Source organism: Melanostigma gelatinosum, assembly GCF_949748355.1.
Source record: "Melanostigma gelatinosum genome assembly, chromosome: 3".
In the NCBI taxonomy this organism is placed as follows: domain Eukaryota; kingdom Metazoa; phylum Chordata; class Actinopteri; order Perciformes; family Zoarcidae; genus Melanostigma; species Melanostigma gelatinosum.
Window position 1 is genome coordinate 24,743,100 of NC_136636.1, and position 144,179 is coordinate 24,887,278.

General features: G+C 43.5%; 9 protein-coding genes across 10 annotated transcripts in view; 5 read left to right on the forward strand and 4 right to left on the reverse strand.

The window, feature by feature from the left end:
• Positions 1–3,045, reverse strand: part of LOC306775889 (thioredoxin reductase 1, cytoplasmic-like) — a 16,093-nt gene extending 13,048 nt beyond the window's left edge. The window contains 7 exon segments of the mRNA XM_079266442.1: positions 49–191; positions 336–455; positions 543–615; positions 727–834; positions 1,035–1,144; positions 2,013–2,073; positions 2,701–3,045. Of these exon segments, the coding sequence (XP_079122568.1) occupies positions 49–191; positions 336–455; positions 543–615; positions 727–834; positions 1,035–1,144; positions 2,013–2,073; positions 2,701–2,817 (732 nt within the window). The 5' untranslated portion in view covers positions 2,818–3,045.
• Positions 3,046–5,811: 2,766 nt separating this feature from the next.
• On the forward strand, positions 5,812–16,682 carry bin2b (bridging integrator 2b). Of its 2 annotated transcripts, none has more exons than XM_079266427.1 (12): positions 5,812–6,254; positions 7,690–7,770; positions 8,945–8,999; positions 9,470–9,564; positions 10,663–10,758; positions 10,911–11,018; positions 11,128–11,213; positions 12,344–12,419; positions 12,584–12,666; positions 12,848–13,694; positions 15,267–15,359; positions 16,165–16,682. In XM_079266427.1, the coding sequence occupies exons 1-12, from the start codon at positions 6,162–6,164 to the stop codon at positions 16,276–16,278; spliced, it is 1,827 nt and encodes a 608-aa protein (XP_079122553.1). In that variant the 5' UTR covers positions 5,812–6,161; the 3' UTR covers positions 16,279–16,682. The 2 variants fall into 2 exon arrangements, with proteins under 2 accessions (XP_079122553.1, XP_079122554.1); XM_079266428.1 differs by having other exon boundaries at positions 5,814–6,254; positions 16,168–16,682.
• An 8,693-nt stretch (positions 16,683–25,375) lies between these two features.
• LOC306775876 (integrin alpha-5-like) lies at positions 25,376–72,762 on the forward strand. The gene is made up of 30 exons (XM_079266426.1): positions 25,376–25,727; positions 34,481–34,605; positions 37,090–37,190; positions 38,599–38,722; positions 39,941–40,002; positions 40,171–40,216; positions 40,424–40,549; positions 43,156–43,200; positions 43,469–43,512; positions 43,636–43,692; positions 48,765–48,817; positions 49,774–49,982; positions 50,668–50,859; positions 50,937–50,982; positions 51,058–51,171; positions 52,672–52,727; positions 53,282–53,439; positions 54,271–54,408; positions 58,127–58,194; positions 64,675–64,825; positions 65,175–65,267; positions 65,773–65,852; positions 66,876–66,956; positions 67,079–67,184; positions 67,657–67,815; positions 67,942–68,037; positions 69,970–70,083; positions 70,794–70,895; positions 70,991–71,113; positions 72,054–72,762. The coding sequence occupies exons 1-30, from the start codon at positions 25,516–25,518 to the stop codon at positions 72,135–72,137; spliced, it is 3,165 nt and encodes a 1,054-aa protein (XP_079122552.1). The 5' UTR covers positions 25,376–25,515; the 3' UTR covers positions 72,138–72,762.
• A 1,777-nt stretch (positions 72,763–74,539) lies between these two features.
• Positions 74,540–76,682, forward strand: LOC306775880 (tripartite motif-containing protein 16-like). The gene has a single exon (XM_079266432.1). It carries the CDS (start codon positions 74,555–74,557, stop codon positions 76,235–76,237), a length of 1,683 nt encoding a protein of 560 aa, XP_079122558.1. The 5' UTR covers positions 74,540–74,554; the 3' UTR covers positions 76,238–76,682.
• Positions 76,683–95,097: 18,415 nt separating this feature from the next.
• Positions 95,098–96,741, forward strand: LOC306775879 (tripartite motif-containing protein 16-like; the record flags this gene model as incomplete). The annotated part of the gene is made up of 1 exon (XM_079266431.1): positions 95,098–96,741. The coding sequence occupies one exon, from the start codon at positions 95,098–95,100 to the stop codon at positions 96,361–96,363; it is 1,266 nt and encodes a 421-aa protein (XP_079122557.1). The 3' UTR covers positions 96,364–96,741.
• A 15,363-nt stretch (positions 96,742–112,104) lies between these two features.
• Positions 112,105–114,309, forward strand: LOC306775884 (tripartite motif-containing protein 16-like). The gene has a single exon (XM_079266437.1). It carries the CDS (start codon positions 112,132–112,134, stop codon positions 113,809–113,811), a length of 1,680 nt encoding a protein of 559 aa, XP_079122563.1. The 5' UTR covers positions 112,105–112,131; the 3' UTR covers positions 113,812–114,309.
• A 9,968-nt stretch (positions 114,310–124,277) lies between these two features.
• fbxo2 (F-box protein 2) lies at positions 124,278–130,305 on the reverse strand. Its single transcript, XM_079266440.1, has 6 exons — positions 130,177–130,305; positions 128,697–128,762; positions 127,299–127,425; positions 126,145–126,237; positions 125,928–126,066; positions 124,278–124,755 (listed from the first exon to the last, which is right to left on the reverse strand). Exons 2-6 carry the CDS (start codon positions 128,731–128,733, stop codon positions 124,621–124,623), a joined length of 531 nt encoding a protein of 176 aa, XP_079122566.1. The 5' UTR covers positions 128,734–128,762; positions 130,177–130,305; the 3' UTR covers positions 124,278–124,620.
• A 2,847-nt stretch (positions 130,306–133,152) lies between these two features.
• Positions 133,153–135,105, reverse strand: LOC306775882 (tripartite motif-containing protein 16-like). The gene has a single exon (XM_079266434.1). The coding sequence runs from the start codon at positions 135,088–135,090 to the stop codon at positions 133,411–133,413; it is 1,680 nt and encodes a 559-aa protein (XP_079122560.1). The 5' UTR covers positions 135,091–135,105; the 3' UTR covers positions 133,153–133,410.
• Positions 135,106–137,598: 2,493 nt separating this feature from the next.
• On the reverse strand, positions 137,599–138,648 carry svbp (small vasohibin binding protein). Its single transcript, XM_079266441.1, has 3 exons — positions 138,545–138,648; positions 138,141–138,275; positions 137,599–138,030 (listed from the first exon to the last, which is right to left on the reverse strand). Exons 2-3 carry the CDS (start codon positions 138,252–138,254, stop codon positions 137,944–137,946), a joined length of 201 nt encoding a protein of 66 aa, XP_079122567.1. The 5' UTR covers positions 138,255–138,275; positions 138,545–138,648; the 3' UTR covers positions 137,599–137,943.
• Between the last annotated feature and the right edge of the window lie 5,531 nt (positions 138,649–144,179).

Consider the following 144,179-nt stretch of genomic DNA (forward strand, 5'->3'; position numbering starts at 1 on the left):
ACGTCCGTAAAAGTACATTCACGGTTCCGTCATAACAGAGGCACTTACCTTGATTTTGTGTGGTTCGATGAACTCTGCATGGGCGTTGACATAGTTGACGTCCTTGTCCCTCAGAGCCACCTTGTAGCCCCAGTTCAGAGAGCCGATGTAGTTGTTCACCGCCGTCTTCATCATGTCCCAGTTGTGCGTCACTGAGTGCAGACAGACGGCCGTTAGTAGATGTCAGCGGGATGCTAACAAGTGACTGCTGACCGGGCTCGCCTCTGATTTACCGCGGCAAACCGGCGCGATGTCCCCCCTCCGTGACCTCCGGGGTCGGCGCTCTGAGCCCTCACCTGTCTCGCTGAACTCCCAGCCGAACTTGCGCGCGTCCTGCATGGCGGTGCCCAGCACGGCCGTCTGGTGCATCAGCTTCTTGGGAATGCAGCCCACGTTCACGCAGGTCCCGCCGAGACCTGAATGGCCACAGCGGTTACGCATTAGCAACTTAAATATATACAGTGCATCACGAGTATCTTACAAAGTATCCTGAAGCGTCTTACCCCAGGTGGTTCCTTTTGGTGTGGGCACAACATAGTCCAGTACCATGACCTTCTTCCCCAACATAGCAGCTTCCTGGTGTCAACAGAGCCAGAGTTACTGCCACGTTACGTAAATCTGTCATTTCCTAACACCCTTCTGTGGAAAGTGGAACCGGTTAAAGGCGAAGGTAACCCCGTGTGTCACCTTTGAGCAGGCCAGGCCTCCAGATCCTCCTCCGATGACGATCAGGTCGTACTCGTAAGCTTCGTTGTCTCCGCTCAGCAGCTGCTTCAGGCTGCCGTCTTCATGAGCCTGACGGAAACATTAACAACGTTGCGTCAATACGCCAGTCGTGTGCGTCGTGTAGGTAAGCCTACGGTCACATGTAGTGACCGTAGGCTATGAAGCTAATTTCAAATACAGCTAGAAAGACACAGTGTCTGAACAAGTCACTTGATGCACAAGAAAATCCCCTCAAGACAGTCAACCAGCTGCACACTGGTGCTCCTCACCTGCATCGTTTTGTCACAGCCGCCGACGTGCATCTTGTTGATGAAGACGTTGGGAACGCTTTTCTGCCCCGTCATCTCGAGCAGCATCTCCTGGTAGTTGGTTCCATCCTCTGGACGGACGGTTAATGTGTCAGTGCAAAGTGAATAGTGTAACTGTATACTAGTAACCGCTGCTTCAACATGTCTACTTGTCATATGGTAATCAGCACGACTAATGCACAAACAATGGGCAAAATAACAAGAAAGGGGGGAAGCATGACATGACAACATATGTTATCACTTCCTGTCTCTCTCTCTGTGCTCACACCACGGCTACTTCACTACAAGCACAAACCAGACTACTTCTGTAGCCAGTTTCTCCGGTCAGAGTGGACCAACAGCACAAAGCAGCTCTGTCGCTATAGTGGCCTGCAGTTTAATATCCACACTAATCTAGACCGGAGGTCAGCCTGATCACACGGCAACATATCGACAGGAGATTCCCTGAGCTGAAGTCACGTCGGCTTGTAATATATTCTGATCAATAATATTCTTGAATGGCGATTAAGCTCGTCAATCATTCCCCGATTAATCATCAGATTCAGCATCCCTTTCTACATCCCTCAGCGTGACATAAGTACCTCCACAAGACTGAGCGGAGAGGTTAGAGTTTCCTGAGATATGGTGCAAGGCCAGAGTATCTTCACAGAGTGACTCAGCATGTTTTGAGCTGCGGCACAGGCCGAGGAAACAACATCCCCACTACAGCACGGAGGACTTTCCACAAAGTTTGGAGACAGCAGTGGATTCAAACTCAACCACAAAAAAATGCATTTTATATTTACATCGCAATAAATTACGCAAGATAACACTGGTAGCGTAATAGGCATTCATAGGCATTATATAAACTCTTGTTTTAAATGGTTTATAACACTTGTTATGTGTGTGAGCAGACATTTGTAAACGGTTTATTAATGTACAGTAACATCTCCATCTTACCTATGAGATCCAACTCCACCACGTTACACTCCACGTTCAACTCTTTGAACAAGGCTTTCACCTACAAGAAGACACAAATGTGAAAAATGATATATCAGTTTCCTCATAGCAGCCAAAAACACTGCTTCATATTAGTAAACGGCCCATGAAATACTCTGTTTCAATAGAAACCCTTTGGTGCTGTTAATTGTTAGCGAACCCCTCTGTGTGTCAACTACAGAGGTTAGGCGCAAGACATTTTAGCTAACTTAACGTTACAAGAAACTACATTTTAAATAGCTGCAACTTCAGAGACACGCACTAACGTTGCTTTGTACACTGCCGAATAGACATTGCGTCTCACACTTCACGTTATAACTTAACGTTAGCTATGAACTCTTAATTATGTAAGTGAACTAACTTTTCTAAGAAGTGCGACCACATTCAGATAATATATTACCGTAACCAAACAGCGAGCCGAGGTGAATTATGTTAAACGGTTCGACGTTAAATTTTACTTTTATGTAATTTTGTGATTTACAGTAAGAACCCGCATTCGGCTTCCAACGGAGCGAAGTCGCTGGTAGCTTCAACGGGACAAGGAAAAGCCAGCAATTAGACGGAGCCCGTGCACTTCGTGGGAGAAGATGGTAAGTTTCCGACCGGCGAGGTCTCCCTCTTCCTCTTCGACATAAAAGCACTGCCTTACCTTGACACAGTACGGACAGTAGCTTTTACTGAACACCACCACTTGATTGGAGTCGATAAGCAGCTGTATCCGAAACTTGAGTTCATTCTTCCCGGTGTCGGTGTCGATGGGAGGCATTGTCGAGCTGTTTCCGTCTTCCTACGCAGAGCAAGCTTCGATAGACGGCTGACGAGAGAATACGGGGAGACCTAGAACTAAACCACACCGCGTCTCTCTTAGTAAATGTACGAATGTCTCTCGGCTCTTTCTCCAAGAGAAGACTACTAGAACACAGCTGAACCGCGAGGTTGACCTCGGTTCTTCTCCCTCCGCTGTCAGCTGCTGGTCTACCAGCCGCGCCGAACGTCTTTTACCATTTCTTGTCTTTCTACTTTGGGTGCGCTCGATCTGTATCACCTTGGTCACCGCACATTCTCGTTGCTCATCGTTGTCAACAGGAGGAACTCCACCCACGCGGACAACGCCGAACACCAACACGTGCGAACCCACAAAAACGTCACACGGGTTGCCTATTTACATGCCGTAAAAGCACAGAACTATTATCGCGCGAAATACTCTTATTGATTGAACCCCAACATATTTAATTAGGCGCGTGTTTAGATCGAAAAACGACACCTCGTGCGGGTTGGGACGACGATGATAAAAATAAACGGGCCTACAGGAGCCTCTGGAAGACAGCTAATCCTAAATTATGTTAAACAAAAGTGAAGCGAAGAAGAGCATGGATCACGTATTGCAGTTTAGCAAACGAATGCTAATAAATCGATAATTGACAAGGAGCTCAGAGCATTCCCTACATTACGTTATGAGTGGTGGCCCAACAGCAATTAGTTGGTTATCTAGCGCCATCTGCCAGTGAAATGAGTCTATGACAAGTAACAGGTGAATTGTGTATCACATATGTAGTCTACGCTTCTGACGTCTACTCAAGGGGTCTCCTCTTTTTCTCCCTGACACGGTACATTAATGTGTCATCAGAGACTATCCCCATAATCATTTCAGTGTTCACTGTCTTAAAGCAGATTTGCAGTCGGAGCCAACTATACTATAGACCTAATGTGATCTGGAGGCACTGAATAGATCTTTACCTGAGGTGATTCAGACCACTTATCAAATGTACTTTATGTAATAGAGATGGGGAAATTATGAATCATGAAGACTTACTCATTCTAAAAGTCTGTACAAAACTACAACTGCTCTTTCAATTTAATTTACATACACGTTTTTTTTCATTAAATTCCTTTCATCATGATTTTTCTATATCGGTTTAATTTTAATTCAGATGCATAGTACACATTTTAATAATTTATAAATATATATATATATATATATCGTATATATTTTTGATAGTATTTTTTGTATTTTTATTGTTATTTTCTGCAATTCTATTTTCCTGTTTCTTGATTTTTGTGCTTACTTTTATTTTTGATTTGATTTTCTTTATGTTTATGTCATGCACCAACACACCATAGCGGATCCTTGTACGTGAAACCTACTTGGCAATCAACCGGATTCTGATTTGAGTCAGTAATTATTCCAGAAAAAGGGCTCTCCAGCATTAGCATTGTAGTTTTATAATGAGGCAGTCACAAGAAACAGGTTAACAGAAAGGAATCATCAGTATCAAACAACGACTACTTTTACTCAAGAAAATGTGTATCTCCCTATACATACATCTCCTCCCCAGGCCTTCCCAGAAACAGAATGGAGGACAATGGTTAATTGCTCATTGGAACAAATGGGGATAGGCCTTTACAGGCATGATTACGAGATAATGGGCCTCTGATCACAGAAAAGTAAGAGATCCTCCATCCTTGGTATAAAGTAAGACACCCAGATTACAACTACAAGCGTGATGTAACTTGTCATAGTCATGAATCGTCTCTTTGTGTTTTTCTGCAGTCAAGTTGTAGCTTTTTGTGGTTGTTTAAGACCTTTATGTAGTCATATTGTTTCTATTTGTGGTTTGTTGTGTGGCTTTTATTGTTGATTTGTCTCTTTGTTGTCGTGTTGTGTATCTTTGTTGTTCTGTGTATTTTTGTAGTCATGTCGTGTCTCTTTGTAGCCTTTTTGTAGTTGTTTTGTGTCTTTATATAGAAATCTGTATGTATATATATTTGATCATGTAAATGTTTTTACATTGTATTTCACATTAATGGATTTGTTAATTTAACTTTTCAGTCATATTTTCTGTAAATTGTATCTCCATATACATCTGCTCCCCAGGCCTTCCTGGAAACAGAATGGAGGACAATGGTTCATGCCATTGAAGTCAATACAGATGGGCCTTGATAGACATGGACAGATTACGAGACAATAGGCCTCTGGGCACAGCCAAGTAAGAGGTCATTCTCCTATAGTAAGACACCCAGATGACAACTACAAGCAGGTTGTGACTATTTGTAGTAATGTTGTGTCTCTTTGTTGTTTTGTATCTTTTTGCAGTCATGTGTCTCTTTGTGGTTGTTTTGTGTCTTTTTGTAGTCATGTGTTACCTCTTTGTTGTTGTTTTATATATTTTTGTAGTCATGTTGTGTCTCTTTTGCTTTTCCATGCACAGTTTAAATTTTTTTATTTCAACATAACAAAATAATTGTGTCAGTAGGATGGGGAGCTAAGGTTTAACACAAGTAACTTCTATGTTACATAATGACAACAAATCAATGAAATAATGTTAGTTATTCAGTGTAAAGTAGGCCACATTGGGTTGGGACATATATGTTAGTCATCATATCACTATTGTGGGAAGCGGAAGTGTCAACAATGGCCAACTCAGCAAACAGTACTTTACTTCACCAACAAGCTGATGAGAAATCAGAGACATGAAATCAATATCAGACAGGCTACTGTGACAGCGCATGCGTCTCAAATGTCATTTTAATATAAAGTTGTGTTCCGTTCAAAGCCTTGTGCAATACTTTATTTCCGATCTGTGAACTCCGGAAAAAAAACAAAAAAAAACCTGAACGTTTGAGGCGCATTTGAAGGCAGCTGATCCGCGGCTCCCCTGTTTACGTCACGTCGCTGAATCATCAGGTATCCTACGCATCACCGCTGTGTGTGAACGCAATCTACTCGCATCATTTACAGGTGAGTGTCGTTGGATGACTCCCACCCGACGGGGAGCGGAGTGCAGTTTTGCAACAGTGTTACGCGGTATTTGGTCGACAGGTCGGGACGCGCAGAAATAATTCCCGGTAACTCGACGAGTTTGAACAAGAACAGACTCCCTCTAGCAGCTAATGGTGGAAAGAAGTTAATTCCTCGGTTTACCACCGCCTGTTTGTGTTCGTGTGTGTCTCTGCAGTCTTGACGCTTGCATCGTTGCTCCACCTCCATCACCGCCTTGGATTTAAGTCGCTTGCAAAGCTGCTGCGAGGCAGTTTCTCAAGAGGAAGCAGAAGAGTGGGAGGTGGACTACTTTTAGTGAGGAGAGAGAGAGAAAGGAAAAAAAGTTCACGATGGCAGATAATAAGATGGGCCCGAACCTCCAGGCTGGAGCCGGATTCCTCGCCAAACGGGTCCAGAAGTCTTTGAATCGAGCCCAGGAGAAGGTGAGCCAGAGCACTCAAGACTTTACAACTGCACACCAGAACACTGTCATTAGTTAGGCGAGCTGTGAGATGACTTGTTGAAGCTTGTTTTTGTCACCCAGCCTCATCCTGCTGTGGTGTTAACTCACTAGATGCCCTGCTGTAACAGCTCACAGACTTTTCGTCAAAGGGTCTTAAAGGTTAGATATGTGAGGCATGTCTGAGGGGGGGGGGGTAGTTTACAGCAGTAGATTTACAACAAACGTCAGCTGCTCATTCAGAGAGGATTACTTCAATACATGCGGCTTTTATGTGCTTTAGTATAAATACGGCCAATGAGTAGGAATAACCTGTGAAACGCGGTGCCTTGAAGCGTCTCTTACTTTCCCGGCTACAGTCCCGTTATCTAGCGCCGGACCGAGATGTAGATGTGGCTGAAAAGGCAACGCACCCAAGTGAGAGGATAGAAACAACGTAACAAAGTGTAAGAACCTGTGATACTGAGCGTGAGAGAAAAAAGAAGACAAATAAAAAGCTGTCTTCTCAGGGAGGGAACGGCATGCTTTGTTTTCAACAGTCAACATTTGGATGATCGGCCCTTTTTTTAAATGTATAAATCCAGCAGCGTGGACTTTCCCTGTCTGTCTGAGCGTCTCAGTGTTGTTCGCCGCTGCACAGAAAGCTGCCACTTCCTGACTCTGCACTTCCTCTCCAGTCTTTTTCTCACTAAAGTTTGAGGTCGACTCGTTTGCGCCACCTTCTAAACAGCAGCTAGAGTTTGCATGCACTCCGGAGTCTGCAGGAACGAAGCCCTTATTTTTGAGGATTCAGTGAATTTATGCTCTGTAATCCTGAATAAACAATGGGAGCATATTAACATAATGAGAGCCTATTTGTGGCAGAGTCTGAGTTGAAGGTCTCTAGCAGCTGCGTGCACAGTGGACTGTGAAGGACTATGTAGCAGCTTCAGGGAGGCATAGTAGTATGTGGTACTGTATGTGGACCATGAATCTGTAATGGTGAATAGTGCTAGACCGCTGACTCCTGTTGGCCTATACATCCCGATGCATGCTGACAATGATATCCCGCATCTTCCTATTGGCTGACATTTACACTGATGCCGATGGGCCAATATATGTGCCCGGCTGATTAATTAAGGAGTATGCTCTCCTTTAACACTGTCATGAAATTTTTTTTCCAAAATCGATGCAGCAGAACCGGAGATGTCGTCTTTTTTTTGTTAAGGTCCAAGCATTCTTTCTAAAACCTGGTGCAGACATTACCCACAATGCAGTTGGACTACCAGCAGTTTGGCCAGAGATTGGGGCACGTTATGCTTGTTGCGGCTAATGGAGCCTCTCGCCTAACCTTTTCCACATAATGCAGTAGTTTGCATTCATGCCAGGAACCTGTGTCTATCGAATGTTGAAACTAACTCTGCCGTCCTCCCCTTTAGGTCCTTCAAAAACTGGGCAAAACCATGGAGACCAAGGACGAGCAGTTTGAGATGTGTTTCCAGAGCCTCAACAAACAACAGGTACGCAGACACGTTTAACGTGAGGTGGTCTCTCTACGTGGCGGACCCCCTGCCGTTCACTCGAACAAATGTCGAGCAGAGTGCTTCGCTTCATTCCTACTTTTCTAGTTAAACAGCTTATTCCCCCCCCCCCCCCCCCCCCCATGCAACCGTACCAAACGCCTCCAGATAAACAGGGCACTGCCGAGTCTTCAGAAACAAGGGCGCTGTTTGGTTCCCTCTGCTGAGATGCCAACCCACAAGACCACGACAGTCGGCTCGGCCTTGACAACAGGAAACACTTGAAGCAAGATCTACCTCCTTCTTATTTCCTTATCAATTCTGCGTGTTTTGTCTCCTCTAGATATCTGAGTATACACAGGTGTTACTCTTGGCCATGCTACTAAAATAAATGAGATATATGTGTATGCTCAGATTCAGGAAACTAGCCAATATTATATACAATATAATATGCAATTTTAAGGTTTGACCACAACGACTTGGTTTTGGTCTTTTTGAAAAGTGAGACTAATGTTGGACAGAGGAATTAACACAATCTTGTTTTTTTACAAATGAAAAGTTTCATTTGAAAGCAATAAAGTGCACCCTCACTCAGTGCAATACACTCAGGGGCTGTGTTTCTACAGCCTTACTTGGTCTGGTATGACCGTTAGCTTGTGTGCTAATGTTAGCAAACTAAAATCAGATATTTCTTTATAGTGGAAATGCCTGAACCGGTGCACTGACTAAGTGTCATTTCTACTTTCTGCTACTGTTGCACTGTGTTTCAGCATTCGGCGTTGCCCTGTAACTCACTTTGTAAAAAGTTCCATAGGTTTGCCTTTTAAGTTGCTCGAAGCTCATTCAGTGTCAAGTGCAGCACATATTGGAGGGAAACTTAACAGGAAGGAAGTGTACACCCTGAGGAGACACGCCGCTTTCACTTCACCACCACATCAAATGAAGTGATTGTTGATTTATTTTAAACTCGACAATGTGGTCGGACGACAGGAGTATCGTGGATTTTGCGTAGGTCTGAACTTGGCGCATAAAAAGTTTGCGCCGTGAACAGAAGAAGGCCCGAAGCGCGCTGAGGAAGTGACAAAGCACAAATGGTTCGGGTCATCCAGAGCTGCTGTCTCTGGGCGTCGCTGAACCTGACTTCTCTTCGCTTTCTGCTTTGCGTCCCACACAGATCGATGGAAGCAGGTTGTTTAAAGATGTCAAGGCCTACCACACAGCAGTGAAAGGTGGGTCGCATGCAGCACACACACACACACACACGCACATGCGCGCGCACGCAGCACAGTGTTGAACAGAACGCTGCCCTTTGCACAGGAGATTCGGTGAATAATGGGGAAGTGGATTCCTTCTATTCTCGGACCCTTTGTCGAATTTTGCAATTCCGTCTGCGTTGCCGTCTTGTACGCGGGCAAATAGAATCCTGCGGTGGAAATAGCAAACGCAGCATCGCATATGTGATTCATGCGTTTCTGGTGTTGTCAGCTATTGCCCCTACATTGTGAGCTCAAGTCCAGGAAACCAGTGTTATTCTGACCTTCTCTGTGTGGGTGAAGCAACAGTGCAGCAAACCCTTTAAACAAACAATACCAACCACAATGCACTGTGCTGCTGATGCTGGAAGATAAAATCCTCCTTGAGTCATGATTATTTGCTCTTTTATTTTATTTGTCCTATCATTTCCTGTTCCTTTCCACAGCCGTGCATGAGACGTCCAAGCGTCTGTCGCAGACGTTGCGAGAAGTCTACGAATCAGACTGGTACGGAATGGAGGACCTCGCCGGCATTACAGAAGTACGTCCATAATGTGTCTTTGAGATGGTTTTAATCTGAGAGCTGATGAAATCACTTTTATTTCAGCAGGTCGGGCTAATTTCCAGGAAATGTTTGGTTTCTCCAAGCAGGTTCAAAGAAGCTTGATCTAAGTTACCATGAAAATACACTCACTGGCATCTTTATGAGGTACACCTTGCTGGGATCAGGTTGGACCACCTGCCTTCAGAACTGGTTTAATTCTTCGGGGCATAGATGAAACAAGATGTCGACATATTGATGCGACAGCGTCACGCAGTTGCTGCACAGCCGTGATTAAAGTCAGAGTAAAATTGATTAGCACGATGATGGGACCATAGACTCTCTATTTATAGTGGGCGTAGTCATCCATTGGTTAGTGGACTGACGTTATGAAGCCTCGAGTTTGGCAATTTCGCCGTCGCCATCTTGGGTTACGGCCATTTTTCGCAAACCAATGACCGTAGCCTGTCCTAAAGCATACTCTGCTTTCTGGCAGAATGATGGACTCTAAATTAGACTATAATTTATTCAAAGAATATCATGCTGTATTGAAGTAATAAATCAAGTGAGAAGTAGTCATCTTCTCATAGACTTCACTACAATCTTGACTTCTTTTTGCAAGCGGAGGAGTCGCCCCCTGCTGGTCAGAGTGAATGCAAGTTTTAAGACACTTCCACACTGGCTTCACACGGCAGAACCTCGCCTAGTTGTGACGCCATTAGCTAGCAGCCATTAGCTAGCAGCCATTAGCTAGCAGCCATTAGCTAGCAGCCATTAGCTAGCAGCCATTAGCTAGCTAGTGGTGCCCAACAGAGAGACTCGCGTGCAGCAGACCTGACTACAGAGAAGCTCGTATAACAACACACACGGAGGGAAAGCGACTTCATCCTCTGCTCAAACAGACATTGCTCCACTATATCATTACGAAGCAAATAGTTGTTTGCTGCAATATTATTGCTCTGAATCCTGTACATTTTTAAAAACACTTTATTTCTGATACATTGCACAACATATTCATATCTATTTTTGCTGAGATAATGTCCAGTATTTAGAGACAATTGTTACAATTGCACTGATGTGATAACAACTGTCTCTTAGAGTGAAGACCTGCTGTGGAACGACTACGAAGAGAAGCTAAGTGACCAGATCGTGCGCACCATGGAGAACTACACAAGCCAGTTCCCCGAAGTCAAGGTAACCCCATGCTTTTTTGAACCCGAATCAGTTCCTGCTAAGCTGCACGCATGTGCTAGAATAGCTTTTGGGCCTCTTAGGTAACACCAGTCTGATTCAGCCTCCCGTAAGTGGACCACATGCTCACTTAAGAAACTGTGTGTGTGTTTCAGGAACGCGTATCTAAACGCGGTCGCAAACTGGTGGACTACGATTCAGCGCGTCACCACCTGGAAGCGCTACAGAGTGCCAAGAAAAAGGATGAGGCCAAAATAGCAAAGGTAGCATTAGAATTTCACATGGCACAGAAATGTCGATGTGACACAAAGAGAGTTGGCTGATAATAATGGTTTCACCGAAAGTCATCTAATTTTGGATTCTCGTCAACAGGCGGAGGAAGAGTTCAACAAAACCCAGGGTGTCTTTGAGGAATTAAATAACGAGCTGAGGGAGGAGCTGCCTGTTCTCTATCAGAGGTATGGTTGAAATGAACACGGCCCTATAGATAACACTCAGTGGAATCTCACAGGACGTTTGGGTCACGATAAGAAAAGTAAAGGTAGAATATCAGTGTATGAAAAAACAAGTTAGAAGCTGACGTCCATATGTCCTGTTGGGTATTCCAGACTTACAAGACGTACCTCTGTTATTTGGAACATGCAATATGTGAGAAGTGTGTGCACATATGAGAATAAGCGATTTATGTTTATTTGAATTTAGAGGTTTTTAGGACTGTGTCCGGGTTTCAACTTTTTAAAAAACCTTTCCGGCTTTCACATATTGACTAAGAGTAACTCTGAAAGTATGCTCATTCTTTACTATAAAATGTGATATTTAATTTTTGCAGAAAATGGTATTTTACGCCACATGTCTTTTTATTTTTATTATTTTCTGGGAGATTCTATGCCGATATTAGATGGCAGACAGCGGAGATATTACAGGAAATGAGTGGAGAGTGAGATGGGAATGAAATACACAAGTTTGGACAAGCTAACTCAACCTGCACAGGACACACTGCATTTTGTTTTCCTCAGTCATTTCGGTTATTTCCCCGTCTGCCATTTACGCAACTAGTAACTTCCATTGATACTCTTTGGTAAATTGGTATAGCTACAGGTTGCTACTGGGGAAAACCAAAGCGTTGTCATCTTCCTGTTTTGGTTGCGCAACGGTTGAAATGGAGCTTTCATTTTCCCGGGAGATCTACCCGGTGGCAGACAGAATTGTATAGTGAAAGTGAGGCTGATAGGGAACCATTCTAAATAGTATTATTCAACAGTTGTGCAATCAACATTTACTTCATAATGGAAAGTTGTAGCAAAGAGACTGTCTATTGTCACTTTAATCTGAACAAAACGTGCAAAAACATTATTAACAGGACCTGTTACACTATCCTTGACTAGAAGCTTTAAAAAACTGAAAATAAACTGCAAGTCGCATGTGTAAATGCATTTCAGGCCTGTAAAAATGTACAAATGGATTTAGTTCAAGCAGATGTTTTTCCAGAAGGTGCGTGCGACACCTTAACTGAGCTCCATTTGTAATCCACTCAAGACTGGTATGTGAATGAACCGAAATATAAACTGAGAGCTGTCTTTGTCTGTAGCCGGATAGGTTGCTATGTGACGGTGTTCCAAAACGTATCAAACCTGAGAGATGTCTTCTATAAGGAAATGAGCGTGGTAATATATGACACTTCCGTTTGATTTCCTCACTCTGATACTTGTCATGTGAATTTGTAAAAAAGAAACACCCTGAAAACTCCTTTCCAACTTGAAATAATGTTTACCGTGTGTAATTTGGGTTGCAAGTTGGTTTGTGTGTTTATGTTGCAATTGTGTTGCAGCTGAACCATGAGCTGTACAATGTGATGAAGAAACTGGAGACTCAACACTCGGGAAAGGCCTTCATCATCAAGGGTCTGAACAGGTAGGGCACTGTGTTGCACATGTTTCCTCATCTGTGGTCTCACCTAGTGAGTAAATTACACAAGACTATCTGTCCGCCATGTTTTGGTTCAATAGGAGTATTAATAAAAACTAGCTGTTTTCTGGCTGTTCAGGTAGATTTATAAAATGCTTTATGAATCTTTTTTATCTTCTTCAAATAGCATGACAAGCAAGTCAAAGAAGCGAAAGTCCCTGGTTATCTCCAACCCCATCCCTTGCAATACAGCTTTCCCAACCGACCACATGTCCATCCACCCTTCCACCGAAAACGGAAAAGACGGCGAGCCCTCTTCGCCCGTCCAACAAATTCAAAGCACCGCCGAGGAAACCGGCTTGCCAGAAGAAAGCAGCGCCTCATCCAAAGACGTCAACTCGTCGGACTCCGATCTCAGCTACAGCGGCACCAACACGCCCCACAGGCAGTCTGTGTCCGACAATGAGACCAGCGACCGGTGCACAGGGAGTCAAAGTCCGGAGGAGGTGGTGGCAGAAGCCGACCTGGCTACGAACCAGTCCGATGACTCTGTGGCGTGTGTGCCAAAGTCAGAGGCTGCAAGTCAGGAAGTGTCCAATCCCAGTGATTCTGCAGATAGCGCCCTGCAGAGTCCAGAGCAGAATGTGAGTGACCCAACATCCGAGAGTCCAGAGCAGAATGTGAGTGACCCAGCATCCGAGAGTCCAGAGCAGAATGTGAGTGACCCAGCATCTGAGAGTCCAGAGCAGAATGTGAGTGACCCAGCATCCGAGAGTCCAGAGCAGAATGTGAGTGACCCAACATCCGAGAGTCCAGAGCAGAATGTGAGTGACCCAACATCCGAGAGTCCAGAGCAGAATGTGAGTGACCCAACATCAGAGGAGGCAGGGCCAAAACCTGCACCGGTCCCCGCCCCTCGCATCTCCTTCCGCTGCACAGATAGACCCTTAGTCACTAAGAAGCAGGATGAAGAATCGGTCCAACAGCAGACCGAGGACTCCAGTTCCCACAATCCACCAGGCTTCCTTTACAAGGTACCGGTACATAACTATGATTTAAAAGAGTACTCACCAATTTAGCATTGCACTCATATAATGTTGTCTGACTGAGGACCAAAATCTGACTCTTTGTCTTTTTTATTCAATACATTCTTATTCCTTGTCAAAAGCTGCCTACATTACCCACAATGCAATATGCTCAATTCTTTCTAACTCCAAATCTCCCAGATCTTTTTACATTTACAAAGTCGTAGTTTGTACAACTTTTTTTTCCACATAATGCAGTGGTAGGCTACTCCGCTGGTGGAGTTCCCCTTTAAGTACAGAGCTGGAGTCCGTGTGTTAGCTTCATGTAAAGATTGGACACTGGGTAAACGGCTAGCCTGGCTAAAGTTTAAAATGAAACCTACTGGCACCTTTTTTAAAGCTCACTAATGAACATATTGTGTATCATTTATTTGATCCATACACAAACTGAAATGTAAAAACAAGATGCTACATCTTTAGGATATAGCGAGGTTTGGCTTGTTTCCCTCTTCCTCTAGTTTCTTTGCTAAGCTAACATGAGATTGATATGACTTTCTCAATACTTGACCCGCTCTATTAAAGGAAACAAACAAGTATATTTCCCATTAACCACACGTGAAAATTGCAGTTTAAGGTTGTGTAACAGTAGCACAAGTAGAGAGAAGAGTAGTGAAGTTAGCGGACTGATTCTCACAGTGACGCACAAATAGCTGGCTAAAGTTTGCTAGCTAACATTAGCCACCAAAAGCTCCTGGTTATGTCTCGTCATAAAAAGAGTACTCCATCAATTTAGCATTTCTCTCATATAACAATGGCTAAGGACCAAAATCAGAGAGATTTCAAAGTGAGGCCGTGTAACTTCTGATAAACGGGGACCATGAGTAACAATTGCTGTATAATGTTGTGTAACAACAGCACAAGTAGAGAGAAGAGTCACACAGGTTAGGTAGCTAACATTAGCCACCAGAAGCTACTGGTGATTCCAAAGCAAGGAGCTGGAAACTCCCCTGAATGTGTTTTATTGAGCAACAGTGTGTTTTATCGTAGTGAGTTCAACTCTTCATTCGTCAGATGAAACGTGTTATTTCCTCTTTTATTTTTTAAAGAAAAAGTTGCTTAGTCTCACTTCAACAGACTCACTAATGCTTGTTTACATAATTAGACTAGCATAGATTTTTGAAAACACATGATTTCAAGTTAATTCAATGACGTTCAAAGTAGTTTACAGGCTGAGAAAACATGAAAACACACTATCCCATTGTAGTATACACATTAATACATAAAGAATTCTGCCTCCACTCTGATACAAAGTAGGTGAAGAGCATTCCCTTTGTGGTCGCTCACAACAGCTTTGTGCTGAAAAAATAGTCCCTATGAAAACTGTTGCCTGTTCTCTGCGTTTATAGGCCTTATATATCCAAATGATCAGAGATCATGAGTCTGTAAAGACACAAATCTGTGAGCACCACAAACGGAATACGTTTACCTCCAACACATCTCAGACATCTCCAAACCTGCAACTGTTATTTACTAATTGAGGTGAACTGACCTTTTTAAAGTGAACTAATTGTTTTACACCAGGGGGTGGCGGTAGAGAGCCACGCAGCGTCCGAAGACGGCCTGCTCCAGTTTGAACAGGGAGACGTCATCCTGGTGGTTGCTGACACTCAAGAGGTTTGTGTGCGTTCTTGTGTACTCTTGTTTAGCAACTCCAGACAAAGAAGATTACACATTTTCCTGTCAGTCAGTTTTTTTTTCTATTTTGTTGGAGCCTTGTATGCATCCTGCTGGTGATTTACTGTTCATCACATCTGTTCTTGTTCTTTTTGAGTGATGACTTTAAATGTTTCCTGTGGGTAGCGGCCAGTGGTAGCGTCACACTGAGTTATTAAAATGGAGTCTGACAGCAGGAAATGTTTCAAATGTCTCAAATTAAAAAAAATCTCTCCTAAACATCAGGAGCCGTATTCACAAAATATCCCAAATCCAATAACACCGAAGATGGCGAAAGATATTCCCAGTTCACCATCAAATGGCAGTGATGGTGAACTTGGAATATCTCAGCTGTGAGTTACTCATTTGTATTGGACAATAGTTTGGCACTAAATAATCACCAAATTACTATTTTTATTTGGTTTACAATTTAATGTCAACATTTTAAATCTAATCTGATCCAATCTGGTTATTTTTCATGCTCCTATGTATCAACGAACATTTCCCACTGACACAGACCAGTCACATCCTTCTCTTCGCTCAGGAGTCCTCTGTCTCTCAGCGTTGTGAATGCCTCTTAAGAGGACACTCTTAGCCAGGGACTTAAAATGCCATTCAGAGTCCTAATGGTTAGAAAGTGAAGTGAATACAGCCATGATTTCATTGTCGGCCCCTTAGAAAGCAGGAATTCACAGCAACAGTAAGCCCTCGCTCAAAAAGCATTGGATCAGAGGGTGGATTTGTTTCTAATGTGCATGTCTCGCAGCAGGAAGGCCTGGTGAAGGGGATCAGGGAGGAGAGCTGGAACCAGCACAGGGATCTACAAAATCACTCTGGGATCTTCTCGGAAAAACTCCTCCAGCCGGTTCAGGCAGAGTGAGGCAATAGTCACTCCGCAGTCTGTAATACTTTCTTCTTCCATCGAGCAGTTGGTGACTCACCCTCGCACTCTCTCTCTCTCTCTCTCTCACACACACACACACACACACACACACACTCAAAGGGAGTGAACCCATATGTTGTGGGTGCAGAAACTGTGCAAACAGATGCGCACAAGTCCCACGTGGGACCTCACATGCTCTGATGTTGCAACTTTTTGGAAGGAAAAGAGAACCAAAGAACATTTTGCAAGAGATGTTTGGATTGTTAAATGTTTCAGTATTTTTGTTCTTATTGCTATTTTTTAAAAGTCTTTCTATGAAACGCTGTGAAACAAAAAAAATGTTGTACTGATGCTGTGATTTCTGTAAAATCTCCAAATAAAGATATATATATATATATATATCTACATATATATATATATAAAAGAGAGAAGGATATCGTTCTGGTTTGAAATTCTGCGAAGTCAAACACGGCAAACGCCGTTTATTCTGTTAACCAATTTAAGAGAGGTGGGTAAGCTACAGCAGGTACAGAAAATGTGATTTGCATGTTGTAAATACAGAATGTTGTTGCTGCAATACTGCAGATAAACAGCTTGAGAAAGGACTGCAGTGATTCACCTCAATGGAATGTGTAAAATACTGTTAGGACCTGGAAACTGAGAGACCCTGACTGATTGACTGTGAGGAGTTTATGGAAGAAAGGTCTGTCTTTTATAAAAATATAAAAAAACACTCCGAACAGGGACTTACTGCTAGTTTGGCAGCTTCACTGTGTGGAAATGGGAAGAGTGTTAGAGATTCTACACAGCAGCAGACTATACACAGACTCATCCAGCTGGTTGAGTGCAGCTACGAGGCGGCCCTCCATCATGGGTTTTCAGACTGATTGCTGTGATTGACTGGTTGGGTGTAGGCTTGGGTTGAGGTGCGGTTACAGTTGCCGTCTAGCAGCTGGGACTGTCAACACGGCAGTATCACACACTTGGACTGAAAACAAGACTTAAAAAAAGATGAAACTTCTATTGCTGTGGTGTTTACAACGCTGGGCTTTTGAGTGAACAGCATGCAGGGTGCCGGTTGGGCGATGGTTGTTGTGGAGAGTTAGTGACGTAACGTTCCTTTACCTCCAAAGATAAATAACATGAATTAGGCGTACATAACTGTCATTGCAGGTTATTGTAATTCAAAGGCATCTCTTTTAAGCTTTATTGACTAAAACCAAACTTTTGGCAACAAAGTAAGTGTTAAAAGTTGTAGTTCATTGCTGTTCTGGTAACTAATCAATTTCCTTAAATAGCTAGCGTCTACAGCTATGCTAACCGGTCTGTGAGGCTGTAGAGGCACCGCGGAGCTAAATGCTCAACTAATATGGGACATTAAACTGTTTTCTGTGGTCATTCCACTTAGTCAAAACCAAATGGTGATTGTTTATGGTGAAGTCACACGTTCACGCTCGCCATAGTGTCCCAGGCTAGTCAGTTTATACTGAAGTGTTTTGTATGGTACACACACAAATGGCCGCAGCTCTGACCATCCTGCTACGTGGATTTTAATGGGAATGACGTTCTACTCCTATTCTATTTATGTGATGCTCACGATGACTATGCTAACGTCAATCTGGTATAACATACACCATCTTCACCATCGTATTTTAGCATGTTGGAATGCTATTGCTAACATCTGCTAATTGGAAATGTCAGTGGTTTAACAAGTATTTAGTTTTAAACCAAAGTACTGGACGAATTAGAATTTTAGTCTGATGATGAATTCATTCAAAACCACAAATGTGAAACTCATGGTGGCACTCTGGGAAATTCAGCTCATTACCAAAGTCGTAAGAGTTCATTCTCTGGGCACCATAAACATCTGTACCAAATTTCTCGGCAATCCATCCTGTGGGCGTTGAGATATTTCTGTCCGGGGCGACTGTGGATCAGAAGTTGGGGCGAGTTGCTCCTCAATCAGAAGATCGGCGGTTCAATCCCCTGCTCATCTAATCCATGTCGGTGCGTCCTTGGGCAAGACACCTAACCCCAAATCGGTGTGAATGACGTATTGTAAAAGTGCTTTGAGTAATCAGAAGACTAGAAAGGCGCTATACAAGTATAAATCCATCCAGTGGTGACCAAAGTCATTCCTATCCTTTGAGCCATGTGGCTTGCAATTGAAGCCTTCTGCTCTGGACCATTCGATAGAGGGGATTAGATTGACCCTTTACATACATTCAGTGTCTTATCTTCTGTGAAACGAGCACTTAGATTATATTCACATTGTGTGGCTGATTGGGAGACGTTAACGTCTATGGGCATTGTAAGAGCCACCAACAGCTATTTGCTGATTAAACAAACCTGTTTCAGCGCAGTCGACCGCATGCTTCTGATCATGTGACACAATCTCAATCAGCAGATTATCGAGCGTCAAAGTTCATCCAGCTAAAAAAAACATCTCAAATTCCATGAAAACTAGGGAACTAAGATAACGGGATACGATTGAAAGTGCTTTAGAATAAAACGCTACGAACAAACCACCAGCTGCTATTTTTTTAAGAATGAACCTCAAAATTTCATCACATTCTCATTCACTGCTGGATATTCTGCATAGAACATGTTGAGGAAGCAAGGTGCAGGCAACTCTATACCAGTGATCATGTTGTTCGTGACCTCCGGTGAATGAGGTCCTGAAAAGGTGAGGTAATCGGTAACTTTAATGCAATGGCTGAGATCGATGGTTTGGAAGCAGGAATAAAGGTTGGAGCGAAAGCGTGCCTGGAGTCTACTCTCTTCTGTTCCAGATGACAATGTACTGCAGCATGACTCCTTCAAATTCTCTCTTCTTGGAGTAAACCTTCGTTCTGCACCATTCCTGCTTCATGAAATCACCGCAGTGACAAAGGGACTTAGTGTAATACCGGCCCGACTCCTCTCTTCGCCCCAGATTCCTGGAAGATGAGCATGAGTCAAAGCATCAGTTCAAGTCCCAAAATTTACGTTTTCTTTTTTTCTGTGTGATTATCTTATGAAATAACATCTGGATATGAAGTGGTTCACATCTTACTGGACATCTGATTCACAGCTGTTGTTTTTCCAATGAAGCGCAGAAAACATTTTTCCTCCTCTGGGACGTTTTCCTCAACACAATCCAAAGATGTTTACAACAACCACTAGCTCTTTCAACTCACAGGAAGCCTTTGCAGGTGGATGGCGGCATGGCTACTGTTTGATAGCAGCAGCTGAGGCTTTTACATTTCTAAAATAAAACAACGAGACAAATTAAGTATTTACGTTGCATTTACTTTCTGAGCATAATCTGATCCAAACTTGACAAAAAAAACGATCTGGTTTCATTCTTTGTCGCGGTGAAAATGTGCCAGTAGCTGAGGGATTGACGGAGAAACCAGACATTGGTGCAGACGGAATCTCAGTGGAATATCTTTCATGCAACCGGTGGGAATACTCAACGAAAGATCAGGACAGGGGCAACCGCACACAAGACTCCCCTTTTTGTTAAAAATACAACAGTAACTGAGATTGTGTTATTTTTAGAGTTGCTCCGTCACCGAGAGGTTCATATTGGAAGGTGATAGCCACGGTGGAAGGCTCCGGGCTGTGCTCCAATGTGAATACAACGCATTGTTACTTTATCAACGAGGGGCCTTGATCCAGCACGCGGCGCGTTTCGTCTCCGCGGGCCTCGTGCTGCTCTGCTTGTTTGCGGTGCGAGTTTTCCTCGCGGCTTCCTCTGGGGAGCAGGCGCACAGGTTACACGGGGCTAACTGCGGCATTAGCTCGGGGCGCCGTTAACAAGTAGCGCTGTGTTGACGCGGTGGACGATAGATAAACTCGGAAGAGGTCCCCTGGAGGGCTATGGAGTTTCAACTACATTCCTCCCCAGCAGAACTTTCGCTTTACGCAAATGCATATGTTACCAATTCTAGGGTGCACGCTCATACTGCTGTGTGTATGAATATTTTCAGCAAAATGAAAAGTCCACCCAAACTTTGACTGTCTGCATAGAGCGTGCGCTTTCAGAAAGCTGAAGGATTGCAGAAACATGTGAAAAACCATGAATGGATGAGAAAGTTACTCATGTTTAATCTGAATGTCTTCCTGTGACGATACTCTTTTCCCCTCTTTCCCAAAGGAAGATAAGGGGTCAGGGAAAGGTCAGAGGTCAGAGGTCATGCTCAGCATCACAAAAACCTCCACCGTGGAGGTCCAGTAGGGTGGATGCATGCGGACAGCGATTTGATCAAAGGTCCTTCAGTCTAATAACAGTCGTCCAACCTACAACACCACCTCCCTGCGCGTTGTGCGTGCATTCTGCTGTCTTTGAAGGTACAACTTTTAAGAAGCAGCCACATGCTCCAAACAAATATTAGGCAGAATTTCACTTCTACAACTGGGTCCATACGATCTAAATTTAGTCATGAGTTATAACACCTACCGACTCACAGCAGGGCAAACATACGTAGAAACAAATCAAACAAATCAAAATGCAATTCAAAGTGCTTTACAAATGAATGACAAGACGGAAATGGAGAGAAGATGAGATTAATGTACACAAAATCAAGAAAAAAGAACTGAATAAATATATAATTGACAAAACAAAATTAAATGATCATGGTAAAAACAATACGTTAAGGTAAAATTATGAATAAATACTAAAACCATAGCATAAAAGCACCTAAGACACTACCGGCATGTAAAATCAGACTTCTGTGTGTTTATACCACTAACTTGGGCCTGGGTCCTTTATTTATTGTATATTGGTGAAGCAATGTGACAAAATAAAATATATTTAGTGACAAAAACATAAAAGACATACATAAAGACAGAAAATAACAGTTAGACTGAGGTATGTAATGAAACAATAAGAGTCCGGGAGTATAGATTAGATCTAGAGTGGATTACGCAAAGTGTGTGTGGAAATGTGTCTGTGTGCATGTTTGGATGTTTGTATGAGAGGCAATGTTCTCCGTGTTAAGTTATCCTGGACAGGTTGGTCTGTGGCGTGAGGAACAGTCTATGGGATGTGTGATAGAGAGACGAAAGACGTAGTTAGTTTGTTGCAGTAGTAATAAATATATGCTGTAATGATGCTGTAAGAATTATAATAAAATAATAGTAATAATGATAATTAAAGAAAGAAAACAATTATATCATGTAGAAATAAATAAACCAAATACAAAAAACTAAATAATAATTATAATAACACAAGTACAAAAACAAATGTACAACACATAATAGGCCTAATCCAATCAGAATCCTGCTGTGTGTGTGTGTGTGTGTGTGTGTGTGTGCGCGTGCGTGGGTATGTGTGCGGCCCAAGTGTACACCTTAGTTTGTTGTTAGTTTGTTTATGGGTTTAAATGTGAGTGACATGAAAGAGAAAACATCTAGCATTTTCGTTTTGTCCTCCCCACCCCGAGGAAACTACTTCGCTAACTGCTAACCGCTAACCGCTAACTGCCGCCCGCTCTCCTCGTACCAAAGTAGTTCCCTGGTGGTGGGAAGGACAAAACCAAAGTTTTTCTCATTTCCTGCTTCGACCTCTCATGTTGGACCGGGGACAGACTGGTCGCCTCTCGTGGAACACGTGATATTACAAGACGGGACGGGCCGGAGCTAGCTGGCTAGCATGCTTGTGTCTTTGAAACTCAATACATAGACTTTGACATTGTTCGTCACATTCTGTTGACATTGTTAGTACATTTTTTTATAGATTTTTAACAAAAATTCGGGCCAGATCTTACACATTACACCTTTAGGGTTGAGAGTTTTTGAACTCTCGTTGAGATGCTTTTCTATGAAAGGGTCCCCATTGTGTTTATCTGGTGCAACAGTTTGACAGTCGACCTCTGATTCATAGGCGGCGGCAACGTGCCGAGGAATTCAACAATGAGCCAGAAGGACAGGGAAGAAAGAGACCGCAAGCTAGCAAACTACTATGCATGTAAACTATCTGGACTTAACATACTTAAAATAAAGAAACACAAGTTGTGTAATCCAGTGACACTGATCTCTTACCGGCCTTAGCGAACATAATAAAGTCATGACCCTAGGTATTTGAACCTCTGGAGGCACACATTAGCAGCCATGTTGTTTTATTGTGGTAATCCTGCTGCTTCCCGTATGTGTGTGTAGGTGGCGTTGTGCGCGGAGGGGAGAGTGCCCTTTTCTCCATCATTCAGTGCTCGAGGCAACACACAGACACTCCTCGTAGGTGTGTGTTATGTCTCTTATCACCTATACTCTGACATAGAGCAGACAGGCTTGTGTGTGTAAGGGGGGGGGGGGGGGTTGGGAGGTAATTATGGCTGCGAAAATACATAAATAAAATCCCCGCACATGGCTGGCTAGTTGAAAAAAAACATTTATACTTAACAAGCTTCCGCGTAGGAAAATACTGGCAGACACACTGAAATAGGTGTTCCGGCGTGCTTCTTTTCTCAGCCTTTTTCAATTAGCCTGCAGATGTAACTACCTCAGCAGCTCTTTGAGCTCTTGCAGCTTCAGTGCACTCCTTTTTCACAGTCTTGAGCCAAACCAGTAAGGGTCCTCTTTTTGTCTTTTCTGTCTCTGAAAGTGAAGTAAAACAACTACAGTCCACACTGAGGCAAAGAGTCCATTTACCAGACAGTAATCGATTCCCCTCAGAATCTGCTTGATCTTTCTTTATCGTGACTACTGCCTCTGGTTTGCTGGCCAGTGTTCGCTGCAGAGGCTTCGTGTTTGGCTCCAATGTTTGACCCTCTGTGAGGTTACAGGTGTCGTTCGTTCCAGTCAAAACTGAAGCTTCCTCTGAGCTGAGTCTCCATTTCCAATTTCAAACCCTAAGTCCCATCAAGATAAAATAACAAAAACAAAACGGATGCTTGATTTGGACCGGGGGAAAGTGTTTTTATCCGATAAGTAAGTTTAAATATGCACAGCCAGGGTTTTGATATCATAGGAAAGTGAAGATTGGATGGGGTATTGCTCCCGTAACTTGACATATTTCAGGATGTTGGGACAAAAGGCTCAAAATTTCAGTAAAGGGTGAGTGACATAGAAATATGTATTGCTGTAGCTTGTAGCTACTTTGGTTGTTTTAAAGTTACAGTGATGTTGCAATGTTGAAAAACGAATTTAGCCGTACTCATTTCACCATTTCACAGCAGAAACGCCCACTTGCTTAGCTGTCACTCTTTTTGTTTTCATACCAAGAGAGGAACCCAATCGGCACAAAAAGGTGCCAGAACACAGGTCCCGGAATCCTGTTCCGACAGGATCCGGGACAAATGAAGCCCAGGAGTGAACAAAAACAGTAAAGATGCGGTCCGTAAAACCAAAACAAGAAGAAAAAAGATGCAAAAACACTCTGGGTGATAATCCTTCTGTGGGTTTGTAACTATTACTGACACCTTTCACATCACATATCGCCACTTGAACTCTTAATATAAAAGACGATCAGTGCAGCTTTACATTGCATGTACTTTATATAACAAGTATAGTGTTTATTTTGGTTTTCTTGTCTTCCATGAAAAATGGAACTTGAACAGAACGGTTGTTCAGTGTTGCGGCACGGCAGGTTGCAGTTCATACTTCATGCCAACAGAGATCAATAAAGGTCACAGACTGCTTGATCCCTTTTTAGTCAGAGGTAAATCCTAGGCAAACTATATTGCATATTATGCTAACTAATAGTCTTTGTGTAACAACAAAGGTACACTCAGCTTATTGATTCAAGTTCAATTGATTCTACGTTGAATGAGTTAAACACCTAGCATCCAGCACATTACTACATCAGCTGGAATTTGTTAATTTACGAGGGGAACCAACTGTTGCATTATCAGTCGCTACAGGCGAAGTTTAGTGCCGTGTGGAGATCTGTTTTTTTACGGATAGGAAACTCTCTTTGTCCAAGTTCCTGTTGCCTTTGGCAGGTAAAGCAGAATCTCCACTCACCGCTCTTTAAATGTGGGACTTTACAAACTACACACACACACACACACACACACACACACACATAACCACGAGGAGACCAACACATAACCACGTACTGTATGCTCGCCTGCCTGTCAATCTGCCATGGCTGCAAGTTCAGTTCCAGCCAAGTGACGAGAGACAGAGCTGAAGATGGATGTCTGTGGGCTTTCCAGGTTTAGTCACACTGAATTCTGTCCAGACTTGTAGAGTATGTTAGAACATAACCGCAACTTTCTGACAGCGAGCAGCACACTGAGATGATTTCTAGTGTTTTCTAGTGATTTGTTCACAATTATCACTGCTCTGTTTTCACAACTAACTCCTTCTCATTCTACTTACACCGGACGGACTGAGCATGTAAAAGATGCCATGAAAGGGCAAATGTGTAGGATTTGGGGGCATTTAGTGGAGCGGTTGAATATTGCAACTCTTGGTACTCTTACCGCTGTTATTTGAGAACTATGGTGGCCTTCAGGTAACATGAGCAACGCATCCTCATACGGTTCGTATGATATCTTACAACATGGTACACTCCTCTTTCAGAAGCCAGCAACACGTGTCAGTTTACATACGGTCAAAATAAACTTCCGTCTTCACAGGAAACAACTCATTTAGATTTAGGCAACAAAACTACTTGGTTCGGTTTAGGAAAAGGTTGTCGTTTGGGTTAAAATAACTACGGAAGTGTAGTTTCCGGCCCCAGATGTTTTCAGCTCGGTTCTATTTCGTGTCCCACTTAATAAAGCACCGGAACTGGCAACCATCGTTCACATTGGGCTGTCAATTTAAAGAAGATAAAAAAATCACAACAATCTTGCATGAATGGTAATCCCATAATAATTTACAATGTGTTTATGATACTTGATGATGATTTTTTTTGTTTTTGTAATTCCCGTCTCTGACATTAGTCTAATAAAAGACTGGAGTTGTGTCTTGGGTTTTTACAGCGTGTACCATAGTCCTGTTTCTTTGGGACCAGACTGCCTGGTAATATTTAAAGCTCCACCCCAAATGAGGTTGCAACCCCCCCCCCCCCCCCCCCCCCCCTCCCTCCCTCCCTCTCTCCCCCCCCTGTCTAGCCTTCCTTTACATTTCACTTATGCACTCTGGATCAACGCACCGGACCTGTCGCTGGAGCTGAAAGTGGGGGGTTGGATTTAATATTCAGGACACCAGTTTATGATCACCATACATTAAAGGAGCAGCACGGATGATGCGTTTTGCGCTTCGGCCATTCGATGAAAGAGGAGACGCGCAAAAGAAGAGATGGGCACCGTTCCTGCACTTTCACCTACCCGGTCGTGGGGAAACCGCTGTCGTCGCTCCGCGTCGGTCGGACCTGTAGCTGCGGCGGCGGTGGTGGTTCTGGCGCAGCTGTGCGCCGCTTTTAACTTGGACACGGAGAGACGCGTTGTTTTCACCGGACCGCGGGGGAGTTATTTCGGCTATTCGGTGGAGTTCTTCGGCAACTCATCCAGGTGAAAGCAGAACTTGCTGCCACTTTGGCAAGACAGCGGGAGAAAGTTTGCAGCATTGTGTACAGTTCAAAATCACTGTTTTATTATAGCCTGTATAATATCACTGTAGAGAATACATGACTGAGGGATTAACTGGACTCATGGTCTCTTATACCTCTATTTACAATATCTTAATTGTGTATCTGTGCTTAAGAGTGATTTCTGCAGACATACTTCATATTTTATATTGTACAATATCAGTGTATTCTTATAATAGCCCATTCCTATAAAACTTGCAGGTTTTTAATGTGTATGAACGAACATAAATGTAGCAGCCTAATTAAAAAAGAAATACATTTGACCAACTATACATTACAAAACAAAACAAAATACAACATTTAGAGTTAGAGCAACAAAGTTAGACAGTCTGTTGAATATATTTTATGGTGAAATGGAAATGTTAGGGTACAAAGTTAAATGCCTCTCTAGGCATCTCTCTCTCTCTCTCGCTCTCTCTCTCTCTCGCTCTCTCTCTCTCTCTCTGTCACACTCTCTCACACACGCACACACAACACACACTGGATTCCAGCCCACTTGTGTGATTGGAAACAGACATACCACTCTGTGTTTGATTCAGAGAGGAGGGGGTCAACCCACAGCAAAGTAAGACATTATGCTAATCTTCCTCTGAATATCTACTAAAGGGACACTTGTGGGTTTCCTGCTGTTTCGTTTGTTCTGTTGACAGATGAGGAGCTGTCGAGTGAGATAAAGTCAAAGATCAGACATGTTCTTCATTCACACAGCCTGCAGGCTATACCGTCACCTGTTTTGGCTCATTGAGAAAACTCTCCTGTGGGCTCCGGTGTGGAACACACGCACACGTCATCATCCAAAAGTGACTTGGATATGAATGAAGTGTGATCTAGCTCTCATCTGACTGTGGACGATGGCTTTATGGTTCTCCGTTAGGCTAATTGGCTATACATTGACATTCTGTGCCTCTCGTGTGTTGCCATTACATTCAAGTCAGAGTGATGCATCTGAATTTACAAAAAATGTATGGCTATATATAAATGTATGGTTATATGTAAATATATGGCGTGACAATCTAGTATTTTACATTTTTACACGGAAGTTGATATATTTTCATCCTTCTGTACATAAAAGTTCTAGTTGAAGCGATACTTTGTAACATTTAAAAAAGAGATTCTTCCTGTTTACATTTTTTTAATTTATAGCCAACACAACGCACCCTTTCTCAATTCAATACAGTCAGGGGTTTTACTCTTACAGCGTTGGTCAGATAAGAAGCTTTCGGTAGCTTATGTTAGCAAACTTTAGATATATATTTCTGTGCGACTGTTTGCTAATTTTACTACTCTTCGCTACTTGTAGGCCCACTTACTGTTACGCTATGTTTTGCTATTCATCATCATCCCATAATTGTCACTTGTTGCCAAAGTGGCTGTTGTTTAGCAATTACTATATTCTTACTTTAAACTTGACAAACTGTTAGCTAGCTAGCTAGCTAGCTAAACAGCAGACAGACACCAGTAATGCTAACCTGCAACCACAGTTATCTGTTAGCATAAAGCAGATGTAGATACACCAAGTACGGTTAGTCATTTAGAAATACAGGTAGTTTACTGAAGTATTTATATTTTAAATTGATGGCAATTTTAAATGTTGCTCCATTAAAGAGAGAAGCTCATAAAATATTTTCATTTTCCTGAAGCAGAAAGTAGCGTGAGCCATAACGCTTGTGTAATGGAGTAGTTAGGCGCAGTGTCACCTGGACTTAAAACAACTCATTTTCTTCATAATTTTGATACTTAAATAAGTATTTTTCTTCCATGGTACTAATATGAACTCTTTTTTTTTTGCCCGTCTTGAAGACATTGATGGCTAGCTGACCACATCGCCTCCTGCTTTACTACAGTAGCTCTATTTACACCTGTTGAGACAGTCGTAATACATTTTTGGCTCATCCAGCCAGAACACCCTCTCAACCAGCTGTTCACATCTGCTGTAGCATCACCTGAAAGCCCTTCTGAGATGATGTCATAAATCTAGCCTATCGGCTATTAATCTGTTTATGATAACCTGCAAAAATATGCTCACATCTTTTCCATATAACTCCCAGTTACACTTTATCCGCTGTCTTATCAAATATTGTATTTTTTACTCCACTAAACATACTTGATAACTTCAGTTGCTAATGACTTTGCCGATTGGTTAAGATATGGTAAATTCATAAGCTACTCAACAGCATAGTAAGTCAAGTAAAATTAGCCTCACCTTTACCAGCTGCAACATTAAAGTGATGAACACATGACTGCATAAATGAGTGTAATCCAATTACACACATTTTTCTGCATAATTAGTACTTCAACATTTGGTACTTGAAATATATTTTGATACATTTTTGAATGCAGGACTTTTACTTTTCACTTTTATTTATTCATTGATACTTTTACTCAGTACTTCTTCCACCACTATCCCTCATTAACATCCTCAAGGGCTCACAGAGTAACATCAATGTTGGTTTTAATGAATGTAGATATGTTCCTGTGAGGAAATTGGTTAAGACTCTCAGTTTGCTTAACTAAGCTTCTGGCAGTTAGAGGGCATGTTGTTGAGTCATTACTGACATGTAGATTTAGACCAATCTGTTCAGACTAAGCCCCCCCCCCCCCCTCTGCCTCCAGTAGCTTTACTCAAACCGAACAATACAACATTTTGTTTCTGACCAAATTCATGCATTTTGACGGTTTACAACTAGGGTTGAACATCGTCATGTGAATCTAGCGTTTTTTGTTCTGTGGTGGGTAAACCACGCGCCGGGAGAAAGGATTTCTTCCTGAATGAGTTGGATGTTATTTTTCCTGCTGATGGGATGGCTTCTGCTGGTTGTCATGCACTCGGACAATTACTACACTGTTTGGCTGTAGGAAGCCTTGTTGAGAGTTGCTCATGTTGCACACCACGCCAGCTCTGTTTTCACTGCCTCGGCACACATATCCAGTCAATAAGTCTGGTTGGCGAGGCATGCATCAAGTGAGTTGGAAGGGATGGTTCAATATTGTACATCAAGAGTAAACTGGCTATGGCTCTTTGGCCATGTCTTTTTGGCTAAATCCACCGCTTTGGTCCAGACTGGATTATTTATGTCCCCCTCAGGTTGAATCCTACTCACTTTGGTGACTTTTCCTCGAGCGCTACCATCAGGTAAAATGTTTTTCCAATACTTTGGTTTAGGACCAAATAGCTTCCACAACTAATGACATTCCCGCCAGCTTCACCTGTGCCTGTGTTTAGAGCAAATTTGTAAATGTTAGTGTGCTAACACGCTAAGCTATGATGGGGAACATATACATGCTAAACACATGGATGTATAAAGATAACAGGATGTTGCAAAAAAAAAGTTTGACTTCTGGGTATAAAATTCAGATAAAGTTACCCTCTTGTTTTCTGCATCTATGGGCCCATAGAGCAAGCGCACTAGCGTTACCTTTAACCCCGCCACTCGGGATCAGGATCATTACACGAACGGGGAAGGAAAATAACTCTGAATTTGGCTATTAGTCTATTGTAAAACTTTTAGGACCTAATCATTTCAATACCGACTATGCAAGTGTTAGTGCTGGGAAGTTAATTAACTTTCAAAAAATGTAACCGCTGAGTAACAGACGTCTCTCTCCCAATGTAAGTCTATGGGAAAAAGTATTGTTGGGCCCAATGGCATCATGTGACGGACCTGTGCATTTCCATGGTTTGGCCACTATGTAAAGTCAGCTTTAAAGCCCAACGCTCTTTCTGGGGTCTTGACGAAACCTCCCCATGCTAGCGATGTCATTGTGGGCATGTTAGCATGCTGATACGGGCATTTAGCTGTGCTTATGCCCAGCCTCTCAGAGCTGTTAGCATGTCTATAAACTTTTAGTCTTGTTTGAGTGTACTTGATTTTGTCACTTTCCCCTTGTAAACACACCACAGACCCACAACATACATCTATAGAATTAGTCTGTAGCATGAAAATGGGATGCAGATGTTGAGATCCTGCGACCTGATGTCAGTGAACCTCTTTATGTTTACCAACCTGTCTGAGCTCTACATTAACGGCCACCAAATGTTACCTGCACAATTTTACTGCACAGCCAGTCACAGTCAATGCATGTGTCTGGTTGTACTCCTAAATTTCAAGACGATCTTGATCCGGTTATTACGGTGTATTAGTAATAGAACCAGATTTCATTTGGTCAATTCAGCAAATGTCTAGAAGAGTGGATATTTTTGTCCAGCTTATATTGTAGCGCAGCTTTAATGTAAGTTAACCCAAAAGTGCACATTTGACTAAAATACTACTATAAAATCACGCTAATTGAGTGTTGTGTCAGATTATTCTGGGCCACCCACATGAATGAATGAATTCATTTTATTTATATAGCGCTTTTCACAGACAGTGGTATCACAAAGTGCTTAACAGAGCAGACATTTAAAAGCATAAAAACACAATGTGACCCAAGGGTCAATAAATTATCTACACAGAGAAAATAAAAATATTAAAAATAATAAAAAATAAAATAAAAATGTAAAACATATTTTAAGAGCAGGTCTAGGACATGGGTTTACTTTTACACAAACGCCAGCCTAAACAGGTGGGTTTTGAGCTGGTTCTTAAAAGTATTCACAGTATCTGCGAGGCGCAGCGTTGCAGGCAGAGCATTCCAGAGCCTTGGGGCCACTGCCTCAAAGGCTCGGTCACCACGGGTCTTAAATCGTGTGCGTGGGACTGACAGAAGACCTAGAGCATTTGACCTGAGAGTGCGGGCGGGTCAATAGGGGCGAAGTAGATCAGCTACATAAGCCGGAGCCTGACCGTGAAGTGCTCTGTAAGTGATGGTGAGAATTTTAAAGTGTATCCTAGATGCTACAGGGAGCCAGTGGAGAGATCGGAGTACGGGGGTGATGTGAGACCGTCGATTTGTTCTGGTGAGTAATCTGGCGGCAGCATTTTGGATGACCTGCAGACGGTTAAGAGCAGATACACTGAGTGATGTGAAAAGTGAGTTGCAGTAGTCAATGCTTGAAGAGATAAATGTGTGTATGATCATTTCTAATTCAGGTGTTGATACTACAGATCTCAGTTTACTGATATTTCTTAGATGGAAGAAACATGACCTGGACAGCTGCTTAACATGAGGGTCAAACGACATGGATCGATCAAAGAAAATCCCTAGATTGCGCAGGTTGCAATGGGCAGCAGAGGAGAGAGGACTAATAATCTGCCTGATCATGGGGACAAGCTCCTCTGCAGCAATAACTAGGACCTCCGTCTTAGAGTCGTTGAGTTGCAAGCAGTTTTCTGCCGTCCAGTATCTGATGGCATTGACACAGTCAAGGAGCCTAGTTAATGTGAATGCCTCGCTGGGTTTGAATGACAGATGGAGTTGGATATCATCTGCATATAAATGATAGGACACATTATAGCTTTTTATGATCGGTCCCAAAGGTAACAGATAAAGGGAAAATAACAGAGGCCCCAGAACCGAGCCCTGCGGTACACCACAAGACAGTGGAGAGGTAACAGACACAAAATCACCCACAGAGACATTGAAACTTCTGTCATTGAGGTAATGAGTGTAATGAATGTATTTACATGCAAACCAAACAAAGCTGATATTCGGGTTGGGGTTTCTAGCTCATACAACCGTCATATCCTGTTTATTATAGCAAGCCAGATAACATCTTGAGAAACTTGAACTGGGTTAGCTTAGATACAGGGGCTCTGATGGTTCCATGGACATTCATTACTGAATGTACTGGAAGGTCATATCAGTATTATGTGCCCCTTAAATTGAAGCAATATGCTCAATATGAGGTTTGAGAAATTCAGCTCAAGCCATTGTCCTTCATTAAATTGTTTCGTTGAAATACCTTAAGAGGTCTGAAAGGGTATAACTATTCCGTATTTTAGAGAAAATTAGATAAAAGATTAAAAAATAATTTTTGTGTCGAGGAAATGTTTTGAGTAGGTTATGATGCATATGAATAGTTAAATTAAGTAAGACCTACCATTTGGATATGACTTGTTTCAGAATAACGTGTCTATGTCATTGCATTCACTGGAGTTCAGAAATCCTTTGACCTGGCCATGCCTCTAAGCCATTTGCATGCATTTTGCACTTTGCAAGCATTTGCCGTTTGCAGTTGTTCCTGTTGAACTTGAGTTAAAGGAAAGGAATCCTTATTTCAGATCTCAACAGAAGCACCCATCATCCCGATCCTGATTCACATCATGTTGTCGAGGAGGTGATTGTTGGCTGTTAAGTTTCCGTTACAAGTGCTTTTAATTGACTCTTTCAACTCAACACGTGCAGAGATCACAGGGGTGGTGGGGTGGTCGTCACGGATCTTTGTAGGAGAAGGCCACTGAAAGCCTGCACCCTCGTCGGCTAAGTGGCTGTGGAGTGAGTGGTTTACAAGGAAAGCTTATCCAGCCATGTACATATTCCTCTTGTGCTCTCCAGACATTTCGGGGGGATGGGGGCGGAAGTACAGAGTTGGTCTGATCTCTGCTAATGTCATCAGTCACCAAAGTCTTAAGTTGTGCCATTCTCTCTGGGCCAGGACTTTTTTTAGCAGGGCTGTCTGAAAACCTTGAAAGCTGATTCGTAGCACACGTATATACACACACACACTCACCATAAATTTGGATTCATTACCAAAAATAACAATAAAATCATCACATCTTTGTCTGGCCAACTAAACAAAAAAAACAAGGAGTTTCAGTATGCTATAAAAAGAGCTATAATATTTGCACTACTTCTCAAAAGTACCGTAACCCTTTCAAACACCAAAGTCCCACAATAACACAAACAAACTCACCAATCGAGGCAGCGGTTGACCAGAGACTCCCGTGTTTAGCGATGTAAAAATACAATTATTTTTCAAGGAGTCTGGTGGCTTTGAAGAGAACATAGACAATGGCTTCAGTTCCCCGTTGGAAAGGGCCGTCTGACGGCAAGGTAAAGAGGTGAACATATTTTAAATATAGCATGCACTTAAACTGATATTGATTATTTTAAGCCTTTCTATAGGCGTAAATAATAAGTTTCACTGCCACGCGCACCCACAACAGTATATCGCTTATCGTCTGTGCTTGTACTCCTGTCTGTTTCCTGTCTTTTGGTTCACTCTCACAGCTTGTGTCAGCATTGTTTCCAGCAGCAGCGGACAGCTGGTTGTAAACGAGACCCGATCAGTGCCCTGTACACTACCTGCTCTGCACCAAACAGCAGACAAACACAGCCAGAGACTAGCTGGTGAACATCTGCTTTGTAAAATTCATGAGGTGAAGCTATGTCAGTGTTGTTTTTACAACTTGTTACACTAATGGATGCAGGTTTGAAATCTACAGCGCTTAAGAAGCTTTCAAAGGTCATCTTCAAAGAAAACCCCAAGTTAATTCCTGACCTTCTTTTCTGCATAGATTTACATTTGTATTGAAAACTGTCTTTGCTGCTGAAGAAATCTTTACTCGGCTTCATAAAAAAAGGATTGCAATGCAGACTTTGACCTCATGCTGAGGTTGCAGAGCTTTGGCTCAACTTGATGTGACAATATGTGAACACTATGTCAGCATTGTTGATCATAGACAGATGTTCACACTTCCGGGCAGCAGTGCTGGACATAGTGTTTTATCCTGTATCTAACATTAACAAACCTCCATGGCAGCGATAATGATAGGGATCTGCAGAAATACAGCCACTGAGGCATTAGCTGTGAACTTTGTACGTATATGAAACAGTATAGCGCTCTTCCATATAAGGCCCCTTAAACTGGAGCAGGGATTGATAAAGGAGAAGTCAGCCTTGGTACCACTTCTTTGTGGTAATACTACCGTACCGGTACTTCTCAACTGTCTTCGTAGTTTGCTTTCTCTTCAGGCCAACATAGTTTGGTGTCCTCTCTGTCATGATTTTCGTTCTGATCAAATGGGCTTGGCGATATGGAGAAAATCACACCTCACGTTATTTTTGATCAAATACCTCGATAACGATCTTGCGGCAATATTGTACATTTGACCAATCTCACTTACACAATGAGACTGTTGATAAACAAATATTAGTAATGTGGATATGATAACTAAGTGGGCAAATAATAGAACAGCTAAAGTTGTATTGTTTTGGCTCTTTGTAGTTGTTTCTTGTCTCTGATGTTGTAGTTGTTGTTATAGTTGGCTTGTTTTGGCTCTTTGTAGTTGTTTTGTGTTTCTTTGTAGTTATGTTGTGACTTTGTGGTCATTTGGTGTATCTTTGTTGTTGTGTCTCTTTGTAGTTGTGTCTTGGTGGTCATTTTTTGTCTCTCTTTTGTTATCACTTTACTGTTTTTTGTTATCCCTTAAAACAACACTTATGCAATATTACCAAATCAAAATCAAAGACGATTTCTATTCCCAGATACGATACAATCCGATACATAAATCCACAATATCCATGAAATATCTCTACATTGCCCGATCCTGTGATGAAAGAAATAGTTAGACATTTTGGGAACACTCCTTTGCTTTGGGAGATGGGATGCAATTCTTTTGAAGTATGTCCAGATTCATACTTGTTTCATCAGCTGTGTGTATGACACAACTTGATTTCACAAGACCAGTTAAATGCTTAGGATCATAAATCATAACAGATGGTCTAACCTTGGACTTTTCCTGGACACAGTCCGTCACCACAATGTAAGATTTTGTTTTCCTCTCTGCTGTCTAGTATCAGTGTTTTGATCGGCGCCCCGAAAGCCAACACCAGCCAACCCGACGTCACTGAAGGAGGAGCTGTGTTCCTGTGCCCCTGGAGCCAAGCTAACTGCAGCGTGATCAACTTTGACAAGCAAGGTAGGGTGTCTTGTTAAACCTAAATTGACGGCCGGCCTCTTTGCGGATAGAAATGTGACCTCTGAAAAATCGAGCTCAATATTCAAATTCCAAGGGAGAGAAATTGTCTCCATATCGTGAATCACAGCAGTAGTTGGTAGCTCACATTGTTCCAGGATATAAAAATGTCACTTTCCCCAATGGTACTGTTAAACAGTTGAGACAGGACTGAGTAGTGATCCCTCAGCTGTCTCTAACCAGCCATAAAAGTGACTGAGAGAAGGTATAGGTTGCATCCCGTTGGGCGTGACCTTGGGGGATGGCTCCCTGCCATCTTACGGCTCCTAATCCAACGCTTTTCTGTTTTCATTGAAACCAGCCTTTAATGTCTCTCCGATGTGTTAATGGTGACTGAGGCTTTCCTCCACGCTCACTCACCCTCACTTCTGGGACTTGGGCTGTGTTTTGCAGTGTTTTCACAGAGCCTTGATTTCCTGCTGGACTGGGGCCTAGTGTTGTGAGCGCTCTTTAATTAGGGCAGAGTCGTTACGGGGACAAGGACCCCAGAGGACCGGGGCTGCCCCCAGCTCTGCCAGAAAAATAATCATCTCCATCAGAACTTCAGGAAGCGATAAGGACCACCGTTTGAGGATCACAGGGTCTAACTTATCGTACGCTCTTGAATGCTGATATCGAGTGGCGGTTTGCACTGACTCAGAGCAAACTCTGCGTACATAAATACACACCTACCGTACATACTGTTAAACAACAGGCTCTGCAGACAGCCTCTGAAACACGAGACAGCGTAGAAAAACCATTCAAAACCACACTTATGTTCACACGTACCATAGGTCTACAAACACCTGCATTTACATCCAGTAGTCATGGGTGGATGAAGAGACAATGGGCTGTTGGGCACATACGTGCGAGAAGACCCAACATCTCTCCTACTTATCTCTGTTAAGCCTCTTTTTGTTGTCATTTTCTGTCTCTTTGAAGTTGTTTTATGTTTCTTTGTGTTCATTTTGTGTCTCTAGTTGTTTTGTGTCTCTTTGAAGTTGTTTTATGTTTCTTTATGGTAATTTTGTGTCTCTTTGTAGTTGTTTTGAATCTATTTGTGGTCTTTTTGTGATCATTTTGTGGTCTTTTTGTGTCTTTGTGGTCATTATGTGCCTGCTTACAGTTGTTTTGGCTCTTTGAAGTTGTTTTGTGTTTCTTTGTAGTTATGTTGTGACTTTGTGGCCATCTGGTGTATCTTTGTAGTTGTGTTGTGTCTTGGTGGTCATTTTGTGTCTCTTTCTAGTTGTTTTGCCCCTTTTTGCAGTTGCTTTGTGTCTTTTTGTTTGATATTGTTTTACATTTCCTTGTGGTTTATTTTTAGTGTCTTCTTGGCTGGTATGTGTCTCTGTGACATTTTGCAGGTGAAAGCTAAGAGTGGCCCTGACACTTTGGGCCCCTGGGCCTTTGCTCGGTAGGCCCGTTACAGTAATCCATCCATGTTAGATTCATGGTGTGTTTGAGGACACAGCCCAGACTCCGTTAATAAACAGGCACTGGGTTGCAGCCAGGAGAGTTTAATGTCACCACTCTGCTACGGACAACGGGACATATATATCAGAAAATATATACCACAGTGTACCACAGTTGCAGGCATATTTAAGAAGGAGTTAAGGTGTCAGGTTTTGTAAAATTACTTTTCAAGTATGCTGAATGGCAAGTTTTTTCCCTGTAGGTGTGACAAAATCATGCATGTAGAAGGAATTAGCATCTGACAGCAAACCCCAACATCAGATACTTTAATTTTGTACTTGGATAAGGATGTGAACAGTATTTCAAAGCCTGGAACTTGTTTTTACATTGTTCCATAGGACATAAAGGCAACCTGGCTATTCCTGGCTATGAACCAGGAATAGCAGTTTAAGAAGAAATATTACTTTCTATTTCGCCAAATGAATTGATTAATTAATGTTGAAAGCAAACAAATCATGGCGATGTAATGTTGCTGAGGCTTCAAACTAAAACATTTGCCAGGAACCCCCCCCCCCCCCACACACACACACACACACACACACACCTCTAGCGCTCCATCATCCCATCCCTCATCACTATTCCTTGCCTCCTCGCTGCCTGGGCCTCTTCTTAAAACAGGTCCTGACAATGAAGTACAGCCGTTTGGGTTACAGTAACAACAAGGTCCAAGTCTGTTTGAGCTGTTTGATGTCTGCTATAGCATGGAGGATGGATTAAGACTGCAGACCCCGGGAGCAAGGCCGTAAAATATCCATGTAAAAAAACAAAAACATGTGAGGGAGCTCTTTCAAACGAAGCCCTGACAGCACAGATATCAACCACCGATGACAGGGGGATCTTTGACTTCGTTAAAACAGCAACTCCTGACATTGTGGAAAGTATAGCAGCGATAAGTTATTCACTCATGGAAAGAGCTGTCTACAACTCTGTGTCAATACGCCATAATATATGTTTTTTCTCTCTATGTTCTTCTAGGGGATCGATATTTTTACATAAATGGTGTGAACACTCAGGTCGAGTTCAAGTCCCATCAGTGGTTTGGAGCTACAGTGCGTTCCCATGGCAACAGCATCCTGGTAAGAGCGGGTCAGGGTTGGTTGTTCTGTTTGGATACTGTGGGATGATATGCTATGCAAACAATTGTGTCAACAATCAATAAACTATTATTGTTGGTGCGCGAGCAGGGATTTTTAAAATATGGCCTTTTGGGACTCGATGCAGGGTTGCTTAATGTCCACGTTTCCGAACATTTCTAACACTGAGTCCCATGCAGAAAACAAGTAAACTCAACCAACAATCTGACGACTCTTTCACCATAAGCTTTGGTATTAAAAAATCTATCTGCATATGAATGCTGAATCTGTAGGCAACAGGCCAACATATAGGTATCTGAAGCGTTCTGGTTTCCATTTGTAGTCCAAGTAGTATTGAGTAATCCCATTTGAGTGGGCTTTGGTTACATACTGAGTAAAGGTTTGTATGAAGAGCAAAAGAGGCGGTACACATTGGTAAAAATGCAATCTTGGAACTCACCACTTATCGTCTGACAATCTTACCTTGGCTAATTGCCAATTGTGAAACAATCCGGTGGTTGACTTCATCTCTCAACTCAAACTCCATTTACGCCAGCAGAGGCATTGTAGGTGGGCCTCACGTGCCTGGGTTTGGCATTTTTGATAAATAGAATGAGATTAAATGAACAATAAAGGCATAGAACCTTTGTAATAATAAACTATCTCTGCATTGAAAATGTTTTAGAAAAATATTAAAGTGTCATAATCAACCAGATGCGCTAGTCCCCTTCCACCATGATGTCAGTCATTTCTCTTTTAGCGAGTCTACCAGTTGGAAACCATCAAAGGAAGGGTAACTAGTTTTAACTTCTGTCATAAAATGGCCAAGCCAAAATTACTTTGGCCCATCCAAAATTGAAATCCTGGCGCTCTGCTTGATTTTCGCGGGTCATGTCGCTAATCCGACTGTAAACAATTACCGGCACAAGAGGAAGTCTGTTATCTGGATATCTGCTGTCTTCGCCAGAACCCCAGAAATATTGGCCGGCGTCAGACCGACAGCCGATGGGTTCCGAGATTGAAGAACGCTGAATGCGTCACGCTAATTTAGCTGGATGCTAACACAGCAAAGAATTACAGGGCCCAGGCAAAACGTAATCAACCTCAGCTGTTGATAATTCATGTAGAAGACATTGAGATAAAGGAACAGTATTGTTCTTGTAGGGTAGACTCATTGGTGTCTTTCCTTGGATGCTAACACAGTTTGATGGTTTCCGATTATTGCAAGTATTTTCAAACAATATGCTTCACTTTTACAAAGACGAAGGGTTACAAAATGAGCACTTAACCATGAGTACAGCAAATGACATTGAATACATTCCTGTAAATGAAATACAGAGCAGCACACAGCTGCTGCTTAAACATACGGTCATGTCCTGTTGTCATTGAGCCGTCTCATTCTTCTTGCCAGGCTTGTGCTCCCAGGTATTACTGGAGGACCGAACATGACGCACCCTTCGCCGACGTCACAGGAACCTGCTACCTGTCTGTAGATGGTCTCAAAACGTTCGTGGAGTACGCCCCCTGCCGGACAGGTGAGCAGCTGCAATGACAGCCAACCGCCGGTGGTGTTTAGGTGACGGATACTCGACTATGTTCACCAGATAGCTGATAACTATGTGGGTTTCTCAGACCTTTGTTTGTCGAAAATAGCTACGAGGGAAGACTGGAGTGCAGCTCACATGCCTGTGTTGAACAAAAAGAAGTTCCATCCGCTGATTGAACCCACTTGTTAACTTATCAACAGCTCACGGAGGAGCATTGGGTAGTTAGAATCTTTAGCGCACGATTGCTGCAACTTGCTTCAAAAATCGGACTCTCTCTCAGAGTCACAACACAGACATGATACACACAGTATGCACACAGTTTTATATGTGTATCAGGTCTGTGACTTACACTTCCGGAGGGCATCATTCTCCAATGTCCTCACAAATAAACGTCCGTAAATTCTCTTGTTACCCCAGAACTTGCCTGAGAATCTGCACATTTTTACTTTTTTCATCAATATAAAAGTAATCCAGTGATAGTTGTCTGTACATGGGTACATACACTGCAAACAGGAACTGCTAATAGCTAATTCGACATACTTTCAATGGCGCTACAGACTGTAAACAAATGTAGGCTAAAAAGGGACTCAAGTTGCAGCCTAAAGCGAACTTGTGTTGCGAATGGCAACATAATGCTTCTTGTTTACATCTCCCAAATCATTCCAAAACTGACTGCATGATTGTCCCAATAGTCAAAGAAGAAGACTCTTGTCACGTTGCTCTATCAATATTTTTCACGGCACCAAGGCTTAGCATGTCCCAACAACGTAAAACCATATGAATGAATGTAGGAGAGAGTGCTAATATTTGCCCTGTGTTGCAAACCTGTGGACATCAAGAGGAAAAGAAAAAGTTGTAGTTCAGGATTAGTCTTGCTCAGTTTAAAACAATATAGTTGGTATATTGAATATTTAGAATACAGCTTCCTGCTTATCTTATGAAGGGTGCTGCCTACAATTTTGGTCAGCTCTGTGAACTCATCGACTGTTACCAGATGAAGCTGAAGCTACAAATTTACCCTGGAACTTTGTTTTTTTTCTGTTTTCCTCTGTTGTTTTCAAAGTGTCTGGAATTCAGTTTTGGGTCAATGTACAATTGAAATGTTGCTAAAATTGCACGGGAGAATTATGCCCTCAACAGAACAGAATGTTTTCATGAAACAGAAATATTATTAGTGTTTCCCATGTTTGGTGCTGTTCGTTGCAGAAAGACACGGACCTGTTGGACAGGGCTATTGTCAGGGGGGATTTAGTGCAGACTTCACCAAGGTAAGCGAAATATTTGCTAGTTTCTACATAATCACATACTTGTCGTTCCTCTGTTTTGGTTGGAATAAGCAGTGGGGATTTCGCTCAGTACAGTACATCAGATTTGCAGAGTTTGTTTGTTGAAACTCACGGTGACACACAGACTCTGGCAACTGTTGTGTGTTGCAGGACGGCAGGGTTGTGCTTGGAGGACCGGGCAGCTTTTACTGGCAAGGTGAGCTCGCAAGAATGTGGACCAGCATGGATCTTTATATAGACAACTTCCAATAGATTCTTCCTCTGAATGCGTCTCAAAATCAATACGTTCTATTTGCCTGTGGACAAACTAAAGCGGAACAACTCAGGAGCCAGAAGTTCAGAAAGTCACATGTCTTATTTTAAGCTCTGACCTTTGACCCTTTCTTGCCCATCCATCCCGTAGGCCAGCTGATCTCAGCCACCACAGAAGAGATTGTGAAGGCCTACTACCCCTCCTACTTTCTGCTGTCCGTCGCCGGGCAGATTCAGACACGACAGGTGCAGGGGAGCTATGATGACAGTTACCTGGGTGAGGAAGTACACTTGAGTCAAATAGGACTGTTAAAACTAGATGTAGTATTAATACTGTATACCAACCCTCACAATACTGCTACGGATATGACAAACACTACTTATACCTCCGGTTCTGAAAAGTGAAGCCAACGTGGAAGAGCCTTAAACTTGCATTCTTTCTAATGGCCATCAGGGGGCGACTCCTCTGGTTGCAAAAAGAAGTCAGATTGTATAGAAGTCTATGAGAAAATGACTCTACTTCTCACTTGATTTATTACCTCAGTAAACATTGTAAACATGAGTTTATGGTATCTCTAGTTTCAAGTCTTCTTCAATACAACATGATGTTCATTTAGTACATTATGCTCCCATTAAAGTATAACAGACGATGAAACAGGGTATGCTTTCGGGCAGACATGTCAATCTCAGGGCCCGCGGGCCAAATCCGGCCCTCAGAAACAATTACATCCGGCCCGTGACAAAATGTCATATGTCTATCATACCTGGCCCGCCACACCACAGAGCTCCGGGACGAAAAGTGGCGATGTGAGCTGGACTTTTTGTGCGATATAACGAAGCATCTCACTAAACCTCCAGCTTCATGGATGGGGACGAGTGATCACAGACGTGTGTGATGCAGTGAGAGCTTTCCAAACCAAGCTGCGCCTGTGTGAGACTCAGATGCAGCAAAGAAACTTGGGTCACTTTCCGTGTTGACAAACCGTGTCGCCACCGCTGTGTTCCCGACTGCGCATTTTGCTGATAAACTGGCTGCACTTGGCACAGTTCATTCGGCGATTTGCCGACTTTGCAGCTCAGAAATTTAAATTTTAACTGCTCAGTGAGTTGACGTGGAAAGAGCACCTGTGGAGCTGATAGACCTCCGGTGTAATGACACTCAAGGCAAAGTATGACTCTGTGTTTCCAAGCTTCACCCCCGAAACGATGCCTCAACTCCGCCTACATGCTGCTCAAATGCTCTGCATGTTTGGAAGCACATACCTGTGTGAGCAGCGTTTCTCTGTGATGAAGATGAACAAAAACCCACACAGGAGTCTCACTGATGCACCTTCACTCCATCTTGAGGGTTTCCACAGCACAGAACCTAACCCCAGACATTAATGAACTGGCAGCCAAGAAAAGATGCCAAACATCTGGCTCTGGCACATATGCAATAAAGAAGCCGTATATAACTTCTCTCTGTCACTCCTCCGCAGTCCAAATAGCTTCACTCCCGTTCACTGGTTGCAAAAAAAACAAGATGGCGAGGGACCGAATGCTGAACTCGAGGCTTCAAAACAACAAAACCAATGCGTGGCAGCAGCCGGACTTCATGATCCAAGTTGTTGTTGTTTTTTTTTGGTGGAGAGCAGCATATTTTAGTAGCCGAATACCATAAATTCGACATGGATATTGATGGTTCCCAAATGTTAATATCTGAGGTGTAAGTAACCCTCTGACCGTTTGTCTGACTCCACCATGAAGTCCACATTTTGACCAGGACTTTGGTCATTTACTTTCAAGGGAACAATAAACACCAAGAAAAGTAGTAATTTGGTTTTAATTTAATGAGGCACAATTTAGAACCTCCTGATTTTACTGACTTCTAGTGCCACCATCAAGCCAAATTTTAAGTAGAACTGGAAAATCTTCCTAAAGTTCTTTCATCACATTCATATTCCCCAGAGGAAGAATTCTTTCCAGTTTGGAGACTTCGTGACTTACCCACCAACACCACTGTCAACTTTGTACACAGAAGACTGAAAAAACCTTTCCTCTTGTTCCACTATCAGGCCAAGATAGTCAACACAAACTTAAGACATGACTCCAGACTCTGTATGTCACAATCTCATTGGCAGATTCCCAGGAAATAGACAGAGCTGCTCAAGAGGGGCATATAAATGTATTGCAACTTGATGACCCTTTCAGGACATACATTTCTCTTCATATAGAAAAATCTACAGTTCCTCATTAACTCCTTTCACACGTTCACTAAAGGAATGTGTGGCCCTTCCAGGTGGCTGAGAAATATTTGTATTATAAGATTTTTTTGGTGCGTTACACTCCACAATAACTGTTTGTTTTTAAAAGAGTACCCTATCGATTTAGTATTGCACTCCAATAAATAAATCTGGTGCCTATGTTACCCACAATGCAATTGAGCCGCCGGTGATTTCGGATGTGGAGTTAGACAGAGATGAGCTCACTCACCCTCTGCAGCCTCCTCCTCTTCTCTGCTCCAGGCTTCAGCCGCGACGAGCAAAACACACCTGAATCTCTGACCTAACAGTCGGTGGTTGAGTTGCATCGTGGGTAATGTAGGCGTCATGCAAGCAAGACTTTGATCCATTGTGAATCAGAAGCTGTTGTAGACATTGCAAGATGTTATAAGAGTACTCTTTTTAGATCGTCAGTTGATGAAGCGCTACGAAGGCTTTTTCTTTTAGTAGTAAATACCAATATTTCAACAAAAGTACACTAGATGCTACATGTCGGCATTATTACTTCTAATAATAATTATTATCTGGTAACTTTTAAGTTCAGTGATAAATCCGTTCATTGTACCCACCACCTCCAGCGTCAGCTGTTTTCTCTCACTAACACTCTTCATCGCTCCTGCAGGTTACTCCGTGGCTGGTGGCGAGTTCAGTGGGGATGATGATGAAGGTGAGCGTCATGTTTACAGTACAGAGAGACAAAATGCATGGCTGAGTACAGGGTTGACTGACCCCCAACACAAGCTCTGTCTAATGTTTAACCGCGCAGTCTCAACACACACGATTGTGGTGGGATTATTACGTCTTTCAGGAAGCGGGAACATTTCGAGTCTCAAAGAATCAAAAAATCCATTTTTTGTTGGTTGGTCACAACGGTTCCTATTTATCAGTGTTGAAATGAGTTACTAACTTTTTGCCCCCTGCTTTCGTTGCTGCAGATTTTGTCACAGGAGTTCCAAAAGGACTCATGCTGTATGGAGTAGTAAGGAGCCCCCCATCATTTTCATATTACACCAATTCACAGTGCAAACAGTCGACAAAACATAAAAGTATTGAAGTGCAGTATACAGTCGTCAGATAATTACTTTTTTCCATCTCCATATAGGTGTCAATATTAAATGGAAGGGATCTGAAGTCTCTGCTCAACTTGACAGGGGAGCAGGTATGTGCACATCTGGTCGGGGGATTATTTTTGTAACAGCCTGGCTCCTTTTTTTTCATGACGCGGGTACACATTTAAAGTGGCATGTGTAAAGGAGGGCTGGAGACGAAGGAATTTGCCCCGTGGAGAGGAGGCCTATATCAGGGTCAGAGGTCGAGCTTACAGTATGCACAGCTCATGGTTTCTAAAAGCTGCAAATCAAACCCAGAAACAGCAGACCGCCACAGTGTTCATGTTGTCACTTTATTGATTCAGCATGTGCTTTTGAAATGGGAAGTACTGAAGAGTGGCAGCATTTGTCAGAAAAATTGTATTTAGTCATATTTATGAGGCTCAATCTGTCTGAGTTTCTGAAATAAAGTGTGTATCTTTTTAAAGTTACAATGTTTATAGCAACGCTGTTATTGTTCCACCTCGTGAGTCTGTGTGTGTGTGTGTGTGTGTGTGTGTGTGTGTGAAGAGAGTGTAGAGTAGAGATTTTGTCAATGCGACTAAGTCGCAACCATGCAAGATGCAGTCACGAAACTTTACAGATATTTAGTTGAAAATAAAGGACAATTTTGAAGACGGGTGTGGTTGGAGCAAGTACCCCGGAAGTAGGGGGTCAGGAAGTGGGGAAGGGGCCATTGACTGCCCCCTTTACGTCCCGGACGGTGTCGTGGCTGGTGTGATCCCATTGCAAGATGGTGTTAGTTTAAGTATGAAGTTCCGTCTTTGTTCTTCCATGGACAGTAGTCAGGTTTCCATCAGAATGTAGTGCACAATTTAGCAGAATTTCTAGAAAGTTGGCAAAACAAATATGAAACTAGAGACCATCTTGTAATGGGATCCCACCAGCCGCGACACCAAAATGGGCCAAGGCATTAAGTGGGGCGACCAATGGATGGTCTCCAGCTAGTTAGTGGTTTAGTCTACTACTGTCATGTGAATATTAGCAGTTGGAAAAAAGATAAAGATAAACAGTTTGTGGCTATCATTCTCTTGTTGGGTGCCATTAAAACATTGCTGAAGAAGAGGAAGCAATAAGATTAAGTTATTCAAACAGTAGCATTCAAACCCCAAACTGTGGGAAACAACGTAAAAGACAAGATGGAAATATGCAGTTATTGATTCCATGTATTTATTTGAGGAAGGTAACTGTCTCCTCACCGCTCCACACATATCTGATTTAAACTGCCAGCCTTTCTCGTCTCTTCAGTGGAGCCGAAGCTGGACGTTCAAGTGACATGCTTCATGTACGTCAGGATTGATTGGCTGAGTCTGTTTCCATTGCACTTTGTTTTATAGACAACCACCTTTTACAATTCAGAAAATGAAAAAATGTTTTGCAATATTTCAAGTGTTTTGTAATTTTTGGTGGCTCCACTCACGTTTTCAATCCCAAATGAGCCTAAAACTGGTGGATGGAAACCTTACTTCAATACTGAGCTTCGCCAAAAACAGATACTAACTCAAAGTATAAATTTGGCACTAATGTGACTTTAGCTTTGGAAGTTATCCAATTGTTGTCGAACTTCGACTGCTGAAGGCTTCATATTAGTTTTGGTTCAACTTAAGAATGTATTCTTAAACAAAACGAGGACTCTGTCCCCCATCACTTACATTGAGGAAGGGTCCTCTTCACTGACGGGAGACCCAAAACTCAACGTACTTTCAATGTACCTATATGCATCTGAACATTGTTTTGAGACATACTTGAACATTTTTTAACCTAACCTTTAAGTTGGGACATGCCAGCTACAATATGGGGAAATTAGATTGATGGGTTAGTTTTTTGTGTAATTTAACAAGGATTCATTGTGTAGGTATTGCAAGATGTAATAGCATGTGACCATGCACACATGGGGAAGCATGAGTGTCTGTGTGTGTGTGTGTGTGTGTCTTCAGTGTGGGAGGTCATCAGTGACTGCTCCGAGGTGTCCGTCTCAGGGCGGAGGGCGCTGAGTAAACTGTTAAGTCACAGTGAGGGTAATCTGAGGTGAACTCCCGGCTGACGGACTCTCTGCTCTCTGGGAGAGAATGCTGGTCCCTCTTGGACTGTGTCGTCTGACTCAGCTGCGAAAACACACCAGAGGGGATTTGTGCAAGAGGCCTGTTTGTTTGTTGAATGAAACCTCAAATTTAGTAATTTGTTATACCAGTAACTATTATTTTAACCCATGTTTCATTTGCTTGGAGCAGACCAATGTGCAGACTTTATACTTAGGTTACTCGATATGATGACGAAATATTAGAAAATAGAAATGTGTCAGGTGTCAGAGATTTTGCCATACTGGGGGTATCAGACCATTACGGGGAGAGACTGCTCTGGTTCTGTTTGATTCGAGGATTGATTTTAAAGGTTAATTACCATTTTTATTTGGTTATTTTATCTATAAATCTTTTCTCAGTGAAACATGTTGGTCGCCCGTCATCCAATTATTGTATGCTAATTTCAAAATAGTATTACATTAGCATAAAGTGGCTACTTTTACAGAGGTTGTAAATAATTTGAAAATCTGGCACAATTACATTTTAAAGTAAAGAAGTGTGAATTTTTCTCCTGCTTTCGTTCTGTTTGCAAAGTTAGCTAGCACAATTCAATTTGAAGGTGCATTTAACTATTTTGTTGGCAACTTGGCAGCAGAAGAATAGGCTAACACAACATTGACATACAGTATTTTGAGCCAGTACTAAGCACTTTGAATTGCCTTGTTGTTGAAATGTCCTATACAAATAGTTATTCACTCTAATTTTAGCTCTGTTTTGGTCCCCACCACCTCCTGAGGGAAATCTCTGGCTCATTAGCTGATCATGTCAATCTTAGATATGTGACTGGCTGGCTTTTAGATGCTAACTTTGCCTGCTTTTACTGCTTGATGCTCCACTATGAGTATCAGCTAGTTAAGCTAACTTAGTCTGGTGCTGAGCAGGTAGGGTACAATGGTTTTTTAGAGCTTTTTCTCCGAAAATAGCTGCCTACTGCTAAACTCTGATCCAAAACAGACAAGAAAAGTTGACTTATAATTATTTGTGGGTATCTCATGTGAGCAATTGTTAGCATGACAAACATTAGTATTAGCTAAAAAAAAGAAGTATCTTTCTAAAAACAGGATGTAGATATTCTCCAAACAGTCGTTTCTGACTTATTAAAGCCGTCCTCACCGAAAACCGCTGTGCAAGCAGCTTTTCTACGACCCATATTGACGTTTGTTGTTAGGCGGCGACCTAGCGGCCGTAGTAAGTGCGACGGGAGCATTATTTTAAGGTAGTCTTTTAGGGTACATACATACATTACATTAGTACGTAACAACTTCTCGTACGTAAGGCAGTAACTTCTAACTTGTACCACAACCTTTTCCTAAACCTAACCAAGTAGTTCTACTTCACAACATTAAACAGAGCGGTCGTTTTGGGAGTCATTAGCCAACGTAGGTTTGAGGACGTGTCGTATTTAATCCTGGAGTCCTCCACTTGAAGTGGCTATCATTTGTAGTTTTACAATAATAGAATCATGTAATGATGTGAAAGGGGTCACCTGCAGCTTTACTCATTCACCACATGAACTTAAAGGTGATGATATGTCAGTGTTATGTTCACAACTTGGTGTCACTGCCCACAAGTGGTCAAAAAATACTACGCATAAAATTGTAATGCTGCGTTCACACCGGACGCGTCGATTTTTTGACGCGCGTCGAGATTACATACAAAGTCTATGCACAGACGCGATGAGACTGGCCCGCCGCGATTTTGCGATGGCGCGGCACGTTGGACGCATTTTTGCGTTGGACGCCGCAAAATCGGCAATGCGCGAGTTGAAATTTTTCAACTTCTGCGAAATAATCGCGTGACGCTGTGGTGCGATAGCCTATCAGCGTTGAGTTGCTCCCCCTGTCATCACTGGCTTCCTGTCGTTGTTGAATCAGGAAATAAATACTGCAGCCGTCTGTGTTCACCCAGAGCTCTACGATACCTCATATCAACAGAGACCGGACCAAACTATGTGTATACAAGTTATTTCGGAGTCCCTTTTTGTCCGTTGAATCACAGCCAAATCAGTTTATTTTGTGTTCCTACAGCTGTAGTAAACAGCGACCGGTGGCTTGCTAGACAGTGAATACAGCTCGATACAATCCACGGAGCTCCTCTGAACAATATTATGAACCAGACATGATGGCGTTTGGTATTCCGATGTTTGAGGGACTTCCACAACACGTACAAAGCAGCAATTGTCCTTATTCCTTTCACGGTTGATAGCGGAAAGAAATGACGGCCAGGTGAACGGCTTCCAGTCGATAAACCACGCCCCCTCTCCGGCGCTACGTGATTTTGCGGCGTTTGGTGTGAACACGACCGGCGGCGCGTTGGACACGTTTTTGCGGTGCGTCAAAAAATCAACGCGTTTGGTGTGAACGCAGCGTAAGACAGTTCCGAAGTACAGCTCATGACTGTGAGAACTGACCTGTGGGCACCTTTCCTAAGCTTGCTGATTTCACCTCACCTCAGATGAGCATTAGTGGTGGTTCAGCTCTACAGGAAGTCTTGATCATATTTCTAAGTGTGAATGTATCTGGTAAAGCAGTGCTCCTACAGGCCATCACAGTGAATTTGTGCTGAGCCTCGGTTTGACTGCTGTTGATATGAGCTGTTTTGCACGTGTGATACAGGAAGACAAGCCCAATATTCGGTCTTGGTTTTCACAAGGGTCTCCAAACTCATACCTGCGTAGCTAGAAATCACTTTGAAGTGAGAGTCCCCCCAAGAAGTGTAACATGACCCTAATTTATCATACGTGGTATGAAATTAAACCGGAAAAACTCAAGCCCCACGAGTGAGTTTTAAAGGAGTTTGAGTCCCTGATCCCCGGACCCCCTACCTCTTCTCAGAAGCTCTAACACTGAGCTCCATGAAAAGGGAGAAGAGGAGACCCCGGGGGACTGTGGGATTGAGAGATTGAGGAGGAAAGCCTCTGGGGGTGGTGGTGGAGGGTACAAAGGAGAGAAAAAAGAGGGACATGGAGAGAGAAAATGAGAGGAAAGAAAGGGATCTGTGTGATTACAGGCTAACTGGGTCTTGTTTGTAATTCGTTCCAGATGGGGTCCTACTTCGGCTACGCGGTGGCCGCCACCGACATCAACAACGATGGGTGAGTGGACGGAGTGTCGGCGAGACATGTGATGGCAAATAAATTAGTATATGGAGAGCAAAATGACAGAGGAGGTAGAGAAATGAAAAATAAAAAATGAGACTAAAAGTGAAAGATGAGGTCACTGAAACAGTGTGTGACCGTTTGGAAGTTTCCAACGTTTCAGTTCTGTCACCCTGTGACTCTCTAAAGTGTCCTGAAAATATCTGAAAATGCTCTCATTCTGTCTGTATAGTTCCTCTCAGTCTAAAGTTCAATTTCACTTCCCTAAACCTGGAAGAAGCACACAATCAAAAAAGCGATGTTTTTAAGGTTTCAGTGGTTATTTGAACATGTTTTGGTGGTTGTACTGTATGTGCTTTTATTCAGTGTTTTTTGTATTGCTATTAATTTAGTATCAGTGAGTCAGATGGACACACATGATTAATGTTCATCACTCTAACATCCGCAACTTTCAACAGGAAACCTCCACTTTTCTTTAGCCAACTACGCTGTGCAGTTGAAGATCATTTTACAGTAAACACTAGTGGAGATCCTTAAAGGTGACATATCGTGCACATTTTTCAGGTTAATACTTGAATTTTGGGTTTCTACTGTTTACACATTTTAGAGTTTTTCTCATTTACTGTCTGTCTGAATATTGCCGTATTCACTCTCTGTGTCAAAAGCTTTGTTTATGTGTCTGTCTCTTTAAGCTCCCCTCACAACAAAAAGCCCAATCTGCTCTGATTGGCTTGTGAGAAAAAGTGGAATCCGATGATTTTTTCCAACATAAAAGATCATTTGGTGTCAAATACTAAAAGGGAAAACCAAATGATAAATCAAATGATAAATCTACTGCTAAAAACATAGGCCCTAAAATATGATTTATACATCCTTTACCTTTTGTCGATATCCCTCTTCTCCTTCCGCCTTCGTCCCCATAATGTGTCTCCTTCCTTTGCTTCCCTCTCCAGTTTGGATGACCTGGTGGTGGGAGCTCCGATGTTCATGCGTCGAGGGGTCAATGGGCGTCTGGAGGAGCTGGGTAAGGTGTACGTGTACCTCCAGAGGGGCCCTCTGCTGCTGGAGCCAAGCCAGTCCCACCTCCTGGGTCAACAGGCCTTCAGCCGATTCGGCACGTCGCTGGCTCCGCTGGGTGATCTCAACCAGGATGGATTCAACGGTAGGTGTGCTGCACAAAGCGTGGGTTAAATCTAAAGCTAAAATTCATGTGAACGTCTCAAATATATTTTTATATTTATTCCAAAAGAAGACATTTTCACAAATATTTGACATTGTATTGACAAAATGGAAAACGTATGGCTACTTATTGGGTAAATAAGAGTGAAAAACAGAAAGATATTCAATTTACAATAATATTGAGCAGGAAAAAGCTATTTTGGACATTGGAGAAGCTGGAACCAGCAAATGTTCTGCTTTTCTAAAATGTGGGGGCCCTTTGTTTTATTCTACAGGGATTCAGCCAAAGTCAGTAAGAAGTAAATCACCATAAAACAAAGCAAAACACAACAAAATAATCAGTGACATTTTTTTACTGGCCCACAAAACCACCAGTCCTACCATGGCCTGTGGCAGTGAGTGTTTATACTTCTTTCTGTCTTTAGATTTAAGTACATTGAGCTGTATTCAACGTTTGCTGCTCTGCATGTAAGTTGTACATACAAATAGAGTGCTGCAGGAATGAGTCTTAAAACCCGTAAATGAGTCAGAATCTTTGCACTGCCCGTTCTTGGTTAGATGCCTGCAATAAAGTAAATATGTAAATATCAAAAATAGATACCGGTATACACCATATTTGCGAAAACATGAGATTCTTCACACCGTGTGTTGTGGCTGTTTACAATCAGACATGGCCGTCGGCTGTCCCTACGGAGGAGACGACCAGCATGGATTGGTTCTCATTTATAACGGTCATGCCGGAGGACTGATGGACACGCCCACTCAGACTCTCTCTGGCCAATGGGCTTCCAGCTCTTTCCCAGCCAGTTTTGGCTTCGCCCTGCGAGGAGACAGAGATCTGGATCAAAACGGCTATCCAGGTAGCGTAACCGGGCGTCGACTAACACCTCATCCTCTTCTCTGATGTCTCCATTGAACTCTCTTTCCATTCCTGCAGATCTGGTTGTTGGTGCTTTTGGGGTGGATAAAGCGGTGCTATACAGGTACGTTAAGGCATGTAGGAGTGTATTAACAGATGTATAGTCTCTTGCTTTTATTCTTATCCTTTTGCCAATCAGGGCTCGGCCGATAGTGAGCGGCAGTGCGTCTCTCACGGTGCAGCCGACCATGTTCAACCAGGAGGAGAAGACTTGTGAGCTGATCACAGCGAATGAAACCATCGCTGTGTCTTGGTATGGACGTCGACTATTCTCCTTGAAGAAAGCTCAGCTCCACTTATATCTTAATAGGAAGATTATACACTGTTTGATCCACCATACAGTAGTTGTCATCGTAGCAGAAATATCTTTGAATGGTTTGACAAAAAGCTTAAGAGTTCTGCGAGTGTGGCCTCTCTGAGAATAACAGAACATGGAAAGTCTTGCAAATGTTGGTTCACGTTCGGCTTTCTAAACTTTACCTCACGAGAATGTCAAATGACCTCATGTTTGCCAGTTTCCTGTCCAAGCTGCTCTGAACTGCAGTATTCTTAGAACCAGTAGAGGAAAAAAAATGAAGAAAAAAAGTGGGAAAATTCACCCCGCTTTCAATCTCAATGAAGCTCTTTCCGCAAGACCGCTCTAACCATCGTATTAAAGCTGGAACGTTTTTAGACTGCCGTGAGAGGCAGTCGCCAAATCATTTTTTAAGTGTCTGATACAAGTAAGCCTTGTTTTCGTGTTTATGGGTGTTTTTGTTTCGCTGCCGTGGTGACAAAAAGAAGATGAGAGGAGTGGAGAAGAGGAAGTGGGAGAAAGGTGGAGCAGTCATATGGGAAGACAAAACGGCGGAGAGAGTGCAGTTATTAAGACTGAAAGGGTTGAAAAAAGAGTTGTAACTTTCTCGAATTGAATGAGATATTACCTTGGTGACTCTTAAACCACTGTGCCGAAATTGAAGGTTTTTGTTTTTTTTGATGAATGATTAAACGAACACATTGAGTTTTCTCAATGGCTGCCCCGCAATAGAAGCCATCCCCTGTTTTGCCAGTTTGACAATTTTGAAACATGGGGTGACATCTGACCGAGTCTGAGAAGGAAAGCACTGGAAAAGCTTATTTCGTGTAGTGAATGCAGGGCCGGCCCTCGACCTTTGAGAGCCCTAAGCAGGTGTTGGTTTCGGGGCCCCCTTCACTGTGGCACTGAACAAACCTCTGTATTGTAAATATTAGTTCACACATCATGAACAGATAAGCATGGAAGTGAGACCTATTAGCTGCAACAGGGGGTTGGATGTTTGCATGAATAAACATGTGACTGATCTACATCGAGGAAACAGTGAAGACGTGTCGAAACAGGCTCTTATGTGAACATATGGGTTGTCGACGACAGCATCAACAAGCATGACTACGCTACGCCTGCGTCACTGCTCGCATGTTTGTATAGAGTTTGCGGATTTCAGATTTGAGTTTTTATGCTGCCGTGCTTAGATAGGCAATCTGAATCCAGCATGGGGATGGCGGACTCAGCCACTACCAATAAAAACTACCATACAGAGAGGTAATTGCAGATGAAAATGTCGAGCATACCCGGTATCAAACATTGGATTTAATCTTGTGAAAATCTTAAAGATTATACATTTTAAGCAGAAAAGGATCGGCTGTACAGAAGTACCTCAAGTCAGTGTAAACACATCTGTAAAAGCTCAGTGCTCAAGTTTTCCCCCCATATTTTTTGTCTGTGTTCAACCTCCAGTGTCAGCATCGGATTCTGCCTACTGGCTAATGGGAAGCACCTCCCCTCTCATCTAGGTGAGGTACACACACACACACACACACACACACACACACACACACACACACACACAGATGGTGCCTATTACCTTGCTTTCTTTGTATTGCCACAAGTATGCCGGACCTCACTGTGGTCAATTTGGCAGTGAAGATCAAGATAAAAGAACAATCGTGGAAACACAGGGTAACTCGGTGGGCTCCGGCAGTTTAGAAGAAGTGTGTGTGTGTGTTCTTACTTTCACGGTGTGTGTTGTCTGTGTTCTCCACATAGTTGTCGTCATGTGGGCCACAGCAAATTCCTCTTTCTGTATGCTGCATAGAGAGCAGAAAACAGAACATGAAGTAGCTTTACCATAATCATTTTTACCATTCACACTTTCACAATTCCATGTGTGGGCATTTGCATGTGGTGAGGCACTCGTGTAATATGTCTGTGCAGATATGCGTTTGTGGTCTACATTTACATACATGTTTTGTGTTTAATACAGCCATATGTGTAGACGTGCGGACGATGCGCGTGTTCGCCGTGTTCTTACTTTGTGAGCGTGTCTTTACGTGTGTATATTTCCAAGGCTTTGTGGTGGAGGTTCAGTTGGACAGTGTGAAGCAGCACCAGAAGGACTCCATCAGGAGGACCCTGTTCCTGGACAGCCAGCAGCCCAGTCTGCTGAAGTCCCTCCGCCTCGCCAACGGAGAACGCTTGTGCCACGACGCCAGGATCTACCTGCGGGTCAGTCACACTGGCCGTCTCTCGAACCTCAATTTGTCCTTTTTTGTTTCCCTCATATTTTAACGCCGCTCCGCGAAAAACTTCAAAGTCGAATTCCCGGGACGAACGTCAATGCGTCAATGTCTTGGCCCTCAGGAGCCAGAGCGCCGATTTGTTTTCATTCGAGCCATCTAATCACAGACTTTGTTGCACCTGCAGCACCAGGTGAATGTGATTAACTTGCTGGTAGGGCAGAGGGTAAAAGTCATTTCCTCAAAGACAGGGCTTGAAGTTGCTCTTTGAAGTGCAATTTGAGGCGAAACCAGTACAGTACCAATCTTCTCATCAGTCAGCAGTGACCTGATCAAAGCCATTGCCTGCCAAAAGCACCTAAGTCATATGTGTAGATGCTCATTGTAAGGGCAGAATGATCAGAGCACTTTGCTCTTTGACCGCACAAGAGATGGTGTGAGCAGAAACTGCCAGTCAACACCATTGTTTGTACACCATTTCTTCCTTTTACTCTGTCTTTGAAGGGGCCACATCGCTGTGGCTGGTTCTTAGAGAAACCTAAAACAGACTATACATTTAGGCCAATAGTTGCTGTTTGAACATCTGCTCTTGATTTTGTAAAGTGACAACTTTTTTTCTCTCGCATTTACTTGGAAGAGGTTTTTACAATAATCCGCAGTCGAAGGATGGACATTTTTTTGCTTGTGATTGGAAGTGTCTGCTTGTTTCAGATCATTGAGAGCAGACATTAATACACCAGATAATCAACTCTTGGAGACAACGGACGACAAATGTCATTCACATCAGTCACTCACGTAGTTGCATCTCTCTCTGTTACAGGACGAAGAGGAGTTTCGGGACAAACTCTCCCCCATTTTCATCAGCCTTAACTTCAGTCTGGATCCTCATGCCCCAGTGGAGCAGCATGGCCTCAGACCAATCCTGAATTATGAGACAGAACAGCGTATAGAGCAAAAGGTATGTGTATTAAGCCATGATGCATCTTGCATTAAAAGGTGTTTTGGGTGATACAGATAGTGCTTGATACAAAGTACAGATGTAAATCCCGATCGGACAAACCTCCTCCAGAGGTGATCAGGGAGTCATTGGGATCACATTGAACACAAGTGTGAATGGAACTGTGTTTTCAATCCACACACAACTACGTGAGCGGAAATACGTAATCGCAAACCAGCAGCGAGGAAGCTGCCGTTAGCAAGTTAGCGAGCTAAGCTACTGGCAAGAGAAATTGTCAAAATGGACATTCAAGACACTTGGCAATTCATATCCCAATGGAACTATTTGTGAAGCAAATGGTGGAGAACGGTTACAAACCGGTCCTGTCTGCAAGGCCAACGAGAAGAGGATGTTGGGTCTCTTCAACGTGATGTGCAATAAATGTATGTCAGAAATATCCAGGTTGAGAAATCCTCCCTAAATATCCAACCTGGAAATCCATGAAGCGCTGTTGTGTCTCAATACTTCATGGGAGTTTAAAAGTGCAAACATTTGAAGTCCATCTCTGTGTCGAGTTGTAAACGGTATCGATGTTTAACATTACCACATTGAACATCTTGCCCACACCACTTATATGGCCACACGCCTCGCATGTTGTGAACCGAGCTGATAGTCACCGCAGTGCTTGCCAGTGTAGAGAGAGAGCATGACAGACGGCATGATGAATATTTTCACTAAACGCGACCAAACAATCCAAAATCGTGTACGAATGGCGTTACACAGCGGTTCTCTGCAGGCCTACTATGCAGGTTTAACTCCACCCTCCATACCACAGCACAACTCTCCCGCTGTTTACACCGTGCACGCGGGGGAATTTATTTGAATGGCGCAGAAGGAGGTTACAGGCCCGCCATTTTAACATTGACATTAAATGTAAGGTCCCTTCTGCCAAAACCCCATATGGTTCTAGGTTCAGGGTCAGCCCTGGCAGAGCGTGAGCATATTAATGGCACTCTGGTCTCCCTTGGTAATGTTTCCTATGTGACGAGTCGGAAGGTTTATGGAGGACTGGCGAGTCATGGCTCTGCAAAAAACACAAGGGGGGAGGGACACGGCTCCGTTTGGGCGGGGCGGTGCTCAGCTCGCAGACATCTGGTTGCGGTTTGTTTATGTATGTTGCCAGTGGTCTCCGCCACCGGGCAAGAGCCAGAGCCTGAAAACGTGCACATGTTTATGCAAGTGATATAAGGTGAAGTGACTGCGATGTAGTGTGTACAACATTTACTTTTTTTTTTAACAGAATAAACCAGCTTTTTTCCCCCCGCCTAGGAGCCTTAAAGGCAACACTGTGAATTTCATCTGTTCTTGTTCCTCCTTCTCCCAAAGTGAAAGGAATCACTTAGCTTAAGCGATGGCTACTAGTAGACTGATGCTTCATACTAACAATTCAGTGTTATACAACTGCATTGTGTAAAGATATTGACAATCTAGCATACACTATTATTAGCTCTGTCTCACCCATCGTATTTAAATGGAGCGGGTCTGACTATTTCTAGCCCGTCCAGAAGTAATTAGTTCAGTAAAATAAAGGATTGTAGGAAATTAATCACAGCTGAAAATCATGGTGTTGCTGCTTTCAAGCTATTATTTTTTCAATATATTGTGGCAATGATGTAACAATGCGCTGTCGTGCAATGTTAACAGTTCTATATACAGGATTCAGAGCATTGATATAGCAGCAAACAACCTTTTGCAATGTAAAGATATAGCGGAGTAATGTCTACCTTTGCATAGAAGGAAGTCGCTCTCCCTTCCTGTGTGTTGTAATCCGAGCTCCTCTGTGCTTTGTTTACATACCCGGGCCGGCCGCGCATTCCTATGAGCGCAAGCGAGTCTCTCTGTCGTGCCCCACCGGCTAGCTGGTGGCTGACAGCGGCGACAGTAACAGCTGTACGGCGTCGTCGCTGAAAGCGTAGCAGCACCCTCCGGGTTTGCCCCAGGGGAAAACACAGTAGCTCTGTCTGCACTGTTGCTATCGTTAGCACCGTCAGCTGCTAGCCGCCGGCTCAGCCGTTGCCATGTTGAGAGCCGTGTGGAGGCAATAGATATGCTCTGAATTCCGTATTGAGCACTTTTAAAATCATTGCTGGGTGTGGTTACAATGCAACGGGCTATAATTCTGACCACACCTACAGTTAAGATTTTTGTGATATCAAACCTCCAATATTCAGACCATCATGTTTTTTCCACTAATAGCCATTTAATGTACTTACGTTCCATAATTACCTCGCTCTAGTCTACACGGTAGGTTTTATTGATGCTGGCAGAGTCCGCCTTTCTGCACAGGATTCAAATTGCACACGCAGTTGGTTTGAAGGTTTTTCCAGTGATTTGAAATTATGACTTCTCAGGAATATATCACTCTTTTCCCAGAAGTCCTTGGATTTCTCTCCATGAATGTAGTTGAATGTAGAATGTAGTCCGATGTTATTCTGTCAGATTTTTCATATCTGACAACAATTCTTATAGAATCATTAGACACATTATTTCACAAAGTACAGTACAGGATGTTTAAGCAGATACTGTTTGACAAAACAATTCTGTTATTATACAAATTGAACTGCTACGAATTTTAATTTGGCAGTGCCTGAACATTTAATGCAGTTTAGCATGCAACACCATAGCCAGTGGTCTTCCAGGTCTGATTTTGAGACCTGTGTTTTCATCATTCAACAGGCCAACCGTGGGTTGTATTGCTTTAAAGCTGGAGGGGAAACATGGATCTCGCATGGGTCAAACATATGGGAAGATGAGGAGATGAAAGTGAAAAAGAGATGAAAAGTGGTCAGAGGGGAGGGAAGATGAGTCGGTAGTCATCACTCGATCTTAATCTATTACTGAGCGCGTGTGATCATGTCTGTTTGGTGTTAAATGAGCCTCTTGAGTCCTGAGTGGATGTAAAACCGGGGACTTGGATGAGGAATCTCCACTGAGACACTGTTAACCATTGCCAGGCTGATTCTTTGCTCTCTGTAGCATTCTTTGGGAATCTAACGTTTCCCATATGTTGGAGAGATGAGGGTATGGCAACAATGACACTGTGAAGCTACTTGGGAGGAATGGTGGAGAGACAGAAAAGGAGAAAAGCAAAGATCTGAAGGGACGCACTGGAAAAAAAACAATGCGTCCAAATCAAATCACATTAATCTTTTACTGTGGTTTTTACCAAGTCATTTGTCACGAAAGACGAAAGTGCAGATTAAGCCCAACTCTCTTTTAAATGTGAGGTTTTCCCTCCTTGTGATCGAGGCTTTTCCGCAAAAATTCAACCCTTGTTTGGGTGGAATACATCTTCCTTTCATTCTCCTAAAAGCCTTCACCACGTTTTCTCTATTCTTCCTTTTCTTCGTTTCCCACATGTAAAGCGCACATTAGTTTAGTCCCGCAAACATGAAAGGATGCTGCGTTCGCACACGTTCTTAGCATCTGGTTGTCGCAAATATTGTTACAGTTTTGCACATGTATGGAGAAGATGTATACTGTATATCCTCTCTTATCCTTTCATTAAATCACGAGCAGTGCGCTGGCTTCTGTAAACATTCACTTCCTCGGGAGCTTTTCTCTCTCCATACCTTTGGACCCCGTTCCCTAGACAGCCCTCTCTCTTTTTCACCCATCATAACCATCCTTCGCTCCCCCCTCTTCCCTCCATTTATCTCTATCCTTCTCCCTTCCTCAGGCCCAGATTCAACTCGATTGCGGAGAGGACAACATCTGCGTCCCTGACCTCAAGCTGGCTGTTGACGGGTGAGAGGAAATCAACCCTCTATTACTTTACCTGATTCAACAAACACAACTCAAACTCTCCAGTCATGCTTTGCTGAACAGTTTCCACAGTGTCTTTTTTCCCCCGTACGCGACTGATAAAACACAACAGAAGTTCAAGCTCTTACATTTGTCATGAGAAACACACACTGGCGGGTCTTTCCTCTGCTGCACTTGAAGCGATGCATTTAATGTTTCTGGTTAGTGTGGCATGAACACAAGAAGAAGTGCATAGTTAGCATGAGCAGAAGTTACAGACTTGGCTGAATAGACAAAGTAAGCACTTACTGGAACAACACACACAAGAAATGCCACAGCACAGGTCATACTGCTCAGAGCAGCATTGATCGAGTTATTTGACCACTTGAATAAGCTGTGAATTTGAAATGAAGTTGATATGGCTATGGTGTTAGCAAACACTGTTTACACATTCAGCAGACACAGAGCAACATTAGTATTCATTAGCTGTCATGTTTCTCGACACCAAGTTAATGTAAGTCCAATGTTCCCTCTCTTTTACCTCCATTTTTGGTCTCCAGCTCCAACTGTCGCAAATTCAAAATGCTTTGTGCGTGCAGTCCAGAGCAAAACATGGCGCCACGGTTGCTGAATTCCTCCCAAATTGACACAGAATTTCAAACTGAATCGATTCAAACTGCAGATTGTTTTTTTCAGTTCTCTCAACACAGTCATTGTTAGCGGCACACGAGACAGAGTTTTAAGCTCAGGGGTATGACAAAGATCCAAGGGTGTCGGCTTTTTATTTCAACATTGTGGGGGGGCACATACAAAAATGTTTAGGCGTCCAACACTGAATTTTTATGCACCAATTCATGGTGTAAATATTTATTTTAAGGAAAATATGAAATTCAGGCGGCAGTTGACAATTTACAAAAATATATTATAATCATCTCCGATATGTTTCAGCATGATTTCTGCTCATGTTTAAAACTGCACATTCCAAACATATCCCACATATTGGTGTTCTCTGAAAAGAAGAAAAAATCGTAATTTTATGAGAATAATGTCACAATAATCCAAGAAAAGAATCGACCTACCCTCTGGTCTGCTTTGCGTTACGTTATTGCTCTGCTGATATGGAAGTATCCCCTTCAGACTCTGGTCTTTGAATTGTCTGGGAAAGTTTTGGGAAGCGGCTGTGCGCCGCCGTTCATCCGAGGTGGACCAAAACTAACTGAAAACACATCTGATCAGTTATAAATCTCAGCATTGTTAACATCACCACCTCCGATAAAGTTCAGCTCACAGCTGCTTCAGCAAGCTTTACAGCAAGAAACATCTGGAGTCTGGAGACTAGAAATGGGGACGCAGAGACACAGAGCTGCTCATCTTATTATAACATTATGAATTAATTCTCTAAATCGCAGATTATTTTTAGAGGCTCTAATACTCACTCATTGTTTTTTTTGCTAATTTGTGACTGCTTTCGATCAGCTGTTTTGATCAAAATGATTGCAAAGGACAATTCAGTAACAGCTGGATGTTGGTAGGGACATTGTTACGGTCAGTTGTTCAGGACCCATGCCAGACAACAGGGTAGGTGAAATAAAAGGTTTTATTTAGTTTGGTGCGTGGAGCCGGTGGAACATGCCGGTAGGAAGGTGAGATCGGGCGGTGTGAGTGGCAGCGACGTGGCACAGGAATCTTGGAGCACAAGAAAAACACAAGTTGGTTGCAGATCAGGAAAACAAAGCGAACTAACTGGTGAGACGAGGTAAAACTCAGAGGGGCTGAAGAAACAATCTGGCGATCAGACTGAAGGAAGCCGGGGTATTTGAATTGTCTGTGATGATGGTCTGATTGTTGGCAGGTGTGGAGATGAGCCCAGGTGCCGGATGATTGAAGCCACGCCCATGCCATACACACACACACACACACACACACACACACACACACACACACTGACAGAGAGTACAGAGGGGAGACACCGACACGAGCTGAGGTCACAGCGGAGCCGTGACAGACATGTCCCGACGGTCTCGACTAAATTATAAGCACTTGCAAAGATCCCTCGGACAGAATCCCTTCATGGATGTTGCAGTTATATGGCGTGCGCCTCGCCCATTACCAGGCTACCAGGTCATCCCAGTTATTCATGGTTTTAAAGGTATCATAAGTAATGCTGATGGTTCCATGTTATCATGTTATCCCACTGATCATTATGGCCAGCGCGATATGTATACATGCAGGCTTAAAAATCTTAAAAAGTCAAAAGTATTATGAGGAAGTAAAGGATACATAAGGATACATATCATGGTAAAAACACAAAACACTGACAATAAGACACCACACAGTACCTTTGAACTCAGAGTTAGTTTCTACAGTGAGTAAACTAGTGATAATCAAAGTATTATTACTGTGCTTGTGTTCCTTATGCAGGGAGAGACAGTGAGTTTGGTGAAAGACAATCAAAGAGAAAGAGCGTGGTCATGATATTCAAACAGATAAACAGGGTTGAAGACATAAGTGATGAGACGCTGTTTACATCTCATAACATGCCAACACTGGAGCGAAGATGTAGAGGAAAGATTCACACGAGTTATGATTCATCATTTATCCTCGTTCGTGGGTGGACGCCAGCCAAATATTTGGCAGTGTCTCCGTCCATTCACAAAGCGAACACACACACACACACACACACACACACACACACCCTCCTCTCTTAACCAGCTCTGCTACGAGGAGTGTTTCGCATTACGTGGCCATGTGATTTCTCTCAGCTGCAGAAGTACAACCGGTGAGAAAAGTCTCCCATGAAAACTCGAAAGATCGGGATTTGTTGCCACGGGACCAAACCTCCAATGATTCAGCATTCTCACTAAACAGACACACTATGCTGACACACTATGAGACACAGTGCTTTTCTCTTGATAGCTGAGAATTCGCAAACGGTTGGATGCTTAACATTCACAACCCTGTCACTGGTGTTTTGATTTGTAACCCCATGGCTTCAATTATGCTTTTATGAGCTTCATGATCCACCGTTATATTTTCCCAGAGAATGAAACTCTGTGTTGTTAACATCCCAACCATATGCTGCAGATTTTGTGCTCAGCATCTGCTGAGTGTTGTTGTTCGGGTTTACGGCGTTGCTTCCTCTGCATTCGCTAAACTTGCCCAGGCATAATTAAAATCATCTGGTGGTTGTCTTACCGAGCGAGGGGTCACTGCGTCCAGACGGGGGGGGGGGGGGGGAGCCCTGATTCTGACCCTCAACCAGACTCCTTTCTGCTCAACAGCAACATGAATGTACCACAAAGCATAGCGGCCGGGGGAGGGTTGGAGTCGGGAGAGTGTCGAGAGGATTTATCATTCTCACTGAAAGTGTGTTTGCACACAGGAGCGTCACTGTGAACGCGGCGGGGTGAGGCGGGGGTCGGTTTCCTGAGACAAATCACAGTGATCAGATTTGGGTCATTTCCCCGGGTCAGCCACGGACAGATACGCGTGGAGAAAATGGCCTTCGGGGACCGTCTGGAACAGAGATGCATTGTCTAGAACAGCGGTTCCCAAACTTTTTAGGCCGCGCACCCCCCCCCCCCCCCCGTTAATAAAAAAAAAAAAAAAAAGAAGCAACAGAGCCTTTTAAGCCTTCATAGCGCATAAGAATCGGACCAATGAGAGAACAGTTTGCTCGCGCGTGGCGTTAGTTTACAATATTTAGTCCGCTGTTAAATGTTGCAGTGTGAACACAAACTGCAACATTGTATCATATTAATCCCTGAATCAGAACAAAGCAAATGAACTGAAGGTGTGAAAACGCCCTGAAACACTGCAACAAAGTTTCAATAACTTTCAGTGACACAAGGCGTCACTTTTAAAGAGCAATACTGATGGCGAGCACACACGCACAGGCTCAGAGGCAGATTATCACATTTAATTTACAATTAATGAGCGACTAATGTAGCCAGGATGTCTTCGGACAAAGCATCGATGCGGCGCGACACAGTGTTGTTGGACACCGGGATCATGCACAACTTTTTTGCTTCTTTCTCCCCAATCATACATTCCACCATCTCTCTGGCAGCTGGCAAGCTCACGTCTTCGGCGATTGTGTGCGGTAGCCCCTTTCTCGCTATTCTGTAACCAGATATGAAGCCCGTAGTGCGTCATGTATAGACCCAACACATGAATGAGACTCCAGTTGGTTTTGGCTGTTTTGTAACTCCTCCAATTTCGATATAAACAATGTAAGGGGCTTTTGACTTGCACTGGCATGCTTGGTGTTCAGGTGGCGACGTAAATAAGAGCTTCAGACTGTTAGCCAGAACCTCACTGCACACCACGCACTGTGGCTTTGGGGAATCTGCGTTGCCAATCCAAGTGAAGCCCAGACACACATACTTTTCATCATATTTCCTCTTGTTTTCCCAGTCTGATGCTCACTCTCGTTTCCTCTTTTTTCACCTTGACTCCGCGATGGGCCGATGTGCTCCCGATGTGTCTGTGCTATCCCTTCCTCCTTTCGGTCTCCTCCGTCTCATCTTCCTCTGACTCTGACTCGATTTCTTCTCCCGGTCTCTCCCCAACTGCACCTCTCCGTTCCCCTCGCCTCCGATTCCTCTCTCTCTCTCTGTCCCTCTCCTCTTTTACGACTGATAGCTTCAGATGTCCCGCCTGACAGTTTTTAAATTAAAATTACATTTTTTTTTTATATTTAATATTATTACACCATCAGACCGCCATTACACTTTTCCTCTCGCGCACCCCCTAGAGGCAGCTCGCGCACCCCCAGGGGTGCGCGCACCCCACTTTGGGAATCCCTGGTCTAGAAGGACTTCACGTCCCTGCTTTTCATTAACTTTTACAATTGCTTCTCTGGCATTTTGGCCATGCCCTGCACAGAGTCACTTCAAATGAGCAGCGCAGCAGAGGTAGCACTAACGAAAGTCTGCCAGCGAACAGAGGCTGTAAACTGAGGCCCTTATTTTCAGTCATTTTGATTGCACTAGATAAAAATGGCCTTTGCGTAATAGATACTCACGGGAAATACTACTTTAAAAAAGAGTTTACAGCCATGCAGTACAGGCTCTGTGAGGCTGTGCTAAACTGTGTTGCTTTGAGCTAAATGCTAATGTTAGCATGCTAACACGCTGCAATGACAATGCCATCATTCTGATGTTTAGCAGGTACATACACCATGCTCACCTTCTTAGTTTATTCATCAAGAAAAGATTTAAACTGAGGCTAATGGGAATGTTCTTACTTTTGCAGGTATTTGAAGTGTTGGACAAAATTGAACCTGAATTTCAGGGATCACTTTAGTTATTATCATTCAAGCTACGGGAGACGTGGATGCGTGTATCCAATTTCATGGCAATTCATCTAATAGTTGTTGAGACACCAGCCTGGTGGTGGCTCTCAAAGAAAAGTTGAGGATCACAGGGGCTTTATTACCATGAATATCTGTACAAACCCCCTGGTAGATGTTGCGATATTTAATAGAATAAGTCAAAAGTTTGACCGGATCTGCGGGCCGCGAATGTCTGTTCAGAATTTCATGGTAAGCTGTCTAATAGATGTTTCTGTTTGGACCAAAGCGGTGGACCAACAGACCAACGTTGCCATTCACGGAGCAATGGCGGAAACTTTGATTCATCATTATATAGTTTTATTTTATTTTGGGGATTTTACTTTCGAAAGTGTGTTAGGAACTATTTAATTGAAGCCTAAAAGTGTACAGACCTCCATTGCGCCCTGCAATAAACAAAAGCTTTCCATCAGAATTACTTGTAAGATGTTATAACACATAAAATGAAACACATAAAGGCTTTAAAATGTTCTTTGAATTAAAGCTACAACAAAATGATGCAAGCTGAAATGTGTGACTCCCCAATTGTTGCTGCAATGAAGGAGATTTTTATCTAACACATAACATTTTATTTTCTCAAGTAAGTAATCAAATAATGAAGGAAGTTCAAGAGCAATACTAAAAAGCATAAAACGGCCATTATATACATTGATTGATATACGTTGATAAAGTTGTTGAATTTTTGGTTTTAAAAGTCACCTTTCCTCTTGTGTCTGGAAGAAAGCATCCGCACTGGAGTTTCAAGACACGTCTGAACCTCACTTGTCAATTCTTTTATATTGTCAATGGATCAAATGATTATGTGTAACATGAAAAGGGACGCTCGTAGTGATGAACACACGTGGAATTATCACCTAATTCTGCTGTTTTCCTCAGCTCTACGGAGCATTTAGCATCATTTAGCTCATTGTTTTGTTTTTATGTCGCATCTTTTTTTAAAGAAGAATTAAAAAAGTGCACACTGCAATACATCTTTTTTCAACATTTATTTTGAAGTAATTTATGACTTATTTCATTCATTGTGCAGATGTTACTGCAATTTGCACACTTGTATGCATGGACGTCCTTAACAGGGCATACCTCTTTTACTTTTTTTTGTCAACAACCTTGTTGTGGTTCTCCTCTCCCAGGGACAGAGCAGAAGTTTACCTGGGTGACGAAAACTCATTGAGCCTGACGTTCAATGCCAGGAATGAGGGGGAGGGAGGAGCGTACGAGGCCGAGCTCTACGTGGTGCTTCCCCCAGAGGCCGACTACAGCGGGATAGCACGCAACAATGTGGTGAGCCAGACAACTGTCACTTTACCCAGTGACTATACCGGTAATAAGTATTATATCTTTATTTCTGATTATTCTCCAATGTAAGCACAAATAACACATCTCTGGCTTTGTTCACAATACACAGCATGTTTGCTCATTATTTAAATTTTGTTGTCCAACAAAGTAGCACTTGAAAACAGCGCACTGTTGACAACAGCGCAAACCCACATTGTGTACATTCCCACCCGTTTCTTAGCAGAATAAAAACACAGTATAAGAAAAAATACAAAAAAAACAATCCTTGTGTTCAGTTATCCAGTAATCTTCATATTAGCGTTGACAGTATTTGATGTTTTTGTGTCCTCTCTAGAACTTGACTCAGCTGACGTGCAGCTATGAGGCAGAAAACCAGACCCGCTATCTGCTGTGTGATCTGGGAAACCCCATGAAGTCTGGTACCAGTGTAAGAGCCAACAAAGCCCGCATGTTGTCTTTGGCCTTTTTCAGTTTTTCTGTCTCAGGACAATTAAGTCAAGTCAAATTGTTCCGGCATGAAGTAATTCATACGCAAACTCCACATTCTTTTGCATTGACTTGATAAAACATACAAAACATAAATCAAACTCGGATGCAGATAGAATATCCCCTGTTTCCAAAAGCAGGGAGATATCTCAGACCAGAACAAGAGTCTCGCATCAGTTTGATTATTTAAACGGCATGTCAACTTTTCATCACCACCAATAGAATCAGCTGGACTTCAGTATGTTACTATGGGGGAGGAGGCCATTTTTAGATCTCTTGAAAGCTCCAGAGGGAGTGTAGAAAAGTATTGAGTATGTGGAAAAAAAACTAAAAATAAATGACAGAACTAAATCAAATGCAAGACATCACTCTTATGTTTTTTATATTATTCATCTCTCATGTTACTTGAAATTAATTGGGTACATTTCCTGTGGGTCATTTCCTAGTTACGGGCCGGCCTCCGGTTCACGGTGCCCAGACTGAAGGACACTCACAGAACTGTACAGTTTGAGCTCCAAATACGAAGGTAGGTCACTTTCTGTACAGTGAGATCGGTTCATGTGTGGTGTCCGCAAGTCCTTTAATGTCCAAATAAAATGTTATGCAGGTGTATGTTTGATTTAGTTTCATTTTGAAGCAGTGTGTTGGCACCCATTAATGTCATCATTTCCTGAAAGATTTCATGAAATGTTCTCTTAACCTGAACGAAAATGTAATAAAATCCAATAATGTGATAAAATGTCCTGACCGATGTTGTAAAAACCTTTTTCCTGCGGTTACCCAAACCATGAGGCTGTGCACTTACAGAAATTGAAGGTTACATTCTCCACGCAAAGTTGTGCTCACTTTGCAACTGCAACGCTACATGAAATACAAGACTGAGATTGAATCGACTGCTGGTGTCGAATCTAAGATCCACTCTGATCTAACGCACGATCCTCGCGTCACGACCAATCAGCACAATCAGCAGTGATATCTGGGCGGGTCCAGATATCCATTGGTTTAATGATTCTCTGCCTGATAACAACGCACCACTTGCCATCTGATGTCAATTTCAAATTCTACACGAAGCCAAGGCTTTGCTTTTGTTTACATACATGAAGTCAAATGTTCGTGTTTGACACGGACATCGTTATACATTTTGTGTTCTTGCACACTCTTACGTGAAAAAAAGCACACTACTTTTTACACGATTGCAGCATCCGTTAAAATGATTACATCATCAGTTTTGAAAAAAAGAAATGAACCCACGTCAGGACATTTATTACATTATTGGTCAAGTTATTGGGTTATTGTGTTCTATCACATTTTTGATCATGTTAACGACAATTTTTTTACACTTTAAGGAAATTATTACACTAGTGCTACAAGCAGCTACACACTGTTTTGACATTTTGTAAGCATTAGATTTATATTTTTGATACTGTAGGAATCAATATTTCATAACCCAGACTTCATGATATCGTGAGAAAATTGTATTGAGGAAACAGTTTCGGCAGGTGATTGATACATGTTGCTTCAGAAACAACTTTTTGTCTTTCTGTCGTAGTAAAAATGCAAACAACTCAGAGAGTGAGGTGGTGCTGTTCGAGCTGGAGGTGGCTGCCATGGCTGACGTGATTTTGCAAGGGTGAGGCTTCAAGGCCCAAGTCCTCCACTACATCATTGCATTAACATTTCTGAATCGTTCTTATCATTGTGGCTCCGGCCAAGTTAACTGCCCAAAACAACCTCTGTGTTTTTCTGTTGCAGTGTTTCTCGCCCAGACAAAGTCATCCTTCCCCCTCCCAACTGGAGTGTTCGTCAGAGCCTGAGGGGAGAGCGGGACATCGGCCCTGAGCTTCAGCAGGTCTTTGAGGTGCGCCGACACAGTTCTTACTGCTCTCACATATCTGTTTCAACATTTATGTTGAGCGTTTATTAAGGGACTGTATGGAAATTAGAATTATTATGAATGTTGTTTTTATTCTTGCTGAAGGGAGGGAACCGTAAAAGGGTCTTCATTTGTTTTTTTCTAACCCTATATTTAGAGTTTATTTTTGCTTTCCATTGTGAGATGTATTATAGTGGATTTCATGTATTTTGTTATATGCCGAGGTCAACACACCTGTCTCTGTAAGAGGCCTTTATTTTCTTCACCACAATCAAACAAGTATTTTCCAGGACCAAAATGTCCACACTGAGAAACACAATGCATGTGGAGCTAGTTGAACATTATCTCGGACAAAGTGAAAGTTCTGGGTGTGGGTCATGAAAAGTGCCATTAGGAAATCACAAGTAAAATAATAAAATGTGACATTTTGAAATAAAAACCCAACTCTCTCTTTCAGTTGGTGAATAACGGTCCCAGCGCGGTCAGCCAGTCCACTTTAGAGGTGAGGTGTCCTCTGAGGGCTCACGGCCACGAGCTGCTCTACCCTGTGGAGGTGGTCACCGAGGGGCCGCTCAGCTGCTCCTCCAAACACACCTTCAATGCACTGAAACTCAAGGTGAGGACACGCACACACGAAAAACACAGCTGGGTTGGCATGGCGAAAGCGTTACCCGTGACCTGATCTTGGCCTCGAACATTTGACCGTCTGCTGATGACTCTGTCGATGTGTCGATGGATGCAGCTCCAGCCTCCAGCAGCAGAGCTGAAATCCAGCACTGAGCACCACATCCGGAGGAGGGACGTGTACAGAGACCTCCTGGCCGAACAAGGAAACCTGGTGAGACAACATGGAAGAGAGATAGTTGTAACAATGAACGGGAATATGTTTTCTGCCGAGCTGCTGTAATACAATCTGCGGAGTTCTTCACCTTGAGTCGAACCACCCGTGGTTACATGCTAATCATTTAAGAAGATTAATATCAATTTGTGTGTCCATAAATGGTGTTGTTTAGCCTAGCTTAGCACAAAGACTGGGAGCAAGGTGGAACTGTTAGCCTAGCTAAGGGAACAGCAGTTCTTTTTTCCATTCAATTGTCAAGCAAATTTTAAGCAAAGTAGAAGAAGAAGCAGAGGTTGCGAACAGGAAACAAAACAAGTCGACTTGACCATCTAACCACGAGGGGAAATGGGGAGAAGTCTTCAGGGACAGTTTTAACGGTTCTTTCATGTCGGGTAGTATTGGCCATGTTGCATGATTCGTGCTGTCTGGAGACAAAGACAATATAAATATGCATCAGTGACGACGCCGACAGCAGAAACAGCTGATCTGTCACTGAGTTAAATGTTCTCGATACGTCAGAAGTTATTCGGCAAAGGTGTTTTCACAATCCATTTCGCGCATTGACTCTTTTTTCTGACGAAGGCAAAAAAACTATTTTGCCAAATTGAGGAAGTTTTATCGAATTTTGCCATTTCCATACAGCTTTTCGAATGCAAGACTTTCAAAATTTGCATAAAAAAGGACATGTTGATGGAAACACAGCTGATGTGTTTTCCAGCAACTCAAAAGCTGCAGTATTTGTTGACTTGATGGCAGACCGAGCTAACAGTTGTTCCTCATCAGGACAGACGAGTTGACTCCACGTGTTCATGACGACGCCCAGGAGGTGTTTGTTTTCCTCCTTCTCGTTCCTCCTCGACTCAGCATGTGGAGGGAATCATGGTGACGCTGTTCTCTCCAAATAAAACCACAACAGAGGCTCTTTAAATCCATTCAACTTGTGTTGGGTGTTCAGTCCCACATGGGAGTGTGTTTTCATTAGTGGCTCTTTACTGAGGTTTTAATGCAACTTATCTTTTTCAGTCCCGTGTGGGTTCTGCACATTCATGTCGTTTATTTAGACCAAAATAGTCCAGTCAGAGGAAGAGGTAGCACCGGCCTCTGAACTGGAATCATAATGACATTATGTCTTTCAGCAGAGGAAATGGGGAAAGATATAATGAGCTCTGGTCAACATCTGCTGCTTGCTGTGATCGTTTGTGAGATGAAGTTAATTGGGTTTGTGATTCACTGGGTTCCTCTTCGTGCGGCTTGCGTCACTGACTGTAATGTTTGACTGCTAATCTCTCCTGCTATTCAAATGAACCGTCTTTAAGATTCTTCCCAGTATCCATGCGCCACTGAAATGACTTTTGAAACTGTGTACCTGCCTAAAAATAGCCAGAGATACACATTAGTAACAAACGAACAAAAGCCCCTCTAACCGTTAAAACTACGATGACACTAATTGGGAGCATGAGTGAAAAGCATCTTCAGTAGGAGACGATGAGACGGACATAAGATTAAATAACTACGTTACACGGCCGTGGCATCGTGGGGGAAGTGTTGATCGCTTTCTTGGAAGTAGTCAGATCCCTGAAGTAGCAACACCGCAATACTAAAACACTATACACTACAATACAAGTTGTGCATTGAAAAAGTCAGCAAAATGTACTGATGGCATGTACAAGTAGACCTCTCACAATTAGGTTGAAGCCACAGTTCACCCCGACCACCTATCTGCTTTCTACACACGTATCCACTCTTGAACAGTGTTACCTACTGAAATGTCCTTTCATATTTCATGATTTCTGCAGAAGAAGCTGCAGTAGATCATTGTGGTTTGAGGCTTCGAGGCCCAAATCAGCCAAACCAATCAGTTATGACAGTGACTCGTGCTGCAGTCGCTGCGTGCTGCGCATGTGTGACGGTGGCTTTGTGCCTCTGCAGACGTGCTCGGCGGTGGAGTGCTGGCAGCTGCAGTGTCACGTCGGGCTGCTGGAAAGAGGCGCCAACGCCATCCTGACTTTGCGCTCCAGACTGTGGGCCGAGACCTTCATCGAGGTGAGACGACGGGACGCAGCTCTGCACGTTTTTTCACATGTAACGTCTCGGTACGGGACACTGGAGTCAAGAGGGAAACACAGACCAATCTGTGGTCGTATACTGCCCTCTGTCGGCCAGGTCATCAAACTACAATTACAGATGTGTGTCCTAACTCCATACTCCATGCAGATTCTACACTGTGTTTACTACACTATTCATAGTGTCCTATATCTAAGCAAGTATAATAGCAGCAAACAACACAATATCTAGTCAACAGTAGACAGGATGATGGAAGATGATGCTGTGAATATCTGTTCGGGATTGTTTGTCTTGAAGTGGGTAAACTCTTAAAGGGACAGTTCACCCCAAAATCAAAACTACATATTTTCCCTCTTTACCTCTTGAGATTAACACACAGACCTTGTTGTGAGTAGTTTCATGAAGGAACTTTTGTTTCTTTCAACCATAGTTGCTACACAGCTGCTCTCAACAAGGTCCGTTTGTTATTGTGAGTATATTGTTGGCGCTTTGGGCGCCGCAAGCCCAGCGCCATATAGTTCCATTCGATTGGAGAGAAGGCAGACATCTCTACGGCCGATATCTCCAACATTAGGTAACTCACACTAAAACAATCTAGATTGGTGAACAGCACTGCAGGAGTGAACTGTCCCTATAAGATACTGGCAGCCTTCCAGCCCTTATTAACAGGTGTGTTTGCTTGTCCACAGAGGGCCTATAAGCAGTATGTTCTGGAGTGCTCTGTCCAGTACAAGGTGGACAGGATGCCGTATTCAATTCTTCCCAAGTTCAAGCCATCAGGATCCAAAAAGGTAACTTCCTCTGGTTTATTTTTATCTTCCCATGGAGATGTCAGTGAAAGGTCTGCGGAGGCTCATGTGGTCGCCGTGGTTTCCCTGTGGTTCAGGTGGTGACGGCTGTGATGTGGAACAAGCCGGACAGTCCGTTCCCCGTTCCAGTGTGGATCATCATCCTGGCTGTTCTAGCTGGGTTGTTATTACTCGCCCTGCTCATATATCTGCTCTACAAGGTGATGCGCCGATAAAGATGTTTCTGACTGGTTGGGATTTGTTCAAATTTAAAATCAGGACACCTGAGGTACAGTTTAAAAGGGGGTTAGTTAGTGTTACTACAGGGACCAAATGACACAGGTCTACAGGTCTACAGAGCACCATTTCATAAGACACAAAACCACAAAGAGATGCAAAAATACTACAAATACATGCAAAACCACCACAAAGAGACGCAAAAACACTACAAATACATGCAAAACCACCACAAAGAGACGCAAAAACACTACAAATACATGCAAAACCACCACAAAGAGACGCAAAAACACTACAAATACATGCAAAACCACCACAAAGAGACGCAAAAACTACAAATACATGCAAAACCACCACAAAAAGATACAAAACCACTACAGAGACATGCAAACCCAACTAAAAAGAAAGGCACAACGACTGCAGACGACAAATAGAATGACCACAGAGACACAAAAACGAAATTAAGAGTCACCAAACGGCCACAAGAGACACAACTCAACTACAAAAAGACAAAACGACTGCAAAGACACACAAAACACAAAGAGACACAAAACAAAGAGATGCAAACACACTACAGAGAGACACAAAATAACTACAGGACTACAAAAAATCATAGTGGCCTTGTTCCAAGTGTCTTGCTCTAGCACGGTGATGTACATATTTAACAATTTCTTGATAAAATATGTTTTAGCTCAAAAAGAGTTGAATTTGATCGAAACAAACTTATTACCAGGCCACGGTGGACCAACATCACAAATGCTTTTTCTATGAAGAAAACAGTAAACTGTACAACTTGTTACGTAAAGAAGAGTGTAACACCTGTGAGAGGAATGGTCATTTCTACAGATAGCCTTCCACTCACAGTCCAGTCTTTGTGTGCGATTGAGTCAAATCTGATTGTCCTCTCTCCATGTTTCCCTCCAGATGGGCTTCTTCAAAAGGTCAGACCCGTACGGCACCACCATGGAGAAGGCCCAGCTCAAACCCCAGGCGTCCTCTGAAGCCTAGATCCGAGCCGGAGCCTCCCCCGCAGCTGCTCCAAAGAACTGGAATCATCGTCTCTTTTCCCAAACAAATAAGGAAACGTGCGAATGGAAAAAAAACGCCGGCAACCCATTTCTGAAGGGACAGCTACGGGTGCTGTATCACTGGACTTGCACTAAAACGCCTAAGCAGGAAAGACCACAAGGGTCGTGCGGTTGAATATGCACTGCTGTTTCAGACATGACGGAGACGAGGGTTTCGCCCGTCAAGAAGCTCATCTCTGTTGACCCTGAAAGGATTAGAACTTCACAGCCCATATCAGTACAGGACAAGAAATGCACCTCCAACAAAAAGGCACGAATGCTGCTGTATTTCTCCATTCCCAAAAGGTGCGTTCAGGCCATGTTTGCAATCCCAGCGTTCAATATGCCTTCGTGTGATTTATACACCACTCTTTATTTATGGCACAGTGCTTTTCCTATTGGTTGTTGAATGTTGTGCTGTAACTGTCTGCAGGACAATCCTGACGAAACTGCAACGCTTAACTTGAACTATTCCTCTCCCACATTGGGAGGTATTGTGTGTATGTCGTGTCGTATGTAACGTGTTCATTGCGTTGTGACCCAGAATAAAAGCATTGTTTTGTATACCCACCAACAATGTTTCTATGGTGCTACTTGTGAAGGTTTTGGAGATGAAAAGTGCAATAACCACAGATCATAGTCATTGTAGTCTGATGTTCTTTTTTATCTCAGGTTTTGAGATGACAGATAATGTTTTTTGCAATTTATATTTCACTGTTTATCAGTTCTCCATCGTTGGTAATCCAAAACACTGCATTGCTCGACTCTACATTTCCTCCCTCTACAGGTGGTATATGTTACTACCAGTATACATCGCTTGTCTTCTGATGCCTTTAAGTGCTGTCACGAAAGTTAGTATTTTACAGTCTTTCCACAATTGTTAACACACATTTTCTTTGGCCCATTTAGTCAAAACTCTAAACACAAAACTCAGCAAATCCAAAGAGACACAAAACAACTACAAAGAGACACAACATGACCACAAAGAGACACAGATCAATCACCAACAAGGCTCAACAGTGATTCAAATCTCTGTGTCTTAGTGGGGCCTTTTGCATGTCTGTGTCCAGGGCCACTGAAGGCAGTTGGTGACGCATGGTATGTGAATACAACACACTTTCTTTGTGGTTTTCTCCAGAAAGAAAACAGGAAGCAGGGTTCTCATATATGCTGATACTGATATTTAGCGTGGGGTGGGTTTCTGTGCTCTTGTGCTGCCTGTAATCATCTGGGACTTTTCACTCTATTACAAAAATGACAAATAAGGGAAGTTATTATTATGAGAAATGTTTACTCGTATAATAATTAATACACACATTCAAATAATAAAGTACAGACGACATAATTATTGCAGCCTGAATGTATAGTAATGTGAAGACAACAACACATGTTCTATGAGAGAAGTGAGGACGCAGTGAGTTATGTAGGTTGATATTCAGATGAGGACTTGACCTCAGGCCCATTGAACATGAGATCAGAGGTGAGATGTGACTGTGGACCGTGAACTGAAATGTGTCTCAAAAGGGAGAGTTGGCATCAAACTGTTCAAATACATTCTGAATTCTTTCCAGCTTTTCTAACTCACCACTGAACTCAAGACAAATATCATTACAGATCAGCTCCAAACTGCCTCATGAGGAGCAGAATGAATCCACATCTCTGGTTACTAGTAAATCCTTCTCATCAACAATGAGAGCTCTGCTCTTCAGCAGCATGTCAGTGTGTCTTGTATGTAGGAGGGCAAAGCGTTCAGCAGCTTCTTCATGTGTGAGTCCACCAACATGTGAGACTTGAGATGAATCCTCACATGTTAAGTTCAACTCTTACTAGTTAGTTTGGAGACAACTTGTTGTGTTTTATATTTCAACCACAAGATGGCGCCATGATATGTAAAGCACACACAGGTGACACGTTACTGCAGGTGATACATGATGTTTGATCACCAGTGACGTCATTCTATTATACACACACACACACGCACGCACGCGCACACACGCGCGCGCACGCACGCACGCACGCACACACACACTGACTATTAACCGAGGCTCTGCTTGTGAATGAGGAAGCAAAGTTGACATTCACAGCGCTGCTCCTCTTCCTGGAATGAAGCACAGCTTGATAAGCCCTCCTTCTTCCTCCTGCTCTCAAACACAGCGGCTCCACTCTGCCCACGTGTTTCCTTGTTCCCTCCCCTTCAGTTCTACAGTTTTAAAGATGGCTGTAACCAACATGGTGGTGCAGCGATAGAGCTGACAGCCTCCATTCACTGAACAAACACATGTTGTTCAGATCAGAAGTCAAAGCAGAGTCACTTCTAGTGAAGCGAAACTCAGACAGTCGTTGTCACTGAGAGGTGAAATGGCGCAGAAAGGAGTTCAGCTGGATCGGGAAGCCATCTCTTGTTCCATCTGTCTGGATCTACTGAAGGATCCGGTGACTACTTCCTGTGGACACAGCTACTGCATGAACTGTATTAAAACACACTGGGATGAAGAGGATGGGAAGAAACTCCACAGCTGCCCTCAGTGTAGGCAGACCTTCACACCGAGGCCTCTGCTGCTGAAAAACACCATGTTAGCAGTTTTAGTGGAGGAGCTGAAGAAGACTGGACTCCAAGCTGCTCCTGCTGATCACTGCTATGCTGGACCTGAAGATGTGTCCTGTGATGTCTGCACTGGGAGGAAACTGAAAGCCTTCAAGTCCTGTCTGCAGTGTGTGGTCTCTTTCTGTGAGAAACACCTCCAGCCTCATTATGAATCCCCTGCCTATGAGAAACACAAGCTGGTGGACCCCTCCAAGAAGCTCCAGGAGAACATCTGCTCTCGTCACGATGAGGTGATGAAGATGTTCTGCCGTACTGATCAGCAGTGTATCTGTTACCTCTGCTCTGTGGATGAACACAAAGGCCACGACACAGTCTCAGCTGCAGCAGAAAGGACTGAGAGGCAGAGAGAGCTGGAGGTGAGTCGACTAAACATCCAGCAGAGAATCCAGGACAGAGAGAAAGACGTGAAGCTGCTTCAGCAGGAGGTGGAGGCCGTCAATCGCTCTGCCGACGAAGCGGTGAAGGACAGCGAGAAGATCTTCACCGAGCTGATCCGTCTCATGGAGAAAAGAAGCTCCGATGTGAAGCAGCAGGTCAGATCCCAGCAGAAAAGTGAAGTGAGTCGAGTCAAAGAGCTTCAGGAGAAGCTGGAGCAGGAGATCTCTGAGCTGAAGAGGAGAGACGCTGAGCTGAAGCTGCTCTCACACACAGAGGATCACAACCAGTTTCTACACAACTACCCCTCACTGCCACCACTCAGAGAAGCTACAGACTCGTCCGCCATCCATATCCGTCCTCTGAGCTACTTTGAGGACGTGACGGCGGCTGTGTCAGAAGTCAGAGATAAACTACAGGACGTTCTGAGAGACAAGAGGACAAACGTCTCACTGGCAGCGACTGAAGTGGACGTTTTCCTGTCTCCTTCACAAGCAGAGCCCAAGACCAGAGCTGAGTTCTTAAGATGTTCAAGTGAAATCACACTGGATCCAAACACAGCACACACAAAACTGTTATTATCTGAGGGGAACAGAAAAGCAACAGTTATGAGTGAACAACAGTCTTATTCTAGTCACCCAGACAGATTCACTGCATGTTCTCAGGTCCTGAGTAGAGAGAGTCTGACTGGACGTTGTTACTGGGAGGTGGAGTGGAGAGGAAAAGGAGTTTATGTAGCAGTCGCATACAAGAATATCAGCAGAACAGGGAGCTATGATGAATGTGGTTTTGGATTTAATGACAAATCTTGGGCGTTACGTTGTTCCAAAAACAGTTTTATATTTCGGTACAACAAGATCCAAACTCCCGTCTCTGGTCCTCAGTCCTCCAGAGTAGGAGTGTACCTGGATCACAGAGCAGGTATTCTGTCTTTCTACAGCGTCTCTGAAACCATGACTCTCCTCCACAGAGTCCAGACCACATTCACTCAGCCTCTCTATGCTGGACTTTGGTTGTTTTATTGTCATGGAGCCACTGCTGAGTTCTGTAAACTAAAATAGACAGAAGTGATTCATGGAACAGCAAATTCATTTCTGTTAAACTCATTTTGTGTCCATTTTTGCTGAGACCTGATTTTGTTGACCTGTCCATCAAAGATTGAGGGCGGTACTTTGACATCTTGTCATCATTGTTGTGTACATGTTTGAGTTCCTTCAGGTGGAGCTCCTTCCTGTGTCTGTTAAACCATGGAGGCTATCACTGCTCATGATGATCTTTGCTGACCTGAACTCACATTTCTCTGCAGGAAAATGTAAACTTCTCTGCGGTCTAAATGTTTGTTGTGAATGTGTATTGATGTATTAGTTTGTTGTTGTTTCTCTTCCACTGCATGTGTCTTAAAGAGAGAAATCACCAGAGCTTCTTTTATCAAAGAGATTTTGTTCTCACCACTTTCTGTAAAGATGTCTTTCATTAAATTTACATTTATTTGTTTCAAAGACTAAATGTTGCTGTTGTCTGAATTGATGAGTCATACTGATGGATGTGAACACATTGAAGGTTTACATGATGAAGAAAGTCATCTTGTTTCAAGAAGATAAAATCCTCTGATCTTGTTGTAAGAACAATCAGTCTGTTGAGAAGGAAACTCGTCTGTTTGGAACTCTTTCTTTAAGATCCAATGATTTGATATTGAAGTCTCTTTCAGTGATTGTACAATGTGTAGTTGTCTTAAAGGAAGAGCTTCTTTCAGTGGTCTATGATTCAAACTGCCTGCAGTCATCAGAGTGTTCCTGTAAGTGGGTTTAGTGGGAATACTTGTTTGTAGCTTTTCTAACTCACCACTGAACTCAAGACAAATATCATTACAGATCAGCTCCAAACTGCCTCATGAGGAGCAGAATGAATCCACATCTCTGGTTACTAGTAAATCCTTCTCATCAACAATGAGAGCTCTGCTCTTCAGCAGCATGTCAGTGTGTCTTGTATGTAGGAGGGCAAAGCGTTCAGCAGCTTCTTCATGTGTGAGTCCACCAACATGTGAGACTTGAGATGAATCCTCACATGTTAAGTTCAACTCTTACTAGTTAGTTTGGAGACAACTTGTTGTGTTTTATATTTCAACCACAAGATGGCGCCATGACATGTAAAGCACACACAGGTGACACGTTACTGCAGGTGATACATGATGTTTGATCACCAGTGACGTCATTCTATTACAGGATGCCTTGTTAACATGTTTGGAAATGTATAAAAGTGGTTTGTAACTTAGAGCTCTTGCTTACAGGTTTTATATAATGATAAAGCGTTTGAGTGAAGAAGGACTTCAGAAGTTATTCCCGTTATATTATCAAGTGTATCTAGAACAGGGGTGCCCACACTTTTTCGGCTTGCGAGCTACTTTTAAAATGACCAAGTCAAAATTATTTAAAATGTATTAAAAATGCTGAATATATATATATATACATATTAGGGGTGTAACAATACGCGTATTCGTATTGAACCGTTCGGTACGAGGCTCACGGTTCGGTACGCATGACGAACCGAACAATACGTTTGAATTGTATGTTGTTGTTTTTTAAACCTTTATTTAACCAGGTCGTCCCATTGAGATTAAAAATCTCTTTTTCAAGATGTAAGTAACAATACAAGATGTAAGTAACAATACTACATAACATTAAGGAGCAGTTTTTGTTTTTTATGCTTATGTGTTGCTAAGAAGACACCTCAGAAGATGGGTCACTCAGGTATAGTTCCATCATTGTTCAAAGTCAAAGAATGACTTCATGACGTTAGTTTTAATGAATAAATATGTTTTAAAATCAACTACATTTCTCTGGCATTTATAGTTTTCTACTGTACCGAACCGTACCGAGCCGAATTTTATTTATATAGCGCTTTTCACAGACATAATATCACAAAGTGCTTAACAGAGCAGACATTTAAAAGCATAAAAAACACAATGTGACCCTAGGGTCAATAAATTATCTACACAGAGAAAAAAATAAAAAATAAAAAATAAAATAAAAATGTAAAACATATTTTAAGAGCAGGTCTAGGACATGGGTTTACTTTTACACAAACGCCAGCCTAAACAGGTGGGTTTTTAGCTGGCTTTTAAAAGTATCCACAGTATCTGCGAGCCGCAGAGTTGCAGGCAGAGCATTCCAGAGCCTCGGGGCCACTGCCTCAAAGGCTCGGTCACCACGGGTCTTAAATCGTGTGCGTGGGACTGACAGAAGACCTAGAGCATTTGACCTGAGAGTGCGGGCGGGTGAATAGGGGCGAAGTAGATCAGCTACATAAGCCGGAGCCTGACCGTGAAGTGCTCTGTAAGTGATGGTGAGAATTTTAAAGTGTATCCGAGATGCTACAGGAAGCCAGTGGAGAGATCGGAGTACGGGGGTGATGTGAGACCGTCGGTTTGTCCTGGTGAGTAATCTGGCGGCAGCGTTTTGGATGACCTGCAGACGGTTAAGAGCAGATACACTGAGTGATGTGAAAAGTGAGTTGCAGTAGTCAATGCCTGAAGAGATAAATGTGTGTATGATCATCTCTAATTCAGGTGTTGATAATACAGATCTCAGTTTACTGATATTTCTTAGATGGAAGAAACATGACCTGTACAGCTGCTTAACATGTTGGTCAAATGACATGGATCGATCAAAGAAAATCCCAAGATTGCGCAGGTTGCAATGGGCAGCAGAGGAGAGTGGACTAATAATCTGCCTGATCATGGGGACAAACTCCTCTGGAGCAATAACTAGGACCTCCGTCTTAGAGTCGTTGAGTTGTAAGCAGTGTTCTGCCGTCCAGTCTCTGATGGCATTGACACAGTCAAGGAGCCTAGTTAATGTGAATGCCTCGCTGGGTTTGAATGACAGATGGAGTTGGATATCATCTGCATATAAGTGATAGGACACATTATAACTTTTTATAATCGGCCCCAAAGGTAACAGATAAAGGGAAAATAACAGAGGCCCCAGAACCGAGCCCTGCGGTACACCACAAGAAAGTGGAGAGGTAACAGACACAAAATCACCCACAGAGACATTGAAACCTCTGTCATTGAGGTAAGATGTAAACCAGTCTAACGCTATGCCAGATATGCCCACCCAATCACGAAGCCTCTTAATGAGGATGTCATGGTCTACAGTGTCAAATGCAGAACTGAGATCCAGAAGAACTAACACAGAGCAGTCACCTGCATGAGATTCTCATGTGTCAAATGACACATGAGAATGTCATTTGAAACCCTCAGGAGAGCGGTTTCAGTAGAGTGTTGCTTACGAAACCCAGACTGGAACTTGTCGTACATATTGTGCCTCTCCAGTGCAGCAGTAAGTTGTTTGGCCACCACTTTCTCTAAAATTTTGGACAAGAAAGGCAGTTTTGATATGGGCCTGTAGTTCATGGGCAAAGCTGGATCTAAGTTAGGTTTCTTTAATATGGGCTGGATAGTGGCATGTTTGAAATAGGAAGGGACAATTCCTGTAGACAATGAGGAATTGACAATAGATGTTACTGCATGGCCAATAGTTAGCAGAACGTTCTTAAATAGAGAGGATGGTATTATATCCAGAGGGCAAGATGATGGCTTTGTTTTGTTAATTAAGTCCATCAGGTCTTGAAGGCTGATAGGCTGGAAAGAGTCCAGAACAGCAGGAGATTGCGAGGAGCTACATGTAGATGAACAGATCCCAGGCTGAATGCCAGACCTAATACCTGTTACCTTATCATTAAAATAGATCAGGAATTTGTTGCAATCGTCAACAGAACAGCATGGTAATGTAGAGACAGACGGTGAAACAATTCTCTTCATTGTGTCAAACAGAATCTTGGGATTTCTCTTTGAGGAAGAGATTAGGTTGGCAAAATAAGCAGTTCTAGATTCCTTTACTCCAGTATTAAAAGAAACTCTGAGGTCTTTGAGATATAAACGATGCACTTCTAGCCCAGTGGCTTTCCAGAGCCGCTCTGTCCTGCGACACTTCTGTCTCACGCTGCACACAGCGTCTGTCATCCACGGAGAAGTGTTATAGGCAGCCCTGGTCCTTTCCTTAAGAGGTGCCACTTTATCCAGCAAAGTGGTGCAATGTTCATGAAATGACTGTATCAAGAGTTCAACATCATTGAGATTTGTGTTAATATCACAGCAGAAGTGCATAGTCTAGCTTGATAATAGAGGTCAGAAAGTCTGTGAACTCTGATAAAAACTGACCTGCAGGACCTGGAGGTGTACCTTGTTTCACAGATGACCTATTGGAGGCGCAATATATGTTGCCGTACCTTGCATAAGTGCATGAACCCTTATGGCACAATATAATTCTGGACATTTTTGGTCATTACCTTACTCTGATGACTTGCACTGAATGGGATTGGCCAGAGTTGCACAAACTGAGTTGTCAAACTCTGACAGACACTTGTCAATCTGCTCTGTAGCGCGCACTGTCAAGTTACGCACACGCCTTCCGTTGAGTCGCCAGTTCTGACGCGAGGTTTTGGAAGTTTCCCAAATCATGGCGCTGCAGCTTTAGCTTCTTTAGTAGAAATGAATTGGAAGGCAAACTAATTAGCTCGCAAGGGGTTTTGCAGTAGCTCGCGCGGTTGACTGCGCATATGTGGTGACCCGTGTGTTAGAAAATCAAGTCGCAGATGTCATACGGACATCTCATTTACAAAAAAAAGAAAGAAAAAAAAAAAGAAGATTTTTTGAATGGCATGCGATCTACCCGCACTATCTCCGCGATCGACGTATTGGGCACCCCTGATCTAGAAGGTCCAATACCAGAAAGGTGTTTTTATCTAAACTTAAGTGTGTCAACCACTTGCACTTAAGTTATAAAATTATGATTTAATGAAAACAAAAGTGAGTTTTTAAGAAATATGCATATTTATTTGTCAGTATCTGCATGCTATCCAGACACTAAAGTAAAGCTGCATGTTCAGTCTTAACTTCCAACGTTGCAGCTGCAGCTTTTGTTTTCATGATGCAATCTGCTGACATGATGAAAAACATCAACTGTGCATGACTGTGGATGATATAAACTCATACTGAGCACACAGATGTTTAAAGATATGAGATAAAGTATTGATCTTTATTCAAATAAGGTTTTAGGTCAATTGTACAGATGCTGATCAGCCTTCAACGTTGCAGCTGCAGGTTTTGTTTTCATCACTAGATTCAACTTGATCACCCTGATGACGTCACGTTTGTAAAAGACCAAATCTTTCTGAATTTATAACTCTCTTGCCAGGTGCGGTGGCGCGCGCCTGTAATCCCAGTTACCGGGAGGCTGAGGCTGGAGGATCGTTTGAGCTCAGGAGCTCTGAGCTGCAGCGGACTGTGAAGATCCGGTGTCTGCACTAAGTTCGGTATCAGTATGGTGCTCCTGGGGGAGCCCGGGACCACCAGGTGGTCTAAGGAGGGGTGCACCGGCCCAGGTCGGGGCCGGAGCAGGTCAAAGCCCCAGTGCCGCTCAGTAGTGGGCTCGCGCCTGTGAATAGACGCTGTAGTGCAGCCTGAGTAACACAGCGGGACCCAGTCTTTATACACTCTGTCTACTGTTCAACAAACAGCTGATACAGCAAGGTGTTTACATGTTACAGCAGCTTCATCACTGCTTCTTCATATTCTAGTTCCCATCAAAATATTCAGAAACCAGTTGTGTGTGTTTGTCCTACAGCGCCTCCACCTGGAGGAGAGGAGCAATGACACCAAGCACAGCAGTCAGTGCAGCTCCACACATACAGCAAACTAACAGGACGTTCAATCAGTGGCGGGCCGTGCATTTTATACCTGCGCCTTCACTGCTGCCCTGCAGCTGAAATACCACCTTCTAACCACATTATGGCACCACAGGTATTATTCATTTTTAAGGCTGTAACTATGTACAGCTTCGTCGAGCGTTGAGTATTTAGAAAATGCAAAAGCCTAAATTCAGGAAAATACAATGTTCTCAGCTGGTCTGGCTGTGGGATCCACTCTCATTCCTTAATGACAAGCCACAACCCAAAGCAATTATCATCGGATTTTAATTTCACAACTGCAACATTGAATGTACTGCTCTGCAATGTCTTTCCTCGTCTCAGTCTCCTGTGTCATGGTGTGTGGTACATCTCACTCAGTCAGAATGCCCGTATTTGATTGGTTGAGCTGCATCACGTGATGTGATTGACTACCCGACAGCCTCTGCTGTTATGATAGTCACGTGCTCGCCCACTGACCAATCACAGAACACTGCACACGGCAAAGCGACACATGGACACTGAGCTGCACGTAATGCTGACGTCATTATAGGCTGGCGCGCAGGCTCTGACAGTCAAAGAATACGCCCAACATGTCAAACTAAGATCTGATTGGTTGAACACTCTGACAATCAACAATATCGTCCCCATTCACTTAACCTGCACAGGGATGCACTCCTGAGTGTGCAGGCCTGGGGCATCTCTTCTAACCTCGAGACACAGAGGTGAAATCTGATTGGATAAAAGCTCTACTTAAAACAAGCTGCAGTGGAAGCAGAGCAACTGAGGAAGACAGTAGCTGTGCAATGAGAAAATAAGACAATGGGAAAAATATTTTTAAAATTATAATACATGTTAATAATAATACATATTTAAGAAAAATTATTAAATTATAAAATAGATATAGCTTTTTGATTCTGTTTAGGCCAGCAGAGAAGGCCTTGCAGGCCCTGACGGCCCACCACTGCATTCAATCAACGTGATGGAGAAGTGAACAGTCACAAACAAACACTTTCTCTTTGTTTTTATGTTCAAATAACACAAATATGTCCATAATAATACTTCAAGGTATCAACATCTGGATCAAAATCATTTAGAAATGTGTTTTTCTACCTTGTTGTAAATGTGTTTTCATTGAGTGGATCTTATATCAGCCTTAAATATGAACAGCTGTGAAACAATACAGAGAGCTCATGGTTCAGCAGCACAACACGTGGTTTACAGTTTGAAGTGACTGAAGCGCAGAGAGATGGAGTCGTTACAGAGCAGGTAACACTCTCAACACATGTGGATATTATGGGATTAATAACATTTCATGAATCCATCTCTGTGATGTATTGCAGAGCTCTGATGTAGCTGAAATGAAAGTTGAGGAAAAAATATCAATATTAGCAGAAAATAGATATTTATGTGATGATTGTGTTGACAAACGGGTCACAGTTGTTTGCTGACCTCTTATATTTCAATCATCTCGTTTCCTCACTTCATCATGTTTTCCTCATTATTTCATGGATTTCCTAATCTTCACCAGAGATGAGGTTCCTGCTGTATTTTCAGTGTCAAAAACCGGGGTGGTTAGTAGATATAATAAAAGTGTTTAATAATTCATAATTAAGAATTCATAATTAGTCATAAACATAAGGGTTATGGGAATGCATAATTAAGATAAACATAAAGTGTTGTAGGATTATAGAAGGGAGTAAGTCATAACTGACAGGATTTGAATGTGTTAGCTGCAGTGAGAGCGAGATGTGAAGACAGGCGTTTACTGAGGTGTGAGCGTAGGTAGCCAATATAAATTGAGATAGACGGAAGGGGAGGAGTCGCGAACGAATATGAGGGCGGGATATAGCCAAGCGTTTTTCTCTTCTGTTATTTTAGGGTCCTGGGGAAGACGTGTTCTCCTGGGACTGGGAAGAGTTTTTTCCAAAGTGGGTTAATTGTGTAATATTTCATGAGATTAATGTACACCATTGCATAACTGTAATTGCAACAGCAGGATTAAAATCCTTTCTGACGGTAAACCAGTTTCGGTAACGTTTTTAGCGCCGTGTGACTGAAAAGCTATCAGTCTGCGTGTGCTGGCCTGCTACACTCTCCTCGTGAGGAGTTTTTTCCCTCCACAATGTTAGAACCTCCACCTACAGCCTCCTCCAGCAGTCCACAGCCCTGGCCTCCACCTGTCGATTCTGGTCATCATCTCTCCTGCTCCACCTCCAGCCTCTTCCAGTTCCAGCCTGCAGTCTCCATCTACACCTTGAAATACTTGCAAACAGGTACCGCCTGCATATCCACCGATGGCCTCTGTCATTAACCTGCACCTCCACCTCCCTGAAGATATTCACTGACCTAAACCTCTACCTACAGCCTTTTGCAGAAACCTCCACCATGACCTCCACCTGAAGATTCTGCCTACAGCCTCCGCCCGCCCACCAGCATGTTGTGAGACAGCTGCACCTACACCCTGTTCCAGATCCTTCCTGCAGCCTTCATCAGTAACCTGCAGTCTTCTTCTCCACCTTCAGAAAGGTGCAGATCTACTGTATCTGTGGTGTCTCAGGGTCTTTCATGTGTTTTCAGCTCATCAGGTGTTTTAATGCTTATTAGAAATGATCAAGTCTGCAGACGTCATGAAGTGAAAACAGGGAAGTTTTATATCTTTGTGATAGAGCATCTTAGAATAATATCTGAGGTGTGAACTGTTTGAGGCTCTGATTCTGAATGTAAATATTTGTAATGGAGGTTTGTTGCTGTAAGATATATTCATACCAGATATTTCCTCTGTGGTTTTCTCCAGGACCTGGTGGACTCCACATACTTCCAGATCCACCAGGAGCTGATCAAGAACCAACGGATGAATTCCTTCTACAAGATGTGAGCCTCAGAGATGCTTCTTCCTCCTCCTCATCCTGCACGTTCACCACCACCTCCTGCTCTTCCCAAAGCTAAATAAAGTCCATCGATCTCTGCCGTGATCAGCTCAGATCATTGGAGTCCACAACATTTAGCATCAAACACATTCCTTCATATTTGAGATCGCAGTGGATTTGTGGGAGTTTTAACAGAGTTTTCTCATCAGACACTTTTCTCATTTGTATTATTTGTTTTGCTGTTTGTCAGCAGCTTTCTGTTGTTATTAGTTTAAATGAGGAATGATAAAAGTACTTCTGAACCTCTAGACGACCAACTCTTATTATTTAACATAAAGATCACAAGTTGTTCAAACTTAGAAATATCAATGATCGTCATTTAAAGTAAAAGCTTCAGTTGTAGCAACAAACCAAGCCCTTCCTCAGACGTCACCAACAGTGAACTGCATTCATATTAGAAAACGTCTCGTTTTGATTCAGTACAAAGTCAGAAATATTGTTTTTGCTTTGGAGCCATTTCAGACCTTTGAACACTGAACTCATCAAACCAAAGTTTCTTTGTATGAGTCACATGGTCCTCTCTATGAGGAGAATGAAAACATTGTAAACAGTTGAGCTGAAATCTTTGTCTACTGATCCAGATGTGGATGTGACTGTTGGCAGCACAGGAGAAGTCCAGTCTAGAGACTGTGTGATGTGAAGTAATCCAACATTCAACCCTGAACACGCTTCACTCATGAAAACTGAACTCAAGAGGAAAGAGTCTCACATTTCTTGACACTAAAGCTGAAGTTGTAGCTTTAACTTCATTTCACAAGTTTTTCTACATTCAACTTCCAAGTCACTGATATAAACCTTTAGGAAATAAAGGAACATAAAGGTCCATTTAGAAAAGGTGAAAAGTTACTTTATGTTAACCTTAGAATTGTTAAAATCTCATCGTTTGTAAAAAACAAAAAAAAGGTTCAAACTGTTTTTAAATATCATGTAAATATAAAATAATCTTGTATTTCCTCTTTCTGAATTATCTCACAAGACCAAATATAATATCACTCATTTGAACTTATTATTTGCCTGTTTGTGAATGTTAATAAACAGTGTCGGGCATTTTGACACATAACATATTGGGTGTTATTTTTTCCACAATAATGAGAGTTAATGAATCATAAAGATACGAATCGTAACACCTTAACAGAAGTAACAACACAGGAGAGTCAGAAGGTGTAGAGAGAAGTGGGGATGGAGTAGAAGTGGTTCGTTGAGTTGAGCGGATCTACGACTCAACGAACACGTTCACAGGACGACCTCTGGCTGGAACTGAACCGCACCGATGTTCTGTACAACCGCGTCATTAAACTATTTGTAATCAAAGAAAGGAGGATGGACTTTGTCTCTAAGTGAACAGCAGCTTTGGTAAGTGAAGTGTTTTTGTGTTTTTACATCTGCAGTAGTGTTACTACGGTGTTCATTTGTCTATGGTGTCGTTTTCATGATATGGTTCATATTGTTCCCTCTGATGTGAATAATATCTGAATGGCTCGTGCTCTTCAGTGTGCGGTGGAATACGTGTTTAGTGCTGCAGTGTTGCTCGATTGATTTGCTTTGTTGTCATATAAATACATGAGACTGGTTCTTGTGAGTTTGTTCTGTTCATTGTGTTAATTACATTGATTTTGATTATATGCATTGTCCGTTAATGACGAAGCATCCCATCATGTGCGTATTCATGTATCTGCACTCTGCAGTTAGTGCATTTGTAGGCGTTGAGCTTCATGTAACATTTTATTTCACTGGTCAAATGTTGCAGTGTTATGTGGATATGCGGCTTTTATACAAAACAATATTAGCGCTCGACCACCGCTCTTCACAGAGGAGCCTAGGCACCTGGGACGTGCCCGCCTCTCCTTTTCCGAGCGACAACAGCGGTCCAGGGCAGGCTTATACACATATTGCGGTCAGGCTGGTCACCTCCTCGCCTCCTGTTCCATCCTGCCTAAAATACTAGTCTCATCAGTTACTGAAGGGGTCATGATGAGCCATACCTCCACCTCTTCTGCAGCCACTCAATCCTGTAAGCCTATGAAAGCATCCCTCATGTGGAAGGGAGAATCCATTCCCATTCATGTCTTGATTGACTAAAGTGCAGACGAGAACTTTGTTGACTCCGCCCTCGTCGCACAAACTGGGATTTCCAATGAAGCCCTTCCTGTCCCTAAGGAGGTCTATGCCCTGGATGGACAACTCCTGGCCCACATCACTCACTACACAGCTCCCCTGAGTCTTCACCTGTCCGGTAATCACCACGAGTCAGTCAGACTACTTTTGATTTCCTCACTACATGCTCCAGTGGTCTTAGGTCAACCTTGGCTGAAACGTCACAACCCCCACATAGATTGGTCTACAGCAGGGGTGCCCACACTTTTTCGTCTTGCGAGCTACTTTTAAAATTACCAAGTCAAAATGATCTACCTACATAAAAAATGCTGAATATCAATTTATTTATATATATACCGAGCAGTGGCGGCTGGTGTAAAATGTTCTAGGTAGGGCCATCCTATCAATTTCAGCAAACATCCCAGTATGATTTAATGCAAAAAAAATGTAAGTATCAAACACGCATTATGACTTGGCAGTTAAATATTTAACATGTATTCCAACACAAAAACAATCAGTAAATAACACTTATATAATATAATATAACATGTTTATTTATTGAGATGCCCCTATGGACCTTGTTATAGGAGGTAAAGATCAGGAGAAGTAAACATGAAGTGTAATTATGAATACTGATGTTAAATTAAGCTATGATGAGTTTTCACTGTTAATTTAACATCTCTATTACATGTTGATGCCTCCATGACCAAGTTAAGCAGATGAGACTGAGGACAACTATGTAGAAGAAAAGATGTTCACTTTGCAGAATATGTAGCTTGACAGAGTTCTCCATATGTGTCCTGGTGTTCTCATGTTTCCTTACCTCCTCATCCCTCACTCCTGTAACTGTCCGTGCTGGATCCGTCCCCGTTGTTTTAAAAAGCTAAATAAATGATTAGCATAACGTCATCCAGCTAGCCAAACCTGTCTGGTGTACAGCTAGTACAGAAGCTTCACATGCACTGCTTCCCTTTCCCGCGAGTCTGCTGTCTGATTGTGAGGTCAGGCTGATCTGATATCAGCTCTTTGGCTGCAGAATCTCCGCCAAAGTTCTCCTCTCAAACGGGTCTTGGAGGAGGAGTGCTCGCGCTGGCGCGGGCGCCTGTAGAGACTTCTCCTGACGAGAACGCGCAGCGAGGGGGGCCTGATCGTTCTGGCCCCAAGCTGACTCTTTTTGAGGGTGCTGATTGGCTAAATTGTATGTCACTCATTTATATCTTTAATCAGCAATTGGCTAAACTGCTTCATAGACCCGTCTCTTTTGGGCCAAAACGATTAGGCCCCCGAGCTGCGCGTTCTCAGAGTGTCGTGCACACAGGCAGAGAGCACGAGCAGAGAGTACACAGGCGGAGAGGACGAGCAGGAAAAGCATATATTTTGCGCAGATATCATATTTTACACACATTACTGGGTACATTCCATAGTTCAAAAACACAAATATTGACAATTAGTATAATTTATGATTATTATAATTTTATAATTATATAAGTATACTGATACCGAGTATACTTTATATTTACAATATATATTGGCGTACCTTGCATAACTGCATGAACCCTTATGGCACAATATAGTTCTGTACATTTTTGGTCGTTCCCTTACTCTGATGACTTGCACTGAATGGGATTGGCCAGAGTTGCATAGTCCGGACAGTAGCTGCTGGTAGCCCGCCTCAAGCACACTTCAAATGATCATCAGTCATGGTGGAACGGTGTTTGGACTTAATGTTCTTCATGTGGGAAAAGGCTGACTCACATACATGAGTAGAGCCGAATAATGCAGTCAAAAAGGTATCACATTTCCTCATGTTTGGGTATTTCCCTCTGTGAGAAAACTGTCCATGAGCCCTGGACTTCAGCTGAATGTCAGCTTGCAGTGTAAAAATCTCATCCTCCACTCCAAACGTGTTCAGGTGAAACAGCGTTGCAATTTTTGATGCGAGTGAATCAACCTCAAGATCTTCCCGAAATGTGCAGCACATTAGTATAGCAACTGACTCGAGTAAAGCAAAGTCTCGTAAGTGTTTGTCAAACTCTGACAGACACTTGTCAATCTGCTCTGTAGCGCGCACTGTCAAGTTACGCACACGCCTTCCGCTGAGTCTCCAGTTCTGACGCGAGGTTTTGGAAGTTTCCCAAATCATGGCGCTACAGCTTTAGCTTCTTTAGTAGAAATGAATTGGAAGGCTAACTAATTAGCTCGCCCGAGTTTTGCAGTAGTTCGCGCGGTTGACTGCGCATATGTGGTGACCCGTGTGTTAGAAAATCAAGTGGCAAATGCCATGCAGACATCAAATTTTTTTTTAATGGCATGCGATCTACCCACACTACCTCCGCGATCGACTGGTCGATCGCAATCTACGTATTGGGCACCCCTGGTCTACAGGAACTGTAGTTAGTTGGAACACATTTTGTCACACTCACTGTCTCCAGTCAGCCCCAGCTCCCACTAATGTAACTGCTACTCCCACTATTGAGTCCCCAGACCTCACGTTAGTGCCACCCACTTACCATGACTTAGGGGAGGTATTCAACAAGCAGCGAGCCCTAACACTGCCTCCACATAGACCATATGACTGTGCCGTCAACCTGCTTCCTGGCGCCCCCCTGCCCACCAGCCGCCTCTTTAAGATTTTCCATCCGGAAAGAGAGGCTATGGAGATATATATCCATGACTCCCTTGCAGCTGGTTTAATCCGACCCTCTTCATCTCCTGTGGGTGCCGGCTTCTTCTTTGTGGACAAGAAGGACCACACCCATCGTCCCTGGATTGACTACCGTGGTCTTAATGACATTACCATCAAGAACAAGTATCCTCGCCCTCTCATTGACCCCGCCTGTGAGCCCCTTCTCAAAGCCACCATCTTCTCCAAATTGGACCTTCGCAATGCCTACTACCTCATTCGGATCCGGGAGGGAGATGAATGGAAGACCGCCTTTAACACACCTCTGGGCCACTTTGAGTATCGGGTCATGCCTTTTGGCCTCACCAACGCCCCGGCAGTGTTCCAGGCCATTGTGAACAATGTCCTCCGTGATATGCTCAACCACTTCGTTTTCGTTGATATTGATGACATACTCATCTTCTCCCGGAACATGGAGGAGCACATTGCACATGTCAGACTAGTGCTACAGCGACTGCTGGAGAACAAGCTGTTCTTTAAGGCGGAGAAGTGTGAGTTCCATGTCACCATAGTGAGCTTCCTCGGGTTCATCATCCAGCCGGGGCAGGTGAGGGCGGATGCAGCTAAGGTTCAGGCAGTGGCAGAGTGGCCTACATCCACCACTCGGAAGCAGTTGCAGCGGTTCCCAGGGTTTGCAAACTTTTACAGAAGGTTCATTCGTAATTACAGCAGAGTGGCAACCCCGCTCATGCAACTCACTGCTATTCCCTTCGCCTCCCTCAAACAGCTGTTCACTACTGCCCCAGTACAAATTCATCCTGATCCCTCTCTGCAGTTCGTTGTGGAGGTGGATGCCTCGGATTCTGAAGTCGGGACCGTCCTCTCTCAGCGGTCTCCCCAAAATCAGAAGATGCACCCCAGTGCTTTTTTTTTTGCAGTGCCAGTCCCCCGCAGAGTGCAACTATGATGTGGGCAACCGCAAACTATTGGCTGTGGTTCTTGCACTCAAGGAGTGGAGGCACTGGTTGGAGGGAGCTGAACAATCTTTCATCATTTGGACAGACCATAAGAATGTTTCTTACCTCCGCTCTGCCAACAGATTAAACTCCAGACAGGCTCGGTGGACGTTGTTCCTGGGAAGGTTCAACTTCACACTAACCTACCGTTCTGGATCACGCAACATCAAACCCGATGCTCTCTCCCGGCAGTCCACCACGGAAAGAACCCCCTTGGAGCCTGAACCCATTCTTCTCCCTTCCTGCGTGTTGGCCGCAGTCACATGGGGAGTTGAGTCTCTCGTCCTGGAGGCCCAACGATCCCATCCGGATCCAGATGGTGGCCCTCCTAACTGTTTGTTTGTGCCGGACGCAGTCACATCCCAGGTACTACAATGGGGACACTCCTCAAAACTCACCTGCCATCCTGGTTTCCACCGCATGCTTGCCTTCATTCTCCAACGGTTCTGGTGACCATCCATATCCCGAGACACCCGTGCATTCGTGTCAGCTGTTCAGTCTGTGCTCGCAGCAAGGCATCCCACCAAACCCCGGCTGGTCAGTTGCGGCCTTTGCCTATCCCCCACCGTCCCTGGTCTCACATCACAGTGGATTTTGTTACGGGCCTGGCCCCATCTGGAGGCAATACCACTATTCTAACCATTGTGGACCGGTTTTCCAAGGTGGTGCATTTCATTCCTCTCCCCAAATTGCCTTCGGCCATGGAGACTGCTGACCTCTTGGTTCTCCATGTTTTCCGACTCCATGGCATTCCCTTGGATATTGTGTCTGACCGAGGGCTGCAGTTCTCGTCACAGGTCTGGAAGGCTTTCTGTCGAGCACTGGGTGCCACTGCCAGTCTCTCTTCTGGTTACCATCTGCAGATGAACGGCCAGATGGAACGGGCCAACCAAGATTTGGAGTCGACTCTGCGCTGTGTCACTGCTCGCCAACCGTCCTCCTGGTCCATACACTTGCCGTTGGTCGAGTATACGCACAACTCCTTCACTAGCACCGCCACTGGCATGTCCCCCTTCATGGCCTACTTGGGATATCAACCACCCCTGTTTCTGGCCCAAGAAAGGGAGATAGCTGTACCATCTGTCCAGGCCAACCTCCGTAGGTGCCGACAGGTATGGTGGGAGGTCCAGTCGGCGCTCCAGCATTGGGACACCCGGAACAAGCGCATCGCTGGCCGTCACCGAGCCCCTTCACCCACCTATTGTCCGGGCCAAAAAGTATGGCTGTCATCCCGGGACTTACCTCTTCAAGTGGAATCCTGCAAGTTGGCACCCCGGCTTGTCGGACCCTTCGAGGTGGATAAAGTCATCAATCCCTCTGCGGTCCGGCTCAAACTCCCAGCCTCTTTAAAGGTCCATCCTACCTTCCACGTCTCACTGCTCAAGCCAGTTTCCTCTGTGTCTTCCTCTTCCTCTGTGCCCCCCGGGTCGTCAATGACCACACTGTTGTGACCTCAGCTCGTATCGGTGTCTCCCCTCTTCTCTCTGTCTGTGTGTGTATGGCATGGGCGCGGCTTTAATCATCCGGCACCTGAGCTCATCTCCACACCTGCCAACAATCAGACCATCATCACAGACAGCTCAAATACCCCAGCTTCCTTCAGTCTCATCGCCAGATTGTTTCTTCAGCTCAGTGGTAGCTACAGTCTCGGCCCCTCTGAGTTTATCTCGTCTCACCAGTTAGTTCGCTTTGTTTTTCCCGATCTGCAACTAACTTGTTTTTCTTGTGCTCCAAGATTCCTGTGCCACGTCGCCGCCCAGCTGCCGTCACTCACACCGCCTCACCTTCCTACCCGCATGTTCCACCGGCTCCACAAACAAACTAAATAAAACCTTTTTTTCACCTACCCTGTTGTCCTGGTGTCTGCGCATGGGTGCAGAATAACCGACCGTAACAATAATCTCATCACATGTATCACCTGCACATGTATCAACTGGAAACCTGTGAGACCAAATGTGAAGAAACTAGAACGTCTTCAAGATGTTTTTCTAGACCAGCGGTTCCCAAACTTTTTAGGCCGCGCACCCCCTTTTTTAGGCCGCACACCACACTTTGGGAATCCCTGTTCTAGACCGATCAGTCTAAAAAGAAAAGGATGATGGTAATCATTAATAAAATAAAATACATTCAATACAAGTATAATAATAATGAATGAATTAAATAATATTCAATCCGGTTGACCCGGCCTGGCTGATCCTACTGACCTGTTCTGGAGCTCCATGACGGTGCCCGGTCGTGGTTTGCTGCCAGTGGTCGGGGCGATACTGCCCCTGACTTTGTTGTTGTTGTTATTTTGTAATTGATGTACTTTCTTATGGTCTTTTCGTTCTCTCACACACACGCGCGCGCGCACGCACGCACGCACGCACGCACGCACACACACAAATCACAGCGTTCTCCCATAATCTGACTATATGATGTTTGCTGGCTTGTATCTCACTGTTCTTGTCGTCCTCTTGTTATGTTTATGTATTGACTCTTGTCTTGCAATAAAAAAAGAGAAATGTTTTCTAAAGTGGAGCAGGTTTTGTGAGGATTTATGTCTCACTCTGCTGTATTTCCCTCAGTAGTGTCCTCCTACGAGTCCCGCCCACTGCCGCGCCTCTCTCCGTAGGCACAGCTGTGCCTCATCTCCTGTGATTGCCTCCAGCTGACATAAATACTCCTGTCACTCTCATCCCAGTTGTCAGTCTGTCCATTTACTAAATGTTGCTGTTGGCTGAATTGATGTGTCGTACTGATGGATATGAACACATTGAAGGTTTACATGATAAAGAAAGTAATCTTGTTTCAAGAAAATAAAATACTCTGATCTTGTTGTAAGAACAATCAGCCTATTGAGAAGGAAACTCGTCTGTTTGGAACTCTTTTTTAAGATCCAATGATTTTATATTAAAGTCTCTTTCAATTATTTTACAATGTGTAGTTGTTTTAACCTGATAAAGGAGAACCAGTTTCTGCTTTACATGACATTTCAGGAATCATATTACTGGCAACCCTAAGGAAACAATCTGGTTCCATGAGGCACCGTGTGTACGGTAAACACAGCGACTGATCATTACTGAGAACACCAACAACACCTGTGTTGCTGTGTGACAGCTTCTGAATACTTGGCTCTCGTCCTAAATAAAGGAGTGGGAGTCAAATATGTCCCATAAACCATGCTCCACCAGCACAGCCTATTGTCTGGTGTGACTGCAGCTTAAGAATGACGAAGGTGTACCTTGCCCACGCCCTAACAGGTGCAACAACACTGTCAGTCAAGCACAGTCTGAAAAAAAAGGTGTCCCGAGATGAAAGGCAGAATAAGACAGGAAATGCCATGAGCTCTCTCTATTGTTCTCTGCTGCTGCTTTGTACTGATCTGAGTAGTTACTGTACATAAAACAAGGGCATTTAAACAAGCAATATTTCCAGAATGAGAGATCAGTCTCTGTCAATCCAGAAGGACATCTATATTGATGTATTTAAATGCATATATATATATATATATATATATATATATATATATATATATATATATATATATATATATATATATATATATATACAGACAGACAGACAGATCCTCTATAGGGAGCATTCATTCATGTGGCCTCCCCTGAGGGTCTGCCATTTGAAGTGGGCTTGTGGTTACGTAGCGTTCAGTGTGTTCCTGGAACATTTAAACCAGTGCTGACACAACCTCCCATATAGGGGTCTGGATGCACTCACTCTGGGTCACAATGGGGCTCCATTAGGAGAGTTACATTGGAGATACAGATTTATTTTGCTGGGATGCACCAACGAGGATTCATTTAATCAAAGATTAGCTCGAATCAGAGTTCAGCGAAACTGTGTAGTCTTGGCGTTCCTGTGCCGAGCCTCGGGTATCACACAGACGTTCCAGCCTGCCTGCCAGCCGCGGACGCGGACCTGCCACCTCCCAGGTAGGATCCGAGCGGAGCACGAGGACGCGCCTCCGTATTGACGTTTGACAGTTTTCCTGTTGGCCTCATCTGCCGCTGAGTAGGATTAGCCACTTTCCGGCTTGGAACCGTGCGGAGGCGTGGAGACGCCTCCTATTGACTTTGGCCATTTCCTGTCTTTTCCCTTGACTGAGAAATATAAATTACCTTGGTTTTGAAATAGAACTCTGCTGTCTGAGTCTGCATTTGGGTCCGTGAACACACCACATCATAACAGGTTTTAACCGAGGCTCTGCTTGTAAATGACGAAGCAAAGTTGACATTCACAGCGCTGCTCCTCTTCCTGGAATGAAGCACAGCTTGATAAGCCCTCCTTCTTCCTCCTGCTCTCAAACACAGCGGCTCCACTCTGCCCACATGTTTCCTTGTTCCCTCCCCTTCAGATCTACAGTTTTAAAGATGGCTGTAACCAACATGGTGGTGCAGCGATAGAGCTGACAGCCTCCATTCACTGAACAAACACATGTTGTTCAGATCAGAAGTCAAAGCAGAGTCACTTCTAGTGAAGCGAAACTCAGACAGTCGTTGTCACTGAGAGGTGAAATGGCGCAGAAAGGAGTTCAGCTGGATCGGGAAGCCTTCTCTTGTTCCATCTGTCTGGATCTACTGAAGGATCCGGTGACTACTTCCTGTGGACACAGCTACTGCATGAACTGTATTAAAAGCTTCTGGGATGAAGAGGATGTGAAGAAACTCCACAGCTGCCCTCAGTGTAGGCAGACCTTCACACCGAGGCCTCTCCTGCTGAAAAACACCATGTTAGCAGTTTTAGTGGAGGAGCTGAAGAAGACTGGACTCCAAGCTGCTCCTGCTGATCACTGCTATGCTGGACCTGAAGATGTGTCCTGTGATGTCTGCACTGGGAGGAAACTGAAAGCCTTCAAGTCCTGTCTCGTCTGTCTGGTCTCTTATTGTGAGAAACACCTCCAGCGTCATGATGACGCAGCTCAATTAACAAAACACAAGCTGGTGGACCCCTCCAAGAAGCTCCAGGAGAACATCTGCTCTCATCACGATGAGGTGATGAAGATGTTCTGCCGTACTGATCAGCAGTGTATCTGTTACCTCTGCTCTGTGGATGAACACAAAGGCCACGACACAGTCTCAGCTGCAGCAGAAAGGATTGAGAGGCAGAGAGAGCTGGAGGTGAGTCGACTAAACATCCAGCAGAGAATCCAGGACAGAGAGAAAGACGTGAACTCACTGGCAGCGACTGAAGTGGACGTTTTCCTGGCTCATTCACAAGCAGAGCCCAAGACCAGACCTGGATTCTTAAGATATTCAAGTGAAATCACACTGGATCCAAACACAGCGCACACCGATCTGTTATTATCTGAGGGCAACAGAAAAGCAACAATAATGAGTAAACAACAGCCTTATTGTCATCACCCACACAGGTTCACTGGATGTCGTCAGGTCCTGAGTAGAGAGAGTCTGACTGGACGTTGTTACTGGGAGGTGGAGTGGAGAGAAGTAGTTTTTGTAGCAGTCGCATTCAAGAATATCAGCAGAAAAGGGAGGTCTGAAGAATGTTGTTTTGGAGAAAATGACAAATCTTGGGCGTTACATTGTAACAAAAACAGTTTTATATTTTTGTACAATAGTATCAGAACTCCCTTCTCTGGTCCTCAGTCCTCCAGAGTAGGAGTGTACCTGGATCACAGAGCAGGTATTCTGTCTTTCTACAGCGTCTCTGAAACCATGACTCTCCTCCACAGAGTCCAGACCACATTCACTCAGCCTCTCTATGCTGGACTTTGGTTGTGTGGTTATCATGGAGACACTGCTGAGCTCTGTAAACTAAAATAGACAGAAGTGATTCATGGAACAGCAAATTTCTGTTAAACTCATTTTGTGTCCATTTTTGCTGAGACCTGATTTTGTTGACCTGTCCATCAAAGATTGAGGGCGGTACTTTGACATCTTGTCATCATTGTTGTGTACATGTTTGAGTTCCTTCAGGTGGAGCTCCTTCCTGTGTCTGTTAAACCATGGAGGCTATCACTGCTCATGATGATCTTTGTTGACCTGAACTCACATTTCTCTGCAGGAAAATGTAAACTTCTCTGCGGTCTAAATGTTTGTTGTGAATGTGTATTGATGTATTAGTTTGTTGTTGTTTCTCTTCCACTGCATGTGTCTTAAAGAGAGAAATCACCAGAGCTTCTTTTATCCAAGAGATTTTGTTCTCACCACTTTCTGTAAAGATGTCTTTCATTAAATTTACATTGATTTGTTTCAAAGACTAAATGTTGCTGTTGTCTGAATTGATATTGAAGTCTCTTTCAGTGATTGTACAATGTGTAGTTGTCTTAAAGGAAGAGCTTCTTTCAGTGGTCTAGGATTCAAACTGCCTGCAGTCATCAGAGTGTTCCTGTCAGTGGCTTTAGTGGGAATACTTGTTTGTAGCTTTTCTAACTCACCACTGAACTCAAGACAAATATCATTACAGATCAGCTCCAAACTGCCTCATGAGGAGCAGAATGAATCCACATCTCTGGTTACTAGTAAATCCTTCTCATCAACAATGAGAGCTCTGCTCTTCAGCAGCATGTCAGTGTGTCTTGTATGTAGGAGGGCAAAGCGTTCAGCAGCTTCTTCATGTGTGAGTCCACCAACATGTGAGACTTGAGATGAATCCTCACATGTTAAGTTCAACTCTTACTATTTAGTTTGGAGACAACTTGTTGTGTTTTATATTTCAACCACAAGATAGCGCCATGACATGTAAAGCACACACAGGTGACACGTTACTGCAGGTGATACATGATGTTTGATCACCAGTGACGTCATTCTATTACAGGATGCCTTGTTAACATGTTTGGAAATGTATAAAAAGTGGTTTGTAACTTAGAGCTCTTGCTTACAGGTTTTATATAATGATAAAGCGTTTGAGTGAAGAAGGACTTCAGAAGTTATTCCCGTTATATTATCAAGTGTATCTAGAAGGTCGAATACCAGAAAGGTGTTTTGATCGAAACTTAAGTGTGTCAACTGTTGTTGTTGAAGAAAACCATCATATAACTTGTGAATCCAACTGTTGTTACAATCTTAACTTCCATGATTGCAGTAAACACGAGTGTTCCTCTTATGTCAAAATATCCAGAATCATTTGAGACGTAAAACCTCATATCACAAGTAAACAGTTAATATGTAACACATATTCTGGTACCAAACAACATTCTTAACAAGAGATTAGGAGCAGACATGGGGGCACCAACCAAACAACATTCTTGAGAGGTGAGCACAGCGAAAGAGGCGTGAATTTTGACGATAAGAGTGATCTGTGAAAAGCAGTACAGGGGAGTCGTTTCAATATGCTGAACTGGTTGATGTTGGCTTGATCTTATTAAAACACTACCCGCTGGTTGCAAACTCCAGTTTGCCGTCTCTTCTCGTCATTTTGCCACAACATTGTGGCAATTCATCATATGGTTCTTTTAGATATAGCTTGTCACTTAAACCTGCATATACCACCCTAACCCCCTTTGTTCCCACGAAAAGGCTGGGAACCTGGCCTTGGTGTGCAGCAGCCAACAACATCTGTGAGGGGGAGGGTGAAGGGAGAGGAGACGAGAAAACGTGCATATATACTCTGTTGTTTTTTTATTATTGTTAGACCTCCGAACCATCCGTATAGGGAACGAGCTCTATCCATTCAGCTGAATTTTGATTGAAGTGTCTGTTCATTAAAATTGATTTTAATACTTTAAGAAGTTCCATCGTGATTATTTCTCACAGAGAGGTTAACAAGATTTATGTATTTATATGTGAATCACAGATTGTGAATATTAGTTATTGTATGATGCAATCTGCTGACATGATGAAAAACATCAACTGTGCATGACTGTGGATGATATAAACTCATACTGAGCACACAGATGTTTAAAGATATGAGATAAAGTATTGATCTTTATTCAAATAAGGTTTTAGGTCAATTGTACAGATGCTGATCAGCCTTCAACGTTGCAGCTGCAGCTTTTGTTTTCATCACTGGATTCCACTTGATCACCCTGATGACGTCACGTTTGTAAAAGACCAAATCTTTCTGAATTAATAACTCTCTCGCCGGGTGCGGTGGCGCGCGCCTGTAATCCCAGTTACCGGGAGGCTGAGGCTGGAGGATCATTTGAGCTCAGGAGCTCTGAGCTGCAGCGGACTGTGAAGATCGGGTGTCCGCACTAAGTTCGGTATCAGTATGGTGCTCCTGGGGGAGCCCGGGACCACCAGGTGGTCTAAGGAGGGGTGCACCGGCCCAGGTCGGAGACCGAGCAGGTCAAAGCCCCCGTGCCGCTCAGTAGTGGGATCGCGCCTGTGAATAGATGCTGTAGTGCAGCCTGAGTAACACAGCGGGACCCAGTCTTTATACACTCTGTCTACTGTTCAACAAACAGCTGATACAACAACAAGGTGTTTACATGTTACAGCAGCTTCATCACTGCTTCTTCATATTCTAGTTCCCATGAAAACATTTATAAACCAGTTGTGTGTGTTTGTCCTACAGCGCCTCCACCTGGAGGAGAGGAGCAATGACACCAAGCACAGCAGTCAGTGCAGCTCCACACATACAGCAAACTAACGGGGCTTTCTTTATGACGTTCAATCAACGTGATGGAGAAGTGAACAGTCACAAACAAACACTTTCTCTTTGTTTTTTCTGTTCAAATAACACAAATATGTCCATAATAATACTTCAAGGTATCAAAATATGGATCAAAATCATTTAGAAATGTGTTTTTCTATCTTGTTGTAAATGTTTTGTTTTCATCCATCCATCCATTTTCCTCCGCTTATCCGGGGTCGGGTCGCGGTGGCAGCATGCCAAGCAGGCTGACCCAGACTTCCCTCTCACCAGCAACATGTTCCAGCTCATTCTGGGGGATCCCGAGGCATTCCCAGGCCAGCTGGGAGATGTAATCCCTCCAGCGTGTTCTGGGTCTTCCTTGGGGTCTCTTCCCAGTTAGACGTGCCTGGAAAACCTCCAGTGGGAGGTTTTTTGAGGTAGGCACTCCGTCCCCACCTGGAGGGAGCAATCCACCGGTTTCCAGCAGAGCACCATGGCCTCAGATTTGGAGGTGCTAACTCTCATCCCCACCGCTTCACACTCGGCTGCAAACCGCCCCAGTGAATGGTGGAGGTCACGATCCGAGGAGGCTAACAGGACCACATCATCTGCAAACAGAGAGCCGATCCCGAGACCCCCGAACCTGACGTTCTCCACCCCCAGGCTGCGCCTAGATATCCTGTCCGTGAAAGTCACAAACAGAACCGGGGACAAAGGGCAGCCCTGGCGGAGGCCAAACCCCACCGGGAACGTGTCTGACTTATTGCCGAGAATGCGGACACAGCTCCTACTGCAGTCGTACATAGACCGGATCGCCCGTTGTAACGGGTCCGGCACCCCATACTCCCGCAGCACCCCCCACAAGAACCCCAGAGGGACCCGGTCGAAAGCCTTCTCCAAGTCCACAAAGCACATGTAGACTGGTTAGGCAAACTCCCAGAACCCCTCCAGTAGTCTTGCGAGGGTAAAGAGCTGGTCCACTGTTCCACGGCCGGGACGGAATCCGCATTGCTCCTCTTTTGAAGTATTTCAAAAGAGTTTGAAAAAGTTTGAAGTATTCGACAAACGGTCGGAGCCTCCTTTCCAGCACCCTGGCATAAGCCTTCCCCGGGAGGCTGAGTAGTGTGATACCCCGGTAATTCGAGCACACTCTCCGGTCCCCCTTTTTGAAGATGGGAATGTTTTCATTGAGTGAATCTTATATCAGCCTTTAATATGAACAGCTGTGAAACAATACAGAGAGCTCATGGTTCAGCAGCACAACACGTGGTTTACAGTTTGAAGTGACTGAAGCTCAGAGAGATGGAGTAGTTACAGAGCAGGTAACACTCTCAACACATGTGCCATGCCATGTGTATGTTTCTGCTTCATGTGCTTAATTTTCCAAAATGTTATTAAAAATATTAACGCGTGTTATAATTTCTTTTTTTTTCTTTTTATTGAAAGACAAGATACAATACATACACATAACAACAAGAGGATGACAAGAACAGTGGGATAAAAGCCAGCAAACATCCTATAGTCAGTCATTTTAGTGCACCTATATGCTGAAATTCATAGTAAACCCAGTTAAACGGCACAGATCGGGAGCGAGCAAAGGACTTTGAAGGTTAGCAGAAAGATTAACGTGAGACAACATCCGGTTTCTTCAGACGAACATCCGGTTTTCAGAATAAGATGCTAACAAAGTATGAATTATATTCACATTAAGTATGAAACATGCTACCTGCATCTCGTGAACCAAATGTTATTGCCCTTTTGTTCATATAGCAGTACTTTTAAAATAAAAGTGTGCAATGCACTACTTTATAATTAGTGCTGATCCTGCTGACCTGTTTTGGAGCTCCCTGACGGTGCCCTGGTCGTGGTTTGCTGCCAGTGGTCGGGGCGATACTGCCCCTGACTTTGTTTCTGTTGTTATTTTGTAATTTATGTACTTTCTTATGGTCTTTACTTCCACACACACCTATACGGGCGCGGGTGGTTTATGAGGACTTTTCCCCCATACCAGTTCAAACCCTGGTATATGGAGACATTACCAATACACACACACACACAAACATGGCAAGACGCTGAGTTATGAGGACCATCCTGGTTCAGCGGGACATTACCAATACACACACACACAAACATGGCAAGACCCTGAGTTATGCGGACCATCCTGGTTCAGCGGGACATTACCAATACACACACACACAAACATGGCAAGACCCTGAGTTATGAGGACCATCCTGGTTCAGAGGGTCATTACCAACACACACACACAAACATGGCAAGACCCTGAGTTCTGAGGACCATCCTGGTTCAGCGGGACATTACCAATACACACAAACATGGCAAGGCCCTGAGTTATGAGGACCATCCTGGTTCAGTGGGACATTACCAATACACACACACACAAACATGGCAAGACCCTGAGTTATGAGGACCATCCTGGTTCAGAGGGTCATTACCAACACACACACACAAACATGGCAAGACCCTGAGTTCTGAGGACCATCCTGGTTCAGCGGGACATTACCAATACACACAAACATGGCAAGGCCCTGAGTTATGAGGACCATCCTGGTTCAGTGGGACATTACCAATACACACACACACAAACATGGCAAGACCCTGAGTTATGAGGACCATCCTGGTTCAGTGGGACATTACCAATACACACACACACACACACACATGGCAAGACCCTGAGTTATGAGGACCATCCTGGTTCAGTGGGACATTACCAATACACACACACAAACATGGCAAGACCCTGAGTTATGAGGACCATCCTATAGATAGATAGATAGATAGATAGATATGGCAACCCACCTGACATAACAGACAACGTGCTGTCTGACACGCCCACCACAGAAGAACAACATTCTACTCTGGTGAGGCACATGTGTTCTGGGAGGCGCACTACGCTAAACTAGTTTACCAGTAAAACCAACAGCAGCACACCCACTTCAACCTCTTCCCGCAGTGTTTAGGCAGCTACTCCCTACCGATTCAAACAGGGCTAAAGCAATTGCCACGGCGATTGTTATATTTATAGCCGCAGATACGAGACCCTAATCTGGACTGGAACACCAGACTGTACCAACATGCTTAATGTTATTGAGCCCCGTGACACTACTCATTCACGAGCCCATTTCGCCAGACCATAATTCCTGCTTTGTTAAGGAAAACAAAAGTCCAAACAGAGAATCAAATGTCCGAGGCTCCCGCTGTTCCTCTAACAACAGACGGCCGGACGTCACGGACTACACAAAGCTACCTGACAGTAACGACACATTACCTCACTACTGAATGGGAGATGAATAGCCATGTTCTTCAGACACGCCCCCTCAAGTCTCACCAGCGAGGCATTTCTGCTTATTTGCTGTATTGAAAATGTACCGAACCTAACCATGGCACCACTGTATTGTATTGAAACGAGAATTTCGTGAACTGTATACCCCTAATACACACACATAAACTCAAACAAACCCCTCCCATTAAACTAGAATTACCTCTTCACAGTTATATGCATCCATCAACCCGTCATGTTACAAATTACATCCATGTAGGTTTAAATGTTAACATTTCACACGCACATTTTTTGTATTCATTCGTGTGATATTGTCATAATTTGCAAATGAAGACATTTTGTCTGGTCAGTGACCTTTGACCATCAAAATCTAATAATTTCATCCTTGAGTTCAAATGGACGTTTGCATAAGAATGGTATAGACGGACAACATTTGAATTGCATATATTCAATGTTTATTCTGAAAGGTTGCTTTTACTTTAAAATTGTGACCACTTTTTTGTTTGTTGTTTGTTTAGAATAAGTATAAAATGGTATCAGCAACAGGGTAATGGAGGAAATAAAATCAAAAGCTAGATCAGAATGCCTTTAAATGAAAATACATTTATTGTGATGTACATGACTTTAAACATTGAGAAGACAGTACAAGATTTCTGTCATAAATAAAAGAAAACAGCTAAATTTAAAACGCACTGCGACGAAACAGAGAAACGCACTGCTGCGAAACGCACTGCAAGTGACACAGTAACCGGCACTGCAAGCAGCGCAGTGAAACGCACTGCAAACAACGCAGTGAAACGTACTGCAAGCGGTGCAGTGTACAGTGAAACGCACTGCAAACGATGCAGTGCGCAGTGAAATGCATTGTGACCAGAAAAACGACTAAATGCAATGCATTGCGGCGAAGCGTACTGTGGCGAAACACACTGTACTGCGAGCGACTCAGTGACCGGCACTGCAAACAACGCAGCGAAACATACTGCAAGCGGTGCAGTGTACAGTGAAACGCACTGCAAACGATGCAGCGAAACGCACTGCAAATGACGCAGTGCAATGCAAACACAGTAAAACACACTGCAAACAACGCAGTTAAACGCACTGCAAACTGCCCCATTAACCGGCACCGCAACAGAAACAGACGCAGTAAACGGCGCTACAAACTGTGCTGCAACAGGTGCAGTAATGCAACAGATGCACTAAACTCTACGGTTAATGGATATTCATGTTACATTATTCCTTTTGTAAGTCAGGCCCCTGTTCCTCACAAAATCTCGGATGTTTTGAACAGTTCTGTCTTTCAAAACATGGTCTTGAGCATTCTTACATTGCTCACTCTCAACTTCGTAGCAAGGTGTCCCTTTGAAATGTGTATTCTAAAGTGTTTCATGACAGATGAAACTTCTACCTTGCTCCACGGCTTTTTGGAAGATCTTCTTCAGACATCTGCCAATCACAAGAACATATTTTCCTTGATTAGATTATAATAAAGACAATCATAAGTTTAGTCGAGATTTACAACATTCTTGGAATAACTTTTGATGCACTCAAATGTAGCATTTGTGGGTTATCGAGTATATTATTTATCAAAGTTACATATACTTAAGTTCAATTAAAATGAGTATAAAAACAGCATTATGTCACCACTGTACCGATAGTATTCGGTAAATAAACTTTACATAACTCCTGCTTAAGGCTGTAACATAGTACACTTAAAATATATATTTGAAACATTCGAAATTATACAAAAACTTAGTGTCTAAAAAAAGAAGCCTAAAACTGAATATCCAGAGTTCAATATACGGCTTTCACATAACTGAACTATTGCAACTTAAACAAAAAAAAATCAAAATTCAAGTCATGATAACTAGTGGCATTTCTATATACCTTTGGAACTCTTGGCTTCATCCTGGGCAAGCTCCATCTTTTTTCTTTTTCCTAAGGACAAATAAAAACAGCAGACTTAAAATTTAACAAATTCAATTTAACTCCATCTGATATCTGCATGGACAGACACAAATAGGCTTTGCTCAGAATGCAGGCAAATCCTATTTGTTTCTCAAATCTTTAGGACTGACTCTCTACACTGTTATTTTTGCAAGTGTGCAGGTCGGACTTGTGAGTTCTGGCATCTTTGAACTATCTGCATTGGTTGTCAGGGAAATGTGTTTTTCTATAAATAGAACCAAAACTAAAATGCAGATGCAGAATGAGGCGCATCGTCTTTTCCTCCGCACAACAGTACAATGTAGTAGTGGTACAGAAGAACTTATCACAGTAGACAAAGCCTTAAGTCTTTATGCAGGCCCACTTAAGCATCAACAGGACCACATACATTGAATTGCTAAAAAAATAATAATTAAGAAATCCATCCATAGCATTATTATATTTACCTTCGGAGTTGGTGGCCTCATCCTGGGTCAAATCAATCTTCTTTTTTCTCCTTAAAACAACAAAAAACAACTTGATTTCTATACCATAACTCCAATTTTAACAATCCAAATACTTGAAGTTTCTAAGCATCAGGAAATCTGAACTTTTGTCCTCACAAAGCAGGTCCATGCTGTGCCCATCCCCCGACACACAAGCGATGCCATTTACTGACCGGGATGGTTAATTCATGTTTGACAAGTTATCTGCAGTTCTTCCGCATTATTATTATTTACACTGTTTTATATTGTAGTTTATATAATTTTACACATTTCTTATTTCCATATATGTTATTTATTGTTGTAGTATATTGCACATTTCTTTTTTCTTATAATTTGTCTTTGTGTACTTTTCTATTCTAAATGGGCAAAACTGTATCGATGAAACCCAAACTCTCCCCGGGAATCACTTTAGTAAATTCTATTCTGATTAAATACCTACTGCCACTTTCACTGTTAGCATGCGGTGTGCACTGCAGACATGAAATACATCCCATCCCAGGAAGTAGGCGGATGTGTCATGGAGGTGTTGTTTCCCCCCATTCTAGCCAAACAGCATGCGACTGCGATATTACAAAAGGAATTTATCATTTATTTTTCTGACGAGAATGGAACTCCTTTCTTGGGGTCAGGATTAGACGGTTCTTTACAAGGTGCCTAAGATTGTACAGAGAAAATATATGCTGTTGTCATATAACTTCTGGAGAAGTTTGAGGAAGACTTGTGTGAAGGCAGAGGCGTTGCAGTTATGAAGGTGTGTACATTTACAGTGGATCAGCTAGCCTACAGAGTACTCCAGTCTTATACACAATGACAACAGAAAACTGAGAAAAATAAGTTACACCTCTGTTTCACTGGGACTTTAAGGACATTGTAATATCTGGGAATAAAATATGATCTGAATAAATTAGCCAAGTAGTTCAATGAAAAGCAGGAGACAATGAAACACTGTTGCCCCGTCAGTTACCACACACTATCATTTAGAGAACATGAGAACATAAACTCACCATTGATCTCCATGGCCAAGAAGACGCCCCATAGTTGTACGTTATCTCCTCGCCTGGAAATATTTCTTTTATAGCAAACAGGCACAAGTGTGGCCTTCCTTTGAAAATTATTTTTTTAACTTTGCAGTTGGGATTTCTGTGATTATCATTTGCTAGTCGTCCGAGTGTTCCATCCTCTTTTGAAGCATCTATGCTGTAAGACAAATAGCCCAGATAAAACTCAAAAGCTTTCCTGGGGTTAAATCATTCAAAATGTCATGACAGAAATATTTTCTGTGTTGTCCAACCTTGGTTTATATGTAAAACAGGAACCTTTTGTACACATATACCACTGCACCACTCTTACATTTTCCCACCGCATTGTGCTGTATAACTTTTGAGAAATTCACACTCACAAGATGAGGCCCTGGTTAAACTAAATAGATACAAGTATACCATGCAGCATACACCATCTTTGTTCTGAATCTGAACTGATGATTGATTTGTTCTTTTACAACAAATAACTCTATAAAAAGAAATCTATTTCAGTAAATCAACAAGCAGCTAACTTACCAATAGCGTGTTCCATTCCAGATGAAATCAAACACAAAGGGATTATTTGTGTCATCTACACCTGTAGTTCGTGACAGAATTCCACGGTACTCAATCACAAAACTGGATGGTGCAATGTATTCCCGTGTAAAAACACCTCTCCCTAAAATAGCAAGGAAAGAATTAACTATTTGTTCGGCAATTAACGCTACTCGTGGCTTATCTTCTGAATGAAATAAATCCTGCAAAACATGGAATGTAGGTCGCAAATTCTTAACAAAGTTAACCACACAATGGCTTTATCTGGGTGGGCCGCCCACAGTTATTTGTGCCCTGCAGGTACATTTGGAGTACAGATTTTACATTTGCTTGATCAGCACAGATCTTTATACAATAAGCTCTACACTTGCATGTATTTGTGTTTGTTAACAGCAGTGGTGGGCTGTCAGGGCCTTCAAAGCCTTCTCTGCTGGCCTAAACAGAATCACAAAGTTATCGCTATTTTATAATTTAAAACATTTTCATAAATACACTACATGTATTCTAATTTATCAACATATTTTCCCATTATCTTATGTTCTCATTGCACTGCTACTGTGTTCCTCAGTTGCTCTGCTTCCAGTGCAGCTTGTTTTAAGTAGAGCTTTTATCCAATCAGCGTTCACCTCTGTGTCTCTAGGTAGAAGACTAGGCCTGCAGACTCTCACTTGAATCTCTTTGCAGTTTAAGTGAATGGGGACGATATTGTTGATTGTCATCGTGTTCAACCAATCAGATCTTTAGTTTGACATGTTGGGCGTATTCTTTGACGTGTCAGAGCTGCTAGCTGGCCTACAAGTACGTGATTGGTCAGTGGGCTAGCGTGACGTGTGGGGCGGTGACAATCCCAAAATCTGCTGCCTCTGTGAGCGGACATGTTCAGCCTCAAACGTATTAAAACGTATTCAAGAAATACAACTGGGAGACTCCACTGTCTTCACTGGCGTCCATGAATGGAGAAGGACTTCTTACTGGAACTAAAACACACGGATGTACTGAACAACCGTGAGATTAAACTCTGTATTAACAAAGAAAGGAGGATGCACTTTGTCTTTAGATAGTGAACAGCAGCTCTGCTAAGTTAAATGCATTTGTTTTTAGATCTGCAGTAGCTTTAATATGCTTGTTTATATATTATTATTTTTACAACTTGTTTTTATGAAGATGGATTTTTGTTTGGTTTTATATGCGATAGGAATTATTGTTACGTCCAATGTTGCTCTGGGGACATATTTAGCCAGTGCTGGCAACTTGCCGACTTTCTCGCTAAATCCGGCGACTTTCCAAACCCTCATGGCTACTTTTTTTTGTCAAAAGCTACTTGCGACAAATCTAGCGACTTTTTCTGGTGTTATTGGAGACTTTTCTGGTGTTTTGACTCTGACGTTAAAGCTCGTACATTCTGCACTGTCCTGAACGAGCAGCGGGGGTGCTGCCATGAACCCTTCCGCCGCCCAAAAGCACTCATAGGCAGGTACCGTCATATACGGTAGTCTAATGCGCATATACTGGGGTTTATACGGGAGTTCCAGATGTATGTAAAGTGAGACACGGTGATCCATTAAAACCAGCTGAGCAAACTAAGAAGCCTCTATTGCATTGATTTACATGGTGTCAGAAGTGAAAGCGGAGACATGACAAAGTTCAATCCCCCGACAAACTTTTCCTTCGATAAGCCAGGAGAATGGCCGGAGTAGAAGCAGCGTTTTGTGAGATTCAGAACCGCCACCAAGCTGGACAAAGAAGATGGTGCCGTGCAGGTGAACAGCCTGATATACGCTATGGGAAGCGAGTCGGAGAACATCTTCCGTTTGTTTGCATTTCCCGAAGATGGACATAAGAGATGATTTTGTTCGGGTGCTTGGAAAGTTCAATGAGTACTTTGTGCCGAGAAGGAATGTAATACACGAACGTGCATGTTTCCATCTGCGCGTGCAAATACCGGGAGAGAAAGCTGAGACTTTTATCAGGGCTTTGTACGAACTAGCGGAGCATTGTGAATTCGGCGCTCGCAGAGATGAGAATATCCGCGACTGAATCGTCGTATTCTCTGCAGTTAGTGTATTTACAGGTGTTGAGCTTCATTTTAACATGAAACAAATAATAACCGTAGCTGTGTTTCAGCTGCAGGACAGCAGTGAAGGCCCAGGTATAAAATGCACGGCCCGCCACTGGTTAATCGTAACTTGTCAATTGACAACATGTACAAAACTGCGAGTTAACTATGATGTCAGTGGTGTCCAAACAATATGAGATGAAAGACTTACCTTTAAATGTGTCAATGAATTTTCCTTCCAGAAAAGATTTGTCTCTGGCCAGAATGATATGGTCCATGGCATCCCGATCAGGAGTCTTTCTTCTCCTTCTCGCCGCCATCTTTGCTGCAATAATTTCCAGAGAACATGCTGAGTCTGCAGTACTAAACCAATCTGTATTCATAGTGAGGATAGCAATAATTAAATTAGGTTTCAAAGTTGGATAATTAACAGTGGCATATTGTTTGATACAAACTTCCTGAAAAACAAAGTTGCACAGATCACCTTTTAATAATAATAATAATAATAATAATAATAATAATAATAATAATAATAATAATATATGTGAAGAGACTGTCTGATCACATGTCCATGTTAATTATTCCTCACAATAATTATGAATGCTCGGGCTGACGAACGTCACCGGGCTTAAGTCATATCAGCTGTCACTAATTAAGAGGTCTTATTTCTAATGGATTTTATTTTTAATACTTAATATTTTGGTTACTCTGTTACTTTACTTGTTGGTGTGTCTTGCTACTGTAACATACAAATGTCCCCCTGGGGATGAATAAAGTACCTATCTATCTATCTAAATCCGACTCGCTAGCTTCTAAGCTAATTTTAACATTACCTCCAATGGGGAAATGCTAACCGCGATTAGCATTAGCGAATATACCGGTAATAACTGTTGCTCGTCGTTGCTCGGAAAAGCATTTACAGCTAACTGGCTTGGCCAGTTGCTGCTAGCACAACGAGCTCCAATAACAGCTGATTCCTCCGCAGACTTTTACAGTGCAGTAAAAGTTTGCGGAGGAATCAGCTGAACATTAAGGATTGATTCCACCTGCCGAGGCTGGTCTACCACCTGGTGCAGAGCCGGGTCCAGGCTCATGAGGAAGTGGAGACGTTTGTTTTACAAAGCAACGAAAAGACAGCCCTTCACTAAATGCATTTAGTTGTTAATACATCGTTAAAACTTTCACTTACCAGTTCGGTAAAGTTAATTCCAAGTCCGTATTAGCCCACAAAAGACGTCCATCGAATCCAGACTCATTTCTTCAGGGTGAGACTAAAACCTGACCGCAGGTTCAGAAGCCAATCACTGACCAGCATCTCCCTGACTGACTTCGAGAACAGCCAATCACTGATCAGAGTGTGTGATTGACTTCGAGTACAGCCAATGACCAGAGTCTGCCTAATACTAGCCAATCATTGACGACACACACATTCGCGGGAAAATAAAAAAATAAAAATAAAAGTGGAAATCTAAATTATACACTGGGGTAACACACTGGCATACACTAGAATTCTGGTGAAACCGAGTTGTTGAGACATGCGGAGAAAACGCGGGAGGACGTTAGTTACGTGTTGATAAGTGCCTCTACAGTGCGCGACTTGTGAGGACATGGACTTTGTCCTCACAAGTCCGGCATGTCCTCACAAAGTAAGTACGTAAACAGTAGTGATGGCGAGATGAAGCCTCATGAGGCCTCGCAACACTTCAGCCAATTGGTTCGAGAAAGGGTTCATTACTCGATGCTTCATGTGCACACGATACCACCTACTGGCCAAGTGTATAATCACAGGCAGCTGTATCTGAACCACATAATGTGATGCATTGAATTGTTGTGTCTGTTATGGCTGTTGGGAATGACTGAATTACAAAAATGTATGACCAAATAATTTCTGTACATAAATGATCACATATGTGCATAATAAAATATTTTTATATATTTTTTGAATGTATTCTGTGTGTGAATTTTCCCAAAATGGGAGTATCATATGATATGGCAGGTTGTGTAATGATGTTATTATGTCACTTTAGGAAAATGGCATGGGCTTAAGCAGGCAGAGGACAGTGAAAGTGCTTGTGGAACAAGGAAGAGGGGACTGAATATGCTTGTGGAACTTGGACAGTGATGTACAGGACACGGGACATTTTATTCATTTTTATTCAGAAATAACAGTTTCTCAACAGTGTTTGGTTTTAAACGATTCCTTTTTTTTGACACGACCTCTCCGGCCTTTGAAAACACCCTTTCACAGGGTACAGAAAGATGCTGGCGTGCACAAAAACGCAAACACAAATGCCCTGAATCCAACATCATCCACAAGACTGAAGGGCTGTGTGTCCGTCACTATCATGGAGACGAGGGCTTCATCCAGCTCTTGTTTTCTGGTGGCTGGTTAAAAGAGAATAAATAGTGTCTGTTACCTGTCTTAATTTGCACAATACACAAAAGTGAACAGGGAAAAATTGTGATGGTGCATTTGTAATATTGTAATGACTTACAATGGCTGGCTGAAGCTCCAGTTTCCTCCTTATTCTCATGCAAGGCACGGTAATGCCTTAGCATGGATGAGGTGTTGTTATTGTACCCCAGCTCCTTGGAGCACAATAAACACCTCACCTTTGAATAAAAGAAGAAACTGTGAAAAATACAGTTCTTGATAAGCAAACCTAATGTGTCTGAAATAGAGTTAGATTTAGCTTACCTTATTAGGAGTTATCAAATCAAAGTGTTCCCACACAGGAGAAATCCTCCTCTTCCTAGCTGGCTCCATCTTATCACCTATCCTTCTCTCCTCACTCTCCTAACTCTCCAAACTATCTCTCTCTCTCTAAACTCTCCAAACTATATAAACGCTATCCAAACTATCTCTCTCTCTCCAAACTATCCAAACTCTCAACTGACCGCAACTCTCCACGAACAACCCACATTTTGAATGGAGCCTGAGGGGTTTATATTGCTGTCGAACCTCCCGGCAAACTCTGAACCACTTCCCGAAGCAGTCACGTGGTACAGCCGGGCAGCGAGGCTTCGGACGTCATCATTTATGGCTCCTCCCCTACATGAAGCAAGCCTCGATACGCGCTTCAAGGAAACGCCCCCTCCATTACTCGACACACGCTTCGAAGCGTCGGCACATCTCGTAACATCACTAGTAAACAGGTGAAAAGCCTCACAATCCGGAGATACCAACGCGCACACACACACACACACACACTGACTATATGATGTTTGCTGGCTTGTATCTCTCTGTTCTTGTCGTCCTCTTGTTGTTATGTTTATGTATTGACTCTTGTCTTGTAATAAAAAAGAGAAATGTTTTCATAAGTGGAGCAGCTTTTAACCGAGGCTCTGCTTGTGAATGAGGAAGCAAAGTTGACATTCACAGCGCTGCTCCTCTTCCTGGAATGAAGCACAGCTTGATAAGCCCTCCTTCTTCCTCCTGCTCTCAAACACAGCGGCTCCACTCTGCCCACATGTTTCCTTGTTCCCTCCCCTTCAGATCTACAGTTTTAAAGATGGGTGTAACCAACATGGTGGTGCAGCGATAGAGCTGACAGCCTCCATTCACTGAACAAACACATGTTGTTCAGATCAGAAGTCAAAGCAGAGTCACTTCTAGTGAAGCAAAACTCAGACAGTCGTCGTCACTGAGAGTTGAAATGGCGCAGAAAGGAGTTCAGCTGGATCGGGAAATCCTCTCTTGTTCCATCTGTCTGGATCTACTGAAGGATCCGGTGACTACTCCCTGTGGACACAGCTACTGCATGAACTGTATTAAAAGCTTCTGGGATGAAGAGGATGTGAAGAAACTCCACAGCTGCCCTCAGTGTAGGCAGACCTTCACACCGAGGCCTCTGCTGCTGAAAAACACCATGTTAGCAGTTTTAGTGGAGGAGCTGAAGAAGACTGGACTCCAAGCTGCTCCTGCTGATCACTGCTATGCTGGACCTGAAGATGTGTCCTGTGATGTCTGCACGGGGAGGAAACTGAAAGCCCTCAAGTCCTGTCTCATCTGTCTGGTCTCTTATTGTGAGAAACACCTCCAGCATAATTACGACGCGGCTCAATTAACAAAACACAAGCTGGTGGACCCCTCCAAGAAGCTCCAGGAGAACATCTGCTCTCGTCACGATGAGGTGATGAAGATGTTCTGCCGTACTGATCAGCAGTGTATCTGTTACCTCTGCTCTGTGGATGAACACAAAGGCCACGACACAGTCACAGCTGCAGCAGAAAGGACTGAGAGGCAGAGAGAGCTGGAGGTGAGTCGACTAAACATCCAGCAGAGAATCCAGGACAGAGAGAAAGACGTGAAGCTGCTTCAGCAGGAGGTGGAGGCCGTGAATCGCTCTGCCGACGAAGCGGTGAAGGACAGCGAGAAGATCTTCACCGAGCTGATCCGTCTCATGGAGAAAAGAAGCTCCGATGTGAAGCAGCAGGTCAGATCCCAGCAGAAAAGTGAAGTGAGTCGAGTCAAAGAGCTTCAGGAGAAGCTGGAGCAGGAGATCTCTGAGCTGAAGAGGAGAGACGCTGAGCTGAAGCTGCTCTCACACACAGAGGACCACAACCAGTTTCTACACAACTACCCCTCACTGCCACCACTCAGAGAAGCTACAGACTCGTCCGCCATCCATATCCGTCCTCTGAGCTACTTTGAGGACGTGACGGCGGCTGTGTCAGAAGTCAGAGATAAACTACAGGACGTTCTGAGAGAGAAGAGGACAAACGTCTCACTGGCAGCGACTGAAGTGGACGTTTTACTGTCTCCTTCACAAGCAGAGCCCAAGACCAGAGCTGAGTTCTTAAGATATTCAAGTGAAATCACACTGGTTCCAAACACAACAAACACATATCTGTTATTATCTGAGGGGAACAGAAAAGCAACATTTATGAGAAAGCAACAGTCTTATTCTCATCACCCAGACAGTTTCACAACATATTCTCAGGCCCTGAGTAGAGAGAGTCTGACTGGACGTTGTTACTGGGAGGTGGAGTGGAGAGGAAGAGGAGTTTTTGTAGCAGTCGCATACAAGAATATCATCAGCACAGGGAGCTCTCATGAATGTGATTTTGGATTTAATGACAAATCTTGGGCGTTACTTTGTGACAAAAACAGTTTTACATTTTTGTACAACAAGATCCAAACTCCCGTCTCTGGTCCTCAGTCCTCCAGAGTAGGAGTGTACCTGGATCACAGAGCAGGTATTCTGTCTTTCTACAGCGTCTCTGAAACCATGACTCTCCTCCACAGAGTCCAGACCACATTCACTCAGCCTCTCTATGCTGGACTTTGGTTTTATGGTCATGGAGACACTGCTAAGTTCTGTAAACTAAAATAGACAGAAGTGATTCATGGAACAGCAAATTAATTTCTGTAAAAGACTAAATGTTGCTGTTGTCTGAATTGATGAGTCATACTGATGGATGTGAACACATTGAAGGTTTACATGATGAAGAAAGTCATCTTGTTTCAAGAAGATAAAATCCTCTGATCTTGTTGTAAGAACAATCAGTCTGTTGAGAAGGAAACTCGTCTGTTTGGAACTCTTTCTTTAAGATCCAATGATTTGATATTGAAGTCTCTTTCAGTGATTGTACAATGTGTAGTTGTCTTAAAGGAAGAGCTTCTTTCAGTGGTCTAGGATTCAAACTGCCTGCAGTCATCAGAGTGTTCCTGTCAGTGGGTTTAGTGGGAATACTTGTTTGTAGCTTTTCTAACTCACCACTGAACTCAAGACAAATATCATTACAGACACTCAGGCACTCAACAGGAAGTGAGCGAAGTGTAAATAATCAGAGTAACAGGAAGTGATGTTCAAGATGTGCCGTGTGCCCATGGACTCATTGACTGAGCATCGCAGTGTTCAATCCACATAATCCTGTGCCTAGAAGTCCACAAAATCGGCTTCATCTGTAAGTGTGTTACTATTTACAGTTATATTAACATGTTTATATTCATATTTCTTTGGTTTGTGTTCATAGCATTTATACTGATGTACTAGCTATTATTAAGTACTTACAAAGGCACTTACGTTTTGTATTGTTTGTGCTCTTTTTCAGTTTTACAAAAATATTACATATTTTCCACTATTAAACCTTACAAATACAACAACCTGTCTGTTCCTTGGAGGATACGGTGCTGGGAAATATATTGTCAAGCTGGCGTATATGTCAGGATCCAGGATCCCTGTCTGACCTGTTGTGTGTTTCCCCTGATCTCCTCTCCTCATGTGTCCTGTCATTCCCCTGTTTGTTATTGTGTACCATGTGCTCTGTGTTTGTCCTCTGCCTCCAGACACCTCCCATGGCCACACCCTTGATTGGGCACAGCTGAGGACACTCCAGCCGATCACCTCCTGCAGCCTGACACGCCAGACTCAGGTCCCACTAATGATTCCCCTGTCTCTATATAAACTCTGGTCCTGCAGTCTGGGGTTGTCAGGTCGTACCGTCTTTCACCCGCTTCAACCCCGTGGCATCCTCTGCCCTCCTTGTGTTCTACGGATTACACTCCGCCGCTCTGCCCTCCTTTGTGTTCAATGGACTACACACGCCGTCAAGCTGCCAGCTCTCTGGTGTCGAGCCACGGGACTCACACCGTCGATCTGCCTACTCTGGTGTCAGACCACGGGCTCCACACCTTCCTGTCTTTATTCAGGCTAAATAAAACCTGTTTCTATTAACTTCTGTCTCCTGTGGTCTTGCGTTTGGGTCCTACCTGTGAACTCCCGTGACAGAACGACCTGACCATAATGGACCCAGTGTAAATAAAATATACATTCAATGTTAAACACAGCTTATACGCGGATATGCGAGCTCTAGTACACGAAGGTCAAATACTCTGGGCGGGGCACTCATAGCGCTCGCCTGAACACAGTGGAAAAGTACTAGGCTCCGAGAGATAGCTTATGCCCCAGTTAACTGTCACATAGTCTTACAGAAAACTAGATTCAACTGCCTGCGCCGTCTTAGAGATAAAGAGAAGGCGCCCAGCTTATCTAGTCGGTCGGACATAACAATATGCAGCTGCAACAACATGCACACACACTGATGATGCAGAGAAGGCGGTCCAGGACGTGAGCCAGTGTGGGCGGAGATGCCCAGTGCTCCAACCAGGCCGCTGATCAGCTAAACACAGCTCCGCCTGCAACTTTCCTTTAACCAATAGCCTTCCAGAAGGAGAACCTATACAAACGCATGCGCACTCTGTTTAAGCGCCTTTTTTAGTTTCATTTGCTCCTACATAGCAGATTTTTTAGGTCCGTGAACGTTGAACTGCTGGACATAATACTTCTGTTACAAATAAACCTTATTGCTTGAATTGAGCTAAACACCTCAAACTCAGTCTGTTCATCCGAGTTTTCTCCTCAACACCAGCAACCACAGGAGCAGCTATGCTGTACAGAACTAACAGTCTGCTGGAGGAGATGAGAAGTTTCGCTGCTGAAGTTTCTCAGATTGGCTGGTTTGGGCAGGAACTAGCCCGGACAGTCAAATCTCCACCAGTTCAAGCACCCGCACTATTCCCGCCTGTCCTCGCTCCGCCGGTCTGGGAATCCCCCGTGCCGGCTCCGGATTCCTATGACGGAACACTGGGGAAGTGCCAGGGCTTCCTGTTGCTATGCCAACGGGTATTTGACCGTCAGCCTCAGACTTTTGCCTCGGACGGGGCCAAGGTGTCCTACGTGGTGGGATTACTGCGGGGAAGGGCTTTGGACTGGGCCGCGAGAATGTTAGGTTTTGATCGGCCTAATACTGTGTGTTATGTGGACTTTGTGGCGGATCTGATGAGAGTTTTTGACCTTCTGGGGGACGCGGATTATGTGGCTAAGCACCTTCTCAGCCAGAGACGGGGCCAAGCAAGTGTAGCGAAACACTCGGTGGATCGGCCGACTCCGGCTCCCCGGATTCAGACGGCATTCCAGCCAGCTCCTGTTCCTGCCGCCTCTTCGCCGCAGCCAGCTCCTGCCGCTGCCGTCCCGGAGCAGCAGCGAACTCCAGTTCCCGCCGCTGCCGTCCCGGAGCAGCAGCGACCTCCAGTGGCCGTCCCGGAGCCGCATCGACCTCCAGGGCCTGCCGTCGCGGAGCAGCAGCAACCTCCAGTGCCGGCCGCTGCTGGACTAGCATCCTATTCCCCGGAGCCCCGACTCAGAGAGTCAGAGTCCAGCCCGCCTGAGCACCTGTGGCGGAAGCAAGTTCGGCAGTCCGGCTGTCCGCCGGAGCACCCGTGTCCGGAGCCCTCCTGCCCGTCCGGCCGTCTGCCGGAGCACCCATGTCCAGAGCCCTTCTGCCCGTCCGGCCGGCCGCCGGAGCACCTGTGTCGAAAGGCTTCTGCGGTCCGTGGCGGGTCAGATCCAGTCACCCCTCCTCCGGACCCCCTCCGCCCACCCTAGTCGGCCTTGTAGCTGTGGGGACGTCCCTCTTCCGGACCCCCTCCACCCACCCTTTCTTGTGTCTGGTTGTACGTCTGGTATCCGTTCCTTAAGGGGGGGGGGGACTGTCAGGATCCAGGATCCCTGTCTGACCCGTTGTGTGTTTCCCCTGATCTCCTCTCCTCATGTGTCCTGTCATTCCCCTGTTTGTTATTGTGTGCCATGTGCTCTGTGTTTGTCCTCTGCCTCCAGACACCTCCCATGGCGACACCCTTGATTGGGCACAGCTGAGGACACTCCAGCCGATCACCTCCTGCAGCCTGACACACCAGACTCAGGTCCCACTAATGATTCCCCTGTCTCTATATAAACTCTGGTCCTGCAGTCTGGGGTTGTCAGGTCGTACCGTCTTTCACCCGCTTCAACCCCGTGGCATCCTCTGCCCTCCTTGTGTTCTACGGATTACACTCCGCCGCTCTGCCCTCCTTTGTGTTCAATGGACTACACACGCCGTCAAGCTGCCAGCTCTCCGGTGTCGAGCCACGGGACTCACACCGTCGATCTGCCTACTCTGGTGTCGGACCACGGGCTCCACACCTTCCTGTCTTTATTCAGGCTAAATAAAACCTGTTTCTATTAACTTCTGTCTCCTGTGGTCTTGCGTTTGGGTCCTACCTGTGAACTCCCGTGACAGAACGACCTGACCATAATGGACCCAGCAACCACAGGAGCAGCTATGCTGTACAGAACTACCAGGCTGGTGGAGGAGATGAGAAGTTTCGCTGCTGAAGTTTCTCGGATTGGCTGGTTCGGGCACGAACTAGCCCGGACAGTCAAGTCTCCACCAGTTCCAGCACCGGCACTATTCCCGCCTGTCCTTGCTCCGCCGGTCTGGGAATCCCCCATGCCGGCTCCGGATTCCTATGACGGAACACTGGGGAAGTGCCAGGGCTTCCTGTTGCTATGCCAACGGGTATTTGACCATCAGCCTCAGACTTTTGCCTCGGATGGGGCCATGGTGTCCTACGTGGTGGGATTACTGCGGGGAAGGGCTTTGGACTGGGCCACGAGAACGTTAGGTTTTGATCGGCCTAATACTGTGTGTTATGTGGACTTTGTGGCAGATCTGATGAGAGTTTTTGAGACTCTGGGGGACGCGGATTATATGGCTAAGCACCTTCTCAGCCGGAGACGGGGCCCAGCAAGTGTAGCGGAACACTCTGTGGCCCGACGGATTCGGACGGCATTCCAGCCAGCTCCTGTTCCTGCCGCCTCTTCGCGCGGCCAGCTCCTGTTCCTGCCGCCTCTTCGCTGCAGCCAGCTCCTGTTCCTGCTGCCTCTTCGCCGCAGCCAGCTCCTGTTCCTGCCGCCTCTTCGCCGCGGCCAGCTCCTGTTCCTGCCAGCTCCTGTTCCTGCCGTCTCTGCGCCGCAGCCAGCTCCAGTGCCTACCGCCTCTGCGCCACAGCTTTCCCCAATCCTGGCCGCCGCTGTCTCCGACCCGCGGCGACCTCCAGTCCCGGCCGCCGCCGTCTCCGAACCGCGGCGACCTCCAGTCCCGGCCAGTCCAGGACTGTGGGTATAGCTGAAAACTACGTTTTACTAAAACAACTTTTAGTGAGGACAGCACAGTAAAAAGATGACCACCTACCGTGGGATTTTAAGGAGGATTTTTGGATATACAAGCTACACTGCACTTCATCGCCATGGAAACTACTAGGTCAGTAGATGCTCCAGATGAAGGCAAAGTGAAATGCTCACAAGATGGTGTTGAAACAGTTACGAGCCTGTCTCACCATCACTCCAGAAAATCAAGCTCTTCACGCTCATCGACGAGCTCTAGAGTCAGCTTAGAAGCAGCAAGGGCCCGTGCTAAAGCAGAGGTGGCAAAAATCAGGCGGACCTTCACAGGAAAGGAGGGTGAACTCAAAATTGAGAAAGCCAAGCTGGAAGCCAGAATTGACTTCATCAATCTACAACGAGAAGCTGAAGTTGCCCATATAGAAGCTGTAGTGCTGGAGAGAGCAGCTGCAGATATGGATGGCTCGGACCATATTGAAGCACCTGAGTTCTTGCCACTTCAAGAGAGTGCACTAAAAAGAACGCATGACTATGTCACCCACCATGCCCTGCAGCATTACCCACAGGCACCTAGAGAGGATAAGGAAGTTTACCCCTTACGTCCAATTCACACCCCAGCACAACAACATTGCTCAGACCCAGGCGCACATCATCAATAGGAGATCGATGTACCAACAAAGGGACACACAGGAGCTTCATACAGATTTACTACAGCAAAGGAATTATGACCATCAGCACAGTGCTCTTCCCACAAAGCCATCACCCTCAGACAACACAAATCATAACACTACAACAGCTGATCTTGCCAAATTTCTTGCTAAAAATCAGCTGGTGTCCTCAGGATTGACAAAGTTTGATGACCTACCCGAACACTACCAAGCTTGGAGAGAGACCTTCATCAACACAATTGAAAGCCTTGAGCTGTCAGTAAGTGAAGAGATGGATCTGCTGATCAAATGGCTGGGTAAGGATTCAAGTGAGCAGGCACTTAGGATTAGGTCGGTAAATGTCAGGCAACCCTCCCTTGGTCTTAAAACAATTTGGGAGAGATTAAACAAAGCATATGGATCTCCAGAAGTATTAGAGAGAGCTCTTTTTAGTAAAATAGAGAACTTCCCCAAGAATCATAACAGAGACAGTAAAAAACTTCAAGAGCTGGCAGACCTACTGATAGAATTGGATGTCGCCAAAAGAGATGGATACTTACCAGGACTAGCTTACCTTGACACAGCAAGGGGAGTGCAGCCCATTGTCGAGAAGCTGCCCATATATCTCCAGGACAAGTGTCTGTCTCAAGGATGCAAATACAAAAGAGAACATTGTGTGGCTTTTCCCCCTTTCTTCTTTTTTCGAAAATTCGTCTGCAGGGAAGCTGAAGACCGAAATGACCCAAGTTTTAACATTCCCACTCTCGCTCCAACCTCTTACAAGAATGAGAAGTTAAGTCACATGAAACCGGTCTCTGTACATAAAACGAGCATATCATCAGATACAGTGACCACAACAGAAAATCTTGACAGACTTTGCCCCATGCATAACAAACCCCACCCACTGAAGAGATGCAGAGGGTTCAGGAAAATGATCTTAGATGACAGAAAGCAATTCTTAAAAGAGAACAATATCTGCTTTCGCTGCTGTGCTTCTAATACGCACCAGGCAAAATCCTGTGAAACGCCCATCAAATGTACAGAGTGTGACAGCAATAAACACCTCGCTGCTCTTCACCCTGGTCCTGCTCTGCAATATCAGCCAGGTTTTTCCCCTTCTTCAGAGAACGGCGGGGAGAGGGAGGACACAAGGCAGCCAGTTATCACATCAAGGTGTACCAAAGTATGTGGTGAGGAATTCAAAGGCAAATCCTGTGCAAATATTTGCATTGTGAATGTGTATCCCAGTGGTCATCGCAACCTACAGAGAAAAATGTATGCCATTTTAGATGACCAGAGCAATGTGTCATTAGCTCGATCAGAGTTGTTTGAAATGTTCAACATCGGTGGAGCAGCAGTGGCATACACACTCAAAACCTGTGCAGGGATGGTGGACACAGCTGGCAGAAAAGCCCATGGATTCACAGTAGAATCTATAGATGGAAAAATAGACATCCCACTACCTCCACTAACTGAGTGTAACGAAATCTCAAACAAAGAGCAGAGATCCCGACACCAGAAGCTGCATACCACCATCATCACCTAAGGCAGATAGCAACTGAAATCCCACAAGACAAACATAGTGGGTGCCTTGAAGACCTGCATCCTTGAAAATGGAAGACCAACTTGCCTTACTCCATGTGAGAATCAGATATGAGTGAAAGAAATCTACAGTATCGAAAGTAAGTGCAAGAATCCTCTCCTGCACAAACCCACGCAAAGTGCATTGAGGGTATCAAAGATGGATAACCTAGGAAAAATGGTTTTCTGTACAACAGAGAATGACAACCAGCTCGCTCACTCTGTTGAGGATCTAGCCTTCCTTCAGATCATGGAACGAGAGTTGACACAAGATGACACAAACAGCTGGGTTGCTCCTCTCCCTTTCCGTCACCCACGGAGACATCTCCCTAACAGAGACTATGCTCACAGCCGTCTAAGGTCGTTCGACAGATGTTACAGAAGAAACCTGGAATGAAAGTGCACCTCACTGAGTTCATGCAAAAAATGCTTGACAATGAGCATGCTGAGCTTGCACCACCACTCAAAGAAGGAGACATAGTTCTGATGAAGGACAGTCAGACAAAAATAAATCAGTGGCCAATGGGAGTTGTTGTGAATGCTATTCCCAGTAAAGATGGACTAGTAAGAAAGGTGGAAGTAAAAGTGACAGGAAATCAGACGCTCAAGATATTCTCCAGACCCATATCTGAAGTGGTCCTGCTTTTCTCCCAGAAAGACAGTCATGGGAACGACATGTCACACAGTCCAAAGCTTGCTGAGGGCAAAGCCATAGGTGGGATGAGTCGCTGAGTGACAGCCCGGTCAACTCACTGTAAGACTGCAGTCCTGCATTTAGTACAGTAGCAGTTCTCCCGTACAGACTCGGATGGGAAAGGACTGTGGGTTAATATGTACATAGTGGCATATGTCTTAATATGCCAGGCGGGGAGAGAATTGTATTCAATGTATTGGTTATTTTATATGTCCTTTAGCAACACCTAGTGGCGATTGTGAATAGCTGCACTCAACAGGAAGTGAGCGAAGTGTAAATAATCAGAGTAACAGGAAGTGATGTTCAAGATGTGCCGTGTGCCCATGGACTCATTGACTGAGCATCTCAGTGTTCAATCCACATAATCCTGTGCCTAGAAGTCCACAAAATCGGCTTCATCTGTAAGTGTGTTACTATTTACAGTTATATTAACATGTTTATATTCATATTTCTTTGGTTTGTGTTAGTAGCATTTATACTGATGTACTAGCTATTATTAAGTACTTACAAAGGCACTTACGTTTTGTATTGTTTGTGCTCTTTTTCAGTTTTACAAAAATGATTACATATTTTCCACCATTAAACCTTACAAATACAACAACCTGTCTGTTCCTTGGCGGATACGGTGCTGGGAAATATATTGTCAAGCTGGCTGTATGGAGTGGTCTCACCGACGTCACGATCTCCTTAGTTACGAGGTCTGTCCGCCATGTTGGAGTACATACAGATCCTACATGGCGGCGAGTAAACAAGGAAGTGCGGCGAAAATACAATACTTTGAATCACTGGATAGTGCAGCAAAGGTTCGCTACCTGACCAAATTGAAGGTTATTGGTAACTTGGATCCCTATACGATGAGTGCAGATGGTTTCAGTGCCGATCCTACTTATCTTCCATCGGTAAACTACGCCAACATCTACGCGTATCTCGTGAACACCCCCAGTCCTTACACAAAAGACGAGTTGGAGTGCTACAAAGGGCTCGACGCTTATAATCAGTTTGTCAGTGGATGGGTCCCAGACGTCAAAGCAACGGTCGTCGAGAATTCTCATCTCGTCATTGGAAGGGTAAATATATACAGATCTGGTCCGATATTTAGCAATATTCAATGTTTACTCAGTGCAAACAGACACGTGTGTTTGTTTACATTGTACATGCATGTCATTGTGTGCGTGTGTGTAGGAATTAACTTTCAACTAAAACTAACCCCTAACTTCATCCCCCCCCACACACACACATATATATATATATATGATCTGACGTTAAACTCATATCAAGCAATGCTGAGGCTGCATCTCTGTGTTTCGCCTGTTGTACACGCTCGACACGTCTCTGGCACCGACTGCTGTCACGGGCCGATGAAGCTTCGGTAACCTTCTCATGTCCAAGTTTAATTTATATTTCCTTTATTAAATACTGTTCACAAACGAATTTGTAAATAAAATCACTGACCACTTATAGAGTGATCCGCACATACTCTAGTGTACGCCAAATTCCATTCCTTTATATCTCGAGAGATGCGTGACAGCCATTTCTCGCGACGTCGCTTGGATAGCTCCTTCGTGTCATTTCCTTGATGTGTAATGACCGCTGGCAAACGAAAGAATGATTTCTTGTCTATCAGCTCTGCTGCCACAACCAAAGACAGCACAAAAGTTCACCACCGATAGGTTATGCGACTCAGCCGTGCATGCCAGTGGCTTTGTGTACTCCAACATGGCCGACAGCTAAACTGTGACGTCACACGAGACCACTCTATAGCTGAAAACTACGTTTTACTAAAACAACTTTTAGTGAGGACAGCACACAGCTCATTGCATGAACTGGCCCATCCGTCCTGTCCTGTTTTCTCCTCAGTTGTGTTCCAGGATGTTAATCGGCCACTGATGGGCGACACTTAGCTTTGGGTTGGTCCCAGCTATAAAGGCTGCCCCTCTTCTTTGGCTGTGGTCTCTCACCGCACCTCTCCTCCCTGCCTACTGTTTGGAGGACCTGGATGCTGCTTTGTTTTGATTGTTTATTTAGTTCGATTTAGTTAGTGGTACTTTCAATAAATGTTTATTTATTACTTTCATACTCGTCTTGCGCTCTTATTTTGAATTTAAAAAGGAAGTTGAATAGAGTGTTAAAACAATCATCAGCGTCCATGTGATTGGCTTAGGGCTGATCATGTGATTGCAGGTTTGAATGTGGATTTTGCTGATGCAACAAATACCCGGATGTTTGCTGAAATAGCAAAATGCATTGCGGCTCTTCAGACTTTACAAAAGCACTCTGCGAGGCAGACGTTTACAACAGTGAACCGTTTGGATTAAATCATTACGAATGTTGGTGAATGATTTAGATGTAGCACTAAATCACTTAATCATTTTTTATTTGGAATTTTTCAATTGTACATGCAATATAACCGCAATGAGTAAATGTATTGGAAGAGGTAATGTCGATTTACATTTGTGATTAACAATTTTCAATCAACGGTAGCTGGGACCGGAAACGTCTTGATCAAAACTGTCATGTGACGCAGAGAAGACGCATTGCTTGAGTGTGCTTGAGTGTGAACAGTCTGCTGGTAATGGCATACTTAGTTATTCATTTAGTAGGCAGTATGCAGTACATACTGTATACTGACTGAGTATGTACAGTAGAATGCAGTACGTTATTTATATTAAGTCATCTGTCAGTGTGGTAATAAAATAGCTACGTATATATTTACTTTAGCACTGTACTTAAGTTACATTGTCAAGTACTTGAACTTTACCCAAGTAGAAGTATAAAGTGGCATTAAATGGGAATACTCAAGTAAAGTACAAGTACCTCAAATCTTGAGTACCTTGAGTACATGTACCACTGCTCGCAAGGAAGGAACAAACACATAACAGTCACTTCTTCGAATCGAAGCTCCACCTTGACAAAACAGGCAATGATGTAGTAAACATTTATTTCATCATTTTAATTCCAATCTGAATGTTACACCACCTCCACCCAACCGACCAGTAATGGCTGTGTTGCAAGCAGTAATTGTTATATTTTAAAGTTAGTAAAGCTGCTGTGCCCCCATTTTTGTTTTTGTAAGTACAGGCTTCATAGCAGCAGCATGTTTCCACAGCAACAGCATTATGCATGATATACGGAGGTGCTATGTGCACAAGGCAAACCTGGAGACCTACACGCCAGCCTGGAGTCTTTACATTACTCCAGTTCTCCATCTTCCTCCTCTACCTTTCAGTGTTCACAACTACTTGACTGCCGCCTCCTTTCTGCCCCTCTTTCTCTCGTTCAGACCTCGACCGTAACAGAGCTCCCGGTGACTCGGACTCCGAACCAACCGTCCCAGAACTTGCCGTCTTGTCCTCCATGTTCAAAGGTGATGAAACGCATTCCAGGGCCGTAGTCGGTGAATGTATGGCTGACCTGGAGTTCAGACAGAGAGAGAGAGAGAGAGACAAAACCACAGTGATCCGTACAGCCCGGTGTTATTGTGGATGACAGGAACGACAGCGTCAACATAAAGCTGAACGTGGTAGTCGTTTTAACCCAAACCACGATGTTTCTCGGAGCTTAAAGCTGCAGTGTGGGACTTTTATATATAAATAAACATCTGCTACATTCAAGCCTTAGCCAAACGAGTTCACGCAATGCCGATTAAGCCTATCTAGATGATTGGGAAAGCTCTTTCTGTTTTGCAGTATGTCCGGAGTTGTGGTGTCTGTGGCGACTTTCTCGCGCTGGCGCACTGAAAGGGATGCGTTTTAGGTCAACCAGCCAGAGCTCAAGAGGGCAGGAAGGGGATGAGAGACCATAACGAAACAGCATCTCGGACAACCATCTTAACAGTTCACATCTGGCGAAATAGTCCAACCCGTCTCACATTCCTGGAGGATTACTTTGCAACAAGGACAACAAATTTCTGCTATTGACTTAGCGATCGTCGTGAGAAAAGATAAAATAGTTGCCGCCATGATCATTTTCCAGGGTTGTAAGAACCTGTTGTGTTTTGGTGCCTTATAAGCCTATAAACGCATGAATCTGTTTACTTCCTGTATTGTATTTAGTTGTCTCACCAGTACCTTCAAAAACAGGCCACCACCAACACAAGTCCCTGGACCGTTTAAACCTCTGGATGTTTTTGGTGTAAACCCAAACCATGATCTTTCCCTTAAACTAATCAAGTTGTTTTTCTGCCTAAACACGTCATAAAACAGATTTATATTTTGTAACGGTTTTATAAGGTGCAGAGAAACGAAGTCCAGCTGAGAGGGTCATCAGATCAGCCTCTATGTGTTGTCCTAGCGGGACACACAACAAATGTTGTTGTTTAATTTGAAGGATTTGTTCATTTGGACCCAAGTGTGTCAGGGTGTCCTTACATGGGTCTATAAGCCTCAAAGGATCTGGTTTTATTCAGAGGATTAATATATTAACAAACGTTTCGCTATATAAAGATATAGAGGAGTGATGTCTACCTAAGCAGAGAATGAACTCTCTCTCTCTCTCTGTATGGTGTTATCTATGCTTTGTTTACGTAGCCGGGCGGCGACACACCCTCATAGTGCATGTGAGCGTGTCCCCCCCACCCTGTGTACCTGCTTCCATGAGCAGTCGTCAGAGTCAGGGTCGAGAGTCACCGGCTCGGGTTTGAACTCCTGTAGGACCTCTTGGTTGTCATCCAGCAGACACACGGTCATTTGGTAGTCGCAGCCACAATCCCTCCTCCCGCAGTACCTGCAGTGAGACGTCCGTTAACCAGTGACCAGTGCTGCCTGCAGAAGGTGCGTGCACGTCAGTCCACCTCTGTCTCACCAGTCTTCCACTGTGACGGCCGGCTGAGCGTCCAGCTGTTCGCTGGAGTAATCCTCCGCTAACAGGTCGATCACCTGTCTCTTCAGACACAGCCTAGGACACACATTTGTTTGATATTTTCAGAAAGCAGGAGGATTTTGAAATAAATAGATGAGAAACACTTAAACATACTGAAATATATAATAAATAATGGATCATTTGGGGAAATTCTATATTTTTCTAGTACTTTATTTTTTTATTGTCAAAGAAACAACAATACGACAATATTTTTGATGATATAAGCAAAGCAAACTCAAAGACAACCTTTAATGAAAACTTAAATACATTATTTTTCCACCTTCAGTCAGGTATTCAACTTATATTTTGCTTCATGGTTTGGCATGATTTCTGTAAACATAATTCAGTTTAAAATTTTAAAGCTGATTTGAAAAATATATACATATAAACAAATATAAAACACTCTGACACACAATCCTGTTGGCTAACTTTGGAGTATAATGTGAGTATTTTCTTATTTCTCTCAGACAGCGTACTTTAAACACTGATTATCTATTTTTCAACAGTGAATAATATCACCGTCTTTATCAAGCTGTTCTCTTGTCGCTTAACTCCTCCCCAACGTGTGACTGCGTATTGATCCATACCACCATATATTTGAATTTAAGCTGTATAATAATACATTTGGAGACTGGGTAAATTCATCCAACTTCAAGATCTTAATTTTCCTCCCATTCCATATGAAAGAATTCAAAAGTCTATCCAATGTTTTTAGACTAATTTGAAACAATTGATATGGGTCAAATGTGAAATAATAATAATAAGAACAACTATGGTAATATATTCATGCCAACTGTATTTATATGCTCTAATAAACACAATTGAAACATTTCCATCTGCTAAGATATAAATATGACAGATTCAAAATCTTTGGGATTGTAGGTCCAACTTCATCATTTTTTCCTAGATTCCTTTTCAATGTATACCGATCTTTTAAAGCAGGTTGCACTTAGGAGAATTAGAAACGTAGCTGATAAACATGTACAAAAGAATACAGAAGGCCCGTAGATACAGCGTGTAGCCGTGTTGAGCAGCGCATTGTATTTACAATATTCAAACATAGTCACGTGACTATACATACAGTCATAAACACTCACTCAAAGGAAGTTGCAAAGTATGTGGTCACTCCGTCCATGCAGAAGTCGTGGCCGCAGTCTCCCGGCATGTCCTCCACCTTCCACTGACTCCCACCGTTCTCCGTCAGCTCCCAGAACTCCAGCTGGTCTGGGAGGGAAATGCACAGTCTGTAGTTAGCCGTACTGTGTTGTGTTCCAGTTAAGTTTGACGAGCAACAAAAGAGGCTCAGGAGTGTCAAAGTGGATTCTTGACTTTGGGATTGTACTTTCACCATGGTACTCTGAAGCTCCATTTACTGGCTTTGTTTTTCAGCGCGTCGGCCTCATCTCAAGGGGCAGCGTATGATGGTCATGATCATTTTGTCAGAATGCTAGAGGAGGACATTTTCAGGAATAGTTTTGGGGGAAATGCCTCACTTTCTGGCCAAGACTTATATAAGAAGATAAAACTCTGTTAAATGTAGGTTACAACCAGGACACAGTAAATCAGCAAGTTTTACTACTTTTGGACGCTGTTTCCCATTGTTTCCAGTCTTCGTGCTAAGCTAAGCTAACTGTTGCCTGATGGTATAGCCTTGTATTTAACATACAGACATAAAAGTGGTATCCATCTTGTAAATAACCTGAATCGTGAACAATGTTGAAGTGTTTCTTTCGGCCCGAGCCCCGCTTCAGCTCTGTGTGGAGCCCAGCGTGGTTGATGCAGTGAAGAGCAATCAATGCTCATCTATCTACAGTCAGACCTTCTTGAATGCAGCCTGTTTGTGTGCAGACTCATGCGCTCAGATTAGCGGCTGGATGTTTGGCCACTTTGAAATATATTTTTATTTGCAAATAAAAATAGTGGCCGACACCGTCCTTTTACAGCCACTGACCTGTCCAGATCTTTATCAGAACAGAGCCCCCACTGCAGGGAGACGGGTCCCCATAGAAACACTCTTAATCAGAGGGGGGGGGGGGGGGGGGACTTAGTCTGACACACGTTTTCCAAACCAACCAGTGAGTCTTCATCGTTTCAGTCTTTTTCTGTGAAAAATACTGTTCACTTCAGACAAATCATAAATCTTGCCTTGAGTTTGGAATGGGCTCATTGTTGGCCATTGGAAGTAGAAACGCCCTCTACAACTGCAGTTCTCGCCACCTGTCAAGTACCAGTGTGTGTTTTCCGGCCTCAGTAATAAGCACACGGCGGCGTGGGACACCACAGTGAGGCGAATAAGACACCGCACTAGAAAACTTGGATTTAGAAACCATCTGATTGGATTTTCACCCTGTTTCTTACCTATTTCATAGGATAGACAGCTTAGGTACACATATCACATTTTCAGTCACAAAAATTCCTTTCCCTCCCATGTGGCAGGCCGTAGACTAGATGCCTGATCCAGTTACTTAGCTGGAGATGAAGAAAATAACTCTTACCTTCCCCGCTGGGATTCTTCAGCAGGTTCTTGCCCATGATCACAGCTTCAACAGAGAAGGCCGAGCCTGCAGAAAGAAGAAACAGCTAGTCAGTTCAATAAATTGTCTCCGCTGCAGTTTATATCGGCTGTCTGGATCCCGTCCACCCTCTCGAATCAGGCAGTGGTTCGTCGCCAGCCAGTGGTATTGTCTGTGTGTGTGTGTGTGTGTGTGTGTGTGTGTGTGTGTGTGTGTGTGTGTGTGTGTGTGTGTGTGTGTGTGTGTGTGTGTGTGTGTGTGCCGTGAGACTTTGCAAGGCGCTTATATTTCTGGCAGTGGACAGATTCGGTCATCGTGGGAGCATCACAAATGTGCAAGATGCAGTGAAAAAACGTTGCAGGTGTGTCGTCTCGCAGATAATAATAATAATAATAATAATGCATTTTATTTGTAACGCACTTTTCATTTAAAAAAAATCTCAGAGTGCCACAGAGCCAGTACATAGTAAAAACATAGTAAAAAGCATAGTTAAAACATAGTTAAAACAGTTAAAACACAGTTAAAAAAAAATAAACTATAATAATATAAGATGGTCTGATCCCATTGTAAGATGATCCCTATTTCCAAACTGCATCTGCGTCCTCCCCAGGAGAATGCTACCACATCCTCATGTTAATTCCTCCAAATACTCACAATCATACAAGGATCATCTGACAATGACGCTTTAGACCGACTCAAATATATGATATCTTTAGAATAAATCCATGTGGACACAAATATGTACTGATCTACGCGGTTTTGGGTCCAGCAGGATTTAAAAGGTCCGAAATAAAAGCAGCCCATGTGAAGGTGGACCCTGAGTCCCACAGCACAACTCTAATACCCCGTCTGCTGACCCACAGCACAAGAGATGAACACGCTGAATAGGAGGTTTCACAGAGGATCAACCTGTCATCGGTCAGCAGGAAAACAACTCGGGATAGCACTTTGCAATGGGAACCAGTGGGTCGAGGGCCTGTTTTGAGGGTGTCCTCAGGGACACTGAAATGCAATTTACTTGAAATTATTCAACAAAGATACGACTATAAAAATAGTATCTTTGATCTTTTTCTAAACACTATTACCTCATGTATGTATAGTGTACATACCAGATCCAAAACCCCCAAAATATTCCAGTTTTTGCACCTGTGTGCCCAACTTGTTTATGGTTAATGATATTTACATAAGTCAAACACAAACAATGTGTCCATAAAGATGTTTGTCTGAGTCCCAGAGAACGGATAAGATTCTACAAGATTGTACTGTGATTCAAACACGACTTAGTTGCATATTTGTCCTGCGCTTCAAGGCTCACTGAGCACACAAACAGCTGAGTCATCTGGCCCTGCGGACTCTACGTCACAGGCATAAAAGGGGCAGTGCATGCACGTTATTGTCACGCTCTGCTATAAATGACACTCCGCTCCGTCTAAATACACGAGAGGGCAAACATGTTACTCACAGCCGGGGGAAGGCGAGTGCAGTCTTCTGTTCCGTCCGTCTCTTTCCCTGACTTCACTTGAGCTCCTCTGCAGGATAGCGCCCTCGTGACAGAGTAGCTTTTAAAGCCGGGGAGCACACACACACACACACACACACACATGCAGGGAGGGAGGGAGGGAGAGAGAGAGACAGGGAGGGAGACAGGGAGGGAGGCAGAGGGCAGGGAGGCAGGGAGGGAGGGATGGAGGGAGAGAGAGAGACAGGGAGGGAGGGAGAGAGAGAGACAGGGAGGGAGGCAGAGGGCAGGGAGGCAGGGAGGGAGGGAGACAGGGAGGGAGGGAGAGAGAGAGACAGGGAGGGAGGGAGAGAGAGAGACAGGGAGGGAGGCAGAGGGCATGGAGGCAGGGAGGGAGGGAGACAGGGAGGGAGGGAGAGAGAGAGACAGGGAGGGAGGGAGAGAGAGAGACAGGGAGGGAGGCAGAGGGCAGGGAGGCAGGGAGGGAGAGAGAGAGACAGGGAGGGAGGGAGAGAGAGAGACAGGGAGGGAGGCAGAGGGCAGGGAGGGAGGGAGGGAGAGAGAGAGACAGGGAGGGAGGGAGAGAGAGAGACAGGGAGGGAGGCAGAGGGCAGGGAGGCAGGGAGGGAGGGAGAGAGAGAGACAGGGAGGGAGAGAGAGAGACAGGGAGGCAGGGAGGGAGGGAGAGAGAGAGACAGGGAGGGAGGGAGAGAGAGAGACAGGGAGGGAGGCAGAGGGCAGGGAGGCAGGGAGGGAGGGAGGGAGGGAGAGAGAGAGACAGGGAGGGAGGGAGAGAGAGAGACAGGGAGGGAGGCAGAGGGGAGGGAGGGAGGGAGAGAGAGAGACAGGGAGGGAGGGAGAGAGAGAGACAGGGAGGGAGGGAGAGAGAGAGACAGGGAGGGAGGGAGGGAGGGAGGGAGAGGAGAGACACAAAACACCTGATCTGCAGGTTGGAGCAAGGATCCAGCGGAACTCAGCAGAACCACACATGCACACACTCAGCACAAATGCCAGTTAGAGCAAACACATCAACACCAACAGTGGAAGGAAACATGGGGTCTCTCAATACCAAGTACGGACTTGTGTACTTGGGAGTCTGGACTTGGTGTCCAGACTCCCAAGGACGGGAGGACGCAGTAGGGTCAATTGGAACAGCAGCACTTGATGACTTCACCACATTGACCGGTCTTTATTCACTCACGCACACACATAAAAAGCCAGTGTCGGGAAAAGGGTTGTGGAAGGTTGTTGTGGATGTACGGTGAATTAAATAAGAAAGAACAGCACCAAAAGTATATAAGACATATAACACTGACTGATATGATCAACAATGGATCAGATCCGGATTGCGGTCGGTAATCTATATCGAGAAGCTGGAGAGGAGGCTGCCCAACTCACGAGACGAATCCATCAAAGAAGAGCCAAGATGCAGCAGAGGATGGAGAGGAGACGTGCCATAGCATGCCTCACTTGCTTTGTAAGTCTGACTGAACATTATAATAGGACTTTGTAATTGTTTTTTTGTTATAAATATACCTTTAAAAAATGAATATCCTGGGTTGAATTTCAAACATAAAATGTTTATTCACAATTGATCAGCTGGTTTCTCAAACAGAGACAGATAGCGCTCAGCTCGCTCTGTGGCAGCCCTTTCCCTCTCCTCTTCTCGTCCCTCATGATGAAGTCCATCAGCTCCACTAATGATCTAATGATCATAAATGCTTCATACCGTGAGCTGATTTTCTGGAAGAGAATGGATAAATCCCCGCTTATTTCGATTCAAATACGTGTCTGACGTATGTCCTGTGTGTTTATGAACTGTTTCCTGCAGAAAGGAGGGTCAACCAGGCTTAGGGAACAGGCGAGGAAGGGATTTCACTTTCGGCGTATCGGTTTATACGCTCGGCGAGACACTCGCAGTTTTGATTGTGACTGGCTAACGATTCTGTCAGTCAAGCACACGTTACCCCATTCATGAGTGGACTATGACGCGTATAATGAATATAAAACCTGCAAGCAAGAACTCTACGTTGCAAACCACTTTTTATACATTTCCAAACATGTTAACAAGGCATCCTGTAATAGAATGACGTCACTGGTGATCAAACATCATGTATCACCTGCAGTAACGTGTCACCTGTGTGTGCTTTACATGTCATGGCGCCATCTTGTGGTTGAAATATAAAACACAACAAGTTGTCTCCAAACTAACTAGTAAGAGTTGAACTTAACATGTGAGGATTCATCTCAAGTCTCACATGTTGGTGGACTCACACATGAAGAAGCTGCTGAACGCTTTGCCCTCCTACATACAAGACACACTGACATGCTGCTGAAGAGCAGAGCTCTCATTGTTGATGAGAAGGATTTACTAGTAACCAGAGATGTGGATTCATTCTGCTCCTCATGAGGCAGTTTGGAGCTGATCTGTAATGATATTTGTCTTGAGTTCAGTGGTGAGTTAGAAAAGCTACAAACAAGTATTCCCACTAAACCCACTGACAGGAACACTCTGATGACTGCAGGCAGTTTGAATCCTAGACCACTGAAAGAAGCTCTTCCTTTAAGACAACTACACATTGTACAATCACTGAAAGAGACTTCAATATCAAATCATTGGATCTTAAAGAAATAGTTCCAAACAGACGAGTTTCCTTCTCAACAGACTGATTGTTCTTACAACAAGATCAGAGGATTTTATCTTCTTGAAACAAGATGACTTTCTTCATCATGTAAACCTTCAATGTGTTCACATCCATCAGTATGACTCATCAATTCAGACAACAGCAACATTTAGTCTTTGAAACAAATAAATGTAAATTTAATGAAAGATATCTTTACAGAAAGTGGTGAGAACAAAATCTCTTGGATAAAAGAAGCTCTGGTGATTTCTCTCTTTAAGACACATGCAGTGGAAGAGAAACAACAACAAACTAATACATCAATACACATTCACAACAAACATTTAGACCTCAGAGAAGTTTACATTTTCCTGCAGAGAAATGTGAGTTCAGGTCAACAAAGATCATCATGAGCAGTGATAGCCTCCATGGTTTAACAGACACAGGAAGGAGCTCCACCTGAAGGAACTCAAACATGTACACAACAATGATGACAAGATGTCAAAGTACCGCCCTCAATCTTTGATTGACAGGTGAACAAAATCAGGTCTCAGCAAAAATGGACACAAAATGAGTTTAACAGAAATTAATTTGCTGTTCCATGAATCACTTCTGTCTATTTTAGTTTACAGAACTCAGCAGTGTCTCCATGACAATAAAACCCAAGTCCAGCATAGAGAGGCTGAGTGAATGTGGTCTGGACTCTGTGGAGGAGAGTCATGGTTTCAGAGACGCTGTAGAAAGACAGAATACCTGCTCTGTGATCCAGGTACACTCCTACTCTGGAGGACTGAGGACCAGAGACGGGAGTTTGGATCATGTTGTACCAAAATGTAAAACTGTTTCTGTCACAAAGTAACGCCCAAGATTTGTCATTAAATCCAAAATCACATTCATCATAGCTCCCTGTTCTGCTGATATTCTTGTATGCGACTGCTACATAAACTCCTCCTCCTCTCCACTCCACCTCCCAGTAACAACGTCCAGTCAGACTCTCTCTACTCAGGACCTGAGAACATGAAGTGAATCTGTCTGGGTGACTAGAATAAGACTGTTGTTTACTCATAACTGTTGCTTTTCTGTTCCCCTCAGATAATAACAGCCGTGTGTTTGCTGTGTTTGGATCCAGTGTGATTTCACTTGAATATCTTAAGAACTCAGCTCTGGTCTTGGGCTCTGCTTGTGAAGGAGACAGTAAAACGTCCACTTCAGTCGCTGCCAGTGAGACGTTTGTCCTCTTCTCTCTCAGAACGTCCTGTAGTTTATCTCTGACTTCTGACACAGCCGCCGTCACGTCCTCAAAGTAGCTCAGAGGACGGATATGGATGGCGGACGAGTCTGTAGCTTCTCTGAGTGGTGGCAGTGAGGGGTAGTTGTGTAGAAACTGGTTGTGATCCTCTGTGTGTGAGAGCAGCTTCAGCTCAGCGTCTCTCCTCTTCAGCTCAGAGATCTCCTGCTCCAGCTTCTCCTGAAGCTCTTTGACTCGACTCACTTCACTTTTCTGCTGGGATCTGACCTGCTGCTTCACATCGGAGCTTCTTTTCTCCATGAGACGGATCAGCTCGGTGAAGATCTTCTCGCCGTCCTTCACCGCTTCGTCGGCAGAGCGATTGACGGCCTCCACCTCCTGCTGAAGCAGCTTCACGTCTTTCTCTCTGTCCTGGATTCTCTGCTGGATGTTTAGTCGACTCACCTCCAGCTCTCTCTGCCTCGCAGTCCTTTCTGCTGCAGCTGAGACTGTGTCGTGGCCTTTGTGTTCATCCACAGAGCAGAGGTAACAGATACACTGCTGATCAGTACGGCAGAACATCTTCATCACCTCATCGTGACGAGAGCAGATGTTCTCCTGGAGCTTCTTGGAGGGGTCCACCAGCTTGTGTTTTGTTAATGGAGCCGCGTCATAATGATGCTGGAGGTGTTTCTCACAATAAGAGGCCAGACAGACGAGACAGGACTTGAGGGCTTTCAGTTTCCTCCCAGTGCAGACATCACAGGACACATCTTCAGGTCCAGCATAGCAGTGATCAGCAGGAGCAGCTTGGAGTCCAGTCTTCTTCAGCTCCTCCACTAAAACTGCTAACATGGTGTTTTTCAGCAGGAGAGGCCTCGGTGTGAAGGTCTGCCTACACTGAGGGCAGCTGTGGAGTTTCTTCCCATCCTCTTCATCCCAGAAGCTTTTAATACAGTTCATGCAGTAGCTGTGTCCACAGGAAGTAGTCACCGGATCCTTCAGTAGATCCAGACAGATGGAACAAGAGAGGATTTCCCGATCCAGCTGAACTCCTTTCTGCGCCATTTCACCTCTCAGTGACGACGACTGTCTGAGTTTCGCTTCACTAGAAGTGACTCTGCTTTGACTTCTGATCTGAACAACATGTGTTTGTTCAGTGAATGGAGGCTGTCAGCTCTATCGCTGCACCACCATGTTGGTTACACCCATCTTTAAAACTGTAGATCTGAAGGGGAGGGAACAAGGAAACATGTGGGCAGAGTGGAGCCGCTGTGTTTGAGAGCAGGAGGAAGAAGGAGGGCTTATCAAGCTGTGCTTCATTCCAGGAAGAGGAGCAGCGCTGTGAATGTCAACTTTGCTTCCTCATTCACAAGCAGAGCCTCGGTTAAAAGCTGCTCCACTTATGAAAACATTTCTCTTTTTTATTACAAGACAAGAGACAATACATAAACATAACAACAAGAGGACGACAAGAACAGAGAGATACAAGCCAGCAAACATCATATAGTCAGTGTGTGTGTGTGTGTGTGTGTGTGTGTCAGTGTGTGTGTGTGTGTGTGTGTGTGTGTGTGTGTGCGTGTGTGTGTGTGTGTGTGTGAAAGTAAAGACCATAAGAAAGTACATCAATTTCAAAATAACAACAGAAACAAAGTGAGGGGCAGTATCGCCCCGACCACTGGCAGCAAACCACGACCAGGGCACCGCCAGGGAGCTCCAGAACAGGTCAGCAGGATCAGACAGGCCGGGTTGAATATTATTTCATTCATTCATGCTTATTTCTTTTTTATTGTAATACTTGTGTTGATTGTATTTTATTTTATTTATTATTATCATCATTCTTTTGTTTTTAGACTGATCGGTCCAGAAGAACATCTTGAAGACGTTCTAGTTTCTTCACATCTGGTCTCACAGGTGTCCAGTTGATGCAGGTGATACATGTGATGAGATGATCCTATAGGATGCCTTGTTATGAAGCTTTATACATTATAATGTGTTAAGATTGTTCTTATTAATCATTGTAGACATGACCTTCATATAATGTGTTACATAATTCTTTATTAATAAATGATTAAATATTATTCTGGTTGACTGATGGCTGATGTGAAATAGAGAAACTCAAGACGGTTTATTAAAGACGACTAACATTTCTAAGTGCAGACATGATGATTTATTAATTTACATTGAGAAACAACAGCATTTTAACCAATACATAATTTGTACCAACTCATTTATCAGAAAGTAAAAAGTATATATATATATATATATATATATAAATATATATATATATATTCGAGTAACAGACCAACATGTTGGAAAATGAAGCACATGAAGCAGAAACATCCACATGGCATGGCACATGTGTTGAGAGTGTTACCTGCTCTGTAACGACTCCATCTCTCTGAGCTTCAGAGGTGTTGAGTTAGAAAAGCTGGAAATAATTCCAACTCTCCCTTTGACACAAATTTCACTTCTGGATGTTTTAGATGTTAAATTAATGAAAAATGGTGAAAAAGCTACAAACAAGTATTCCCACTAAACCCACTGACAGGAACACTCTGATGACTGCAGGCAGTTTGAATCCTAGACCACTGAAAGAAGCTCTTCCTTTAAGACAACTACACATTGTGAAGAATTGAAAGAAACATTTAAACCTTTAAAAAAAAAAACAAGTTTCCTTCTCGACGGACTGATTGTTCTTACAACAGCTGGTTTTCTGTCTTCCATCATGTTTTGCCCCTCCAGAGCTATTAACATCGTTGCCTCTTATGCGAGGTAACGTACAGCTCATCTGCGTTGAACTTGGTCAACTTCAACATGCCAATTCGATTTTTGACAGTATTTGTAGGAAATAAATAGCATACAAGCTCAGTTAAGCCTTTACATACAGGTTACAAAGGATGATCGCCAACCTGACGTGTCTGTAGGAAATATGCAACTCTGCTCCCAGTTCTTGCTGTTCGGACACACGTTACCTGCAATGCTTTCAGCTAAAAATGGGTCAGTGCATGACAACAATGCTCTGGTATATTCAGGGCCCTGAATCAGAAAGTGGGGCTAGTGAAAACCCGGAGATGAGGAAAACTCTGGGTTTCAGATCCAGAAACTCTGGTGAACCTGACCCAGACACGCCCTTTTATTCCCGCTGTATCAAAGGTTTCCTGTTTGTCAGATTATAAATCCTGTGTCCATATGAGTTTGTTATTTAGGACTATTTTAACTAACCAGTTATCCGCTGTCCTCTCATTTCCTTGAACAGCGGTTTTCTGACATCACATTCAAACATTATACTCGACACTAAAGCAGTTCTACTTGGATGTTTACTGCACATTAATTGTGTAATCTCTGTTCAAACGATAGAAGTCGACATGAAGCTTTAGACACGGAGGATCAATGAATAAGAACCTCCTGATGTGATTGGTCGCACTGATGGAACATCCGATAATACTGGAGATCATATGGCAACACCGCTGGAGTTATAGTTGTATAGTCTGAACATGTTTTACCAACATCGCAGTGACTGTTTACATTTAGTACATTAGTTGAAGTAGCTGAAATAACGCTGATGAGACAAGATCCAATTTAAAATACATTTATTTAACGTGCAAATCCTCACACACACATTGCCACTGGATCAGATTGTGAGCATACAATCATGTCTCCTTGTCTTTGATCGATACACTTTTTGAACCAATACTTTTCATCTTCAGTGTTCCACGTCGGGAATGTTCAACTCCAGAGTTCAGGGTTAGGCTCAGACTTTGTTGAAGCTGCTATCTGAAGCAGGCCCAGCAGAGTCAAGAATTTGAGATGTAAACCATCGAGAGCAACGATTGTCTTATTGACCGTCAGCGTGAGTAGAACGGTCTGATTGTATGAAGGTACATGGGGCCTTGTTGCAGGGTCCTGGTCCAGGTCTCATCATTCTCCTTGTGACTGCATCTGTTTACAAAAGGCCTCAAACTGCTGCTGTTCCAACTCCGTCATCACCTTGTTCAAGGCATAAATCTGCAAATCAAGAAGGGAAGACAGCGGACGCAGCTGGTCACACAGGAGCGAGAAGTAACGTGGCACACATCACATTTACCGCCAGGATAGACTGCGGGGCGTTAGGTCACCTCGGCTCTCTGGCGCTGCTTGTGCTCTTGCTGTGCAGACTTCTGCCGGGCTCGGTCTCCTCTGGTCGGGGTGGAGTTCAGCTTCGGCTTGTCTTTACGGCAGGCTGGCTCCATGGCGACGGTCCTCCAATCAACCTGGGAGGTTTAAGATAAATACAATAACACGACTTACACTTAACAAGTTACAGTTAAAGAGGCGTGCGTGTCTGTAACTATACAAACAACCCAAAGCGACATGTTTCTCATTCAGAATTCTTTTTTTATTTGAATAACATAACTTGCATATCGTTAGCACACAGAAACAGTAAATGAGCCATTTGCCGAGTAAGCTAACGCTAATGTTAGCTTAAGCTGTCGGTTAGTTTACAGAGTAACAGTTGTGTTCCAGTGAACGGTGCTCCTACCCGTGGATATAAAACGGCGGAAAACAGTAATATAACTTGATTAAGGTTGAGTTAGCCGGAGAGGTGGATGTAGATAATCCTCAGCCGACAGCTGTTCACAAGGTGTCACCAATAAACAAATCCGGCTTTCGCCGTCAAGCTTGACTTCAAAGGTTCCGGCTGGTTTTGTTTCCGTGTTACCGCCATCCAGCGCCGCTGTCTTCAAAATAATGAATTAATACACATAAGAAACAATATAAAAAATAGAAGACAATATAAAAAGAAAGAAAAAAAACAACTATCTGTATTTTCAACATGTCCTTCCCTTAAGTAATCTCATCTCAAGTTCTTTATATTTCATACAGTACACTCAAACATTCATGAAAACAACCCTTCATGTCAACAATATGCAAATCAACATACCATTTCTAGATTTCCTTGCTTATTTTTTAAATGTTATTATTCATTTTTTTTTTTACAATGTATCAATATAAATGTGCCTTACTGACCACAAAGAGCAATGAAGTAATGCTTTTTGAACATTCATCCATTTAGTGTAGCCAGGAGAAGAAATCCCAGAAGAGACTATATGTTCATAACTTCCCAAAAAAAGGTAGAAGAGCAAACAATAATGGATAGCCTAAGTTTAAATAGTGTGTGCAATAAGACAGTGTTCATGTTCCACTAATCTGAAATGACCAAGCAATCTATCTTAGAAAATATTATGAAAGCTGTGCACAGTGGACTCTGAAACTAATGTTGCTGCTTATAGTTACACTTCACTGCTGTGAGCGCCACACATGAAATTCCACTCTCCTTCATTGTATTACGTAAGGAGGCGGCAAACATCTCTGAGGTGGAAATCTGAAAACCTTATCAATTCAAACTACAGTACAAATTGCACACCTAAACCTGTGTCCGTTTTTTGTGAGTTGGGTGAATTAAACCTTTGGAACAAATGAAGGCCCGCGAGTTTGAAATTCTATATGAATAACCGATTCATCTTTCAGGATAAACACTGTGCTGTCTGTCTGTAGGACCACCAGGGTGGAGGTTGGCTCCCAGAGGTTTCTCAACAAAAGCAGCAGCTGGAAAGAGTGAAGTTGCATTAACTGGGTCCGACCACAAGATGTCGCTCTTGTCTAATAGCCCAGCTATACTCATTGGATTGTGCATGAGTTTGCATTAGCACAGATATTTCGGGCATCATGACGTCATTCAACATTGACCTGATGTGTGTGTCTGACTGTGATGGTATTTGGAAAGGAGAGTTCGACGGGAGAATATTAAGAAAATGAAACGGTTTTCGAAGTGTTTTCCACCGATTTCCACTTTTGATTCAGACTCAGATCATACACACACATGCACGCACACACACACATGCACGCACACACAGACTGTACAGACTCCCCTCAGGGCACCTCCTCAGTGCATAAATCAGCTGAGTGAGGAGTGAGCCCGACACCAGCTGAGGGGTGGTCCAGAGCACATTTATCACCTCAGAAACCAAAACAGTCATTATGAAGGGACAGAATCACTAAACACTCACATACAAAATGAGGTAGATCGTACCTCTCAGACCAAACTACCTGACAACTCTGATAGTCTGATAGTTGTGAACTCGAGTCTGAATTTGTGCATGTGTGCCCTCTGGCAGTGCTACGCCATGGAGATTTATGGCGCGGCATACCAACGGTTTACCTGGATTTATCCTCCAACTACAGGAGAGTGCTCTCCCTCGAAATAATATCCTGCCAAAAACAACTCCTGCTGAACGCTGCAGACAACAGCCAGGCCTGCTGCTCCATATGCACAGCAGCATAAAGGAAAAGCACACACTTTTATAAAGCTGGGGAATCAGCAGCAGAAGTTTAATGTGGTCCCTCAACTGCTTTTTGGTAAAACACTTGAAAAAGTTGAATATACAGGAATACCTTTGTCTGCTTTGCTGCTCTCTGTCAGCATTTAAAGGGGACATGTCGTGCTCATGTTAGGTTCATACTTGCATTTTGGTTTTCTACTAGAACACGTTTACAAAAACACATAGTTTTTCTCATTCTGTCTTTCTGAATATACTTGTATTCACCCTCTGTCTGAAACGCTTCGTTTTAGCGCCTGTCTCTTTAAGAGCGCCTGTCTCTTTAATTAAGAACCCCTTAAACGAACCCAGTATGCTCTGATTGGCTAGCGAGAAAAATATGGTGCACCTTTGCAAAGGTAGTTCTCAAATCGAGGGTGGAGATGTTCACATTGCGGGGCAGTATCAGTCAATGAGCCTGCATGTGACGTAGGAAGGGGAGTCAAATCTGATTGGCTTGTTGAATCACATGTTTTTGGATCTAGGCGGCCCACAAAAAAACGGACTGAGTTGCCTTATTTCTCAGTTTGTGCGTTGGTAGACTCTTCAGATACCCAAATGTATGTGAGCAAGTACTGAAAAGTCAATTTTCCCTGATATGGCCCCTTTAATACAACACACTAGTTATTTCTCCTAAAAGTAAAATGTGCTGCCACAAACCCCCAGAGTTCAAAGGAGGGGGAAAAAATCTTCAGGAGGTAAAAAGTTCATGCGAAAGAAAAAAAAAACCAAGACAAACTGGGCAGTCAGGGTGTCATCATGGCTGTCAGAAAAGCACACCACCCAGAGAAAACCCAAGGTGAAAGACGTCACAGTGCTGACCACGCTGTTTGATTGACAAGCTGTTTCTGGGACAGTCAAAGCACAAACACCCACCCAGTAATGACTGAACCAAACGCAGCAACACATCACAGGACAGAAGTGGTGCAGCTGAAGCGAGCGACTACACGGCGCCTTAATGAACCTGCCGACATGTCGGTAATATTGTGCAGATGATGTTACATTAGTTCGGAAGCGTGAAACATGCGCATGTGTTGTATTTCATGAAATATTTGTGACGAAATAAACAAACTACTACTTTGTTAAAAGTATGATACAGTAGGGTACATGTCATGCATGAGAACATGTGCATTCATTCAAGGTTGATTCCATTTTATCATAACTCAAGCCTTTTCATTTGTTTGACCATAATTTCAGTTGTGATAACATTTTACTCACCAAAGTAAATGCTGAGCGCTGAGAAAAAACTGCAACATGGCTACAGAGAGGTTTGATTAGAAACAGGTCAGACGATCACACACGTTGCAAACAGATTATCGAAACCACTCTTTTTGTGAGTAGAAGAAGAAAGTAAATATATTCAAAATGTGCCAATAGTTCCTCATTGAACAGCAAAACTGTCTGCGCACAATGACGTAAAGTACCCTTAAGGTCAAAGGTGAACCAGGTGGTTGATCTGAAAATGAGGTACATGTTTGCAGTTGGGTAAACTACAAAATAAAAAGGCAAAATAACTAGTATGTTATATTAAAGGGGACATATCATGAAATACTTCTGCAGTGCTTGAACACAGTTTTTGGGTGCCTACCAACCCACAAACTGAAATAAGTCAACTGAGTCAGTTTTTCTGTGGACTACCGAGATCAGAAAACATTCTGATTCAACAAGCCAATCAGATTTGTCTTGTCTTCCTACGTCACATGCAGGCTTGTTAGAATATACCGACCATGTTGTACCATATCATGCTCGATATTACCTTTCTATTTTAGTTTCTAATAGGCCCTGATGTTAGTTAGGCTTCTTATACACTTCATATTTTTACTCTTGTATTTAATTTTTATTCTAATAATTTATTTTTCTAATTTAGTTGAATTTTGCAGTCAGTACTACTTATTTTACACTTAATAACAGTTAATCTATTGTTCATATATGTGTATATTGTATTCTGTAGTTATGTGTTATTCTTCTTTTGTAATCTTTGATCAAACTCTGGCAAGAATGTATTTTGGTATAAATAAAGTTGTATTTTATCTTGTATTTTTCTCAAACGCCAATCAGAGCAGACTGTGGTGGGTCTTAAAGAGACAGGCACTTAAACAGAGCGCTTCAGACAGCGGGTGAATACAGGTATATTCCGACAGATGAGAAAAAGAATGTGTTTTATGAACATTAAAGCATGTAAACATGTTCTCGTGGAAACCCAGAATACAAATATGAACATGAAAATGAGCATATGTCCCTTCTAACCAGTGGCAAAAGGCAACCTGTGACAGACAGAGGAGGAAAAGAGATGCAAAGGTTAAGAAGTGAGGGAAGACTAGATGGAGAGATGGTTAAAGTTGTATAGGGTGGCAGAGGGTGCCGGGGAGGGGAGGGACGAGGTGCGGAGAGACGGCCAGGGAGACGGCAGCGGCACAAGTGTGTGTTAGAGGCCTTGTTCTTCCAAATTAAACTCTCTCTCCGGGGGGAAGCGCAGCTCTGACTGCTCTTTCACACCAGCGTCCCTGAACACACAAACTCACCACAACCTCCTAGCCCTCGCTCGCCAGTGCACTGCCAAAAAACACACACGCATACACACACACACACACACACACGCCTGGTGTGTACAAATCCCCATAGACATGTACATATGCATACAAACACACACACACACACGCAGTCTTTCAAAACTAAAAATAAACAACCACGGTGACTGTGCCTAAAATAACTGCACACACACACACACACACACACACGCTTACTGTACACGCAACCACAAAAGCCTTCGCTCTGTCGCTCTCTTCGCACCTGAACCCCGATAGACCTGCTGCAGCCAAAGCAAACAGCAAGCAGCAACCCGTAAAAAACAAAAAAAGAGTAAAAGATATGGACAGGATATGACCTGACAAGCAGGGGTCAGTGTGTGTAATGCAGCACACACACACACACACACAATCCTGTCAGCTTGTATTTGAGGTTTTCTTTTTTGACGCAGGGAAATGTTTTCAGATTTAATGGCATCTTAGATGGTACACTCTGCTACACAGTTACAGTTACAGGTATAGCTGCCTGGTATAACGGAGGACCCGCAGAGATGAGTGCCTTGCTCAGGGGCACCTCATCAGAATCTGCTCAGGTGTGAAAGAGGATGTTAATGATGTGGTTATTCCTGAGGGCAAACATCCCAGGTATTTATTCATTGGATGGTCATATGCATTTCAAGTTTCAAGTCTCAAGTGTGTCAGAGCAAATCCCAAATCAAGTTTTCTTCTTCTCAAGACAGAGTCCAAGTCAAGTCTCAAGACTGTGAGATTAAGCCTCATGAGATCAAGTCTCAAGTCCTTGAGGTCAAGACCAAGTCAAGACGAAAGCCCTCATTGAGTCCGAGTCCAGTCACAGGTTTTTTAAGAAAGATAGAGATTGAGTTGCAAGTCTTTCAGACATAAATACTGCCACTTAAAATGATAATGGCAGTTGAACGTCATGATTTCAAAGTCCTTTCAATAAATAGGCCCAATAATCAAATATTCCGCTTGTGTGGCTTTGTAAGAACTGCCACTGTCTTATTTATTCTTAGTTCTGGGATTTCACTAGATTGATAGCTTGAAGTCAAAAGTCAAGTCTAGCCTTTAGTGGGGCTTCAACTCTCAAGTATCACAGCAATCAAATCCATTTTTAACCTTTGTTAAGTCTGCAAAAACAGTTGCCCCAATGTCCTCGGAGAACGAAAATGTCAAATGCGTCAAAAACTCCCATAAAAATATGTTCGACTTTTACTGTGTTAAATCTTTTAACTCCAGTCCTGATCATAACTAC

Coding starts and splice junctions, on each gene's coding strand:
- bin2b (XM_079266427.1), top strand. CDS start 6,162: ATGGCAGATAATAAGATGGGCCCGAACCTCCAGGCTGGAGCCGGATTC. Junction 11,214..12,343: donor CTGCCTGTTCTCTATCAGAG/GTATGGTTGAAA, acceptor CTTTGTCTGTAG/CCGGATAGGTTGCTATGTGA. Junction 12,667..12,847: donor ATCATCAAGGGTCTGAACAG/GTAGGGCACTGT, acceptor TTCTTCAAATAG/CATGACAAGCAAGTCAAAGA.
- LOC306775876 (XM_079266426.1), top strand. CDS start 25,516: ATGGGCACCGTTCCTGCACTTTCACCTACCCGGTCGTGGGGAAACCGC. Junction 40,217..40,423: donor GGGCAGCTTTTACTGGCAAG/GTGAGCTCGCAA, acceptor TCCATCCCGTAG/GCCAGCTGATCTCAGCCACC. Junction 65,853..66,875: donor TTTGAGCTCCAAATACGAAG/GTAGGTCACTTT, acceptor TTTCTGTCGTAG/TAAAAATGCAAACAACTCAG.
- LOC306775880 (XM_079266432.1), top strand. CDS start 74,555: ATGGCGCAGAAAGGAGTTCAGCTGGATCGGGAAGCCATCTCTTGTTCC.
- LOC306775884 (XM_079266437.1), top strand. CDS start 112,132: ATGGCGCAGAAAGGAGTTCAGCTGGATCGGGAAATCCTCTCTTGTTCC.
- fbxo2 (XM_079266440.1), bottom strand. CDS start 128,733: ATGGGCAAGAACCTGCTGAAGAATCCCAGCGGGGAAG. Junction 127,426..128,696: donor GAAGAATCCCAGCGGGGAAG/GTAAGAGTTATT, acceptor TTTCCCTCCCAG/ACCAGCTGGAGTTCTGGGAG. Junction 124,756..125,927: donor ACGACTGCTCATGGAAGCAG/GTACACAGGGTG, acceptor TCTGAACTCCAG/GTCAGCCATACATTCACCGA.
- LOC306775882 (XM_079266434.1), bottom strand. CDS start 135,090: ATGGCGCAGAAAGGAGTTCAGCTGGATCGGGAAATCCTCTCTTGTTCC.
- svbp (XM_079266441.1), bottom strand. CDS start 138,254: ATGGAGCCAGCCTGCCGTAAAGACAAGCCGAAGCTGAACTCCACCCCG. Junction 138,031..138,140: donor AGCAGCGCCAGAGAGCCGAG/GTGACCTAACGC, acceptor CTTGATTTGCAG/ATTTATGCCTTGAACAAGGT.